The sequence below is a fragment of the Oncorhynchus keta genome, chromosome 17 (assembly GCF_023373465.1).
Source record: "Oncorhynchus keta strain PuntledgeMale-10-30-2019 chromosome 17, Oket_V2, whole genome shotgun sequence".
NCBI classification, from domain to species: Eukaryota; Metazoa; Chordata; class Actinopteri; order Salmoniformes; family Salmonidae; genus Oncorhynchus; species Oncorhynchus keta.
The window spans coordinates 20,146,295-20,285,412 of record NC_068437.1 but is presented as its reverse complement, the minus strand read 5'-3'; the positions used below and the strand labels follow the sequence as shown (position 1 = coordinate 20,285,412).

The window sequence follows — 139,118 nt, the reverse complement described above, 5'->3', positions numbered from 1 at the left end:
CTTCACCGGGGACGTGAAAGAGCTATCTTACTACCTCAATACTAAAGTTATAGACCTATCGCATTTAGCTCACGTCTTCCATCTAAATAACACTGATTAACGCTAAAGTAACCAAATTAACATGTCTGCCAGCTGTTGGTAGCTAACTGCTGGTGCTGTCATACTGTTGATCAGGGATATTCAACTCTCACCCTACGAGGTCCGGCGCCTGCTGGTTTTCTGTTGTACTTGATACTCAATTGTACCCCCACCTGGTGTCCAAGGTCTAAATCCCTGATTAGAGGGGAACAATGAAAAAAAGCAGTAGAACTGGCTTCGAGGTCCAGAATCTAGTTTGAGAGCTATAGATAGTACAAGCCTATTGGAAAAGAGTAGATTTGGTCACAATGGAGGTCAATGTTTTTGTAAAGAGCCCTGTGGCCGAAATATTGTGTCTATGTAGATGTCGTGCTAAACAGAGATGCGTCAGCCATGTATTCAATCATAGATCTGGTGGCATTTCGGAGAAAGGAGCCAGGTTCTCTTTTTTGAGGGGTGGATTGTGGATTTTGCTCAATGGGACAAGTGCATTTCTGGAGCTTGCCGCATGAGTTGTGTTTAAGAAGCCGCTGGCTGTCTGCACTTGGGCTCTCTGTGTGTGGATGGTGTCTGTGGCGCCGGGGGAGCTAGTTAGTTGTCTGTTTCCTTTCTAGCTGGCAAAATAAGTGAGCTAGATTTTGTATGTGTACTGCCAATCGTTGATAACATATCCAAATTTGTCACTGGTATGGGCTAGTAAATATCCTAAAGCTGGCCATCTAGACAGATAGCCGCAAACTAAAACCAGGGAGATAATTCACTTTGTTCCATCTGCTGCTGGCTCGATAATGTTCACTCATAACATGTAATTGATTAAATTACATTTTATTCTATAAAGATTGTAATTGTGTCAATATGTTGTGAATATTGTCAAAATCCTCACAGTCGTTTCCCATACTAAAACGTGAAGTACAATTTGGTGCGCACCAGTTTACCATGTACAGTATGCTTCGGTAAGCTCACCGTGTGAGTCATCAAAATTGCGATCTTGCGTTTGGGCCTTTCTGGCAGTCTTTGTGGTTTTTATATGCGTGTAGCATGAATTGTCAAGTAACAAATCATTTTTCAAGCTAGAACCCATGTATACTAGTTATTATAAACTGAGTAGTTTGAGCCCTGAATGCTGATTGGCTGAAAGCCGTGGTGTATTTTGGGCTCCCGAGTAGCCTCTAAGGCACTGCATCTCAGTGCTAGAGGTATCACTACAGACACCCTGATTCGAATCCAGGCTGTATCACAATCGGCCGTGATTGGGAGTCACATAGGGCAGCGCACAATTGGCCCAGCGTCACCAGGGTTTGGCCGTCATTGTAAATAAGAATTTGTTCTTAACTGACTTGTCTATTTAAATAAAGGTTCAATATAAGACCATATACCACAGGTATGATTTGTAATGTTTTACTGTTCTAATTACTTTTGGTAACCAGTGTATAATAGCAATAAGGCACCTTGGGGGTTTGTGGTATATGTCCAATGTACCACGGCTAATGGCTGTATCCAGGCACTCTGCGTTGCGCTCAAGAACAGCCCTTAGCCATGGTATATTGGCCATATATCACACCTCCTTGGACCTTATTGCGTAAATATACAGCACCAATTACATAAATATCTGATGGGGTCCATTATCTGCTACCTGGACTTTAATACTGACTGGGACTTGGGGGTAGGCAACAACATCTCCACCCCGCTGATCCTCAACACTGGGGCCCCACAAGGGTGCGTTCTGAGCCCTCTTCTGTACTCCCTGTTCACCCACGACTGAGTGGCCACGCACGCCTCCAACTCAATCATCAAGTTTGCGGACGACACAACAGTGGTAGGATTGATTACCAACAATGACGAGACGGCCTACAAGGAGGAGGTGAGGGCCCTCGGCATGTGGTGTCAGGAAAATAACCTCACACTCAACGTCAACAAAACTAAGGAGATGATTGTGGACTTCAGGAAACAGCAGAGGGAACACCCCCCTATCCACATCGATGGAACAGTAGTGGAGAGGGTAGTAAGTTTTAAGTTCCTCGGCATACACAGCACAGACAAACTGAATTGGTCCACTCACACATCACAGACAAACTGAATTGGTCCACTCACACAGACAGCATCGTGAAGAAAGCAGAGCAGCGCCTCTTCAACCTCAGGAGGCTGAAGAAATTCGGCTTGTCACCAAAAGCACTCACACACTTCTACAGATGCACAATCGAGAGCATCCTGGCGGGCTGAATCACCGCCTGGTACGGCAACTGCTCCGCCCACAACCGTAAGCCTCTCCAGAGGGTAGTGAGGTCTGCACAACGCATCACCGGGGGCAAACTACCTGCCCTCCAGGACACCTACACCACCCAATGTTACAGGAAGGCCATAAAGATCATCAAGGACAACAACCACCCGAGCCACTGCCTGTTCACCCCGCTATCATCCAGAAGGCGAGGTCAGTACAGGTGCAGCAAAGCTGGGACCGAGAGACTGAAAAACAGCTTCTATCTCAAGGCCATCAGACTGTTAAACAGCCACCACTAACATTGAGTGGCTGCTGCCAACACACTGACTCAACTCCAGCCACTTTAATAATGGGAATTGATGGGAAATGTAAAATATATCACTTGCCACTTTAAACAATGCTACCTAATATAATGTTTACATACCCTACATTATTCATCTCATATGCATACGTATATACTGTACTCTATATCATCTACTGCATCTTTATGTAATACATGTATCACTAGCCACTTTAACTATGCCACTTTGTTTACATACTCATCTCATATGTATATACTATACTCGATACCATCTACTGTATCTTGCCCATGCCGCTCTGTACCATCACTCATTCATATATCTTTATGTACATATTCTTTATCCCCTTACACTGTGTATAAGACAGTAGTTTTGGAATTGTTAGTTAGATTACTTGTTGGTTATTACTGCATTGTTGGAACTAGAAGCACAAGCATTTCGCTACACTCACATTAACATCTGCTAACCATGTGTATGTGACAAATAAAATTTGATTTGATTTGATTTTTGACCATAAGGCCTTTGTTCTCATGAACAACAAAATGTCAAACAACCAAACTCACATGGTGTGTGACTTGTGAAGAACAGGAAAGACACCCCTGACTGCACCTTCCACTTTCCCATCTCCTCTCCCTGACAGAACACAGTGCTGCCTTGCCCACATACTGCCATCCGCAGCTGCTCAGTCAGATACCTGCACAAACAAAGTAGGCTAATGTTATTATGGGTAAAACATACATACACACAAACAAATGTCACCAACAGGTCTTGCTCTCATGCATGACACACTCTCACCTAATGCAACCCCTCCTGGCAATGACTTCTGCATGGCTGTCATTGAGCACATCTCCTGATTGGACGAGAAAGTGAGTGAGCCACTACCTGTCTTTGCCTTGTGAGTGTGTGTGTGTGTGTAAGATAAAGTGTGTGTGTGTGTATGTGTGGGGCTGTGTAGGTATACCAACCCTTTGAGCTCATGGCTGAGCGCCCAATACACTTAGTGCCAGTTCCCAATGACACTACCTCCTCCTCAACTGTGAAGGAGATAAAACAGCCTTTATTGTACTGACATTCACTCTGGTAGAAAATCAAGTACAATATTTGTATTAACATGAACTGAAGGGGATGACGCAAAGCTAACGACATGCATTTATATTTCACCTTTCTCTTGATTCGGGGAAACTGAACACTTTACTACGGCGGCCAAAAGCGTCCACTCTCTGCCCGGCTCGGGCTTTCCTCTCTTGGGCAACTCGCTGAAGCGCTGGTAGCACAGTTTGGAAATCTCATCGGCGGTCCACATATTGCAGCGAGTTTTAAACAAACTAGCTATCTGGTTAACTATGGTGGCAGCAGCCTGTTCTGAATAAAAAACTGTTATTCGTAGTCTCTCTTATATATGTATTTCAACGATACAGCCAATATTCATTGCATTACACATATTCTTATTTGCACACAAGACATGCTCCGTGTGAAGCAGGCAAGAATAGCTAATCACTTCCAGGTCACGGATATATGGAATCCTTCAGAATAAGAGTCCAATCCTGTATACTTTGTAAATGAATAATTAGGGCGAAAATGTGTACAGTTATCGATAGACCTGTAGTTATCATACAAATAATTTTATGTATTTATACAAGGTATGTGATTAATTTGCTTATTTTTTCAAGCCTAAATGGTCAACGATGTTTTTTGTGTATATACTTCTATAATTTATTGGACTGTACACAATTTCCTGTACATTGTATTGCAGTAAAAATGGGGTCCATTCTACTCAGGAGCACTTCTAGTTTCCAAATCCAGAGTTTACACCCCAAGGAGAGACTCTGCTCATTTTGTGGCCCTTAAAGAGTGGCCAATTGTTTTTTTCATATTATTCATATCCCTTGACTTATTTAAAAATGGTGTTGTGTTACAGAAATATCTAATTTATATAAGTATTCACATCCGTTTGCTTGACTCTCCAAATTGACCTCAGGTGCATCCGATTTTCTTTAGTCATCCTTGAGATGTCACAACAACTTGATTTAGAAAGAAACACCTATCTATATAAGGTCTCACAGTTGACAGTGCATGTCTGAGCAGGAACTATACAATGAAGTCCAAATAAGAGTCTGTAGAACTCTTAGATAGAATTGTGAGGAGGCTTATATCTGCAGAAAGGTATAAACTATTTATAGAGTGTTGAACGTTTCCAAGAGCACCGTGTTCTCCAGGAACCCACTGACCACTCTGACAGAACTACAGTTCCTTGGTTGAGATTGTAGAACCTGCCAGGACACCAGTCTCAACACTTGTCAGGGGTGTGTACGGGAGGCGAAGTCAGGTGCAGGAGAGCAGAGTATAATAAGCTGATGCACTTTAATTCCGGTCCAAAAATGACAGCACATAAGAACAATAACATGCCAAAAACACGGAACATAGAAAAAGTATAGCGCCTGACAAAATCCACAAAACAATAAACAATTACACACAAAGACATGGTGGGGAACAGAGGACTAAATACATGCAATAATTATAGAATGAAAACCAGGTGTGTAATGTAACAAGACAAAACAAATGGATATATGAGAAATGGAGCGGCGATGGCTAGAAAGCCGGTGACGTCGATCGCCGATTTCCGCCCGAACAATGATAGGAGCCGACTTCGGTGGAAGTCGTGACAGCACTTCACTAACCTGGGCTTTATGGGAGTGTGGTCAGACTGAAGCCACTCCCGAGAAAAAGGCACATAATAGCACGCCTAGAGATTCAGTGCAAACGACCTGACTGGGGCAAAGATTTCAATTCCATCAGGACAATAACCCAAAGCATACAGCCAAAGCAACGCTAGAATGGCTTCAGAACAAGAATGTGAAATTCCTTGAGTGGCCCAACCAAATCCCATAACAAAATCTGTTCAAAGACTTGAAGATTGCTGTTCACTGCACTCCCATCTAATTTAACAGAGCTTGATAAAGGGAGAAAATCCCTAAATCCAGATGTGCAAAGCTGATACAGACATACCCAAGACGACTCAAAGCTGTAATTTCCGCCAAAGGTGCTTCTACAAAGTATTGACTCAGGTGTGAATACTTATGTAAATTAGATATTTCTGTATTTCATTTTCAATAAATGATCAAACATTTCAAAAAACATATTTTCACTTTGTCATTATGGAGTATTGTGTGTAGATGGGTGAATAAAAAATAAACACCCCGAGGAGTGTCACTAGTCATTTTCAATATGAAAAACGTGTAGGCTGATTGGCCACTCTTTTTAAGGGCCTCAATATGAGCAGTGACAGTCCTTGGGGTGTAAACTGTGGATTTGGAAACTAAAAGTGCTCGAGTAGAATGGATCCGCCCTTTTACTGTGACACTGCATACAGGCAATTATGTATGGTGCAATATGTATGTCCAACATGAAAAACGTACTGCATTTAATCTGATTGGTCACTCTTTAACGGCAGAAAATGTATCAACGACGCTGCTGGGTGTGTAAATTCTGTGGATGCATTGCATCTTTTGGATTTGCTCCTGAGTAGAATGGACTACCATTTTACTGTGACACAATGTACAGCAAATTGTTTACGGTGCAATATATTATAATAATACTGTATATGCCATTGAGCAGAAGCTTTCATCCGAAGCGATTTACAGTCATGCGTGCATACATTTTACGTATGCATGGTCCAGGGAATCGAACCCACTGTCCTGGCGTTGCTTCTGGTGGAGCTGGGGAACAATAATATGTTAAGTGCGAGAAAGAAGGGGAAGAAAGGGGGTAGAAGAAATAGGAGGAAGAAATGAGGAAAAACATTTTAAAAATGCTATTGAGGCTTCTTCATAATATGTGTTTATTATTCATTATGATAAGCTGAAAAACAATGACAATGATGTTTTTGCTATGTTCGAGGAAGGGGAAGAATGGACCTAAAGGTCCTCAGTTCCTATCCTGACTTGGCCAGAAATAACATTTCCAAACAACCACTATAGGCTCCAAAAGTGTCCTTTTTCACATTGGTGAATTTCAGATCACCTGAGTTAATGGAAGGATTATGGGAGCATAATCATAACATATAGAAGTGTGGTTTTAATGAGATGAGTTTATTACTTTACTATACTCCCGTTACCTTGTTTATGCAATTACTATCTTAAATTATCTGTTGCGGTTTCTTGTGGACTGCATATTTTCCTGATATACAGTGCATTTGGAAAGTATTCACACACCTTGACTTTTTCCACATTTTGTTACGATACTGCCTAATTTTAGAATGGATAAAAAAGTTTTTTTCACTCATCAATCTACACATAATACCCCATAACGACAAAGAAAAAACAGGTTTTTAGAAATGTTTACAAATTATTTAAAAAATAATAATATCACATTTACGTAAGTATTCAGACCCTTTACTCAGTACTTTGTTGAAGCACCTTTGGCAGCGATTACAGGGATGAGTCTTCTTGGGTATGACGCTACAAGCTCGGCAGACCTGTATTTGAGGAGTTTCTATCATTCTTTTCTGCAGATCCTCTCAAGCTCTGGAACATCGCTGCACAGCTATTTTAAGGTCTCTCCAGAGATGGTAGATCGGGTTCAAGTCTAGGCTCTGGCTAGGCCACTCAAGGACATTCAGAGACTTGTCCTGAAGCCACTCCTGAATTGTCTTGGCTATGTGCTTAGTGTCGTTGTCCTGTTGGAAGGTGAACCTTCACCCCAGTCTGAGGCCCTGAGTGCTCTGGAGCAGGTTTTCATCAAGGATCTCTGTACTTTTCTCCGTTCATCTTTCCCTCGACCCTGACTAGTCTCCCAGTCCCTGCAGCTGAAAACATCCCACAGCATGATGCTACCACCACCATTCTTCGCCATAGGGATGGTGCCAGGTTTCCTCATGCTTGGCATTCAGGTCAAAGAGTTCAGTCTTGGTTTCCTCAGAACAGAGAATATTGTTTTTCATGGTCTGAGAGTCCTTTAGGTGCCTTTTGTCAAACTCCAAGCGGAATGTCATGTGCCTTTTACTGAGGAGTGGCTTCCGTCTGGCCACTCTACCATAAATGCCTGATTGGTGGAGTGATGCAAGTCTTCTGGAAGGTTCTCCCATCTCCACAGAGGAACCTTGGCGCTCTGTCAAAGTGACCATCGGGTTCTTGGTCACCTCCCTGACCAAGGCCCTTCTTCTCTAGGAAGAATTCTTGGTGGTTCCAAACTTCTTCCATTTAAGGCCACTGTGTTCATGGGGACCTTCAATACTGCAGACATTTTTTGGTTTCCTTCCCCAGATTGTGCCTCGCCACAATTCCTTTGAACTCATGGCTTGGTTTTTACTCTGAAATGCACTGTCAACTGTGAGACCTTATATAGACAGGTGTGTGTTTCCAAATCATGTCCAGTTCACTGAGAACTGTGTTTTGTCGCTAATTGATTGCATTCTGGAACATTAGTGCTGCACTTATAATGTGAAGAAATAGCCTAATAGTTTATCAACATGTTAAGCTAAATGTTCTGATCTGTTGCATCAGACTCATTGCGTTTAAAAGGTGGTTGTATTAAGTTGAGATCTATTGCATCCCACAACTTTCCCAGAGTATGTTTGGAATATTTATTTCTCACACAGAAGGACAAGTTGACAAATAGAATAGGTAAACATTTGTACTATAGGGGATAGTATACTGAACAAAAATATAAATGCAACATGCAACAATTTCAAAGAGTTACAGTTCATATAAGGAAATCAGTCAATTGAAATAAAATGATTAGGCCAGAGTCTATGGATTTCACATGACTGGGCAGGGGTGCATCCATGGGTGGGCCTGGGAGGGCATAGGCCCACCCACTGGGAAGCCAGGCCCAGCAAATCAGAATGAGTTTTTCCTCACAAAAGGGCTTTATTACAGACATAAATACTCCTCAGTGTCATCAGCTGTCCAGGTGGCTGGTCTCAGATGATCCCGCAGGTGAGGAAGCCAGATGTGGAGGTCCTGGTCTGGCGTGGTTACAAGTGGTTTGCGGTTGTGAGGCCCGTTGGACATACTGCCAAATTTTCCAAAACGACGTTGGAGGCTGCATATGATAGAGAAATTAAAATTAAATGATCTGGAAACAGCTCTGGTGGACATTCCTGCAGTCAAGCATGCCAATTGCATGCTCCCTCAAAACTTAAGACATCTGTGGCATTGTGTTGTGTGACAGAATTGCACATTTTAGAGTGGCCTTTTATTGTCCCAAGCACAAGATTCACCTATGTAATGATCATGCTGTTTAATCTGGCCGGCCAGAGCTACCTATATGGTCCGCTGGCCGAACAGACATATAGTTGAAGTCGGACATTTTCATAAACCTTAGCCAAATACATTTAATCTCAGTTTTTCACAATTCCTGATATTTAATCACCACTCCATTTTAAGAATGTGAAATGTCAGAATAATAGTAGAGAATTATTTATTTCAGCTTTTATTTCTTTCATCACATTCCCAGTGGGTCAGAAGTTTACAAACACTCAATTAGCATTTGGTAGCATTGCCTTTAAATTGTTGAACTTGGGTCAAATGTTTTGGGTAGCCTTCTACAAGCTTCTGTCAATGAGTTGGGTGAATTTTGGCCCATTCCTTGTAAGGCCTCCTTGCTCGCACACGCTTTTTCAGTTCTGGCCACACATTTTCTATGGGATTGAGGTTAGGGCTTTTTGATGGCCACTCCAATACCTTGATTTGTTGTTCTTAAGACATTTTGCCACAACTCAAAGTATGCTTGGGGTCATTGTCCATTTGGAAGACCCAACAATGGCCAAACAGTTCTATTTTTGTTTCATCAGACCAGAGGACATGTATCCAAAAAGTACGATCTTTGTCCCCATGTGCAGTTGCAAACCGTAGTCTGGCTTTTACTATGGCGGTTTTGGAGCAGTGGCTTCTTCCATGCTGAGCGGCCTTTCATATTATGTGGACCGGCTTTACTGTGGATATAGATACCTTTGCACCTGTTTCCTCCAGCATCTTTACAAGGTCCTTTGCTGTCCTTTGATTTGCACTTTTTGCACCAATGTAAGTTCATCTCTAGGAGACAGAACGAGTCTCCTTCCTGAGCGGTATGACGGCTGCGTGGTCCCACGGTGTTTATACTTGTGTACTGTTGTTTGTACAGATGAACGTGGTACCTTCAGGCGTTTGTAAATTGATCCCAAGGATGAACCCAACGTGTGGAGGTCTACAATTTTGATTCTCCCATGATGCCAAGCAAAGAGGCACTGAGTTTGAAGGTAGACCTTGAAATACATCCACATGTAAACCTTCAATTGACTCAAATGAAGACAAACAGCCTATCAGAAGCTTCTAAAGCCATTACATAATTTTCTGGAATTTTCCAAGCTGTTTAAAGGCAGTCAACTTACACTTCTGACCCACTGAAATTGTGATACAGTGAATAATAAGTGAATTAATCTGTCTGTAAATAATTGTTGGAAAAATGACTTGTGTCATGCACAAAGTAGATGTCCTAACCGACTTGCCAAAACTATAGTTTGTTAACAAGAAATTTGTGGAGTGGTTGAAAAACAAGTTTTAATGACAAGTTTTAATATAAACTTCGACTTCAACTGTAGCTATCTGGCCAGTCAGACCTTGTTATCTAGCTGGGTGGATGGACCTACAGTAGATATCTGGCAGATGTAGTGATCATAATATAATAGCCATATCTAGAAATACCGATGTTCCAAAGACTGGACCTAAAATTGTGTATAAACGATAATACAGGAGGTTTTGCAATGATTCCTATGAAAAATATTTGGTGATCTGATGTGTGTTATGAGGAATATCCGGATGCTGCAATTATGAAACTGCTTCTTCCAGTTTCTGATAAGCATGCGCCCATCAAGAAACTGACTGTTAGAACTGCCAAATCCCCATGGATAGATGATGAATTGAAAAACTGTATGGCTGAGAGAGGAGGCAAGGAGAATAGCAAATACTGGAAGTCTGACAACACAGCAGACTGGCAAACAGGCAGTAAATTGAGAAATCACATAACTAAACAAAAATAATTAGAAAATATACTATGGAGCTCTGGAGTACTTGGGATAAAATTCTAGGCAAAAAGGCAAACTATTCTTCTTGAGGCAGATGGCTTGTTCATAAGAAAACCCTTTGATATTGTCAACCACTAATATTTTTTTTGTTGACAAGATTAGCAAACGTAGTTATGACATGCAAACAACAAAGGCCGTGCCTTCATATTCATGCATAATGGACCAACTAATGAAAGACAAGCACTGTAGTTTTGAGTTCCACAAGGTGGTTGTGGAAGAGGTGAAAACATTGTTGCCATCTATCTATAAATAAGGATAAACCACCTGGTACCAACAACCTGGATGGCAAATTGCAGAGGTTGGTAGCGGAATACATTGTGAGTCCAGCTTGCCACATCTAGAATTTAAGCCTAGAAGACGGTGTGTGCCCTTAGACATGGAGGGAGGCAAAGGTCATTCAGGTACCCATAAATAGCAGAGCACCCTTTAATGTTTCAAACAGCTCAGCAATCAGCCTGTTACAAGTGCTTAAAACCTTTTGTGACTAGGGGGCAGTATTTTCCTTTTTGGAAAAATAACGTTCCCATAGTAAACGGGATATTTTGTCAGGACAAGATGCTAGAATGTGCATATAATTGACAGCTTAGGATAGAAAACACTCTAAAGTTTCCAAAACTGTAAAAATAGTGTCTGTGAGTATAACAGAACTGATATTGAAGGCGAAAGCCTGAGAAAAATCCAATCCGGAAGTGACTCATCTTTTGAAAGCTCTACGTTCCAATGCGTCCCTATTGAGCAGTGAATGGGCTCTCAACCAGATTACTTTTTCTCCGTATTCCCCAAGGTGTCTACAGCATTGTGAAGTAGTTTTACGCATTCATGTTGAAGAATACTCGTAAGCGGCTACATTGCGCAACTGGTCACCTGATGGCTCCCAGAGTGATTCTCGTGTAAAATACAGAGGTAGCCATTACTCCAATCGGTCCTACTGAAAAACCAATTGTCCTGGTGGATATATTATCGAATAGATATTTGAAAAACACCTTGAGGATTGATTATAAACAACGTTTGCCATGTTTCTGTCGATATTAGGGAGCTAATTTTGAATATTTTTCGGCGTTTTCGTGACTGCAATTTCCGGGCGATTTCTCAGCCAAACGGGAAGAACAAACGGAGCTATTTCGCCTACAAAAATAATATTTTTGGAAAAAAGGAACATTGGCTATCTAACTGGGAGTCTTGTGAGTGAAAACATCCGAAGCTCATCAAAGGTAAACAATTTAATTTGATTGCTTTTCTGATTTCCGTGACCAAGTTACCTGCTGCTAGCTGGACAAAATGCTATGCTAGGCTATCGATAAACTTACACAAATGCTTGTCTAGCTTTGGCTGTAAAGCATATTTTGAAAATCTGAGATGACAGGGTGATTAACAAAAGGCTAAACTGTGTCTCAATATATTTCACTTGTGATTTTCATGAATAGGAACATTTTCTAGGAAGATTTATGTCCGTTGCGTTATGCTAATTAGTGTCAGTCGATGATTACGCTCCCTCATGCGGGATGTGTGTGGGGAGTCACTAGAGTCACAAACTTTTGGAAATCATTGTATTTGATCATATTTTACAGAAAACAAATGAATAACACACTTTCAGCGTGCTTATAGGGAATGGCACTCAACGTGCTCGGCACTGTCACAAATGACTGATGATTGGCTGAAAGAAATTGATAGCAGATTGTGGGAGCTGTTTTGTTAGACTTCAGTGCAGCTTTTGATGTCATTGATCATAACCTATTGCTGAAAAAACTCAGGTGTTATGGATTTGCATCCTTTGCCTTACTATGGATTGAGAGTTACCTATTGAATAGAACACAGAGGGTTTTCTTTAATGAACGCGTCTCTCATGCAAATTCAGTTGAGTGCGGTTTACCGCAGGGCAACTGGCTAGAACCATGATTGTTTTCTGTTTTTACAAATGACCTTCCACTGACCTTGAATAAAGCCTATGTGTCTATGTATGAGCTTGATGTCTTGATAAGCTCCTTTCCTGAGGACGGCTCACCTCTCACAGTTCTGGGCGACTTTAACCTCCCCACGTCTACCTTTGACTCATTCCTCTCTGCCTCCTTCTTTCCACTCCTTTCCTCTTTTGACCTCACCCTCTCACCTTCCCCCCCCTACTCACAAGGCAGGCAATACGCTCGACCTCATCTTTACTAGATGCTGTTCTTCCACTAACCTCATTGCAACTCCCCTCCAAGTCTCCGACCACTACCTTGTATCCTTTTCCCTCTCGCTCTCATCCAACACTTCCCACACTGCCCCTACTCGGATGGTATCGCGCCGTCCCAACCTTCGCTCTCTCTCCCCGCTACTCTCTCCTCTTCCATCCTATCATCTCTTCTCTCTCAAACTCAAACCTATCTCCTGATTCTGCCTCCTCAACCCTCCTCTCCTCCCTTTCTGCATCCTTTGACTCTCTATGTCCCCTATCTTCCAGGCCGGCTCGGTCCTCCCCTCCCGCTCCGTGGCTCGACGACTCATTGTGAGCTCACAGAACAGGGCTCCGGGCAGCCGAGCGGAAATGGAGGAAAACTCGCCTCCCTGCGGACCTGGCATCCTTTCGCTCCCTCCTCTCTACATTTTCCTCCTCTGTCTCTGCTGCTAAAGCCACTTTCTACCACTCTAAATTCCAAGCATCTGCCTCTAACCCTAGGAAGCTCTTTGCCACCTATGAATGACCTTCTTGATCCAAATCAGTCAGGTTTCAAGACTAGTCATTCAACTGAGACTGCTCTTCTCTGTATCACGGAGACGCTCCGCACTGCTAAAGCTAACTCTCTCTCCTCTGCTCTCATCCTTCTAGACCTATCGGCTGCCTTCGATACTGTGAACCATCAGATCCTCCTCTCCACCCTCTCCGAGTTGGGCATCTCCGGCGCGGCCCACGCTTGGATTGCGTCCTACCTGACAGGTCGCTCCTACCAGGTGGCGTGGCGAGAATCTGTCTCCTCACCACGCGCTCTCACCACTGGTGTCCCCCAGGGCTCTGTTCTAGGCCCTCTCCTATTCTCGCTATACACCAAGTCACTTGGCTCTGTCATAACCTCACATGGTCTCTCCTATCATTGCTATGCAGACGACACACAATTAATCTTCTCCTTTCCCCCTTCTGATGACCAGGTGGCGAATCGCATCTCTGCATGTCTGGCAGACATATCAGTGTGGATGACGGATCACCACCTCAAGCTGAACCTCGGCAAGACGGAGCTGCTCTTCCTCCCGGGAAGGACTGCCCGTTCCATGATCTCGCCATCACGGTTGACAACTCCATTGTGTCCTCCTCCCAGAGCGCTAAGAACCTTGGCGTGATCCTGGACAACACCCTGTCGTTCTCAACTAACATCAAGGCGGTGGCCCGTTCCTGTAGGTTCATGCTCTACAACATCCGCAGAGTACGACCCTGCCTCACACAGGAAGCGGCGCAGGTCCTAATCCAGGCACTTGTCATCTCCCGTCTGGATTACTGCAACTCGCTGTTGGCTGGGCTCCCTGCCTGTGCCATTAAACCCCTACAACTCATCCAGAACGCCGCAGCCCGTCTGGTGTTCAACCTTCCCAAGTTCTCTCACGTCACCCCGCTCCTCCGCTCTCTCCACTGGCTTCCAGTTGAAGCTCGCATCCGCTACAAGACCATGGTGCTTGCCTACGGAGCTGTGAGGGGAACGGCACCTCAGTACCTCCAGGCTCTGATCAGGCCCTACACCCAAACAAGGGCACTGCGTTCATCCACCTCTGGCCTGCTCGCCTCCCTACCACTGAGGAAGTACAGTTCCCGCTCAGCCCAGTCAAAACTGTTCGCTGCTCTGGCTCCCCAATGGTGGAACACACTCCCTCACGACGCCAAGACAGCGGAGTCAATCACCACCTTCCGGAGACACCTGAAACCCCACCTCTTTAAGGAATACCTAGGTTAGGATAAAGTAATCCTTCTCACACCCCCCCCCCCTTAAAAGATTTAGATGCACTACTGTAAAGTGGCTGTTCCACTGGATGTCATAAGGTGAATGCACCAATTTGTAAGTCGCTCTGGATAAGAGCGTCTGCTAAATGACTTAAATGTAAATGTAAATGTATGTACGCTGACGACTCAGCAATATACAGCTGTGGCCAAAAGTTTTGAGAATGACACAAATATGAATTTTCAAAATGTCTGCTGCCTCAGTTTGTATGATGGCAATATACATATACTCCAGAATGTGAAGAGTGATCAGATGAATTGCAATTAATTGCAAAGTCCGTCTTTGCCAAGCAAATGTACTGGATCCCCCAGAAAACATTTCCACTGCATTTCAGCCCTGCCACAAAAGGACCAGCTGACATCATGTCAGTGATTCTCTCGTTAACACAGGTGTGAGTGTTGACAAGGACAAGGCTGGGGATTACTCTGTCATGCTGATTGAGTTCGAATAACAGACTGGAAGCTTCAAAAGGAGTGTGCTGCTTGGAATCATTGTTCTTCCTCTGTCAATCATGTTAACTGCAAGGAAACACATGCCGTCATCATTGCTTTGCACAAAAAGGAATTCACAGGCAAGGATACTGCTGACAGTAAGATTGCACCTAAATCAACCATTAATCGGATCATCAAGAACTTCAAGGAGAGCGGTTCAATTGTTGTGAAGAAGGCTTCAGGGCGTCCAAGAAAGTCCAGCAAGCTCCAGGACCATCTCCGAAAGTTGATTCAGCTGCAGGATCGGGGCACCACCAGTACAAAGCTTGCTCAGGAATGGCAGCAGGCAGGTGTGAGTGCATCTGCACGCACAGTGAGGCGAAGACTTTTGGAGGATGCCCTGGTGTCAAGAAGGGCAGCAAATAAGCCACTTCTCTCCGGGAAAAACATCAGGGACAGACTGATATTCTGCAAAAGGTACAGGGATTGGACTGTTGAGGACTGGGGTAAAGTCATTTTCTCTGATGAATCCCCTTTCCAATTGTTTGGGGCATCTGGAAAAAAGCTTGTCCGTAGAAGACAAGGTGAGCGCTACCATCAGTCCTGTGTCATGCCAACAGTAAAGCATCCTGAGACCATGCTTCTCAGCCAAGGGAGTGGGCTCACTCACAATTTTGCCTAAGAACACAGCCATGAATAAAGAATGGTACCAACACATCCTCAGAGAGCAACTTCACCCAAACATCCAGGAACAGTTTGGTGACGAACAATGCCTTTTCCACACGTTCTCATTTACAGCAACAACCTGGGGAATGGTTACAGGGGAGAGGACGGGGATGAATGAGCCAATTGTAAACTGGGGTTTATTGGTTGACCATGATGGTTTGAGGGCCAGATTGGGAATTTAGCCAGGACACTGGGGTTAACACCCCTACACTTACAATAAGTGCCAGGGGATCTTTAATGACCTCAGAGAGTCACGACACCCGTTTAACGTCCCATCCGAAAGACAGCACCCTACACAGGGTAGTGTCTCCAATCACTGCCCTGGGGCATTGGGATATTATTATTATTATATATTTATTTTATATTTAGACCAGAGGAAATAGTGCCTCCTACTGGCCCTCCAACACCACTTCCAGCAGCATCTGGTCTCCCATCCAGGGACTGACCAGGACCAACCCTGCTTAGCTTCAGAAGCAAGACAGCAGTGGTATGCAGGGTGGTATGCTGCCAGCTAATAAAATAGATTTACTGGATTTAGATCCATCATTGAAGTGTGTAACACTAGATAGCAAGCTGTCATGGTCAAAACATATAGACGGGTTGCTAAAATGGTTAGAGATCTGTCCGTGATAAATCGTTGCTCTGCCTTCTCGACATCTCAATCGACCAGACAGGTCCGACAGGACCTAGTTTTGTCGCAACTGGACTACTGCGCAGCTGTGTGGTCATGTGCAACAAAGAAGGCCATAAGTAAATTGCAGTTGGTCCAGAACAAAGCAGCACATATCGCACTTAGATGTAGACGGAGGGAAAGTGTCAGTAACAGGCATATCAGTCTCTCCTGGCTCAAAGTTTGAGAGATTGACTGCAATCACTATTGGTCTTGGTGCAAGGTATTGATGTGTTGAAGGTACCAAACTGTCTGTTCAAGCAGTTGGCACACAGTTCGGACATTCATCGGTAAAACACAAGACATGCAACCAGAGGTCACTTCACAGTCCCCAGGTCCAGAACAAAGGCTAGGAAACTGACAGTATTAAATAAAGCCATGACTACATGTAAAATCTCTGCCACCCCAGGTAACTCAAGCTAGCAATAAAACCAGTAAAAAAATACAAGATAAAATATCATCTTACTGCACAAATGGGACTGTGAAGATATATTGTACTTATATTGTATTGTAATTTGCACTGTACTATATATTAGACCTAGATAGTGTATGTACTGATATACAGTGCCTTGCGAAAGTATTCGGTCCCCTTGAACTTTGCGACCTTTTGCCACATTTCAGGCTTCAAACATAAAGATATAAAACTGTATTTTTTGTGAAGAATCGACAACAAGTGGGACACAATCATGAAGTGGAACGACATTTATTGGATATTTCAAACTTTTTTAACAAATCAAAAACTGAAAAATTGGGCATGCAAAATTATTCAGCCCCCTTAAGTTAATACTTTGTTGCGCCATCTTTTGCTGCGATTACAGCTGTAAGTCGCTTGGGGTATGTCTCTATCAGTTATGCACATCGAGAGACTGACATTTTTTCCCATTCCTCCTTGCAAAACAGCTCGAGCTCAGTGAGGTTGGATGGAGAGCATTTGCGAACAGCAGTTTTCAGTTCTTTCCACAGATTCTCGATTGGATTCAGGTCTGGACTTTGACTTGGCCATTCTAACACCTGGATATTTTTATTTTTGAACCATTCCATTGTAGATTTTGCTTTATGTTTTGGATCATTGTCTTGTTGGAAGACAAATCTCCGTCCCAGTCTCAGGTCTTTTGCAGACTCCATCAGGTTTTCTTCCAGAATGGTCCTGTATTTGGCTCCATCCATCTTCCCATCAAATTTAACCATCTTCCCTGTCCCTGCTGAAGAAAAGCAGGCCCAAACCATGATGCTGTCACCACCATGTTTGACAGTGGGGATGGTGTGTTCAGGGTGATGAGCTGTGTTGCTTTTACGCCAAACATAACGTTTTGCATTGTTGCCAAAAAGTTCAATTTTGGTTTCATCTGACCAGAGCACCTTCTTCCACATGTTTGGTGTGTCTGCTAGGTGGCTTGTGGCAAACTTTAAACAACAGTTTTTATGGATATCTTTAAGAAATGGCTTTCTTCTTGCCACTCTTCCATAAAGGCCAGATTTGTGCAATATACGACTGATTGTTGTCCTATGGACAGAGTCTCCCACCTCAGCTGTAGATCTCTGCAGTTCATCCAGAGTGATCATGGGCCTCTTGGCTGCATCTCTGATCAGTCTTCTCCTTGTATGAGCTGAAAGTTTAGAGGGACGGCCAGGTCTTGGTAGATTTGCAGTGGTCTGACACTCCTTCCATTTCAATATTATCGCTTGCACAGTGCTCCTTGGGATGTTTAAAGCTTGGGAAATCTTTTTGTATCCAAATCCGGCTTTAAACTTCTTCACAACAGTATCTTGGACCTGCCTGGTGTGTTCCTTGTTCTTCATGATGCTCTCTGCGCTTTTAACGGACCTCTGAGGCTATCACAGTGCAGGTGCATTTATACGGAGACTTGATTACACACAGGTGGATTGTATTTATCATCATTAGTCATTTAGGTCAACATTGGATCATTCAGAGATCCTCACTGAACTTCTGGAGAGAGTTTGCTGCACTGAAAGTAAAGGGGCTGAATAATTTTACACGCCCAATTTTTCAGTTTTTAATTTGTTAAAAAAGTTTGAAATATCCAATAAATGTCTTTCCACTTCATGATTGTGTCCCACTTATTGTTGATTCTTCACAAAAAAAAAAGTTTTATATCTTTATGTTTGAAGCCTGAAATGTGGCAAAAGGTCGCAAAGTTCAAGGGGGCCGAATACTTTCGCAAGGCAGTGTATAGGCTATATGTGGCATTTGGAATGTATGTATTTAAGTCATTGGCTGGCAAACCTACTTATCTGACCTAGCTATGCTCTCTGCTGTCTTTTGAAGCCCATGACCTTCATTTTATTGACATTTAGGTTATTTTCCTGGCATCATGTCAGGGCACTCATCTCCTCCCTGTAGGCTGTCTCATTGTTGTTGGTAATCAGGCCTACCACTGTTGTTGTCTGCAAACTTGATGATCGAGTTAGAGGCATGCGTGGCCACGCAGTCATGGGTGAATAGGGAATACAGCAGGGGGCTGACCACACACCCTTGTGAGACCACCGTGGATCAGCATAGTGGAGGTGTTGTTGCCTACCTTCACCACTTGAGGTCGGCCCATCAGGAAGTCCGGGACCCAGTTGCACAAGGTGCGATTCTGACACAGGGCCAATAGCGGTGCATGGTTAAAATCAGTAGGGAAGCCAAGCCAGAAAAAACACCATGATATATAGGCCTAAGGCCAAGACAATAAGACACAGTTGCAGAATAAATTCAACCACAACCTTTGTTTCATTACAAAACCGGAGAGCAACAGCTGTCCGGGGAAGTCCACAAACCATATTGCATTTAACAAACAGTTACATGACCTACAGCATGGTCAAGCAAGTTAAAATTTCCAACATTTTCAGACTACTAAACAAATATTGATTTTGAACCATGGATTGTTACTGTAAGTCGTAAAGAAAACAGGCGTTGCCTCCAGTTTTGTAGCACAATTTCAACATAATCTAATCACCTAAGCTTAGTCTTATACAATGACAATTCAAAAATATCCAAAGCTAATCTAAATATGGTATGGCTGTCCATGGTACTGATTTATGTGTGTGTGTGTGCATGCAATTATAAAAAAACATGTTGACTCACTACTTGTAGAAATGCCAATGCCATCCTACTATTTCATGTTGCCTAAATGGTCTATGACCCTGTCATACACACTTAATTTTTGTTGTCCTAGGCTACCTTGCTAAAATTGCTTCCTTTCATGGGCAACGATGCGCCAGCTAGTTAACATTAGCCGTTACTCCATCTAGCTGTGTTGAACTTCCATCCTCTCAGGCCAGGGACAATATATGGTTGGATCCGAATCACCGTTATAATGATTGGCCAGCATGGAGAATGGAGTAAAACCACAAGTCCAAATCCCTATCTCCATCCATGGCAAATTTAGGAAAGGGACGATTTTAGCTAGCTAGGTAGCCACCGGAGGACAACGACACAACAATTCAAGTTCTGTCAATGACGTTTGACTTCTAACGTGATGTGATTGGTGTGAAGCCAAATGCAAACTGGCTTCCCTTTAAGCTTTTTTTTGAGTGTGCCAGAACCTTTCACAACTGAGCTCACTCGCTTTAGCTCAACGCTGATTGGCTATTATTTTATTTTTTAAATTATCAAGGGAGGCCAAATGCTCACTGGCTTTCCTTGCATTCAATGCTACAGGTGGCAACAATGTCATACTCTTTTTGACCAGACAGCACAGATGGGCTACACACAGACACTGAGGGGCGCTGTTTAGTTTGCTTGGATGCTTTCTCCGGTGAGATACCATGCGCCTCTTGCGAACTGAAGGAAATGTATGAAACACAGAACGACAAAATATACATTTTTTTTCTTTATAATTTTTTGTGGGAAGTCTGGCTTCCCTTGGCATCCATGAATACACACCACTTCCCAGGGCCCCAAGCTTAGTGATGAGGTTTGAAGGGCACGATGGTGTTGACGGCTGAGCTTTAGTCGATGGAAAGCATTCTTACATAGGTATTCCTCCTGTTAAGATGGGATAGGGCAGTGCGCAGTGCAATGGCGATTGCGCCATCATGTATATCACTTGCTTCCATTGTCATTGTCTCCTGTCAGTATCAGCAGTTGAAAACAATTAACCAAGACTCTGAAAAAATGTGATTTCTTACCATCACAATCAACCCACTAAGATTTGAGTCATTTATTTGAGCTATGTACAGGTAATGCTGAATTTCACAATGAACAAAAAATAAATAAAATCACATTTCACCAATCAATCCTCTTAAGAGGTCACTAATTATAACCTCTTTCTCTCTTCCATTCACATAGACTTCTTTTTAAAATGTTCATTTATCTTCAAAAGATATATAGTTGCTGTAGCTGTGCTGTCGTTGCGATTTGCAGTTGATATAATTATTTGAAGACATTATCCTTTATGTTTTTTGGTGTGTCTCTAGATCCAGTGGGTGGGGTCTTCGGTCAGGAGAGGGGGTTTATGGTCATATAATATAACACTAACCTGTCTGGACCAGCACCTTTTCCCTACTGGTTCCCTTGTACCCCCCAGCATCCTCCACAGCCTAGTATGATAGATACAGGTGGGCACCCACAGTCCTATGGTTCTCTATGGTCTCCCAACCACACATGATCTGGAAGTGGGGTCTAGATGATTGGAGAGTTCATATCCCTATGATTGACAAAAAAAACTATTTGAATGAATGACTCTTCTTTCTCTATCCACCTTCCCTCACTCATAATGTGATTATTATTATTTTTTCTCCCTTATTCCTGCCCGAATCCTTCTGTCTCCTCGATGGCAAACATAAGTTTCTCTTTCAGTTGCTCCAGGCTCCTGTAGGGTGGCAGGTCCAGACGATTGAAGCTGTGCGAGTGTTCGAGATTAAAATAAAATTGACAGTGAGGGATACATTTGTGGTTAGCAGGGGTACATTCATAGATACAAAAGTAATGGACATGGTCATGGGAAAGAAAAATCAACTTTGGCAGAGGAATTTAGGAAAATGTCAGTCTCACCAGGTGTGACTTCTTGGAAGCCAAGTCTCCTTCCCCACCTTGTCTATACAGAATTTTTGCGGTCCATTACTCCCTAAGGGAAAGAGAGACCATGTAAGATTATTGGGCAGGGAATTACATTTCTGTCAAAAGACATTTGACAGTAAATGTGGTTATTGTATTAAGATAAAGTTATTTGCCAATTGTACACAACGTCCAAACCAAAATTTGACTTCAGCTTTATTTCAACCCCTCTGAGAGACACACATATTTATACACGTTAGAGAGGTTGGAGCTGCCACACAGTGCCCGTGGAGCAGTTGTTGTGGGTGGTTATGTGCATTGCTCAAGGGCACAACGGCAGGCAATGAAGAATTCAATAAATACATGTTTTCTTTGAATAAAGATTAGCTAAAGTGCACCATTTCTGCATTTTGACATGTCCCTTTGTGCAACCCATGGTTCCAGGAAGATTTTAACCTACTTGACCCCAAAATGTCTCCAAGTTCTCACCATCATTGTAAAGGTTTAGTTATTTTGTTGCTTTGGCAAAGTCATTTCTGAAGATTAAATTAATAACAATGTGATTAGTGATTGATTCAATGACAAAAATAACAAGTCTCTCATTTTAAGGTCAACCCTGTTACTTGATCTGAACTGTTGTTTTAATATGAAAAATATATTTTTTAAAATATTTTTTTCAAAAGAAACAGTGAACAACTGATTCTCTTTTTGACCGTTTTGTGGTGGAAGACTGAGCGGGTCGAGCATAACACATCAACCCTGTTACCCATAGATAGACAGGCTAGAAATGTTTTAACTACATACTTGTTTTTGCATCCATTGCCACTTCCTGTTGCACACAACCTACCATTCCCCCTGTCACAAGGCTGATTTAAGACTAAATTGTCAACAATGTTACTTTATTTGGCACTTAATATACACTTAGTAGAGTCATTATTTTCTTTAACCTCTTGAGAATGTTTTTTTATTAAGTTGAACATGTGCTCTATACGACAGAATGTTTAAATTAGGGGAAATAAAACAGTTTTTCCCCCACCAAGTTATACATCTGAAAAGGCACCGAATTGGTGGAGCAACCGACCTATGAGTTCAGCAAACCCTCCGACTGGCAGACGGCACGTTCCTGTGACAAACTGGAGCAGGCGGATCCGCTTCTCATTGTCCATATCCTTTACCACCTGTATAACACACAGGTAAGACAGGTAAGTCAAGGATGCACATAGTGAGATATAGACAGTCTCATATACACACAAGATGCTGTGAAGAGAGGCCACCATACCTGCCAGAACCAGTGTATCTGCTTGCTGTTCTTGGTATAGTGCCGATAGATGGTGTTCTTCTGCCAGTCACTGAGGTCTATCTCCTGCATTCCACATAGCATCAGCTGGAGGAAGGAATGAGACCGTACCATTAATCCACAGTCAAAGAGAGGGAATCTGCAACAAATAGTCCCTTCTACCAACTTATAAGACTTTGCAAAAGCTTCATAACCTGTAACACCACCCTAGCTAACCCAGCATGTTGTTGCAGACGCTTTATATACCTCCAGCTCTTTCTCATCAAAGTAGCGTAGCCACTCCAGAGGCACGACCTCATTGAAGCCATCCAAGAAGGCCTTGGTCTGCTCCTCCACACCACGCATGAACCGCCAGTCTGTCAGCAGACTGAGGAAACAGGAATGAGATATAGCATTTTCTAAGCAACAAGGGAGGATATTTATTGAAACAAGTTGAGTGTCAACATGAAACAACATTAATGCTAGTCTGTGGAGTACCAATGTCTGGTATCACAGGGATTGACAGGCATACAGACGGGAGTCAAAGTAGTGACGGAGATGGCTGACCTGATGTACTCCTCCTTGTTCTCCGAGGTGACCAGCTCATTCTCTCCATCATCCTTCAGCTGGTGGGTGGACACCTTCCCTAGAATCTCCATATCCTGAGCAAAGTACAGCTCCACTCCACACTCCTCCAGACAGTTATCTCTGTAGACATAACACACAGACCCATCATACACATAAAGCTTTAAACTACGGAATTATGTCAAACACTTCCATCTTCACATACACTGTTTGCCACAAGGGGCGACCATATTCAAACAGTCCCAAACACACATAATGAAGGGGCGGTGTACTTACTTGACCCACATGATGGAGTTGTAGAACTCAGGGTCAATAGACTCCAAGTCTTTCAGAGTGGGTTTCTTGTTGAGCATACGCTTGTAGAATGGCAGAGTGAAGCCAGTATCGATGAACTTGCCATGGTACAGGGCCTAAAAGGGAGAGGGGAGGAGAGGTTGCAATAAGTACCATACCAAAACTAAAATATACCATAAGCGTCATCCCTCCTATGGGCCAATACACACCTAGATACAGACACATACGGCTCATGTCAACACCATCATCCCATAGACCCACTCCAATAACGCTTACCGCCCCAACTGATCCACAGATGATGCAACCTCTATTGCACTCCACACTGCCCTTACCCACCTGGACAAAAGGAACACCTACGTGAGAATGCTGTTAATTGACTACAGCTCAGAGTTTAACACCATAGTGCCCTCAAAGCTCATCACTAAGCTAAGGAAGCGGAGACTGAACACCTCCCTCTGCGATTGGATCCTGGACTTCCTGACGGGCAGCCCCCAGGTGGTAAGGGTAGGCAGCAACAGATCTGCCACGCTGACCCTCAACACAGGGGCCCCTCAAGGGTGCGTGCTTAGTCCCCTCCTGTACTCCCTGTTCACGCACGATTGCACGGCCAAGCAGGAAACCATCATTAAGTTTGCCGACAACATAACGGTGGTAGGCCTGATCACGATGAGACAGCCTATAGGGAGGAGGTCAAAGACCTGGCAGTGTGGTGCCAGGACAACAACGTCTCCCTCAACGTGATCAAAGAAGATGATCGTGGACTACAGTAAAAGGAGGGGCGAGCACTCCACCATTCACATCGACGGGGCTGTAGTGGAGCAGCTCGAGAGCTTCAAGTTCCTTGGTGTCCACATCACCAACAAACTATCATGGTCCAAACACACCAGGACAGTCTTGAAGACTGCATGACAACACTTATTCCCCCTCAGGAGACTAAAAATATTTGTCATGGGTCCTCAGATCCTCTAAAGGTTCTACAGCTGCATCATCGAGAGCATCATGGTTGCATCATCACCTGGTATGGTATCTGCTCGGCATCAGACCGCAAAGTGCTACAGAGGGTAGTGTATACGGCCCAGTACATCACTGGGGCCAAGCTTCCTGCCATCCAGGACCTCTGTACCAGGCGGTATCAAAGGAAGGCCCTAAAAATGGCCAAAGACTCCAGCCACCCTAGTCATAGACCGCTTCTCTGCTACCGCACGGCAAGCGGTACCGAAGTGCCATGTCTAGGTCCAAAAGGCTCCTGAACAGCTTCTACCCCCAAGCCATAAGACTGCAGAACAGTTAATGAAATGGCTACTTGGAATATTTGTTGTTGCTGCTACTCTGTTTATTATTTATGCATTGTCACTTTACCCCTACCTACATGCACATATTACCTTGACTAACCTGTACCCCAGCACACTTGCCTCGGTACCGGTACCCCCTGTATATAACCTCGTTATTGGAATTTTAGTGCGTTACTTATTTTTACTTTCGTTTATTTTAGTTTACTTTGGGAGGGGTCAGTGTCTCCTGACCCCTCCTGTCCCAGCCTCCAGTATTTATGCTGCAGTAGTATGTGTGTCGGGGGGCTAGAGTCAGTCTGCTATATCTGGAGTATTTCTCCTGTCTTGTCCTGTGTGAATTTAAGTATGCTCTCTAATTCTCTCTTTCTTTCTTTCTCTCTCTCTCAGAGGACCTGAGCCCTAGGACCATGCCTCAGGACTACCTGGCATGATGACTCCTTGCTGTCCCCAGTCCACCTGGCCGTGCTGCTGCTCCAGTTTCAACTGTTCTGCCTGCGGCTATGGAACCCTGACCTGTTCACCGTGCTACCTGTCCCAGACCTGCTACCTGTCCCAGACCTGTACCTGTGCTACCTGTCCCAGACCTGCTGTTTTCAACTCTCTGGAGACAGCAGAAGCGGTAGAGATAATCTTAATGATCGGCTATGAAAAGCCAACTGACATTTACTCCTGAGGTGCTGACTTGTTGCACCCTCGACAACTACTGTGATTATTATTATTTGACCATGTTGGTCATTTATGAACATGTTTGCCATGTTATGTTATAATCTCCACCCGGCACAGCCAGAAGAGGACTGGCCACCCCTCATAGCCTGGTTCCTCTAGGTTTCTTCCTAGGTTCCGGCCTTTCTAGGGAGTTTTTCCTAGCCACTGTGCTTCTACACCTGCATTGCTTGCTGTTTGGGGTTTTAGGCTGGGTTTCTGTACAGCACTTTGAGATATCAGCTGATGTAAGAAGGGCTATATAAATAAATTTGATTTGATATTTATTCAATATTTTCTTAACTCTTACTTTTCTTAACTGCATTGCTGATTAAGGGCTTTAAGTTGAGGGCTATAAGTAAGCATCTCATGACACAGTCTACACCAGTTCTATTTGGCACGTGACAAATTAAATTTGATCTACTAGCCTAACCACAGTTAAGTGTTAACACACACACAAACACTTAGAGTCAGTCACAAGTCTGTCTCTGTGGAAAAGACTGATTGATTCAGTTAGTACTGAAGAGGTTGCTAAGACCCAGACTGTATAATGTAATAGCACAGAGCCCCAGTGTATATATGTCCAAAAACAACATAGACACTCTCCAATGTGTGACTCAGTCTGTTCAGTCTGCAACGTCATTACTAGCGTCATCCTCTGCTCTGAGCAACAGGACATGAAGCAGGGAAGGAGAGACGGAAAAGTGGGAGAGAGGGGAAGTGGGGAGCAGGAGGAGATGGAGGGCAGTGAAAAAGAGGAGAAAGGGAGCCCAGAAAAGAGGGAGAGAAGACATGGGCTAGATGAGACAAGCATCTTTATAAGGGGTGTTGTGTGAAGTGTGCTAGCAGACTAAATATAGACCATTATTGGCGGGTGTGGGATGTGTGTGGCAGTGAGGTCATGCTCTGGAGGAGAGGAGGGGATTGAGAGGGGGGAGCTGTTGGTTTTGGGGCCTGTAGCTTCATGATAGTGTCCCAGAGAGAGTTGGGTTTGGCAAGATGGGCGGTGGGGGAGGGGAGGGTTCTTAGTATAACAGACTTGGCTTAAGGACACACAGCTTTAGAAACGACTGACAGATGAAGAACACTCCCCCACAGACAATCATACACTGTCCTCACCACTCATGTTCCTAAAAAAAACTGTGTGCTACACATCCTCACCATATGTTCCTCAATTCTAACCATAACTATTGTTGTAGTTGACTTCGGTTGTTGCAGATCTGGGCAAAATGTGCCAATGAAGCATTGCTCACCATGGCAATGAATCGCCCTATGAAGCGGAAGTATGTGAGGTGGTCAGGGTTGATAGAGGAGGCGGGGTTGATCTGCAGACAGTAGTTATTCTTCCCAGCGTACTCAAACAGACAGTACATGGGGTTCAACACCTCATGGGACAGCAGGAAGAACCACTCTCTGTATTGGGGAGAGAAAGGGCATTACACATCTATATCTAGAGACAGAACATTGTTTTCCCTCATGGAAAAGCAGGGTGTGTACAGGCTAACTACAACCCTTTAACCCTTCTGCCTATGCTTGAGGGCTACAAATGGTTACTTTTTGCCATACCTGTTCCTTGTATTGAGTCGTGCAGAATTTTACAAAACTTCTCCTACATTACAAAACCACACAACATTTGACACCAGCAGCAAACATGACAGCACAAAAAAAGTTGCATGGTTGTTAAAATAGATGGTAAAATTTCAAAATACTTTGTCAAAATGGGGTCTGGTTTATGCACACACCTGCAACTAAAACAAGCAAAACAAAAATGTCAAATTCATAAATTATTCTACATATGGAGGTTATTCACGGTTCGGCAGTTTCAACAAAAACGTGTACTCCTGAAGAACACGTCTTGATTTTCTTCTGGTCATGACATTTCCATTTAGCATCATACTAAGTGGTGTAAATGTAGTGCAGTGTATGCTAATGAACCCCAAACAATGTTCATATTGCAACTCCATAACCAAACTCAGAAATGGCTTTCAAATGTCAATTTTCTGTCAGCAAAAAAATAAAAGAGAAGCTGCCACACTGGGGAATGGTCCAATCACTGAATTGTTGTTTCAAATCATTACATGTACACACTAAGCACATGGGCATACAGATATACATATACACAAAACACCATGAAGACAAGCAGTATAATGTGGAACATGAAATGCATGTAGAGAATGAAGCCCCGGCCACCACCAAGCCCCTGACCTTTGCCCCCACGGCTGGCCAGCTAGTCCCGGGGGTCGTACCGGGGCAGTGCAGACACCTCCAAACATCCCGTCCGTGGTTCTACCCTGTGGTAGAACAGCATGACGTAACCTACCATAGGGTAAAACCACTGGCGCGACACCAGAGACAGACACACACGCAAACACAGACCACGTGGAGGAGGAGGGGGAGGAACAAAGCCCGGGATCCCACCGCTGACATCAACCAGAAGTGGACACACACTGTCACCAGTCCCCAAACACCAAAACACACACAAACAACAGATGACAGTGCAAGAAACAGGGGCTGTGAGGGAGATGATGAACGATGGATGACGGACATTTAAGTAAGGAATACAGGGTAGACCAGGAAGACAAAGAGCTGAGGTAGTAGAAAGAAAGACAACTGTTATAAGAGGCAGCAGGCCAGACATGCAGGCAGGAAACGGTCATCTTACCTAGCAATGCCTCCATAATCAAGACCTTCCTCTCCCCTCATGATGATGTAGAGTCTTCTACGCAAATCATAGGGTTTCACATTCATGATCTGAGGAAATAGAACAAAAAACACAGGCACATACAGCACATCAGAAATAAACTTCCACCCTACGACCATATAGTAGTTGTTCAAATACAAATAGGTGGTACTAATGAATACATAACCAACTATAGCAACCCTCATGCAAGTTTAATCACGTAACATTTAGAATAGAATATCCCCAGTAGGGAAAATGACTCCATGTCATTCTTACCTGCTGAAATGAGTCTTCAAATAGAGTCTGTCTGGACACTGAGATTTTCACGTGACTGGGTAAGGCATTGGACTGGAGAGGCAGAGAGAAGTGTAAAAATCAATTTCATCAATACTAGGCAGACAAAGAGATCTCAGGTCTGAACAGTAGAAACAAACTGGGCTCGAGGTAAGAGCCTGTTTTCATAACAGAGGTCTAAGAGACGAGAGTCAGCACTTACATGGCACAGGAAGCGGAACTGGTGGTATTTCCACCTGAAGCTGCGATCATAGGCTCCAGGGGAACCACCTGTCCTCGACCTACAGAGAAACAAAATGAGCTTATTTTTTGCTGTTCCAGCAAGAAACAAAGGAAATCTCAAAGCCAGGTTTTACATTTGTACATGTCAGCGAAAGATACTGTAGCTGTACTGGGAAACGACAGGCCAATATGGCTGTCCCATGCACATATGCTTAAGAGACTGGAAAAATGGGCCTCGATATAGAGCTGAGCCCTGTTGCCGAGCTGCGCAATGAGGACTTATTCTATTGAAGTGAGGCAGTATTCTATTGAAGTGGTCAGATGTGACGTGCAGCAGGATTGAAATAACTGGGTTAAGCCCAGAAATGGAGGTATGCCTTGGTGTGCAGCTGTGTTAGTAGAAGCTACACCACTTCACTACAGACATACTGGATATGTGCCTCGTCAGCAGAGGATAAACCGAGAGGGCAAGGAAGGGGAAATATGGAGCCCGAGGGAGAGAGAGAGAGAGAGAGGGGCCTCTAATATTCGCTTATTCGCTTTGTCAAACGCTGCCAGGCACATCTTGGTTAGGAAGTTTCAGACCACAGAGGCAACCCTTTGGCTACAGATATGGACTGCAGCAGTATCAAATGTAAAACATTTAAGACAGTTTAAAAACCCTAGATGAACACTCATCTAAAAATATAACACCAAGACCTCCTTATGTTTCAACATCAGCATGAACACTTGCGCTCTCTCATACACACACATTCATACGTACACACAGACAGAGTCAGACAGCAGAGCAGTCTGCTTTGGACTTGATTTGTTGGCCCTGTTCATTTTCATTACATTCTTTTTTTGGAAGATTTCAAAATAGGGCCATGCTTTAAGGCAAGACACATATGTTCATAAGAGTGTGTGCTTACGTGTGTGTGTGTGTGTACGTACTTATAATACCCTTTCTCATATCTAGGCTAGCTATCTATGCCCAAAAGATTGTCAACGTAAATTCGGGAAAAAAAAGGAAAAGAAATCCAAACTTAAGCAGGCTATGATGAGAGAATCCCTGCACACACCATCCCTGAAGGAAAAAGCAATACGGTGCTTTTATCAGTAGATTTGATCAGAAACTGTAACTGCCCTTCTCAAAAATGGGTCTGCAGAATAATATTTACCCTGACTCAAACCCGGGACGAGGGTCTTTAAAGCTGGTGGTGCGAGAGTTGTGATCCACAAAATATCGGACTCCCTCCGTGGTGTACTTCATTTCCCAGCCAGGGGGCAGGGGGGGCTCCTGGATCATCCTGTAAGAGGGAAAGGGCAGTGAGCAGAGCCTAAACGTGAGGCTCCCCAAACGATGCACACCTGTCCCCCCCTGGCCCCAGCCCTGGCCCGGTCCCACTATCAGCTCTCCCTGACCAGGACTCAAAACCTCTGACCTCAGTGGTGATGCGTCTGAGACCACATGGATGTAGTTAAACAACATGAAAATATAAATATATGAGGAAAAATATGACTCAACTTTGCTGAGGGGGTGAATGAAGGAGTGAATTAACTAATTGATGAATGAATAAAATGCTATGACACTGTAAAATGTCCTAAAAACCCACAATGATACAATTTGGATACTTTGGCCATCCGCATTTGATGTAGTTTTGTTGTTCGATTTGATGTTAGGGGACAGCAGTATCACCCACACTAGTTCCATGGAAGATGCCCTAGGTCCCTCATTGACCAATAGCTTACAATACTAATCTAAACCCCACCCACACGGCTCAGAGATATGTTGGCTCAGAGATATGTTGACGCAGCCTTCAATTGAGGCGACATAGGACACTTCCCTATTGGCCTGTGCAGAATGATTTCAAAATATTGATCTCAATTACTGGTACATTATGTCTATGACTCTACATGATTAATTCCTATCGTTATAAGGATGTCTGATGAGTGTGCTGCATAGCGTTGGGCTCTCGAGCTACCAGTCCCTATCCTACACTAGTTAATGTAATATCAGTCAAAATAGCAATGTATGGTGGCATTTCTCTGAGACACCTGTGTGTACAAACATGAACAGACACACACACACCCACCCACCCACACGCACGCGCACACACTTTCACAGTGGAGCAAAGACAGATTGGCTTACCCTTGGGTTCTTGGGTCCTCCCACTGTGTGGTCCGTGTGTTGTGGTTGACAAAATACACCCTCCCATTGTCCTGCCGTTTCTCTACAGGGACCAAGAGAAGTGACTACAGTTAACAACAGGATAGATCAACAGTTTACTATTTGGTTTCAGTACAGAGTGACTGTGTGGGGATATGTGAAGGTCAACCGCAGTAGACGTTGAATTGTTGGGAGGAAAGAGAAAAAAGGATGGCTGAATCTGGCAAAGCTGACTGAAAACTGACGTGTCGGTGTGGCATTTCACTCGAGCTTGTTCCAAAATCCCTTCCTACAATCCACCTCAGACAGAATGTTACAGAGGTGTAAAAGGCAAAAAACTAAACCGAGGGAGAGCAGGAAAAAGACAATTTGCTGACTATTTTCTATTTCTAGCAGTCGGAGTCCTACAATGACTACATGGTTACAATGACTACATGGAAGATAATAACATGGCTACGCGGAAGAGTATAACATGGCTACGCGGAAGAGTATAACATGGCTACGCGGAAGAGTATAACATGGCTACGCGGAAGAGTATAACATGGCTACGCGGAAGAGTATAACATGGCTACGCGGAAGAGTATAACATGGCTACGCGGAAGAGTATAACATGGCTACGCGGAAGAGTATAACATGGCTACGCGGAAGAGTATAACATGGCTACGCGGAAGAGTATAACATGGTTACATGGAAGAGAATAACATGGTTACATGGAAAATAACAACATGGCTACATGGAAAATAATAACATGGCTACATGGAAAATAACAACATGGCTACATGGAAAATAATAACATGGCTACATGGAAAATAATAACATGGCTACATGGAAAATAACAACATGGCTACATGGAAAATAATAACATGGCTACATGGAAAATAATAACATGGCTACATGGAAACAATGACTACATGGAATTTAATAACATGGCTACATGGAAAATAATAACATGGCTACGTGGAAGAGAGTAACATGGTTACATGGAAGAGTATAACATGGCGACATGGAAGAGTATAACATGGCTACATGGAAAATAATAACATGGCTACATGGAAAATAACAACATGGCTACATGGAAAATAATAACATGGCTACATGGAAAATAACAACATGGCTACATGGAAAATAATAACATGGCTACATGGAAAATAACAACATGGCTACATGGAAAATAATAACATGGCTACATGGAAAATAACAACATGGCTACATGGAAAATAATAACATGGCTACATGGAAAATAATAACATGGCGACATGGAAGAGAATAACATGGCTACATGGAAAATAACAACATGGCTACATGGAAAATAACAACATGGCTACATGGAAAATAACAACATGGCTACATGGAAACAATGACTACATGGAATTTAATAACATGGCTACATGGAAAATAATAACATGGCTACGTGGAAGAGAGTAACATGGCTACGTGGAAGAGAGTAACATGGCTACGTGGAAGATAATAACATGGCTACGTGGAAGATAATAACATGGCTACGTGGAAGATAATAACATGGCTACGTGGAAGATAATAACATGACTACGTGGAAGATAATAACATGACTACGTGGAAGATAATAACATGGCTACGTGGAAGATAATAACATGGCTACGTGGAAGAGAATAACATGGCTACGTGGAAGAGAATAACATGGCTACGTGGAAGATAATAACATGACTATGTGGAAGATAATAACATGGCTACGTGGAAGATAATAACATGGCTACGTGGAAGAGAATAACATGACTACGTGGAAGATAATAACATGGCTACGTGGAAACAATGCCTACATGGAAGATAATAACATGGCTACGTGGAAGATAATAACATGGCTACGTGGAAGATAATAACATGGCTACGTGGAAGAGAATAACATGGCTACGTGGAAGAGAATAACATGACTACGTGGAAGAGAATAACATGACTACGTGGAAGAGAATAACATGACTACGTGGAAGATAACATGACTACATGGAAGATAACATGGCTACGTGGAAGAGAATAACATGACTACGTGGAAGATAATAACATGGCTACGTGGAAGAGAATAACATGGCTACGTGGAAGAGAATAACATGACTACATGGAAGATAATAACATGACTACATGGAAGATAATAACATGGCTACGTGGAAGAGAATAACATGGCTACGCGGAAGATAATAACATGGCTACGTGGAAGATAATAACATGACTACGTGGAAGATAATAACATGGCTACGTGGAAGAGAATAACATGGCTACGCGGAAGATAATAACATGGCTACGTGGAAGATAATAACATGGCTACGTGGAAGAGAATAACATGACTACGTGGAAGATAATAACATGGCTACGTGGAAGAGAATAACATGACTACGTGGAAGATAATAACATGACTACGTGGAAGATAATAACATAACTACGTGGAAGATAATAACATGACTACGTGGAAGATAATAACATGGCTACGTTGAAGATAATAACATGACTACGTGGAAACAATGACTACGTGGAAGATAATAACATGGCTACGCGGAAGATAATAACATGGCTACGCGGAAGATAATAACATGGCTACGTGGAAGATAATAACATGACTACGTGGAAGATAATAACATGGCTACGTGGAAGATAATAACATGACTACATGGAAACAATGACTACGTGGAAGAGAATAACATGGCTACGTGGAAGATAATAACATGGCTACGTGGAAGAGAATAACATGGCTACGTGGAAGATAATAACATGGCTACGTGGAAGATAATAACATGGCTACGTGGACGATAATAACATGACTACATGGAAACAATGACTACATGGAAGATAATACCATGGCTATGTGGAAACAATGCCTACATGGAAGAGAATAACATGGCTACGTGGAAGATAATAACATGGCTACACGGAAGATAATAACATGGCTACGTGGAAGATAGCCATGTTATCGTCCACGTAGCCATGTTATCGTCCACGTAGCCATGTTATGTGGACGATAATAACATGACTACATGGAAACAATGACTACATGGAAGATAATAACATGGCTTTGTAGAAGATAATAACATGGCTACATGGAAGATAATAACATGGCTACGCGGAAGAGAATAACATGGCTACGCGGAAGAGAATAACATTGCTACGTGGAAAATAATAACATGGCTACATGGAAACAATGACTACATGGAAGATAATAACATGGCTACATGGAAGATAATAACATGGCTACGCGTAAGATAATAACATGGCTACATGGAAGATAATAACATGGCTACGTGGAAGATAATAACATGGCTACGTGGAAGATAATAACATGGCTACATGGAAGATAATAACATGGCTACATGGAAGATAATAACATGGCTACGTGGAAGAGAATAACATGGCTACATGGAAGATAATAACATGGCTACATGGAAGATAACAACATGGCTACATGGAAGATAATACCATGGCAACCATGTCAACTTCCTCCACCAAGAATGTGTGTTGGGTGCGTTGATACCTTCAACTTTGTGCATCCCTGTGCTGCTTCTGTCCCGACCCGCTGATTTTGTGACCATAGTTGGGTGCCCCCTCCACCCCCACCACTCTCTCTCTGACATCTTGTTCTCATTAGCAGATGTGTGTGGAGGGCGCAGGAACAGTAGTGCTCACGCTGCAACTCTTACTAGGCTGCTAATTTCCCCCCTCTCCTTCACTTAACCCCCTCTATTCCACTAGCCCTCCTTTATTTGACTGTTCCCGCGCTTGGTAAAGTCTTTCTCTCCTTTCTTTTTCCTGTAAAGAATTTCTTTCAATACATCCCCTCTTCAACGCCCCAAAGAAAGAAGGCATTTACAGATGACACAGAAATGCATGAAAAAAGGAAATTCATCCAAATTAAAGTCCAATGTATAATTGAGGCTTTTGCTTGGGATGCCGCAACATGTTGAAAACACATCATGGTTAGAAAATATGAGTGTGCACGTGGGTGAGCGCGACTAAGTATGTGAAAATGTGAGGTGGAGAGAAAAAATGCCAATGACCATTAATTCTGAGTGATGGAGTTTGTGTGTACACCCTGTATAAATGTGTTGGTGGGAATGTTGGTCGAATACGCGCTTTTGAGAATATGAATGAATATACGAACGCATAAGAACAGAGCGCCATAGGAATATACGAGTAGAGCACAAAACGGCCATACAAGTATAACAACCAATTCCTTGAGATTACACTTGAACCAACAACTAATCAATAATATAAGGGAAAAGACTGAAATCCACAACAACAATTCAATCAAATCATATTTTGTTGACCAATAACTAATTGGAAGATGAGTTTGGCTGAATGTAAGAATAAAAGGATCTTCTGTATGAGCTTATTTGATTAAGGACAAGGCTGTATATCACAATGTTTACAAGATTTACCAAACAATAGATGTGGGCCAACAGTACTGTGTGTCTGTGTGAGAGTGTACGCGTGAGAAAAACACACAAACCAGCTCTCCCCCCTCAACACAAAAACAAAGTCCTGTGCCCTTGAAAGCCTCAGAACCCACTCTCATAACAACCAGTGCAGGTGTCGATGCCCCTCTTCAGCATCACTGGACTCAATAGCATCTCCATTTACTCATCAGTGCGGTCTCATGTCCTGGGACCACTGGGGGCCGCTGATTACTAATAGTCTTAGTGTGGTGAGAAGATATAGGTGTACGTGGAGGGAACACTTACCCCATCCTGGAGGGAGCGCGCCGAGAGGGTCATTTTCCACAGCAGGAACACCAGACGACTGAGGGAGAGAGAGAGAGAGAGAGAGAGAGAGAATACGTTTCCAATTAGGACACTTTCCACCTTCTTCCACCTTTGTCTTCTTCTCACACTCGCTTCATGGCAGCAGCTCTGTGTGAAATTCTTCTGTCCGTCCACACAGCTCCCATCTCAGTTCACACACTGGTGTGAGGTAGAAAAAAAACTAAACATACAGGGGGGAAAGAAAGAATGCAGAAAATGCCTCAAAAAGCACACAGTTTAACAGCCTGAATCTGGTGGAGCAGGAGAAGGCAGAGGGGTACCCCAGAGAGGGGTACCCCAGAAGGCTGAGGTGGCTTCTCTCATGCAGCTGGAACAGGAGACTGACAGAGAGGCTCAGACGCAGCTCGTATGCCTTCCAAAAACGACCCGCTCAGGATAGAAAAAAACATGCTGTTCCAATGAGCTCACTGGCTGGCTTCAAGCCCCACCCTGTCTCCTGCCCCCCTGGCATCCCTCCCTACCCCACCCATCTGCAGAGGTCCTCCTCTTCTAGATGTGCTGTGAAAGTAAGCAGGGAGGCGCGATGTCTGAGCCAACTTAGAGAACATTCATCCATTTTCCAGACTGCCCACCCCCTCATGACAAAAGCACCTTTATTCACCCAGCCCTGGAACCAGTGTGGTTTATTCAGCCTGTGCATACAGAGAAAGAGAGAGTGTGTGTGTGCATGCGGCACTGTATGGAAAATGTGTATAGCAAATACTAATTGAATGAGTATGACCTTGTGTGTGTGTGTGTGTGTGTGTGTGTGTGTGTGTGTGTGTGTGTGTACATTTGCCTCCAAGTAGAAATTAAATTTTTAAGATGTTTGAGAGGAGTTAGTGCCCATACTGTTGGTTTCATGACTATGAGAGTTGTAGTTGTGGATGAAAAATTCCAGAGCAAATCTAATTCATTCATTCTCCTCACCTCAGAAGGTCTTCAATTTCTTCATATAATGAAACAAAACGTACCTCACAACAGCCCATGTGTCACTGAACACACAACTTCACCCAGCATTTCCCCAGAATATTCATACTGTGCCCATTCATGAGAATTAACTAGGGCCGGGACGGCAAGGAAACAAAACATGAAGCGGATTTAACTTCTTTAGGAAAACAGCACTAATGTTGGAAACAAACAACATTATGTTGCAGAGTATATGTGAGCGGAGATGGCGCGGAAAGAGGAGCGGCACAAGGAGTGGATCGTGCCAAATTTGATTGAAGCGCGGAGCGAGTTTCCTCAATGGCTGGAGAGTCGGCCTTCTCGCCCGCTCCAGAATGTATTTGCAGTCTACTTGTGTGCTGCTTAGTGCTGGGCAATTAGTTATTTTTGAAGTTGATTCGGTTTCGGTTTGATTATTTATTTATGTATTTTATTATTATTTTATTTCTCTGATTTCGGTTTAAATTATTTGGGTTGAATACACAGAATAAAACAATTAATCAAAGTCCCATGATGGTAGTGACTGCCCATTAATGCTTATCAATTATTAACCATGTATTCACATTAGTTTAACAAAATATTTTGGTTGTTTTGTATATTACATTTGTTTTATCTGATAACTTTATAATTTAATTCCAAGTCATCATCTCATCTCTATAGAGCTGCTGCTGACAAAAATCACTATATTGTAGTTCTTCAAAGTAAATAAGGCATACTTTTATGCCTGCTGAATACCAACTATCAATCACTTAGATCATGTATTTTCAAGTAGATATCTAGCGAAGCAACAGCTGCTTTCTATATCCCCTCACGATCAGGCATTCTTCTGCCTCTTCTGTAGCAGGTGTAAAAGAAACACAGGACTAGTAGATGTGCAATGGATTATGGTCATTGCAGTTAATTACCACATTCAATACACTAAACTATGGAGATTATTGGCCTCTTGTAAACTACAACTACAGTGCATTTGGAAAGTATTCAGACCTAGACTTTTTCCACAATTTGTTACATTACAGCCTTATTCTAAAATGGATTAAATAAAATAACATCAACCTACACTCAATACCATAACATTTTTTGCAAATTAACAAAAAAAGTACCACTGAAATACCTTATTTACATAAGTATTCAGACCCTCTGCTATGAGACTCGAAGTTGAGGTCAGGTGCATCCTGTTTCCACTGATCATCCTTGAGATGTTTCTCCAACTTGGAGTCCACCTGAGGTTAATTCAATTGATTGGACATGATTTGGAAAGGCACACACCCGTCTATATAAGGGCCTACAGTTGACAGTGCCTGTCAGAGCAAAAACCGAGCTCCGAGACAGGATTGTGTCAAAAAAATGTCTGCAGCCTTGAAAGTCCCCAAGAACACAATGGTCTCCATCATTCTCAAATGGAAGAAGTTTGGAACCCCCAAGACTCTTCCTAGAGCTGACTGCCCAGCCAAACTGAGCAATCGTGGGAGAAGGGCCTTGGTCAGGGTGGTGACCAAGAACCCAATGGTCACTCTGACAGAGCTCCAGAGTTCCTCTGTGGAGATGGGAGAACCTTCCAGAAGGAGAACATCCTCTGCAGCACACCACCAAATCAGGCCTTTATGGTAGAATGGCCAGATGGAAGCCACTCCTCAGTAAAAGGCACATTACCTCACGCTTGGAGTTTGCCAAAATGCACTTAAAAGGACTCTCAGAACATGATAAACAATATTCTCTGTTCTGATGAAACCAAGATTGATCTCTTTGACCTGAATACCAAGTGTCACATCTGGAGGAAACCTGGCACCATCCCTACGGTGAAGCATGGTGGCAGCATCATGCTGTGGGGATATTTTTTAGTGGCAGGGACTGGGAGACGAGTCAGGATTGAGGGAAAGATGAAGAACAAAGTACAGAGATATCCTTGATGAAAAAATGCTCCAGAGTGATCAGGAACTCAGATTGGGGAGAAGGTTCACCTTCCAACAGGACAACGATCCTAAGCACACAGCCAAGACAACACAGGAGCGACTTCGAACCCGATCAAACATCTCCGGAGAGACCTGAAATAAGCTGTGTAGCGACGCTCCCCATCCAACCTGACAGAGCTTGAGAGGATCTGCAGAGAAGAATGGGAGAAACTCCTCAAATACAGGTCTGCCGAGCTTGTAGCGTCATACCCAATAAAACTTGAGGCTGTAATCGCTGCCAAAGGTGCTTCAACAAAGTACTGAGTAAAAGGGTCTGAATACTTATGTAAATGTGATATTTCTGGTTTTTATTTGTAATACATTTGGTAAAATTCTAAAAAACAGTTTTTGCATTGTCATTATTTGATGATTGATGGGGAGGGGCAATTTAATCAATTTTAGAATAAGGCTGTGACGTAACAAAATGTGGAAAACGTCAAGGGGTCTGAATACTTTCCGAATGCACTGTACCTACTACATTGCACAGTTCAGGCTAGATCTGATTTATCTATCGCTAGAGAAACTGTGCAACGTGCACTGAGTTCACAATGCAAAATTGATTTCAACGTTGATCAATTAGTTGTTTAAAAATGTTGGTTAATCTCTCAGCACTAGTGCTGCTATAGCCTCTTGCTTTAGCTACTGTCATGGAATTTGCTAAATATTTTCAGAAAGAAACTGATAAAACACAGGTGCAAAAATCAAGGTGACTTACAAAGATGAGGAGGACCAAGAGTAAGAGAGGGAGTGCTGGGATGTAGTGTCCACGACTAAAAGAATCATTGTGGAACCTGAAAAGGCATGTATCCCAAAAGCATGATGGTGTACTACGTGCACATGCTAACAGAAAGGAACGAGGTAGGTGGCTAGCTAAGTGTGTCACTGTAGCAAAGTATTTATTGACAAAAAAATCAGATCTCTTAAAAGTTTAGTTCATTTTCATTTTATTATTTATACAATAGGCTATCATTGATTTTGGCCCAATAGGCCTGACATTTTACCTCATTTCAAGGAGCTTTCTGTTTTTATTGGGTTATTAGCCCCAAAACCTTGAGGCCTACCTATATAAAAATAATTTTAAAAACAACTCCGCATCCCTGCCCATCCTGGCCCGACGGGTGTTTAGCATCCCCAGTGGCTCTGCAAGCGCATAGAGGGTATTCTCCGCTACTGGACTGCTCTTCGGGCACCGTCACATGAGCCTGATGCCACAGACTCTGGCCAAACTTGTGTTTCTAAAAGTGCATTAAAAAAAGCACTGTAGCCTAATAAAAGGCACTTTTCATTTAATTTAGGGGCGATTTTTATTTAACTTGAAATAAAAGGCTAATAACATGTTACAAAAAGGTATTATTTAGACTGTCTTAATATAGCCTTCTCCTGGTCAACTTAGTTTTTATATGCTGTTTAATACGACATGTAGCCTTTTTGAAATGATGACCGCTTCTTACAGTCACCTTGTCATGTTGTTTATTCAAATACCAAAATGGTTTCGATACCAAATGGTCGGTCTAGGTAGTCACAAAAATAGATGGGTGTTGGTTAAATGGTGATTTTAAATGAATGGAGTGAATTTGGAGCAGCAGTTTATCCCTCTGCACAACTCCGTGAGCGATGAGCTGGATTTCTGACCACTCAACTCACATACTCTGTTATGTTGTCATCCCATCTACAGTCACATTTATTTATTTTTCAAGCTATAGCACACACTATTTTACATACAGTAGGTTTTTAAAGGACCAAAGACCTAAAACATGGTCTGCTTCATGTTAATTTTTTTTTACTGGTAACATCACAGCCCTAGAATTCATCATGGAAACTTTGAGAAGAACGTAAGGAATACGATGGTAAAGAGTGCGAAGGAAGAAGAGGACGCATATGGGGTTAAAGGGGAATGTATGTATTCACTCAACAGCCAATATATGTATGATATATGTATGAGACCCACCCTTCTGTGTTTGTGACAACAAAAAAAGACAAGAATGAAATGAAGACATTATCTCCTATGCCCTGATAATTCAGTTCCTAACCAGTTCCAAGAGGGATAGAAAGAGCTAGAGAGTGAGAGAGGGAAATGAGGAGGAAAAGACAGGGAAAACAAGAGCGGGGTCGTAAGAAATTGGTATAATAAAGTGAAAGCGCTAAAACACAAAATATGGCAATGGAGTGGTAAGTAGGTCATTTGAGTTGAGATATTATTTGTGATAAATGCACGCAAATAGCAAGACTCCTGCTATCCTACTTCAGGATCAGAGAATTGCATAAAAAAGGGGCAGTTATGAATGACTGAGTGGGAAAAGTCACATAGACCTACATTGCACTCTGGCATACATTGTAGTGTCTCTCTGATTTAGTAACTAATGTTAGCGCTATTAAAGATAGTTCACCCAAATGGTGCGAAACAAAGCAGAGTGATAGGAGGAGGACCCATAATAAGATAGTGACTAAAATAACAAAACTTCCTTTAACCAGGTTGTATAACAATGAGGTATCTTAGAAAGGTGTACAGTACTTTTTTATTTATTTTACCTTTATTTAACCAGGCAAGTCAGTTAAGAACATATTCTTATTTTCAATGACGGCCTGGGAACAGTGGGTTAACTGCCTGTTCAGGGGCAGAATGACAGATTTGTACCTTGTCAGCTCGGGGGTTTGAACTCGCAACCTTCCGGTTACTAGTCCAACGCTCTAACCACTAGGCTACTTAATGTCTTAAGTAGGTAGTCAAGTACTGAGACAATGGTCCAGTTGCAGTGGTGTTACTGCATGTGTCCTTCTGTTAGTGAGAATGGACAGAGCAAATAAGAAGCAGGAGGGAGAAAGGGGGGGATTTGGGAGGAGCCGGAAACAGCAGTTAATGACTCCGAGACTGCTCTCTCGGGAGTTCCTAATCAGCTGCAATTACTGGCCAAATGCGTACAGGCACACTCACACAAAACCCCAGTGTGTGTGTTACTTAATCTACAGTTCCTTCAGAAAGTATTCATACCCCTTTTCCACATTTTGTTGTGTCACAGCCTGAATTGAAAATTGATTAAATACATTATTTCCCTCACCCATACACACAATACCCCATAATGACAAAGTGAAAACATGTTTTTAGAAAATATAGCTAATTTATTGAAAATTAAATACAAAAATATCTTATATAAATAAGTATTCACACTCCTGAGTCAATACATGTTAGATTCACCTTAGGAAGGGATTTCAGCTGTCTTTCTGTGTCTCTAAGAGCTTTACACACCAGGATTGTACAATATTTGTACATTATTCCATTTAAAATTCTTCAAGGTCTGTCAAGTTGGTTGTTGATCATTGCTAGATAGCCATTTTTCAAGTCTTGCCATAGATTATTTTCAAGTCTTGCCATAGATTATTTTCATGTTGATTGAAGTCAAACCTGTAATTAGGCCACTCAGGAACCTTCAATGTTGTCTTGGTAAGCAACTCCAGTGTACTTGGCCTTGTGTGTTTAGGTTGGACAATAAAGGTGAATGTATCTCCTAGTGTATGTTTATAAAGCAGACCGAACCAGTGTTTTTCCATCTAGGATTTTGCCAGTGCTTAACTCTATTCAGTTCCTTTTTTATCCCCCCAAAAATCTACCTAGTCCTTGCCGATGACAAGCATACCCATAACTTGATGCAGCCACCACAATGCTTGAAAAGTGGTACACAGTGATGTGTTGTGTAGGATTTGCCCCAAACATAACGCTTTGTATTCAGGGCATAAAGTACATTTCTTTGCCACATTTCTTACAGTTTTACTTTAGTGCCTTACTACAAACAGGATGCATATTTTGGAAAAGTTGTATTCTGTCATTTAGGTTAGTATTGTGGTGTAAATCAAATGTTGTTGATCCATCCTCAGTTTTCTTATCACAGCCATTAAACTGTTTTAAAGTCACCATTGGCCTCATGGTGAAGTTTCTTTTCTCTCGAGCAACTGAGTTAGGAAGGACATCTGTATTTTGTAGTGACTGGGTGTATTGATACACCATCCAAAGTCTAAATAATAACTTCACCATGATCAAAGGAATATTCAATGTCATTTTTTTTTTTTACCCATCTACCAGTAGGTGCCTTTCTTTGCGAGGCATTAGAAAACCTCCCTGGTCTTTGTGGCGGAATCTGTGCTCAAAATTCACTGCTTGACTGAGGGACCTAATTGTATGTACGGGGTACAGAGACGAGGTAGTCATAAAAAATATGTTAAACACTGTTATTGAACACAGAGTCCATGCAACGTATGATGTGACTTGTTACGTACATGTATATTGACTAAAGACATTGCAGCTTTTAATTTTTAATTAATTTGAAAACATTTCGAAAAACAATAACTTTGAAATGGGGCATTGTGTGTAGGCCAGTAACACAATATCTATTTAATCTATTTTAAAATTCAGGCTGTGACAGAACATTTTGAAAAAGTCACAGGGTGTGAATACTTTCTATATGCCCTGGGGTGTATTGTGTGCTGTGTCACAATTGTGTGTTTTTGTTTAACAAAACTGTGTGTGTGTGTGCGCACAACTGTATGTGCTCACACAGCTGTAAGTTTGGAGTCAACCCCCAGGACGGAGGGGTGGTGTATGTTACCTCCCCAAGCTCCACTCACTTTCACACAGACCGGCCTAAAAATAACCAAACCATCAACAGAGGAGGCATTCCGAAACAGAACACGACTATCAGCATCAGTGTTTTCTCTGGTAATTGTAGTAGGGGGGGGTTGTAGATAAACTGAAAAGGCTGGCTCTGGTGACTTGCGTCGCCGAAACGTTTACTTAAGGGCCCTTCCCAACAATGCAGAGAAAAATAGAAAGATAATACCAGGAGGAATAAACACACAATGAGTAATAATAACTTGGCTATATAGACGGGGTACCTGTACCGAGTTGATGTGCAGGGTTACGAAGTAATTGAGGTAGATACAGTATGTACATATAGGTAGATGGTACAGTGACAGGATAGATAATAAGCAATAGAAGCAGTGCATGTGATGAGCCAAAGGAGTTGGTGCAAAAGGGCGTCAGTGCTGATAGTCCGGGTAGCTATTTGGCTAACTACTTATGGCTTGGGGGTACAAACTGTTCCGGGTCCTGTTAGTTCCACACTTTCTGCATCGGTACTACTTGCCGTGAGGTAGCAGAGAGAACAGTCTATGACTTCGGTGGCTGGAGTCTTTGAACATTTTTAGGGCCTTCCTCTGACACCACCTGGTATAGAGGTCCAGGACGGCAGGGAGCTACAGGCCCAGTCATGTACTGGGCCGTACGCACTGCCCTCTGTAGCGCCATGCCAAACCAAGAGGTGATGCAGCCAGCCAAGATGCTCTCAATGGTGCAGCTGTATTTTTTTGAGTGACCAAATCTTTTCTGCACAGAAAAGTCTTGTGAGAGCCACATATGTCCAAACAGTATGTAAATAAATATAAAATACACACATACGCACACACAAAAGTTTGGGGTCACATAGAAATGTCCTTGTTTTTTAAAGAAAAGCTCAATTTTTTTGTCCATTAAAATAGCATCAAATTGATCAGATATAGACATTGTTAATGTTGTAAATGACTATTGTAGCTGGAAAGGCTGATTCTTTCTACACTGCATATCTGATCAATTTTATTTTAAAATGGGACAAAATAAAATAGCTTTTCTTTCAAAAACAAGGACATTTCTAAGTGACCCCAAACTTTTGTGTGTGCGTATGTGTGTATTTTATATTTATTTACATACTGTTTGGACATATGCGGCCCTCACAAGACTTTTCTGTGCAGAAACAGTATCTCGGACCTGACTGGTGTGTTCCTTGTTCTTCATGATGCCCTCTGCGCTTTTAACGGACCTCTGAGACTATCACAGTGCAGGTGCATTTATACGGAGACTTGATTACACACAGGTGGATTGTATTTATCATCATTAGTCATTTAGGTCAACATTGGATCATTCAGAGATCCTCACTGAATTTCTGGAGAGAGTTTTCTGCACTGAAAGTAAAGGGTCTGAATAATTTTGCACGCCCAATTTTTCAGTTTTTGATTTGTTAAAAAAGTTTGAAATATCCAATAAATGTCGTTCCACTTCATGATTGTGTCCCACTTGTTGTTGATTCTTCACAAAAAAATACAGTTTTATATCTTTATGTTTGAAGCCTGAAATGTGGCAAAAGGTCGCAAAGTTACAGGGGGCCGAATACTTTCGCAAGGCACTGTATACACACACACACACACACACACACACACACACACACACACACACACACACACACACACACACACACACACACACACACACACACACACACACACACACACACACACACACACACACACACACACACACACACACACACACACACACACACACACACGTTCTAAAGTTTTAGAACACCTACTTATTCAAGGGTTTTTCATGACAGTTCATCATTACTTTAAGGTCAGTCAACCCGGAACATTTCAAGAACTTTGTAAGTTCAGTCGCAAAAATCATCAAGCACCATGATGAAACTGGCTATCACCAGGACCGCCACAGGAAAGGAAGACCCGGAGTTACCTCTGCTGCAGAGGATAAGTTCATTAGAGTTACCAGCCTCAGACATTGCAGCCCAAATAAATGCTTTACAGAATTCACGTAACAGACACATCTCAACATCAACTGTTCAGAGGAGACTGTGTGAATCAGGCCTTCATGGTCAAAATGCTGCAAAGGAACCACTACTAAAAGGACACCAATAAAAATAAGACTTGCTTGGGCCAAGAAACACAAGCAATGGACATTAGACCGGTGGAAATTTGTCCTTTAGTCTGGAGTCCAAATTGGACATTTTTGGTTCCAAACGCTGTTTCTTTGTGAGACGCAGTGTAGGTGAACGGATGATGTCCACATGTGTATTTCCCATCGTAAAGCACGGAGGAGGTGTTGTTATGATGTTTTGCCGGTGACACTGTCAGTGATTTATTTAGAATTCAAAGGCACACTTAACCAGCATGGCTACCACAGCATTCTGCAGCGATACGCCATCCCATCTGGTTTGCGCTGTAGTGGGACTATCATTTGTTTTTCAACAGGACAATGACCCAACTCACCTCCAGGCTGTGTAAGAGCTATTTTACCAAGAAGGAGAGTGATGGAGTGCTGCATACGAGGACTCAAATTGAGATGGTTTGGGATGAGTCGGACCGCAGAGTGAAGGAAAAGCAGCCAGCAAGTGCTAGGCATAAGTGGGAACTCCTTCAAGACTGTTGGAAAAGCATTCCAGGTGAAGCTGGTTAAGAGAATGTCAAGAGTGTGCAAAGCAGTCATCAAGGCAAAGGGTGGCTATTTGAAGAATCTGAAATCTAAAATATATTTGGATTTGTTTCACACTTTTTTGGTTACTAAATGATTCCATGTGTTATTTAATTGCTTTGATGTTTTCACTATTATTCTACAATGTAGAAATTAAGAAAAATGAATGAATGAATGAGTAGGTGTTCTCATTTTTTTCGACATGGAGTGGAGTGAGTGTGTGAATAAGTCACTTGTTAAATCCACTTCAATCAGTGTAGATGAAGGGGAGGAGACAGGTTAAAGAAGGATTTTTAGCCTTCGAGACAACTGTGACTTGTGTATGCGTGCCATTCAGAGGGTGAATGGGCAAGACAAAAGTTTTCATTGCCTTTGAACGGTTTATTGTAGCAGGTGCCAGGCGCATCAGTTTGTGTGAAGAACTGCAACACTGCTGTGTTTTACATGCTGAACAGTTTCCCGTGTGTATAAATAATGGTCCACCACACATAGGACATCCAGCCAACTTGACAACTGTGGGAAGCATTGGAGTCAGAATCAGCTGGCATCCCTGTGGAACACTTGACACCTTGTAGAGTTCATGTCCCAAAGAAATGAGACTGCTCTGAGGGTAAAAAGTGGTAACGCAACTCGATATTAGGAAGGTTTTCTTAATATTTTGTAGACTGTGTAGTTATACTCACAGTTCATTAGGTACACCACCATGTTCACGAAAATGGTTCGCTCCTACATAAAGTGAGTCACGTGGCTGTGGCTTGCTATATAAAAGGCATCCAGTTTCTGCTCGATTGAACATTAAAATCGGAAAAACAAGCGACCTACGTGACTTTGAGCGTGCTATGTTTGTCAGTGCCAGGCACGCCGGTTCTAGTATCTCAGAAACGGTTGGCCTCCTGGGCTTTTCACATGCGACAGTGTCTATGGTTTACCAAGAATGATGCGACAAACAAAAAACATCCAGTCAGCGGCAGTCCTGTGGGCGAAAACAGCTCATTGATGAGAGGTCAAAAGAGAATTGTGCAAGCTAACAGGCGAGCCACAAACAGGCAAATAACGGCATCTCGGAAGGCACAACTCGTCAGTCCTTGTCACGGATGGGCTATTGTAGCAGAGGACCACACCGGGTCCTCTCTTCCAGCAGCTAAAAACAAGAAGAAGCGGCTCCAGTGGGCATGCGGTCACCAACACTTGACAATTGAGGAATGGAAAAACATTGCCTGGTCCGACGAATCCCAGTTCCTGTTGCGTCATGTTGATGGCAGAGTCCGGATTTGGCATAAGCAGCATGAGTCCATGGCCCCGTCCCTGCCTGGTGTCTATGGTTCAGGCTGCTGGTGGTGTAATGGTGTGGAGAATGTTTTCCTGGCACACGTTAGGTCCCTTGATATCAATTGAGCAAGGTTCCCATGCCCTGAAGAATTCAGGCTGTTCTGAAAGCAAAGCGGGTTCTGACCTGGTACTAGATGGGTGTACCTAATAATACCTCATTTTTTATTTTATTTTACTTTACATTTGGGATGGAAAACCTTTCAGTGTAATCTTAAACGTCTAAAACCAGATTAAGTAAGTAGAAAAGATAACAGACCTATATATTTTTTGGGATGATCATCTTTGAGAACTAACAATTATCAAAATCAAAAAAGGTAGACAGTCAGGGAGAATCTAACATTCTAAAAAAATTACACATTCAGGAGTAATGTTTTGTTTTGTCACTCAGATAGCATAAGCCATGGCAAAATGTGTAGAATTGCAGCATATTAGCTTTAAAACATTTTGTCACTGCGGCCAACAGGAGGGCCTCTAAATTGTGGGCTATTGGCCACGCCATACACACCACCTAAGCTCCATTTTGATTTTTTTTTTAAACCTGTGACTGTATTGGTGTGTGTTGGACAATGTTAATTCCTAAGTGATGTTGACGCCAAGGAACTCGAAGCTCTCGACCCACTCCACTACAGCCATGTGGATGTGGATGGGGGCGTGCTTGGCCCTCCTTTTCCTGTAGTCCACGATCAGCTCCTTTGTCTTATTGACGTTGAGGGAAAGGTTGTTGCCAGGTCACTGACCTCCTCCCTATAAGGCTGTCTCATTGTCATCGATGATCAAGCCTACCACTGTCGTGTCATCAGTAAACGTAATGATGGTGTTAGCACCGTGGGTGAACAGGGAGTACAGGGAACTAAGCACACACCCGAGGGGCTCAGCCTTGCAGACAAAATTTGTAGAATTGCAAGAAGTATATAATATTTGTGGGAAAATCACCTGATTAACTTTTTAGGTATATCTGAGTTTATCTATTTGCTTATGGCTTTGCCTACACCTAGCAACTTGTTTTTTAAATTATATGAGCAAAATACATTCCACTTTATTTGGAACGGCAAGCCAGACAAAATGGAATGGGCCTATTTATATAATGAATATGAATTGGGAGGGGAGAAATTATTAAATATTAAAGCATTAGACCTCTCACTAAAGGCTTCAGTGAAACAAAAGTTCCACTTAAATCCGAAATGGTTCTCCAGCAGATTAGTAAAAATGTCTCACCCCATGTTCAAGAATGGCCTTTTTCTTGTTATCTAGATTACAACCTCTCACTTTCAGTTATTTGAAAATGAAATAATCTCCAAAATATGGCTATTTTTAAAACAAGTTATAGAAAGTTGGTTGCAATATCAGTTTAATCCACCAGAAAAGACAGAACAAACAAATATTATGGTTAAACTGAAATATAGTCATTTATTTAAAAAAATATATATATTTATGGAAAAATATGTTTACAAAACTGTATAATTTTAGTGAATGATATCATAAATAGGGCTGGTGGAGTTATGTTACACATGCAGCTAACAAAAGTATATGGAAATGTCTGCTCTACCCAAAATTACAACCAACTAATTGCAGCATTACCGCTAAAGAGGCAAGTGGAAGGGGGAGAAAGTAAGAAACCTGTCTGTCAGCCCAGCTTTAAAGACCTAAATTGGTTCAAGAAAATTGTGATAAATAATACAAGTATACCAGTTTCATTTATGGACCAAATAATGTACAGCTGTGCCATATAGATTGCAAAATAGTTGGGAAGAGCTTTTCGATGTACCGATTCCATGGCACATGGTTTATGAACTGACACACAAAATTATGCTGGATACAAAACTTAAGAGTTTTTCAATTTAAATTATTTTACAAAATTCTTGCACCCAATAGAATGTTATATATATGGGGGATACAATCATACCAGCTGTGCAGATTTCGCTGTGAAGAGACAGAATCATTAGATCACTTGTTTTGGTACTGTCCATATGTAGCTTTTTTAAGGTTCAGGAATGGTTAAAGAATTTAAACATTTACCTGGAGCTAATTCAGCAAATAGCACTGCTGGGTGATTTGAGAAGTAATTGTCAAACGATCAATAATATAATATTACTTTTCAAAATCTATATATATTTGTTTTACAATCCCTAGAAACTATTAGAATAGAAAGGTTCAGAACTTTTGTGAAATATCACAGCACAGTTGAAAAATATATGGCAAATAGAAATCAAAACTGGATGGTGTTCAGAGATAGATGGGAGGAGTTGAGGGTAGCTGAAGGATGGGACTAAAAACAAACATAAATACAACTATTGTAAAATACACTTTGCCTGTAAAATGTATACAGTATATATAAGATGGAAGTAGAAGCTTAAGTGTTGTTGTCCATTAGTTTACTTCAATTAAGAGAGGGGTGGTAGGGTTAGGCGAATATAATAAAGGAACATTATAAACATTTAAGAAATGTATATACTGTATATATTTACCAAACAAATGGGGGGTTGGAAATGATGCTGACAATTACATTGAAACCACAATCAATCTGCAATGTTAAAGCTGATCTACCCACTAAATATTTAAAAAATTCCTCATATTTTTTCTAAATATTTTAAAGTATATTATACTTTGCTCGGAACCTTGAGAGGAGCCTCGTGAAACTGCTCTAAGCCACTGGTTGATACTTGACTAGGGGAGGAGTGAGGGCTGAGGAGGAAGGGTGAGACTTGACTAGGGGAGGAGTGATGGCTGAGGAGGAAGGGTGAGACTTGACTAGGGGAGGAGTGAGGGCTGAGGAGGAAGGGTGAGACTTGACTAGGGGAGGAGTGATGGCTGAGGAGGAAGGGTGAGACTTGACTAGGGGAGGAGTGAGGGCTGAGGAGAAAGGGTGAGACTTGACTAGGGGAGGAGTGATGGCTGAGGAGGAAGAGTGAGACTTGACTAGGTGAGGGGTGAGGGCTGAAGAGGAAGGGTGAGACTTGACTAGGGGAGGAGTGATGGCCGAGGAGGAAGAGTGAGACTTGACTAGGTGAGGGGTGAGGGCTGAGGAGGAAGGGTGAGACTTGACTAGGGGAGGAGTGATGGCCGAGGAGGAAGGGTGAGACTTGACTAGGGGAGGAGTGAGGGCTGAGGAGGAAGGGTGAGACTTGACTAGGTGAGGGGTGAGGTCTGAGGAACAGGAATGATGAAGTTCCTAATATTTATTCTGAACCAGTGAGTGTCATGCTGGCTCTCTGGGTCTCTCTCTCTCTCGAGGACGGTGCACTGTGTTTCGCACGCAGGCAGGTTTGGCTGCCACAGTGGCACAAAGACATAAATCATCTTTAGATGGTCTATTTACTGAGTAAAAGTGAATGTGCATTGTCTGGTAGAAGAACTATGATGTAAAAAAATTACTTTACTGAGAAACTATTAAAACAAATAATAAATACAATTTTTTGGGGTGGGGGGGTCATTGTGCAGCGGAAACACTGATCAGAAGCAGACATGCTATCCAGTTCTCAGAGACCCATTGTTACTCAGAATACACGAGGAGGTGGATGTTATTTTGAAAGAGACTCAGAACTGTGCTTGTCGAGCAGCCTGGGTGGGAGCAGGCAGGTTTTAATAGAACCCAATGACAGTGATGCTCATTTCAGTAATTGTTTGTACCATGAAACGCCCATTTCAGATTCATTATTTTTATCTCAACGAACGCCCTTTTGTACCCTTGCGTTTTACCAAGAACGCTCTGCTGAGGGGAAGCTTTCAGAGGGCCACACCTAAATAAAGGGACTAAAGAGGAAGTTCAGACAGTACAGTATTTCATGTTGAGTTTGAGTTACCTGGTAGAGGAACCTCTGGCTGAACTGGTGCATGGCCCCCTGGAGCTGGCTGCGTTGGGACTGCCACTGCTCATAGTTCCGGACTGATTCTTCCGTGGGCCGCTGCCACGTGGTGGTTCTGGTGTTGTGGTCCACATAGTAGAACCTGCCTCGCTGGTCCACACGCTTCTCCCAACTGGAGAGGGACAGACACGGAGAGAGGGGAGTGAGACTCATACGAATGTACAGACAGGACAGACAGACATGGACACAGACAAGGCTGGATATACAAACACAAGATTAAGATATGCATTATCCCACAGACACACACATAAAAACAACACATGAGCACATTTCCAGCAAAGTACAGCAGTGTTTTTTCAAGTGTGGAGGCTGCTGTTGCTATTCTCATATCTCTGACTCAACCAGAACAGAATTTGGAAGAGAAAACAGCAAAGAGTTCCATTTGCTAACACACACACCACTCAGAACTCAAAAAGGAGAAATTCCTCAAAAAATAGCTTTGAGAGCTACAACATAAAATCCCTCCCTGTTCCCTGTGCTGCTGTTCCCCTGAGAGAACAGGTCCTCTACAGAGCAGTTCTATGGCTCCCCAATCCTTTTTTACGGTTATGACCGTCATTTTATTTTCATAACCATCGGTTACCGGGTTAAATGATAATTGTGCCAGCCTCTATCCTACAGAGGAGTACTATGGCTTGTACTTTATCAAACAGAGCAGTACCACAGCTCCCATACAGTCCGTCCTTAGAGGGGGAACCTGAGAGCAGTTAAACCCAACACTGCTAGAGAAGAGCCCATTAATGCAGCCCCGCAGCACACGCCTTTCATCTGAGCTGCACTACGATGGGCTGCAGCGCCATGCTAACTCAGACTAGATACGCAGCCAAAGAACTAAGCACCAAACCCTGCAGCTGTAAACAGAGCCAGCCCTGCCTCCAAGAGGCAAGACGCTAATGGAGCCTCAGGATGGGCTCAGCGTAGCGCTGCATACATCTGCTCTTTCTAAGAAAGGACTTTTGTTTTCCGGCCCGTTCCCTCCAGTGGAAAAAGTGAGATGGGGCGGGAGTGACCTTTCCCTCAAACACAGTGGAAGCGAAAATCAATAAATAATCACAGAAATAAAAAGGCAATAAAAGGCTTGGCTCTGTTAACCCCAAAAGAGAGAGCTGGGTTTCCGCAGCACACAGTGAGAAACACCACTGGACTCAAATAATCAGTGCCGGTGATTCAAAGCCCGTTAAAGAGATGAGAGATCACTAATGTATGGATGCCCAAACACATAAAACACACACTTAAAGACCTGACACGCATATACTGTAAGTAAAGGACTCCTCTACTTGGATAGTATAGTCTAAGTTGGGGATTCTGCCACACCCTGCTGGGCCCACTTCACAGGGAATGTTCACAAGTCGGCAACATCTCCCCATCCACAGAGAGACATTCCCATCATGCACTGGGCTGCCTAACTGTGGTCACTCTTCTCTGATGGTAGGAGGAGGAGAGGTCAATGTGTGTCGGCCAGGGGTGGGCAGTAATCTTGACTCAAGGGCCACACTGGGATTTCAACATTTTCCACCGACTGACCCAGGTGGAAGAGGTCTCTCCCAGGTGGTGGTCTTTGTGTTGTGGTCCACGTAGTACACCCTGCCATGGGGCAGGATTCGCTGCTCCCAGCTGACAGAGAGAGACAGAGAGACAGAAGACATAATAGGTCATGTCTAGTTAGAGGTGAGGAAAGAGAGATTGAACGTAACCCCAATCATCTGTCACACAAACACACACGCAAAATCTTACCCATTCGGTAGTGATTCTGGAACAGGCTCTGTAGCAGTGGATGGGTTGCTGCCGGCAGGGGGTACCTCTGTAGGAGGGGGGAGGACTGTGCTGTCTGGCCCAGGAGAGGGGCTGCTGCTGCTGGGGGCTGGGGACCGGACCGACGGGGAGGAGGGTGGGGGTGTATGAGGAGCCAGACCACTCCGGCCATTCTCCAGCCCGTTGGAAGTCAGCTCAACTTTACCTGTGGGGTGGGTCGTTAAAGGAGTTGATTGATCCACACAGGAACAAAAAGCTACATGTCATAATGATTAAAACACTTTGTATTTAGTATGGAAGTTCACAGCTGATTTATGAAACTATTCCAATTCTAGTGTCAAGTGAATGGAGAGTGACAGAAAAATGGTTTCTTGTCTCCAAGGTTATCGTACCTGCACTCCCAGGGCTGCTGTGGGAGTTCTTGGCCGAGCGGAGGTGACCAGAAGCCCCAGGACACTGGTCCTCACTCAGCTCTCCGTTAGTCAGAGAGCCCCCCGGGGAACACCCTCGCGAACCCCCTGCAGAGTGTCTGTGAGTCCTGACCAGAACACAGACAGAAACAGGGGAGGGGTTTGGATCACTCACAACACACAAAATGACCCTTGAACTCTCAACTCACACTGTGTGACAATGAACAGAATATGAATGTGATGTAAACCAAAGCTACTTATGTAAATGTGCATTTCTACTGTAAAAGATATAGAATTGGTTTGCAGTTGATTCTTTGGAGTGCTGCTTAGGAATGACCCAAACAACCAAGAAAATGTTAAAAAGCAGCCCAGCACAGCTCACACACAACAAGGCGCCGGGACACACATGCACAAAGAGGAGTCAGTGTGAGCTCCTTTTTCTCTCAAAATATACTAATCTTCCTGAAGCTAAATACAGCTTTTCTTTCATACAATGAAAACATGTCGGTTTTTACCCCCCAGACATTGGAATTCTGAGTACAAAATTTGAAACTTTATTAGAAAGCTTCTGAAAATGTCTTTGCAGAAAAAAAATGTAAAATCACCAACTACCTATACTAAAAGAGGGACAGAGGAACAGCCGTTTGGAAAAGGACAGGAGAAAATATTAACTTTGAGCACCCGACACTGGGGCATGGTTCTCGTCATGGGAGAATGCAGAAGCAACAAAAGAACACAACATAGAAAACTCTGCACTCCTGTCTCTTCCTTCCTCCATCTACACCACCCTTTCTACTGCTCCCCTCTTTAGGGGGCAGATGGATGAGCCGTTGAATGCGGGTTCGAGAAAAAAAGAAGGAAAAAAAAGGTCCAGAGCAGTGCCCTCTAATGTTTTCAGGGAAATACCATAAAATACAATCTGTGCTTTGTAGTAGAGCAGACTATTGTCTAACACGTGGTCACGCTCCCTATCTGAACCTTATCATTGACTTGATTAGGGCATCTCTGTGTTGGATCACTACACTGACCATTACCCTCAAAGAAGTATATTTGTGTTTTAAGTTAGACTTCTGAGAGTTTGTGTGTGTGAGTGAGTGAGTGCATGTGTGTATGTGTGAGAGGGTAGAGAAACAGTGAGTCTCTGTACATCTAAGTTGTGAAATGAATCTATATGACCATGTGTGTGAAAGTGTTTGTTCATACAGTATGTACTCTGTAGGGGTATGAATACAACAAAGTATGAATAGTATACAGGTCAATTAAAATGTATATGTTTGCTGCTCACCTGCCGTGGGGGCCGCTGGCTGTACTGGGGGTTTCCTCACTCTGGGTCCTGCGTAGGTTTTGTCTGTCCGACTGCAGCATCTCTGTACAAACAGGACAGACAAAGGACACACCATCGATATATCAAACTTCATAATATACCATCCAATCTCTAAAGAGGAAATCACACCAGATCAAAATTCCAGAACCCCCCGGGTCATGAAACGACTGTTATTGTTTCACAGAGACACATTTCCACTGCTATAGAATGTGGTCATGAAACGACTGTTATTGTTTCACAGAGACACATTTCCACTGCTATAGAATGTGGTCATGAAACGACTGTTATTGTTTCACAGAGACACATTTCCACTGCTATAGAATGTGGTCATGAAACGACTGTTACTGTTTCACAGAGACACATTTCCACTGCTATAGAATGTGGTCATGAAACGACTGTTATTGTTTCACAGAGACACATTTCCACTGCTATCGAATGTGGTCATGAAACGACTGTTACTGTTTCACAGAGACACATTTCCACTGCTATAGAATGTGGTCATGAAACTGTTATTGTTTCACAGAGACACATTTCCACTGCTATAGAATGTGGTCATGAAACGACTGTTATTGTTTCACAGAGACACATTTCCACTGCTATCGAATGTGGTCATGAAACGACTGTTACTGTTTCACAGAGACACATTTCCACTGCTATAGAATGTGGTCATGAAACTGTTACTGTTTCGACTGTTATTGTTTCACAGAGACACATTTCCACTGCTATAGAATGTGGTCATGAAACGACTGTTACTGTTTCACAGAGACACATTTCCACTGCTATAGAATGTGGTCATGAAACGACTGTTATTGTTTCACAGAGACACATTTCCACTGCTATAGAATGTGGTCATGAAACGACTGTTACTGTTTCACAGAGACACATTTCCACTGCTATAGAATGTGGTCATGAAACGACTGTTATTGTTTCACAGAGACACATTTCCACTGCTATAGAATGTGGTCATGAAACGACTGTTACTGTTTCACAGAGACACATTTCCACTGCTATAGAATGTGGTCATGAAACGACTGTTACTGTTTCACAGAGACACATTTCCACTGCTATAGAATGTGGTCATGAAACGACTGTTACTGTTTCACAGAGACACATTTCCACTGCTATAGAATGTGGTCATGAATGTTAGAATGTGGTCATGAAACACTGTTACTGTTTCACAGAGACACATTTCCACTGCTATAGAATGTGGTCATGAAACGACTGTTACTGTTTCACAGTTTCCACTGCTATAGAATGTGGTCACACATTATTGTTTCACAGAGACACATTTCCACTGCTATAGAATGTGGTCATGAAACGACTGTTACTGTTTCACAGAGACACATTTCCACTGCTATAGAATGTGGTCATGAAACGACTGTTATTGTTTCACAGAGACACATTTCCACTGCTATAGAATGTGGTCATGAAAGCGACTGTTATTGTTTCACAGGACACATTTCCACTGCTATAGAATGTGGTCATGATGTTACTGTTTCACAGAGACACATTTCCACTGCTATAGAATGTGGTCATGAAGTTTACTGTTTCACAGAGACACATTTCCACATTTCCACTGCTATAGAATGTGGTCATGAAACGACTGTTACTGTTTCACAGAGACACATTTCCACTGCTATAGAATGTGGTCATGAAACGACTGTTACTGTTTCACAGAGACACATTTCCACTGCTATAGAATGTGGTCATGAAACGACTGTTACTGTTTCACAGAGACACATTTCCACTGCTATAGAATGTGGTCATGAAACGACTGTTACTGTTTCACAGAGACACATTTCCACTGCTATAGAATGTGGTCATGAAACGACTGTTACTGTTTCACAGAGACACATTTCCACTGCTATAGAATGTGGTCATGAAACGATTGTTACTGTTTCACAGAGACACATTTCCACTGCTATAGAATGTGGTCATGAAACGACTGTTACTGTTTCACAGAGACACATTTCCACTGCTATAGAATGTGGTCATGAAACGACTGTTACTGTTTCACAGAGACACATTTCCACTGCTATAGAATGTGGTCATGAAACGACTGTTACTGTTTCACAGAGACACATTTCCACTGCTATGGAATGTGGTCTGTGACTGTATGAGTCTATATGTCCATTCCTCCCCTGACTGAAACCCCAGCCATATAACATGCTTTTCATTATAAAAACAGGGACACTCATAAGGAGTGGGGCACGGGCGGCAGTAACTAATCGCCAAGAAAAAAAATACAGTCTAACACCGGCTCCTGAAGCTCGACAGCTTCAATACTTTGTTTTTACAGATAACTCACATCCTACCTTAACATGTAATCATTGAGAAAAACAAGCCTGTGTGTCTGTCCAGGGATTGCTACTGTTTCACCCATCTGATCATATCGGTCTAGTTGGGGAGAAACAATTGTGTCATATTGCTCTGAATGAATCATCCAATAATAACAGAGCTCGTCTAGTCTAGCTGTTGTCCGCATATAGCGCCTGAGAGACATGAGACATACTTTTGTCCATGTAGTGTATGTGGACACCTGCTGGCCGAACATCTCATTCCAAAATCATGGGCATGAGTTGGACCCCCCTTTTGCTGCTACAATAGCCTCCACCCTTCTGGGAAGACTTTCCACTAGATGTTGGAACATTGCTGCAGGGACTTGCTTCTATTCAGCCACAACAGCATTAGTGAGGTAGGACACTAATGTTTGGCGATTAGGCCTGGCTCGCAGTCAGCATTCCAATTCATCCCAAAGGTCTTCGATCGGGTTGAGGTCAGGGCACTGTGAAGGACAGTCAAGTTCTTCCATACTGAAATCGACAAACCATTTCTGTATGGACCTCTCTTTATGCATGGGGGCATTGTCATGCTGAAACAGGAAAGGGCCTTCTCCAAAATGTGGAAACAAAGTTGGAAGCACAGAATAGTCTAGAATGGCATGTATGCTGTAGCGTTAAGATTTCCCTTCACTGGAACTAAGGGCCCTAGCCTGAATCATGAAAAACAGCCCCAGACCATTATACCGCCTCCACCAAACTTTACAGTTGGCACTACGCATTCGGGCAGGTAGCGTTCTCCTGGCATCCACCAAACCCAGATTCGTCCGTCTGACTGCCAGATGCTGAAGCTTGATTCATCACTCCAGAGAACTCGTTTCCACTGCTCCAGATTCCAATGGCGGCGAGCTTTACACCACTCCAGCCGACACTTGGCATTGCGCATGGTGATCTTAGGCTTGTGTGCGGCTGCTCGTCCAAGGAAACCCATTTCATGAAGCTCCCAATGAACAATGATTGTGCTGACGTTGCTTCCAGAGGCAGTTTGGAACTTGGTAGTGAGGGTTGCAACGGAGGACAGATGATTTTTATGCGCTTCAGCAGGCGTCGGTCCCATTCTGTGAGCTTGTGTGACCTATCACGGCACGGCTGAACCATTGAAGCTCCTAGACGTTTCCACTTCACAATAACAGCACTTATAGTTGACCGGGGCAGCTCTAGCAGGGCATACATCTGGCAAATCGACTTGTTGGAAAGGTGGCATCCTATGACAGTGCCACATTGAAAGTCACTGAGCTATTCAGTAAGGCCATTCTACTGCCAATGTTTGTCTATGGAGATTTCATGGCTGTATGCGTAATTTTATATACCTGTCAGCAAAGGGTGTGGCTGAAATAGCCGAATCCGCTCATTTGAAGTGTCCACATACATACTTTTGTATATGTAGTGTATGTTTGTTTGTGTTGCCTTAGCTAACTTTCCGGAGACGGAGGAAAAGTAAGTTGGAATGTGGTTAAAGGGTCGACCATCTGCTGGTGAATACTGCTTATTGAAATTCTCGCAAAAGTCAATGTTTCAACTAATTGAGCCAAAGCCTCTTGGATTTCATGTGCGCCCCTAAAAAACAATCCTCAGCAGCCAGCCTCCCCACCAACTCCAATAAAGTTTATTTTGTTTGCTGTTTGGCATTGGCAACATTTCCATATAATTTCACAGCTCACAACTATTCTGGACATATATACTCTGATGATGATGTGTGCGCACTGGACATAAGAGTGCATGTGTGTGTGTATATATATATACAGTGCCGTGCGAAAGTATTCGGCCCCCTTAAACTTTGCAACCTTTTGCCACATTTCAGGCTTCAAACAAAGATATAAAACTGCATTCTTTTGTGAAGAATCAACAACAAGTGGGACACAATCATGAAGTGGAACGAATGTGAATGTGCCATCGACTAGCTTACGCTTTCTACATATTCCCCAAGGTGTCTACAGCATTGTGACGTCGTTTTACGCATTTATGTTGAAGAATAGCCATAGGCGGCTACATTGCGTAAGTGGTCACCTGATGACTCCCAGGGTGACTCTCGCGTAAAATACAGAGGTAGCCATTACTCCAATCGGTCCTACTGAAAAACTAATTGTCTCGACAGGATATATTATCGAATAGATATTAGAAAAACACCTTGAGGATTGATTATAAACAATGTTTGCCATGTTTCTGTCGATATTATGGAGCTAATTTGGAATATTTTTCGCCGTTTTCGTGACTGCAATTTCCGGGCGATTTCTCAGCCAAACGTGAAGAACATACGGAGCTATTTTGCCTACAAAAATAATATTTTGGGGAAAAAAATGAACTTTGGCTATCTACCTGGGAGTCTCGTGAGTGAAAACATCCGAAGCTCATCAAAGGTAAACGATTTAATCGATTTTCTGATTTCCGTGGCTAAGTTACCTGCTGCTAGCTGGACAAAATACTATGCTAGGCTATCGATAAACTTACACAGATGCTTGTTTAGCTTTGGCTGTAAAGCATATTTTGAAAATCTGAGATGTCAGGGTGATTAACAAAAGGCTAAGCTGTGTCTCAATATATTTCATTTGTGATTTTCATGAATAGGAATATTTTCTATGGATATTTATGTCCGTTGAGTTATGCTAATTAGTTTCAGGCAATGATTACGCTCCCGCATGCGGGATGGGGAGTCAGTGAAGGTTTTAATGAGAATTTTATCTTTAAAATGGTGCCTAATACTTGTAGGTTTGAGAAATTTGATTTGAGATCTGTTGATTTGTATTTGGCGCCCTCCAATGAGGCTGTTGGCGAGGGGTTCCCCAGTCCTAGACAGGTTAAGAACAAATTCTTATTTACAATGGACGGCCTACCCCGGCCAAACCTGGACAACACTGGGCCAATTGTGAGCCGCCCCGTGGGACTCCCAATCACAGCCGGATGCGATTCAGAATGGTGTTTCCATTATATATAGTGGGATCCGAAATGATTGACACCCTTGATAAAGTTGAGAAAAAATGACTGTATAAAATACATAATTAAAATACTGAGCTATATTGTATAAAAAAACATTTTCTGGGGGATATTACTAATACAATTGCTCAGAGAAAGATTTTAACTATTCATTTTCCTAAATAAGGTAGGGGTCAAAATTGACACCCCTGTTTTCAATACCTCACCTTGTGAGGATTAACGACACTGACCATTTAAAGAAATATGAATATATTAAGAGTTGGAGAACACATTTGGACGGATCTTAGACTATTACCCCATACATGAAAATAGAGCTCTTTGGCCACGCACACCAGCAGAACGCATGAGCAGAAAATAACCCCATATCTACTTTAAAATGTGGTGGTGGATCTTTGATGTTATGGGGCTATTTTGCTTCCACTGATCCTGTGGCCCTTGTTTAGGTCAACGGCATCATGAACTTTACCCAGTACCGGGACATTTTAGCCATAAAACCTTGTTACCTCTACCAGGAGGCTGAAACTTGGCCGCCAGTGAATCTTCATGCAAGGCAATAGCCCCAAGGACACTTCAAAATCCAGAAAGAAATTGTTAATTAGCCACAAAAATCAACATTTTGCAATGGCCATCTCAGTCGCCGAACTTGAACCCCATTGAAAACATGTGGTTTGAATTGAAGAGGGCAGTCCAAAAGTGCAGATGATGGATATCAAGGATCTGGAAGGATTCTGTAAGGAGGAATGGTCCAAGATCCCTCCCGACGTGTTCTCCAACTCATTAAACAGTTTAGGAAAAGGTTCAGTGCCATTATCCTCATAAGGTGAGGAATTGAAAGGTATTGGTGTCATTGATTTTGACCCCAACCTTTGAGAGAAAAAAGTATTACCTGTTAAACAAATTCTCTTTCTCTGAGCAATTGTATTAGTATAAAATATAGTATAATATTATAATGTCTCAATATTCAGGCAACTGCCAAAATAATGGAAACACTTAAGTAAATGAGGGTTACAAAGTGTTTTGAAAGTGTGGTTACTGAGTCTTAAAATGTTAAGTCCCCCATATGGGGAACTTTGAGTGGTTCTGGACCAGTTCCAACTGACATGTTGGTGTTCAGTGTATTCAGAAAGTATTCAGACAAGTATTCAGACAACTTGACTTTATCCACATTTTGTTACATTACAGCCTTGTTCTAAAATGTATTACATTCCCACTCATCAATCTACACACAATACCCCATAAGGATGAAACAAAAACAGGTTTTTACACATTTCTGCTGAAAAACTGAAATCACATTTACATAAGAATTCAGACCCTTTACTCAGTACTTTGTTGAAGCACCTTTGGCAGCGATTACAGTCCAGGTCTTCTTGGGTATGATGCTACAAGCTTGGCACAAATGTATTTGGGGAGTTTCTCCCATTCTTTTCTGCAGATCCTCTCAAGCTCTGTCAGGTTGGATGGGGAGTGTAACTGCACATCTATTTTCAGGTCTCTCCAGAGATGTTTGATCGGGTTCAAGTCCGGGCTCTGGCTGGGCCACTCAAGGACATTCAGACACTTGTGCTGATGCCACTCCTGCATTGTCTTGGGTGTGTGCTTAAGTTAGTTGTCCTGTTGAAAGGTGAACCTTCGCCACAGTCTGAGGAAGATTCTCCCATCTCCACAGAGGAACTCTGGGCTCTGTCAGAGTGACCATCGTGTTCTTGGTCACCTCCCTGACCAAGACCTTTCTCCCCCGATTGCTCAGGTTGGCCAGGCAGCCAGCTCTAGGAAGAGTATTGGGGGTTCCAAACTTCTTCCATTTAAGAATGAGAGTCCAATGGTGTTCTTGGGGACCTTCAATGCTGCACAAATGTTTAGGTACCCTTCCCCAGATCTGTACCTCGACACAATCCTGTCTCCGCGCTATATGGACAATTCCTTCAACCTCAGGGCTTGGTTTTTACTCTGACAGGCACCGTCAACTGTTGGACCTTATATAGACAGATGTGTGCCTTTCCAAATCATGTCCAATCAATTGAATTTACCACGGGTAGACTCCAATCAAGTTGTAGAAACATCTCAAGGATCAGCAATGGAAACAGGATGCACCTGAGCCCAATTTTGAGTCTCATAGCAAAGGGTCTGAATACTTATGTAAATAGGGATTTCTGTTTTTAATAGATTTGCAAAGATTTCTAAAACCCTGTTTTTGCTTTATCATTATGGGGTAATACATTTTAGACTGTTTGTAACGTAACAAAATGTGGAAAAGGGGAAGGGGTCTGAATACTTTCCGAATGCATTGTATAAAGCACTCTGTGGTTCCCGTGCCTTATAGTGGCAGTAAGCCCCATCTGACAGTCTTGCGCAGAGCTCTCCAACCCTGTTCATGGGGGAACTACTGTCCTGTAGGGTTTCGCTCCAACCCTAATCTAGCACACCTGATTCTAATAATTAGTTGGTTGATAAGCTGAACCAGGTTAATTCCAACTGGGGTTGGGGTGAAAACCTACAGGAAGGTTTAGAGCTCTCAACATGAAGAAATACTAAATCATTTTATAGCATTGAAACAAGACCACTTTCTGACAGACGGACAGAATCACTTTGTGCTTAAAGCTGAAGTTGTAACGAGTCTGCACACATGTGAATGGTGTCTCTGCACCACTCAGTGGATGTTAAGGAGAAAATTATATTTTGTCATTTGTATGAAATAGTGCCAATATTGTACTGTCACTAAGTATGATCATATTTATTTTACAGGTATAAGAAATGTGAAACCTTATCGTAAGTTGTTAATTATTTGATTGCTACTATATTTAGAAAGCATCTTAGTCATTCCAAGCCCTACTACTTGAAAAAGGTAAGTTCCCGATCTTTCTAAAACGATGCAACATTACCAATAATAATCTCATGAAATTAATGTATGCTTGGGTATGTCTATTTAGGCAGAAATCTAAATGTTTCCCTATCATAAGACTCCATTATGCTTAGGGTCATGTATAAAAATGCTTGCAAGGCCATTATTCTGGCTACCATGACTATGCCCCAATCCATAGGGCACGAGTGGTCACTGATTGGTTTGATGAGTACAAAAACGATGTAAACCATATGCCATCTCAGTCACCAGATCACAGCCGGATTTAACACTTATGGGAGAATTTGGAGCCGCCCCTGAGACAAGTGTTTTCCACCCCCATCAACAAAACACCTCATGGAAGAATGGTGTTGCATCCCTCCAATAGAGTTGCAGACCCTTGTAGAATCTATGGCAAGATACATTGAAGCTGTTCTGGCTCGTGGTGGCCTAACACCCTATTAAGACACTATGTTGGTGTATCCTTTATTTTGGCAGTTACATGTAGCTCAGTATTTTAAATATGCATTTTATTCAGTAAGTTTTTGCTCATCTTTATCACGGGTGTCTATTTCAGACCCCACGGTACATAAAGGTGAGTACTGTCTGGTCTAAGTGTTTTTTTTACTGGCTGCAGCACAAAGGCCTGTTTATGGTGGCAGTGTGTGTCAGCGTGTCAAAAGAAAATCTGCCAGGGGAAATGATTTAAAACACTAAAGTAACAGAGCTGCCTTCAGAGAGAACACAGAGGGTCTTAATATACCTTCCCCCAGCAACAGGGCACACACTTGAACCTTTATACACCAACCTGCCAGAGAGCACACACTCCAGACCTTCATACATCCCCGAAAAAACATCCCCCCCAAAAAAATCTGACCTCAGAGGGCACACTCAAGACCTCTATTCACTAACAACCGTCCCCAACAAACAAGACCATTATGACATCACAAAGCACATTTCATTGCCTTAATACACCCCCCCAGTCCTGGATCACAGGAGTTGATTGTCCTGCACAGCTCACAGAAATAAGACTCAATTACAGAAGTCTGAGAAACAAATTACACGTAAGTACTCCCAAGCATGTGCGTAAGTGTGCATGGCTGTGCGTGATGATGTCGTGCGTGTGTGAAACAGTGCTTGGAGAACATCAATGTAACAGATCCAAAAGGAACAGAGGATGTGAAGCTTATTCATCGCTTTAAGAACAATATTAATGTTCATGCACACATATTTAGATATGTATAAAACACACAGAGACGCATTTATGAACCATATGCTCAGAGACCCAACCCTGACTTGGGCGGTGCTCATTCACTAGGAAACACTCTGGCTCTGTGATTCAGTATGAAAAGGCTTGTGTGTTGTTTTATACAAAGATGGGAGATGCATGAAATGGGAAACTCAAGCAACCCCTATAAATAAGTTTAATGGGTTGTTATTCATTAAAAACTATTCTAGAGGAAAGCCCAATCTTTGTCAAAAGCCCAATCAATGTCTGACAAAAGTTTGTCTGCTGTTTGGGCTCTTTTTCCACCCCTTGTTTGGATACATTTGGTCAACTATTGACAGGTCCATTACTGTTGTTGAAATCTAATTCTGTTAGTGTGTCCACAAGTTATAGGCCTCGTGAATGTTAAGCAAGAGTATCAACTAGGCCTACAAGAAAGTGTGGAAAGTGGTCAAACAGAGATAGTCCTCCCCAGTATTTCTGTCCACATGTTTCAAAACATGTGAAAGACTGCCAAAACCCATGAAAGACTGTGTGCAAACTTGCACACGGGCAAAGATGGCTCAAAAAACTCATATTCCATCACATTTGAGACCACCACACTTTCAAAGTAAAAACTCTTTGGCTTTTTCCAAATGAGCCCCACTTTTCGTTTGGGTGGAGTCTGAAAAAGAACAAATATAAGTAACCACAAACATGTCACTAAATGTAATGAGTGTGAATATATACCAGAGACCAAGAGAGAGAGAAAATGCAAGAAAGAGTGAAAGTGTGTGTGGGAGCATTTTGTTTGCATTAAGAATAGTGTGTACTTTTTGTAAGTGTTAACGTGTGTGTGTGTGTGTGTGGGTTGTAAGGCGGGACTCACTGTCTGTTGCTGTGCTGCCATTGGGCAAAGATCCCAGATCAACAACCAGGCCGTCCAGACAGACGTTCAGCTCGCCTCCTGCTACAACTGAGCCTTTGTTCTCTGTCTGCAAGACCAGACTGAGCTGCAGATTCTCCACTGGAGGGAAAGTGGGGAGTGTGGAATTGAGGGAGGGATAGATGGAGGAGAGTGTGAAGAAAGAGAAAATGAAGGAGAAAGAAAATGAAGGATTAGGGCGAGTAAGAGATGATAATATGTGCTCTATCAATTGCGTAAAGGCAACCAAAGTTCTTTCTCTCTTCTTCTTACATGTTTGTATAAAAACACATCCTGAGGGAGTCTGTTTCACAAGTGTAAATTTGATCTTTCATTTCTGAAGAGGATAACCCCAAATATTTTCAACTGGAAAGACTACTTTAGTTGCATGACTAAGAATCCTATTAACAATCCATGAACATATGCCTACATAAAAATTAAAACAACTTTAAAAATACACTTTTATTGTCTTACTCTTGCCATCATGTGTACGCAGGGTGTCAAGCAGGTCAATGGTGGCACTTCCCAGCAACTCCTTCCTCAAGGTGTGGCAGCTCCACAACTTCAGATCTAAGTGGCTCTGAGGCGTCACATTCCTACACAACACACAAGTCAAAATCAGTTACACAGACAGAAAAACCTACATTACACATTCATGTGGTATTACTGGACAGCGGCATAGCATTGGCATGTTGTGTCAGAATTGAGAGAAGGTGGGGGGTTGCTCACAGGGTGAGGTCCTCGTTCCACTGTAACTCAAGGTGTCCAGTGCGTTTTCCTGTTTTCTTGGTTTCACTAGTCAGGCCATCGGCAGTCACCTCCACAAAAGAGCTGAGTCTGGAACGGGTGGGCAGCTTAGGTGACTGAGGCTTTGCTGAGACCACTGTGGCAAGAAAAAAAATAACAATTGATGAACATATATGCATATGACAAAAAGAGACCATTTGAATGACTGTGGTACACCGAACTCTGATCAACCATTAAAACATTCTTATTACAGCTACTCTGCATTTGTAACTGTATGTATGGCAAGAAAACACAAAAATGCAAATATCGCCCTCTAGCTGATACATGCAAAACTAGGTGGATATTGCCCCTTGGATTGCATGTTCTGTTAATAAATTAGTTGTTGATTGTTCCATATTACTGTGATGCTCACTTGGCCTTCGAAATGTCACAACTGTCTGCCTATCCATGTCAGAATGAACTTAATTAAATATCCGCTAAGGAAAATATGCGCCGAATAACTGTTAGGCTACTGCTGTATCTTTTCAATAGACCAGAAATCTTCCAATAGTTTTTAACTGTCAAGGTGAATTAAACCTGTTTTATCTGATATTATACGAGAGGGGGAGCGAGTGATGAGTGACATATTAGTAGTTCATGAACAATTCACTGAGGGAAAAGAAAGCAAAATGGAGGGAATAAATGGCAGGGAGAGCAAATGGGAAACTGGAATAACAATGGATGATGAAAAGAGCTGGGGGTGGAAGAGGAGGATGAGTATTAGAGTAGGTTACAATAGAAGGTGATAGATGAGAGGAATTAAAAGTTTCATATTGATTATTACCTTTTAAGGTCAACTGTGATTTTTCTGTGGTCTGGACATTGCCAGGTCTTGTAACGCTGGCAGCTGCCATGACATCACAGCCCTGAGACACACACACAGGCACAATCAGAAAACACATAACCGACATGAAGGCAAACTGTAAAGTAAGCCTAAATCACAGACTGCAATTCAAAACAATGAGTTATGCATTTCCCCTGTGTACCATCCACAACGTAAACAACAACATACATAGTAAAATTGCATGTCTCAGTGAATCCTTACAACAGACATGAACTAGCCAACAATATTATGCCAATGCCATCTACACTACTACAGCCAAATGATCATATACTAGCTATCTAGGCACCTTAGCTTCACCACCTTGGAAAGAACTGTCTGGCACAACGACAACAGGCAGTGGATTGTATTTCCTCTATATATCTAGCTAGCATAGTAGACAGTAGTAGCTCGAATAGTTTCGACTCATATCTGGGTGTTATCACGTCTTAAAATGCACGTCCTCCGTCCAGCATAGCAAACTCCTTGTTAGCTATCACGTACATCAGCAAAGAGACGGTTAGCTAGTCTGATAAGGTTTGCCATCTCTTAGCCAATAAATTGGGTCGTGGCCGAGTCCTTGTGAATCACGTTGTAATTTCATCACTGATGTCGACTATGAAAGCATATAGCTAGCGGATCGGTTAGCCGTAGCTATCTAACGTTACTTGTAAACAGCGTAACCCAACGAAATCGACAAGACGAGAACATCAACATTTACTGCCTGTAAGAGATGTAGCGAACTCGTTCCAAGGTGAGACATCGCATTTGCTGCAAACTACTAGCTCGCTAAACGTATCGATTAACTGTAGCTACATATCAGTAACTCAAATTGGCTCATTGGCTCCGTATTTAAATATCCTGCACTCAAAAACAAAACACGGAAGATTGATGATAGCTCCTAGAAAGCTAGCGAACAGCTTTGTTGTCGGCATAAGGACAATATAATTGTCACATTTTCTCGTAAACGTAGATGGATATGTGTACTATTTAAGAAATGTATTAAACAATACTATATTACTTGACATTGTTGGTAACGTATTGTGTTAATTATAGCGTAATTACCTTTTTTAGCTGTGGTCCGCTGGTTCAACTAGCTAGTTAACTTTCATTTCCGCCTGCCTCAATGACGGTGTCACGTGATTCTCATTAATGTCCAGCGCATTGAATTGTGGTTCACAACATGAAACACATGTACTGTATCTGACGGCTTTACAGCAGTTAACGCTGTATCCCTCCCTACACGTTTTGGTACATAACTGAGGGATGGGGATGGAGAAATGTAACCACGTTCAAATAAATTCATAGACAGAGCTATGGATGCAAGGACCATCCATTATATCAACATTATAGATTTAACCATGTTTTGACGCTAAATGTATTTTATTTATTTTTACATTTTCTTTGTTTACAAATATTGGAGTAAAACACGCTTATATTTTCGGTTCTGATGGGGTACAGTTGAACTAAGCTCATGAGGCATTTATAAGTTATATTCTTCAAGAATCAATGGGTACATTTCATTAATTTACAAGTTCAGAAATGTATATAGCAACTGCTGACTGCCCCTTTAATAAACCAAAGATAACAAAGCTTCAAATGCTGTTTATTTAAAAGCACATTTCCCCATACTGAGTAACAACAATTGGAAGCTACATATTTCAAACAGTGCTTAAATTCAACATGTTGTGGTTCACCAATAGTTTTCACCCAGCAGTTAATGTTGTCTGAAATAAATAGGCTATAATCCATAAGCTTACAGTAACATTGGGTGAACCAAAACCATATGTTGATATACAGTGAATAAGCAGCCATATCTTTCATGTGAGGTTGAGTCATATCATTCATTACATGACGTATCCACAGATTGTTCAAATTCAAAAGCATTATGAATAGTGAGTTTTTCAACAAAAATGGGAACAATTTGTCTGATATGCCGACTGTCCCTACAAATGGTCCATTGCTGGACATAAGTCTTATCAAAGGTATCCGAAAGTGCTATATCCAATTGTGTATACGACAGTGATCATGACAAACACTTAGCAACGGACAGTCCAGGAGGATGTTGGCCATGGTGACTCATGTAGTGGTCATGGAAATAGGTCATCATAGCCAGGGGAGGACCCAGTAGAAAGCACAGCCACACCAGCCCATTGCCATAGTTACCCTTGAAATAGTCTCCAAGGTAAACATCTACCAAGAGCTGGGACAGGGAAAAAGAGGGAGGAGTTAACATGCATGTTCACACACACACTGCATAAACGCATACAGTATATACTTGATGGTATTTCAGTTTCCCTCACCTCAAAGATCATCATGAAGAAGATCCATAGACGACAGCTGTGTAAGGGCAGAGCAATGACATACTGCAAGGAACAAAAAACTAAATGTAAATACATTACCCATTACCATGGATTGTCTCATAGTAGCACAGGGGACAGCTTTAAGCAGTTAGCAACTAATCATTATTTCGCACAGGATAACTGAACTGATTGTACTCACCCATCTACACCATAATAACAACAACAACCAGTCCTACTATGACCAGTCCTACCTCGCAAAGGGCAGCTGACATCAGGAAGACCAGCAGATCTGCTTGCTTTTGTGACACCCTCTTTTTCAGTAGTGGTGTATACAAGTGTCTTTATGTAAGAGAAAGAGACAGGTAGCGAGGGATAAAAAGTGATAGAAGTTAGTTTTACACACACAGTCCATATCTCTTCTGAGAGAGAATGGGAAAAGTCTACTTAGGTGTCAAGGGTCACTACTACCTGTAGAACCACTTATGAAGAGGAATATTCCAATTCCCCCAAAAACATTTTAGTGTTTTAGCATTCCTGCAGATGAAAATATGAATCTATTAAACATATGTTACTCTATTACACAAACACATACAAGTGGATCATCCAAAATGAATGATTAGGATATAACAGACCACCAATCCCCATAGAAATGGCGGTCTCCAAAGCACAACAGTTCAGCACAGAAGTTCAGGTAGGAGTGAGAAAACAGGAAAGAGAACATCAGCCACAAGAAGTGGTTGGGAGCCTGTAAAGGAAATTGCACCTCTTTATTGACACAGCAATTGTTTGATACCACCAAAACATACTAATAATGCTCCACTACCCTAAAACACACATGCTTACCACAAGCTCCATCAAGTGCTCCACCCTGGTAGTGATGTCCATATTCTAGAGGAAAGGAAAAGTCAGAGGAAATAATGTGAGATTATTATATAATTACATTTTTTATGAAAAGGGGATATTGCTTTCACTCACAGAGAAGGAGTTTTCTGATCTCTGGAAGATGGGTTCAATCCACTGATAGGAAAACAAAAGGTACGCATGGAATAGAATTTCAATGGGTAACAAAGATAAAGCTATTTCAAATTAATTCTAGATAGATGGATAAACTTGCAAACAGAAGGATATTTGAATACCAAACCTAGAAGTTAAAACATATCACCTGCTGCACAACTCCCACAATAATTTGAGTAAGGACCACCTGAATGTAGAGGCCCAAAATAAGATGGTGGATAATCAATGCATATTAACATTTAACATTATAATTACACAGGATAGGTATTGTGTGGGTGAGGTTTATCTCACCATTTCTATCAGTGTCTTACAAAGAACGTTGATACGGACCCTCGGTGTGAAGGGGAAGTCTCGCTGGTAGCATAAAGTGGGCGCCAGGAGAAAGTAGTAAAGGTCTGACAGAGAGAACAGTCCATGTCATTAACTGTCTATGTGTTCTTAGTCTACAACTAGACAGGCAGAAATTGTGCACAAGCCATTACGCGTGAGAAAGTGTGACCGTTCTCACCTTTAATATTTAGGTGTTCTATATGTTTTTTTGTCTCATGTAATACACACTTGTCCGTTCCTGGAAAACAGATGCAGATATTCACCACACCAGAAATCCCAAACAACAGAGAAATTATCTTCAGCCTAAGCAGTAATTACAATTAGTGAAAACTGCAGGAAATCAACCAGCGGTAACTGCAGCCACGAAGGAAAAACAAAACGGTTCCCACTGACATACCTGGAGATGGAACAGACCCCTGACGATACCAACTGTTGGTTTCTTGGTAAGAATAAAGCTTGAGCCCAAGAATAGTGTAGGTCCAGAGTGAGAAATATGCTCCCCCTGATAGGCAGATAGTGCAACAGTTTCACCAGACAGGGTGAGTCATCATCTTAAATTGAGGTTGCACATCCACACAAAGCTAAATATACTCTATTGCAATGGAGCCATAACAACCTGGAATTTCAGGTACAGGTCAATATCTGTGCAGATCATACTTGCGGTATTTACCTGTTGATATTGAAGTATCATATAGAATGATGACAGCAGGGAAAAGTGTTAGTAATCCCAGGTTCCCCAGGTGTAAACAGTGCCCTGCACTTGGGGATAGTGTTCCCTAGAATCAACACCCACATATCAACCTTTGTGAGACAGTTCACATAGCCTAGCCTCTCTTATTTGAAAAGCCAAGGGTAGAACTGTCTCACCTTATCCAGACACCTCTCAAGTAGCAGGGCAGCAATAGCAAACATATTGGCAGCTGCAAAGGTGAGAGAAGCATGAAGGATGAGTGAGTTTATTACTCAAATTCATTAACAGTATATTCCTTGTGCAGTTGGTTAAGCTGACAACAGTGCAGTGGTGACAAAGCCTCACCCAGTATGAGGTTGACAGACGGCCAGTTGTAATGGTCCTCCATAAGGTGCTCCAAGACTTTCCTCAAGTCAATCAAAAAGCCATGTCTGTTCAGAAGATGGTATGTCAGAGAAAAAAGAAAACACATTAATTGCTAATTGAGTGTGTGTCCGTGTGTGTACTCACTGTATAAAGTTATCCAGGAACAGGTGAGCATGGGTCAAGATCTGGAAAAAACAACAACACACAAAATAAAACAATATTGGTCTCTTCTCTTTCCCTGCATAGCGTATAGAACTTGATCACATTTAGTATCCAGAGAGAATGACTCACCAGAAGGATAATGATCAAGTTGAGAATCCCTCTATAGTTTGTGAAGCGGCTGTCAGAGCTCAGTAAGGAATCCTGGACACTGTGACAGCTGCAGTGACAAAATGACATCAACATATTCAGTCAATAACAATTAAATCATAGGAATATCTGGAAATTTAGAGATATAGGTTTAATATGAATGTGTACCAGAACATGTCCATGTCTGGATGTGGTTCAGTGGGAGGATCAGAGCTAGAATTGCCATAGTACTGACATTTATCTTCCACATCAAGTGAAGAAGAGGAGAGGGCACAGGCCTCTGGTTCTGCTGCAGACATCTCTGCCTCTGTGTTGATGGTGTCATCAGTACATCAGACAAAGTTGAAAAGGCACATCAAGATATCCACATCAACTTCTCTATCTGAAACAAAAAGCAGAGATTGTCTTGTTGCAACTTGCAAGCATTGCTATAATCTTCATAAATGTAAAAATGACAAAGGTAGTAAAAAACAAATGTTCATTCCTTTTACTGTCAAGGCAGGGAAGCATTTAAAATAAATTGCACATGAGCCACCCACCTTGTAGATTACGAGGCAGCGTTCAACAAACGCAATATTGTTGCTCCTCGTCTCTGTCGCAACATTGTTGCTGTTTTTATGACTGATATCATGCAATAAAAGTCGGTTCTGACCTGACATCAATTGCCTCGAATTGATGATCTTTCTGCAAAGAAATGTGGAAAACATATTGGCAATCATTTGAACATGAATATCTACTCATCTCACGTCTCCATTTTTCTGCATGTTCACGATCCACGCACCATTCCGTTAGCGTGCAAGTCATCATGATGCAGATGGTACAGTTTGTCGGGACCAATGATTTATATTTACACTAGATGACATATAGGGGGCGCTGTGTTAAAGCCAGCGTGCCTCCATCTAAAGTCCTCCCTCCACCGTTGAGAAAAATATTTTGGAAGCTATAGAAATGCATTTATTATATTACAGACACCTTAATGCATATTTTTGTATTATATTATGTGAGATAAACATAAAAAATGTCAAATAACACAAACCTTAAAGTATAAGTATATAAATACATATATATATTTGAACCTTTATTTAACTAGGCAAGTCAGTTAAGAACAAATTCTTATTTTCAATGACGGGTTAACTGCCTGTTCAGGGGCAGCACGACAGATTTGTACCTTGTCAGCTCGGGGGTTTGAACTTGAAACCTTCCGGTTACTAGTCCAACGCCCTAACCACTAGGCTACCCTGCCGCCCCATTTATATTTAGATCACTAATGTTTCGGTCAACCATACAACAATAAAAAATAAAAAACTTAAATACATGTAATTTTGTCCTTGATACATTTAAAGGTGGACTCAGCGAAATGACATTGCCACCAGCAGCACTGCAGATATTGAAATAAACCAGATGTAAGACACAAGGGTTTGCTTCAGGCTGTTAGAGCGTGATAGCCAAGGGACCAAAATAGCGTAGAAGTGGAGCCTTTCGATTCAACACTCTTAGTTGTTGCAGAAATTGACCCACTATGATGTTTACTCTTTGCATCTACGTCATATCTACATTTACAATCCAAGCTTGATGTCCTCAATCTCACACAAATTATCAACTAATTGACCAGGTACGGCTCCAAATCCGGAAACACGGGCACCCTCATAGATGTAATCCTAACTAAGTCACCCTCCAAATACACCTGTTTTCAATCAAGATCACTGCCTCATTGCCTGCATCCGTAATGGGTCAGCGGTCAAACGGCCTCCACTCATCACTGTCAAACGCACCTTAAAAAACTTCTGCGAGCAGGCCTTTCTAATTGACCTGGCCGGGGTATCCTGGAATGACATTGACCTCATCCCGTCAGTAGATGGTGCCTGGCTATTCTTTTAAAGTGCCTTCCTCACCATCTTAAATAAGCATGACACATTCAAAAAAATGTAGAACACTCTGACAGATTCCCTCTGGAACCGGGCACAAGACAAGGGTGCTCGCTGTCCCCGCTGCTCTACTTGTTGGGGGCGGAGCCTCTGGCAGAGCTGATAAGGAGCAATCCAAGTATTATGGGTGTTTCTGCAGGTGGCCTGCAGCACAAGATTTCGCTTTACGCGGATGATGTCTTGCTCTACATATCCAACCCTGAGAAATCCATCCCTCTCATTTTAGGCACAATTGCTCAGTATGGCAAGTTGTCAGGTTATAAGATCAATTTTAACAAATCCACTGTCTGCCCTCTCAATATTACACTCACCAGCTCTATGAAGACACTTTGTCCTTTCCAATGGAAAACACAGGGGTTTCAATACCTCAGGATCTTCATAACACCAGATCTGAATAGCCTTTTTAAGGAACATTATCTTCCACTCCTGGATCGAATCAAGAACAATCTCCAAACCTGGATCTCTCTCCCAATTAGCTTAGTAGGAAGAATTAATGTAATCCGTATGAACGTCCTCCCTAGACTGAACTACTTATTTCAGATGCTCCCATGCTATCTCCCAGTTTCCTTCTTCAAAACAACTAACCAAAGCATCACCAAATTTATATGGGGCAATAAAAAACCTAGGATCAAGTTTTCCACTTTATCAAAACCTGAATCTAAAGGTGGTCTTGCCCTTCCCTCCCTTCAATTGTACTACTGGTCTGCCCAAATCCGCAACATGCTAACATGGATCACAAACTGACAAGAGTCAACGTGGATTCAGATAGAAGCCCAATCCTGTGGTTCATTGCCCTTAAGCTCAATTATATTCATTAATAACTTTAGTGAAGTGGGCAACATAGCCAAAACCTTTGCGATTTACAGCACCCTACTAGCGTGGAGGGACTGTAAGAAATACCTGGGCATTTCCTCCCAAATATGTTCTCACTCGCCTATAGTAGGCAACCCAGACTTGCCAAAAGCCCTGAGGGATGCCAACTTTAATCTTTGGCATACTCTAGGAATCAGGACCTTTTCAGACCTATTTCATCAGAAAACCACTACACTGAAATCCTTTCAAGAGCTCTGCAGTGAATTCGATGTGCCAAGACCCCATTCTTTAAAAATATATTCAAATTAGACATGTAATTTCCTCATTTACCTCCAAGAGGAGGTTTAGAACTCAGTTGAACGAAGTTGAAACCCTTCTTGTCACAGCACAATCCATTAAAGGCAAAATATCCTACATTTATAGACTCCTTTCTGAGAAAGGAAGCTCCTCCTTTACTCCTTTGAAAATAATCTGGGAAAAGGACCTTGGTCTGACTATTAGTGATGAGTTATGGGCGGAGGTTTGCGACAGGGTATACTGCTCCTCTACCAGTGTAAAAATGAAAGAATCTAATTACAAATGTTTGTACAAATTTTATTATACTCCTTTGAGACTCCATAGAATGAAAACAGATATGTCTCCTAACTGTAAAAGATGTACCTCTGAATGTGGAACCTATATGCATGTATTTTGGAGCTGTAGGGAGATTGCCAGATTCTGGCAATCTGTACATACTGCTGCACAGAAAATACTAGAGGTACAGTTTGATATGACCCCGTGTATCTATCTTCTTAATGCCCAGCAGGACTTTGTTCTTGATCCTGACAGAGAAAATGTGCTTATGACTATTACATACTTTGCTAAGAAATGTATTCTTCTATTGTGGGCCTCTAATACCCCCCCTACATTTAAAATGTGGTTTGACCAGATTGTTGACTTTCTTCCTCTTGAAAAGCTCACTTATGACCTCCACAAGAGACAGCCCAAGTTTGATAGACTCTGGTCCCCACTATTCAACTATATTTCAAACTGGACAGAGTGAACGGGGTGACTAGGGAAATGCGCAGATACATTTTGTGTAAGGTACTGTAAAACCTAAAAACGAATTATTGGCCCGTCGTCTCAGCGAATGCTTGAAATAGCTGCTAAGAACCTTGATAGTGCTGCTGCAAGTGTTATATGTTGTTGTTTTTTGTGTGTTTTTATTTTAATTTAGTTTTTGAGTAGGTGTGCGTATGTGTGTGTGTGTGTGTGTGTGTGTGTGTGTATAGGTGCGTATGTATGTATGTAGGTATATATATGTACCAAGGAAAATATATAGATTAAGAAAAATAAATGCTTTTATTTGACTTTATCATTCATTTTAATTGTATTTTTATTTTTTCAAATGTACTATTATTTTTTGACTTTTTATTTTTTTAAAGCCTGTCACATCTGTGAATGTGGAATGTGTTTTGTTGGTTGATTGAAAAACAAAAACTTAATAAAACTTTAAATTGAAAAAAAAAACTACTTTTCAAAAAAAAAAAATAAAAAAAAAAAAAATGTAGAACTAGGAATAGATATAGTCCTTGGTTCACTCCAGACCTGTCTGCCATTGACCAGCACAAAAACATCCTGTGGCGTTCTGCATTAGCATCGAATAGCCCCCTTGATATGCAACTTTTCAGGGAAGTTAGGAACAAATATACACAGGCAGTTAGGAAAGCTAAGGCTAGCTTTTTCAAACAGAAATTTGCATCATGTAGTACTAACTAAAAAAGGTTCTGGGACACTGTAAAGCCCATGGAGAATAAGAGCACCTCCTCCCAGCTGCCCACTGCTCTGAGGCTTGGAAACACTGTCACCACCGATAAATCCACTATAATTGAGAATTTCAATAAGCATTTCTCTACGGCTGGCCATGCTTTCCACCTGGCTACTCCTACCTCGGTCAACTGCCTGGCACCCTCCACAGCAAACCGCCAAAGCCCCCACCATTAGTCCTTTACCCAAATCCAGATAGCTGATGTTCTGAAAGAGCTTCAAACTCTGGACCCCTACAAATCAGCCGGGCTAGACAATCTGGACCCTCTCTTTCTAAAATTACCTTCAGAAATTGTTGCAACTCTTATTATTAGCCTGTTCAACCTCTCTTTCGTATCGTCTGAGATTCCCAAAGATTGGAAAGCTGCCGCGGTCATCCCCCTCTTCAAAAGACCCAAACTGCTATAGACCTATATCTATCCTACCCTGTCTTTCTAAGGTCTTTGAAAGCCAAGTTAACAAACATATTATTGACCATTTCGAATCCCACCGTACCTTCTCCGCTATGCAATCTGGTTTCAGAGCTGGTCATGGGTGCACCTCAGCCACGCTCAAGGTCCTAAACGACATCATAACCGCCATCGATAAGAGACATTACTGTGCAGCCGTATTCATCGACCTGGCCAAGGCTTTCAACTCTGTCAATCACCACATTCTTATTGGAAGACTCGACAGCCTGGGTTTCTCAAATGATTGCCTCGCCTGGTTTACCAACTACTTCTCTGATAGAGTTCAGTGTGTCAAATCGGAGGGCCTGTTGTCCAGACATCTGGCTGTTTCTATGGGGGTGCCACAGGGTTCAATCCTCGGGCTGACTCTCTTCTCTGTATACATCAATGATGTCGCTCTTGCTGCTGGTGATTCTCTGGTACACCTCTACGCAGACGACACCAATCTGTTTACTTCTGGCCCCTCTTTGGACACTGTGTTAAATAACATCCAGACGAGCCTCAATGCCATACAACTCTCCTTCCGTGGCCTCCAACTGCTCTTAAACGCAAGGAAAACTATGTGCATGCTATTCAAACGATCACTGCCTACACCTGCTCGCCTGTCCAGCATCACTACTCTGGATGGCTCTGACTTAGAATATGTGGACAACTACAAATACCTAGGTGTCTGGTTAGACTGTAAACTCTCCTTCCAGTCTCACATTAAGCATCTCCAATCCAAAATTAAATCTAGACTTGGCTTCCTATATCGTAAACAAAGCATCCTTCACTCATGCTGCCAAACATACCCTTGTAAAACTGACCATCCTAACGATCCTTGACTTTGGTGATGTCATCTATAAAATAGCCTCCAACACTCTACTCAACAAACTGGATGCGGTCTATCACAGTGTCATCTGTTTTGTCACCAAAGCCCCATACACTACCCACCATTGCAACCTGTACGCTCTCGTTGGTTGGCCCTCGCCTTCATACGCGTTACCAAACCCACTGGCTACAGGTTGTCTACAAGTCTCTGCTAGGTAAAGCCCCGCCTTATCTCAGCTCACTGGTCACCATAACAGCACCCACTCGTAGCACGCGCTCTAGCAGGTATATCGCACTGGACACCCCCAAAGCCAATTCCTCCTTTGGTTGTCTTTCCTTCCAGTTCTCTGCTGCCAATGACTGGAACAAACTGCAAAAACCTCTGAAGCTGGAGACTCATATCTCCCTCACTAACTTTAAGCACCAGCTGTCAGAGCAGCTCACAGATCACTGCACCTGTACATAGCCCATCTATCTACCTACCTCATCCCCATACACTATTTATTTATTTATCTTGCTCCTTTGCACCCCAGTATCTCTACTTGCATCATCTTCTGCACATCTACCATTCCAGTGTTTAATTGCTATATTGTAATTACTTTGCCACCATGGCATATTTATTGCCTTAACTCCCTTATCTTACCTCATTTGCACTCACTGTATATAGACTTTCTGTTTCGTTTGTTCTACTGTATTATTGATTATGTTTTGTTTATTCCATGTGTAACTCTGTGTTGTTGTATGTGTCGCTCTGTGTTGTTGAAATGCTTTATCTTGGCCAGGTCGCAGTTGCAAATGAGAACTTGTTCTCAAATAGCCTACCTGGTTAAATAAAGGTGAAATTAAAAATAAAATAAATATTGCTGAGTCTGCCTTTAATCAAATCAGTGAAGGCTCCTGAGGGGGGGACGGCACATAATAATGTCCAGAATGGAGTAAATGGAATGGTATCAAACAAATGATTTTTTTTCTCATGTGTTTGATACCATTCCATTTACTCCATTCCAGCCATTATTACGAGCTGTCTTCCTCTCAGCAGCCTCCACTGATTGAAATACTGTAGAATTCTCCACTGATTCCTATGAAGGACTGCTCCTACTGGGGAGTGCCAATATGGCTGAAAGGTAACTTCAAAGCCTCTCAATGGTCAATACATAGGGGTGAGGCAACACGGTCGGGACTGATGGTCTGTTTACGTTTATACCTTTGTGGCTAGATGTAGTAGCCCTACAGCGCAATCTAGTGGTCTTGTCAGGGGCAATAGTTGCTGTCAACTATTATTGTGGTAGTATTGTAGCTAAGCCAGGACACCTTCAAAAGGAAGGCCAAGATCATCAGAGACCTCAGCCACCAGAGCCACAGCCATTTCTCCCCGCTTAAATTCAAATCAAATTGTATTTGTCACATGTGCCAAATACAACAGGTAGACAGACCTTACCGTGAAATGCTTAGTTACAAGATCTTAACCAACAGTGCAGTTTTAAGAAAAATAGAGTTACAAAAATATTTACTAAATAAACTAAGGTAAAAAAAGTAACAATAAAATAGCCATAACAAGGCTATATAAAGGGTGTACAGGTACCGAGTCTATGTACAGAGGTACAAGTAATTTGAGGTAGTTGAGGTAATATGTACATGTAGGTATGGGTAAAGTGACTATGCATTGCTAATAAACAGCGAGTAGCTGGGAGGAGGGGGGAGGAGGAGCTCAATGAAAATAGTCCGGGTAGCCATTTGATTAACTGTTCAGCAGTCTTATGGCTTGGGGGTAGAATCTGTTAAGGAGCCTTTTGGACTTAGACTTGGTACTCCTGTACCGCTGGCATGCGGTAACAGAGAGAACAGTCTATGACTTGGGTGACTGGAGTCTATGACATTTCTTTAGGCCTTCCTCTGACACGCCTAGTATAGAGGTCATCGATGGCAGGAAGCTTGGTCCCAGTGATGAACTGGGTCTTACGCACTACCCTCTGTAGAACCTTACAGTCGGATCCAGAGCAGTTGCCATACCAGGCGGGGATGCAACTGGTCAGGATGCCCTCGATAGTGCAGCTGTAAAACTTTTTGAGGATCTGGAGTCCCATGCCAAATCTTTTCAGTCTCCTGAGGGGGAATAGGCGTTGTCATGCTCTCTTCACGACTGTCTTGATGTGGACACCAAGGAACTTGAAGCTCTCCACCCGTTCCACTACAGCCTTGTCGATGTCAATGGGGTCATGTTTGGCTCTCATTTTCCTGTAGTCCACGATCAGCTCCTTTGTCTTGCTCACATTGAGGGAGATGTTGTTGTCCTGGCACCACACTGCCAGGTCTCTGACCTTCTCCCTATAGTCTCATCATTTCCAGTGATCAGGCCTACCACCGTTTTGTCGTAAGCAAACTTAATGATGGTGTTTATGTCGTGCTTGGCCACGCAGTTATTGGTGAACAGGGAGTACAGGATGTGAATAAGCACGCACCCCTGAGGGGCGCCCATATTGAGTACCAGCATGGCAGATGTGTTGTTGCCTACCCTTACCACCTGGGAGCAGCCCGTCAGAAAGTCCAGGATCCAGTTGCAGAGGGAGGAAGTCCAGGATCCAGTTACAGAGGGAGGTATTTAGTCCCAGGGTCCTTAGCTTATTGATGACCTTTGTGGGCACTATGGTGTTGAACACTGAGCTGTAGTCAATGAACAGCATTCTCACATAGGTGTTCCTTCTGTCCAGGTGGGAAAGGGCAGTGCAGAGTGCAATTCAGATTGTGTTATCTGTGGGTCAATATACGAATTGGAGTGGTTATCGGGTTTCCGGGATGATAGTGTTCCATCACTCAGACATTTGCAGTACAGGAGCATCGTGGCTAAATCAGTGGTGGAAAAAGTATACAATTTTCATAGTAAAAGTTAAGATACCTTAAAAGAAAATGACACAAGTGAAAGTCACACAGTAAAATAGTTGAGTAAAAGTCTAAAAGTATTTGGTTTTACATGTACTTAAGTATCAAAAGTAAAAGTATAAATAATTTAAAATTCCTTATATTAAGCAAACCAGAGGACACGATTTTCATATTTTATTCATTTACAAATAGCCAGGGGCAGTTCAACACTGAGACATAATTTACAAATGAAGCATTTGTGTTTAGTGAGTCAGCCAGATAAAAGGCAGTAGGGATGACCAGGGATTTTCCTGTCCTGCTAAGCATTCAAAATATAACCAGTACTTTTGGGTGCCAGGGAAAATGTAAGAAGTAAAAAGCACATTATTTTCTTTAGGAATGTAGTGGAGTGAACATTGTAAAAAGTATTAATAGTAAAGTATATATTTACATAAATTGATAATAGGTAGAGGCTTCAGCGTTCTCCTATCAGTGGCTGGTGGGAGTAGCAATTGAAGGGTGGGCTCATTGTAATGGCTGGAATGGAGTAAATGGAAAGGAGTCAAACATGTGGTTTCCACGTTTGGTGTTTAACCCATTCCAGCGTAACAATGAGCCAATCCTCCAATAGCTCCTCCCACCAGCCGCCACTTCCTCATATGTATATCATTTCTGTAAGATTAAAAATTAAGAAATGGCACAATGCGCAAACCCTGCTCCAATGGGAATTTGCACATGTTAATTATTTTTAGAACAATAACTGACACATTATATCACACTTACACTTTAAAATCACTTATTCCCCAACAGGGGGACAGAGGTTGTTGGGATCCGCAGTAGTCACTGACACCTTTATCTGAAACCTTTAACAGTAGTATCATGTTTGTAGGATTTATAGTTGAAACCGAAATGTACTTTATTTGGGTAGTATACAATCTTATGCTTCGTTTAGAAAACGCCACCAAAGTTTAAGGCAAAAATTAAAGCAGGGTGGTTGGTAGGAGTGTAACGCAAAGGTTGCGTGTTAATCTCTTGGATAACTTTTGCTTTTTAGCTAATTAGCAAGTACTTACTACTTTTTTTGCAATACTTATTGTGAGCTAACCCTTTCCTTAACCAACTACTAACCCTAAACCCTAGCCTAGCTAACGTAAGCCACAAGACATTTGAATTGTAACATACGAAATGGATGGACAGATTTACATACAGAATAATACGAAATGTTCTGAGACCACTTTGCAAGAGAAGGTATATAGGGCTTGTTTGCATTTAGAATATTCTTTGTAGAATTTAGTCCCACATCAGTGACTGCTCACCTATGCTCGCATTCATCACCTTATTTACATTCAAAGGCAAGCACATTCAATCTGGATGAAAATTTGAGTTTATTCTTTCGGTAGACAAAATAAACAATTCAAAACATATTCCAGTAAACAACTTCAACAAAAAGGACAAATATTAACAGAGAACGAAGAGAAAGGAAAAAATGTGGTGGACGATATAAAAACTGCTGATTTCAGTTGGCGAGCTCTTGAATAAACTTTTTTCCTGCTTACATCAGGTTTTTTGTCATCCAAAAAGTTTGATTTGCAACTGGATCTGCTCTCCAAGTCTCAATGTTGTAGGACTGGCTAAAACGGCAGGTCTCAGTTGATAGTGAGGACGTCACTCTGGATTTCGTGGCTCAGCTGGGTCTGTAAATCACTCAGTTTCTTTTTCAGCACTGCCAAAGCAGACATGACGATGGTCTCAGGTCGCAGTGAGCCACACGTCTCCACATTGTAATAGAACCTGCAAAAGTTTGAGACAACAGAAATTAACCGTGACGTCGCTGCCATCTTTATCATCACATACTGCTGTAACAATCAAAACCTCTATCACATACTGGTATTGTCATCATAGGAATGGACACTGATGATTAGGGATGGGTATTTTAATCGATTTCACCACCATTCAAATCATATGTTTTTTCAGATATCTGCTATCTGTTTCAGCAGAAGGGTGGGGCGAGAGAGGAGCATGGGCGAGTGTGTGTGGCAGTCTGTGCACGGAGGGAGAGAAAGTAGCCAAACCGACTCCCGCTAGTTAGGCAAACTTATTGCTGCCATAGGTTATCATACCATCTGGTAGTGCATGTTTTGACTGCATCAAATCTTTGTACCTAAAGAAGCTAGCCAGCTACAGTAGCCATCTAAGTTATTGAGAAAAGTTTGCTGTGCTCCCCGTACTGGTCTACAAGAACTCCATATGAAACGGCCTACCTGTTGGTTGAGCATTGTAGCCGCCTACTTCTCATTTAGCCAATTCTATTTTGCATTGATTATTAATCTCCCACTTCGCTTGTTACACATGGAGACCGACTGTAGCGCTGCTTTGATTGACCGAAATGTGTGTAAACTAGAAGTGACTTACTCTATGGGTCGCAACATGTGTTGAATGTCACAGTCTATCCTTGTAGGCTATGTATCATCGTCACATACAGTGCCTTCGGAAAGTATTCAGACCCCTTGACCTTTTCCACGTTTGTTACAGCCTTATTCCAAAATTGATTAAACATGTTTCCCCCTCAATCTACACATAATACCCCACAATGACAAAACAAAAACAAGTTTTTAGAAATGTTCGCTAATTTATATAAATAAATTAAAAACTGATATATACATTTACTTAAGTATTCAGACCCTTTACTCAGTACATTGTTGAAGCACCGATTGGCAGTGACTACCGCAATGATTCTTCTTGGGTATGACACTACAAGCTTGGCACACCTGTATTTCGGGAGTATCTCCCATTCTTCTCTGCAAACCCTCAGGTTGGATGGGGAGAGTTGCTGGATAGATATTTTCAGGTTTCTCCAGAGATGTTCTTTATTTTATTTTTTTTGTTGAATTTTTACCCCTTTTTCGCCGCAATTTCGTGGTATCCAATTGTTGTAGTAGCTACTATCTTGTCTCATCGCTACAACTCCCGTACGGGCTTGGGAGAGACGAAGGTTGAAAGTCATGCATCCTCCGATACACAACCCAACCAGCCGTACTGCTTCTTAACACAGCGCACATCCAACCCGGAAGCCAGCTGCACCAATGTGCCGGGGGAAACACAGTGTACCTGGCAACCTTGGTTAGCGCTCACTGCGCCTGGCCCGCCACAGGAGTCGCTGGTGCGCGATGAGACAAGGACATCCCTACCGACCAAGCCCTCCCTAACCCGGACGACGCTAGGCCAATTGTGCGTCGCCCCACAGACCTCCCGGTCGCGGCCGGTTATGACAGAGCCTGGGCGTGAACCCAGGGACTCTGATGGCACAGCTGGCGCTGCAGTACAGTACAGCGCCCTTAACCCACTGGCTCCAGGTCATTTACAAGTCCATGCTAGGTAAAGCTCCGCCTTATCTCAGTTCACTGGTCACGATGGCAACACCCATCCGTAGCACGCGCTCCAGCAGGTGTATCTCACTGATCATCCCTAAAGCCAACACCTCATTTGGCCGCCTTTCGTTCCAGTACTCTGCTGCCTGTGACTGGAACGAATTGCAAAAATCTTTGAAGTTGGAGACTTTTATCTCCCTCACCAACTTCAAACATCAGCTATCCGAGCAGCTAACCGATCGCTGCAGTTGTACATAGTCTATAGGTAAATAGCTCACCCTTTTTCACCTACCTCATTCCCATACTGTTTTTATACTGTTTTTATTTATTTACTTTTCTGCTCTTTTGCACACCAATATCTCTACCTGTACATGCCCATCTGATCATTTATCACTCCAGTGTTAATCTGCAAAATTGTATTATTCGCCTACCTCCTCATGCCTTTTGCACACATTGTATATAGACTGCCCATTTTTTTCTACTGTGTTATTGACTTGCTAATTGTTTACTCCATGTGTAACTCTGTGTTGTCTGTTCACACTGCTATGCTTTATCTTGGCCAGGTCGCAGTTGCAAATGAGAACTTGTTCTCAACTAGCCTACCTGGTTAAATAAAGGTGAAAAATAAAAAAAATAAAAAAAAAAAATTAACCACTGCGCTACCCGGGAGGCCACCTCTCCAGAGATGTTCAATCAGGTTCAAGTCCGGGCTCTGGCCGGGCCACTCAAGGACATTCAGACACTTGTACTGAAGCCACTCCTGCGTTGTCTTGGCTGTGTGCTTAGGGTTGTTGTCTAATTGGAAGGTGAACCGTCGCCCCAGTCTCAGGACCTGAGCACTCTGGAGCAGTTCATCATGGATCTCTCTGTACTTTGCTCTGTTCATCTTTGCCTTGATCCTGACTAGTCTCCCGGTCCCTGCCGCTGAAAAACATCCCACTAGCATGATGCTGCCACCACGCTTCACCGTAGTGATGGTGCCAGGTTTCCTCCAGACGTGATCCTTGGCATTCAGGCCAAGAAGTTCCATCTTGGTCTCATCAGAACAGAGAATCTGGTTTCTCATGGTCAGAGTCTTTAGGTGACTTTTGGCAAACTCCAAATGGGCTGTCATGTGCCTTTTTACTGAGGAGTGGCTTCAGTCTGGCCACTACCATAAAGGTCTGAATGGTGAAGCGCTGCAGAGATTGTTGTGCTTCTGGAAGGTTATCCCCATCACCACAGAGGAACTCTGGAGCGGTGTCAGAGTGACCATCGGGTTCTTGGTCACCATCCTGACCAAGGCGCTTCTCCCGATTGCTCAGTTAGGCCAGGCGACCAGCTCTAAGAAGGGTTCCAAACTTCTTCCATTTAAGAATGACAGAGGCCACTGTGTTCTTGGGGACCTTCAATGCTGCAGAAATGTTTTGGTACCCTTCCCCAGATCTGTGCATCGACACAATGCGGTCTCAGAGCTCTACAGACAACTCTCAACCTCATGGCTTGGTTTTGCTCTGACATGTCTATGTAAGGTCCCACAGTTGACAGAACAGGTGTGTGCCTTCCCAAATAATGTCCAATCAGTTGAATTTATGACATAAATTAGCAAAATTATCTAAAAACCTGTTTTCGCTTTGACATTATGGGGTATGTGTAGATTGCTAAGGAATTATTTAAGAAAAAATCAATTTTAGAATAAGGCTGTAACATAAAATGTGAAAAAAGTCAAGAGGTCTGAATACTTTACAAAGGCACTGTGTAGAAATTGATTACATTTTAGAAAAAGCCCTTATACTGTTAAATAAGCCTATATTTGTTCTCCTCAAAAATTAATACTCTCCCAAGTAATCGAATACCAATGTCTGTTTGAATATTTGAATAACCGTGCCCATTCCTGCTGATGATGCACACCCTAAATGCTCCATAACAGACATGTTATGTACCTCTCATATTTGCTATATGGGTCAAATGGGGCTTGCACCTCATCCTCCTCAATCTGACTATTCACTCTTTGGCCTGAGACAGAGAATAGCAGGGTCAATTCTAATGGATAACAATAAGTGACACTCCCTCACATAATACTTTGTCTGTCCCTTAACATTACAAAATAACACACCATTCCTCTGGCCGTGGGTATACAGTGTGCTCGATAAAATCGAGCACACAGCCATGCAATCTCCATAGACAAACATTGCCAGTAGAACAGCCTTACTGAAGAGCTCAGTGACTTTCAACATGGCACCATCAAAGGATCCAGTTTGTCAAATGTCTGCCCTGCTAGAGCTGCCCCAGTCAACTGGAAGTGCTGTTATTGTGAAGTGGAAACGTCTAGGAGCAACAACGGCTCAGCCGCAAAGTGGTAGGCCACAGAAGCTCACAAAATATTTTATTTGACAACGGGACAGTCGAGAGCTGAAGTGGGAAAAGATAGTCTGTCCTCGGTTGCAACACTCACTACGAGTTCCAAACTGCCTCTGGAAGCAACGTCAGCACAAGAACTGTTCGTCGGGCGCTTCATGAAATGTGTTTCCATAGCCAAGCAGCCACACACAAGCCTAAGATCACCATGCGCAATGCCAAGCGTTGGCTGGAGTGGTGTAAAGCTCGCAGCCATTGGACTCTGGACCAGTGGAAACGAGTTCTCTGGAGTGATGAATCACACTTCACCATCTGGCAGTCAGACGGACGAATCTGGGTTTGGCAGATGCCAGGAGAATGCTACCTGCCTAAATGCAAAGTGACAACTGTAAAGTTTGGTGGATGCGGTATAATGGTCTGGGCTAAGCCCCTTAGTTCCAGTGAATGGAAATGTTAATGCTACAATATACAATGACATTCTAGACAAGTCTGTGCTTCAATTTTGTGACAACAGCTTGGAGGAAAGCCTTTTGCAGTTTCAGCATTACAATGCCCGTGTACAAAGTGATGTCCATACAGAAATAGCTTGTCGAGATTGGTGTGATAGAACTTGACTGGCCTGCGCAGAGCCCTGACCTCAAACCCATTGAACACCTTTAGGATGAATTGGAACACCAGCTGTGAGCCAGGCCTAATCCCCAAACATCAGTGCCTGACCTCACTAATGCTCATGGCTGAATGGAAGCAAGTCCCCGCAGCAATGTTCCAACGTGTAGTGCAAAGCCTTTCCAGAAGAGCGGTGGCTGTTTTAGCAACAAAAGGAGGACCAACTCCATATTAACATCCATGATTTTGGAATGAGTTGTTCGACAAGCAGGTGTCCACATACACTGAATTACCAAAAGTATGTTGGAACATACATTGGTTACATCGTGGGAGGCAACCCGTCTCTCGGCTGCTCCCTCCCAGCAAGCCAACTAGTGACCTAACGCTATGTAACTTTACACATGATTTTGTCTAATATTCCATTGCTGCGTCATCATTGACGTGCATACAGAAATATTAAAACATGGACATATGTCATGCTGTAGTTATTTTAATTAATTAAGTATCAGCGGGCGCCAGCTATTCATTGCACTGGCTACGCTCTCACAAGCTACGTAACGAGCTCGTTCACTAGCAAGCTAACGTTTGTATAATTAATTTATATGGTTACTCACGACAGATCCGTGTTCTCTATGACAAATTTAACATTCTCATCCGTTAATTCTGTGATTGGCTGGTTAGCATACGGCATTGTTAACGTATGAGAAAAGCACAGGTATAAATTCTTTATCGATCCGTCTAAAAAAAAAAAACGCACGGCGCGAAAGCCTCAATCGACTCATTGGCCAGAATAAAATAGTCTGTGATTGGTTACCAATTTGTGGTGGGCGTGTTTAACATCCGGGCCACACCTTTCCCCCGTGACGTCGAGAAAGATGTTTCAAAATAAAAGTTTAGTGCGCCTAGGTAAAACACTTATGACGCGTTCCAGACAACTGGGAAATCCTGAAAAAAACCGAACTCTGACTTGGAAAAATCAACTTGAACGTTCATCGAAACTGGCACCTTTCCAGAACTCCCGACTTTCTGACCTTAAGATCGCTTATGTCATGACTTGACCCCATTGTTTTCCTGAGTTCCCAGTTGTCTTGAAAGCACCAACAGCATCGTATGACTACATGGTAAAATCCATGCAGTGTTGTTCATCCCAAGGACCCCTCATCCTAAATCAATAACTGAAAAAAATAAACAAGATTGTTGTTGTAAATGATCTGTGATTTATTTAGGAACTCTCAATGGAGCCGACCAAAAGCATTTAAAATACAATCATATTTTTGCATCCTTTATACAAAAGAAAAATGGATAGGAAGTGGATGTGAGGGAAAACCGTTTCAAACTGGATGAAAGTGAAACCTCATACCAGACCTAAGGCACAATTATATTTGTATTGTGGATAAAAGGCGACTAATCAATAAAACAAACCAACACTATAGGGTATTACAGATAAGAGAAGAAATGTCTGAGCTGTGAGCACAGAAGCTGATCTTCAATGCCACACACACAAACCACTGACTGGCAGAGATCAGAGGGGAAGGGGATGGTGGAACAGAAATAGCCATCTTTTTTCATCGTCTTTGGTTAATCCCTGTTAGATTCTTCAGCTGGAAAAAAAAAAGAAAAAAAATCTCCAGTCACTACTAAACACACAGAATACAATTGGTATTAAACAAATACAGTGCATGACATTAAAACATTTAAACAATCTAGGATTTTGAAAAAAAGTAATCCAAGGTTCTAAGCAATGCTGCTATACATGTTCAAGACACATTCTGCGCGGATACAACAGATCTTCACAATGCCTGGAGAAGTGTTTAAAAAGTCAATTCGTAATAATAATCCTTTGTTTTGTGGATTTTATCTCTCTAGCACCCTCACCGTAACAGCAGCGCCCAAAAGCCCCTGCGCCACTGCTTCTCCTGTAGATGCCGCCTGCAGGACACAATAGCAAAATAGGTGTCAATTACACATATTGAGTTCCCTTAATATAGGTTGTATACTAGTGAGTTCTTTCTAATGATTTATATTTTATCACTAGTGACCTGTTACCTAAGTAAGGGGACTATGCACAGACTAAGGAAATGGTACCTGTTTGGCGGCGCCAGCCATGCTGACAATATCCTGGATTCGGTTTTCAAGGAAGTTCCAGGTGTCCTGGAAGTCTTCTGAGGAGTCCTGTATCATCACCAGCTCAGTGGTGTTATAGATCCCTGTCAGTGCGGCCCGTTTCGTATACCAGTTCAACTGATATAGGAAAAAAGTGAAAACTGAATAACAAAGATTTTGATACATAGACATACTATTAAAGTGGTTGTTGAAAGACAAAAACTTAAAAGGATTTGGATTGGGCTGATTTATAAACAATTGACAAATCATGTCAGTTGTACGCACATGTACAATTAATATGGAGATTAATAGGGTAGACAGAGTTAAAGGTGAAACGGACAATGAGAGTGCAGTGTGAGGATAGGTGGCGAGTAGTAACCTTCGCAGAGGCTGGTCGGATAGTATGAGGTGCCTGATGAACGGGGGTGAGGAAGACATTGGGAGAGGGGTACTTAGGCTGAGAAGGTCGACTCACATCTGTGGAACGGTCTCCAGCGTAGTACCAGATATCATCCACCAGGGTGGAGAGGTGCTTCAGACTGTCTGGGATGTTGTGTGGGAGGAGCAGAATACTCATAGCCTGGAGAGAGGAGAAAGGAAGATATACTTTAAAATCAGCAGAAAAAAAACATGTCTGTTACTGAGTGTAATAATTTGAGGGAGACTAATGTAGATGGCAAAGTGATTCGATCAAGTAAGCTATATGGCACATCTACGCACAGATGTAATAAATGGTTGCCTCTACTAGTGTATCAAGACGATGTTACAAGATCAGGCTACCTTATACCAATCAGTAGCTTGAACTGGTTTAAGGTGAAGAGATTAACTGTCACATGTCTAGTTGGTGTCTAAAGTATAATTGTTATACTGTGTTGTGTGCAAGATACCTGTGGCCAATTATCCATGTATGGTGTCAACATCCTCAATCTAGTCTCCACAGCATCTCTAAGAAACTCAGCAGTTTTCTTTGGTCTGCAAGAAATCACATGGTTAACACATGCTCACACACACCAATAACAATCACATCCATGTTTAAATCCTAACTGCGCACGAAAAGTGCACTATTCTTGCACCTGCTAATTTGAGTGTGAGGGAGCTTACTCAGCCTGACCAAGTTGGACCTGGTTGTGCTGCTCTGCCATTTGCTCTGTTAGCTGGGCATTGCACTGAGCAATGAAGTGCAAAACCAGGTCCCCTGCTCCATTCTGGAACATTCCACTGGAGGCTGCTGAGAGGCCCAGTGTCTGCTCCGAGGAAAACAGTAACAGGAAAGAAACAATTACATTTAGTCACGTAGGTAAATCTCTCCATCCACACAACTACAGTAAATCCAACTTCCCTCCACTCACTTACCTCAGCCCCTGCTGAAATGGCCTCAAGAGTCCAACCATGTAGTTGGACAAAGTCCAGTGCAGCGTTAAGGATGTGTGCTTGCAGTTGCTCCTCTGTTTCATACTCTTCTCCTTGTTCTCCACTCTGGTCTGCATAACTGCAGTGACAATAGGGAGCACACAGCATAGACCATTGGCATGCACACGTCATAAGTAACTTAAGAGCAAAATGTCACATAAATGTTTCAGAGGGGAAAAACCACAACATGGTATTGTAATGTTATTATGCATTGGTAAAATGGGTGTCAGTTCAGTTTGGTGGAACCTAACCTAGTGTTGGGCTGGGGAGCCTCCTTAGCATCAGCTTCGGGTACAGGCGCTTCCTGCGTATATGTGGCAGTGTTGTTTTTAAATGGGTGGGCTCGGTAATGCTCGTGGTAGGTTGTAGTTGAGGATGCAGCAGAGGATGGGGGGACAGGGATGGACTTGTCCTTGTCCTCCTGAAGACGAAGTGCAGCACAGTGGAAGCCTCGTCTCAGGCCATTGCATTGGGGACTGGATGTTTTTGGAACTACCACTACGAGAAACAATTAGAAAAGTATGCTCTAATGATGTTCATACTGACACGATGCATCCTGTATTCTGACTGAGCACACGTATGAACTAAATTGCCTAATATTGGCAAATAATTAAAGCTCCGTAGATTGTGACCGGGGGGTAGTTTCTCGGTAGGAGTCTCTATGTGAGCAGTTTGTGAAAATACTTGGATAATGTAACCCCCGTCACAATTTACGGGGTTAGCCTAATTAGCTAACTATGTTTATTGGATCGAAGAGCTCAATACTTGCAGTTATGATAACTACATGTGTTTTCTTGCGTTGAGATTTAGATTACAATGAGTAGCCAACATTATATTACCAGATTCTGTCCTTCATGATCACCTTCTGCTTAAAGTGACATTGGTTGGCTAGCTAGTTCCCAAGTTCTCTCGCGATTTAGACCTAAATCAAGGTACACGATTACCAAAGTCAAGTCCCTGAGCTACTGGCTAATGCCTACAGACAAAGACCAACTAGCAAGTCTTGGCTCACCGCTGCCAAAACCCCGCAGGGCCCTTCCAACTCGTAGTCCTCGTAGCAGCGCCGCCATATCCAGCTGCTAACAGATATTTAGACATCAGACGCATCATTTTTACGCGACTCACTTACGCAGCACGTAATACACGTCATTGCTTTGACCGGAGAGGTAAGTTAGCAGGTCAGCTAACATTGACCGAAACCCTTTTTGCCTTATTTCACGTTCAGAAAGTTTCAAAATCAAAGCGGAACTACCACACACAGGTTTTGTTAATCTGCAGTGAATTTGCACAGCGAAAACATACATTTTGATGTGGACGTTTTGTTAGCTGTTCGTTAAACAACGTTAGCTTACTAGCTAACTAACTTAGCTGGTTGGTAACTTGTCACAAAGAGAAAAGCACATTTGAACATCTTTAATTAAGAGTCAAGACCAAGATAATGTATTAAATGTGATGTGCTAAAATGGGCTTGATGATGTCTGTATGACTGGCAGTACATTTGCCATAAACGTTCGGTTTCTAGTCAGCTCTAGAGTATTCCATATTACGTTCTAGTTACACCTGATAGCCTGGATATCAGTCTCTTTAGCTAATATACTCCCTGTCATGTGCCAAAGAGACTGGCCTTTCTGCCAGTTACAGACTGTGCCGTTTAAGATTAGAGAGTTTTTTTTTTTTTAAGAGCATGGCTTTATTTCTATTACGGCTTTATTTCTATTACAGCATATTGGATGACTGTCATTCATATTCCATTCACCCAGCTCAATGTAACATCGATAGGTTAAGACTACTATATGATACTCGACCTATAATGAGGTTGCTGTAACCTAGTTTACGAATTCAAGTTTATAACGTAGGTGCACATGTCGGTACAAATGGGTGTAATCAAGGTAACTGAGTGACACATTCAGTACCTCATTGCATGCTCTTGCCTGCATCTAGTTGATCTAGGGTGTAATCATAAATCCAAACAGTTACGCTTTGCAACCAAATTGAGAGTCTCTCTGTTCGGTTTGCTTCCGTTTAAGAAAACTTTTTTTTTTTCTCCAACAGAATTAATACACCCCTGATCAGCAGCACCCACAGATCACATTCATATCAGCCACATACAAACAGCATCATCGCTTTACTTGTTGTATAATTCCTTCTCGCATCTATGCACTCTCCTCCTCTCACTTTTTTCCTTCGCTTGTGGACTTCAGTGAACACCACAACAGCTGTCTGTGACCAGGTGAAAAAAATACTTAGTAAACCCACAGTACAGCAAACAGTTTATCAATTACACTGGCGTGCCCTGGTGGCAATAAATGAATACAACCAAAAGCTTACCTTGACTTGGAAGAGTTCCAGTGTTGGACAGCCTTACATGCTGACCAGACAGGACACATCGCATGCTCGAGCGTCGCAAAATAAATGTAGAAATCCATGTTATTCAATTATTGCGCCAACGAGCCTCTGCGACGCCAAGGGCTAAAATAGAACTCTGGCCCTCGCTACATATTCATCGCCAGACCCACTGGCTCCAGGTCATCTACAAGTCCATGCTAGGTAAAGCTCCGTCTTATCTCAGTTCACTGGTCACGATGGCAACACCCACCCGTAGCATGCGCTCCAGCAGGGGTATCTCACTGATCATCCCTAAAGCCAACACCTCATTTGGCCGCCTTTCCTTCCAGTCTCTGCTGCCTGTGACTGGAACGAATTGCAAAAATCCTTTGAAGTTGGAGACTTTTATCTCCCTCACCAACTTTAAACATCTGCTATCTGAGCAGCGAACCGATCGCTGCAGCTGTACATAGTCCATCGGTAAATAACCCACCCAATTGACCTACCTCATCCCCATACTGTTTTTATTTATTTACTTTTCTGCTCTTTTGCACACCAGTATCTCTACCTGCACATGACCATCTGATAATGTATCACTCCAGTGTTAATCTGCTAAATTGTAATTATTCGCCTGCCTCCTCATGACTTTTGCACACAATGTGTATAGACTTTTTTTTCTTTTTTCTACTGTTATTGACTTGTTTATTCCATGTGTAACTCTGTGTTGCTGTCTGTTCACACTGCTATGCTTTAATCTTGGCCAGGTCGCAGTTGTAAATGAGAACTTGTTCTCAACTAGCCTACCTGGTTAAATAAAAAAATACTATTTCTGACGCAGATCGCGCTGAAAGTCCTGCCTCTCCCATCTCCTCATTGGTTTATAGAAGCAGTTACCCACGTGCCATCTCCTCATTGGTTATATCCACGTGGGTGATTGAAAGACTAACTGTTTTGCCGGTAGTCGTGGTAATACAATGAAAGTTTATAGATGCGATCACCATATAAATTAAACAATGAAAAAGCCTGGAAGGAGGAGAGATGACTAGAAACGATTTGGATGTCCGTTTTATGTGTGGATTAATTGTCGGAATAGAGGTCCTTGTGCATTTCAGGTAAAATAACAACTCAATGTTTATATCCCAGGACAAATTAGCTAGCGACAGCAAGCTATCTAAATAGGTCAAATTAACGTTAGCTAGCAAGTGCAAGCTAACTAGCTAAATTGCCATACATGTTTAATGCTTTTTGAAATGTCCCCAAATTAATGTCATTTGTTCAGAGTTTGTTTTGATATTTTAACATGCGTGTAGTGATCGAATTTGGTGTGTGTGTGTGGGGGGGGCAAAATACATTTATGCACGATGGCGCACGCAAGCAGCCTGTTTGGGTTCCGTGTGAGCCACCCGGCTTAACATAAATATAATACCTCTGTTTGATCCAAGTGTTTGAAAAGTCTAAATTAGCTAGGTGCATTAGCTAAGTAAGTGGGAAAAAAATTATACAAAATCTCTTCTTTTTCTTCTTAATTTAAGACATTAATTTGTTCAAAACTGTTCAACTATTGTCTTTCTCTCTTTAAGTTAAGTCTTTAAATTTGATGTGCTGCAGTGCTAACTAGCTGTAGTTTATGCTTTCAGTACTAGATTAATTCTCTGATTCTTTGATTGGGTGGACATGTCAGTTCATGCTGCAAGAGCTCTGATAGGATGGAGGATGTCCTCCGGAAGTCATCATAATTACTGTGTAAGTCTATGGAAGGGGGTGGGAACCATTAGCATCCAAGGTTTAGTATTGAAGTTTGTTGTACCCAGAGGAGGGCGGAAAATAGCTGTCCTCTGGCTTCACCATGGTGCAACCACAGAGAGTGCTGTTGAGGCCACTGTAAACCATTGCAAAACAGTGCGTTTTAAACCATTATTTGGTGCCTTGAATATATTTAGTGGCGTTTTATCCAAAAAGGACAACTTTTTTTGTTTCATTTTTTATTTTTAGGAAATTCACTGAGTAGGATGGTCCTCCCCCTCCTGAGTAACCTCCGCTGCTTTCTGCCATCTTCAAATATGAACATTCCATCATTAATGAGCTAGAGTTCAGAGGACGTGATCCTGATTTGATTACCCTCAGCTATGCTCAAAGTACAACTATAATGCAAATATTGGAACTATATCACTTTTTTCTCTCCACAGGACACGTTGCTAAGCAACCGATTTTTGATTGTCCAGAGTAGATGAAACTAGTTTGTCAAAAGATGGTAGCTCATATGTCTAAATTCTCAAACTAAATAGTTACATTTTGCAATTCAACCACAAAACTGCTTCGTTCAGAGTTTAAGCCTCAAAATTCAACCATTTGCCTAGCTAAGAGCTAAATGTTTTTGACGTTATAAATCCCAATTCTATTTGAGGCTCCACATGTTGTCGTAGAAAATATTCATGTTATTTCCAACAACCCTTTAAGCAATTCTGCCGTAAATCCAGCGCATATTGAAAGTTTAAATTGCTGAAAGACCAGTCTTTTTGTCAACGACAAGGAGTGGAATGTTAGCTATAGAGATTGCTACTCATGATGTTCTAGTTGTCTTAAACACAATGAGTCTGAGACTGCCATTTAATTCATTTGTGGTGAGGGGCACTGCACAAAACAAAGCCCAAGTCATTTTCCCAACAATTGTTTACAGACAGATTATTTCACTTATAATTCACTGTATCACAATTCCAGTGCGTAAGAAGTTTACATGCACTAAGTTGACTGTGCCTTTAAACAGCTTGGAAAATTCCAGAAAATTACGTCATGGCTTTAGAAGCTTCTGATAGTCTAATTGACACAATTTGAGTCAATTGGAGGTGTACCTGTGGATGTATTTCAAGCCTACCTTAAAACTCAGTGCCTCTTTGCTTGACGTCATGGGAAAATCAAAAGAAATCAGTCAAGACTTCAGAAAAATATAAGCAAGTATAAACACCATGGGACCACGCATCCGTCATACCGCTCAGGAAGGAGACGCGTTCTGTTTCCTAGAGATGAACGTACTTTGAAGTACAAATCAATCCCAGAACAACAGCAAAGGACCTTGTGAAGATGCTGGAGGAAACAGGTACAAAAGTATCTATGTCCACAGTAAAACGAGTCCTATATCGACATAACCTGAAAGGCGTCTCAGCAAGGAAGAAGCCACTGCTCCAAAACCGCCATAAATAAGTTCCAACATTGTGGTAAAATGGCTTAAGGCCAACAAAGTCAAGGTATTGGAGTGGCCATCACAAAGCCCTGATCTCAATCCTAACTAAAATTTGTGGGCACAACTGAAAAAGCATGTGTGAGCAAGGAGGCCTACAAACCTGACTCAGTTACACCAGCTCTGTCAGGAGGAATGGGCCAAATTTCACCCAACTTATTGTGGGAAGCTTGTGGAAGCCTACCCAAAATGTTTGACCCAAGTTAAACAATTTAAAGGCAATGCTACCAAATACTAATTGAGTGTATGTAAACTTCTGACCCACTGGGACGTGATGAAAGAAATAATTCTCTCTACCATTATTCTGACATTTCACATTTCTAAAATAATGTGGTGATCCTAACTGACCTAAGACAGGTATTTTTTACTAGGATTAAATGTCAGGAATTGTGAAAAACCGAGTTTAAATCTATTTGGCTAAGGTGTACGTAAACTTCCAACTTCTACTGTACGTGTGTTCATGAGGTTGGACTCTGAACTGCTGAGGTGAGGTGATCTGATTTTCTTGCTTGGTGGGAAAAAAACAATGAAATGGAACTAAATTTACAAATGTATTTTCACTATAGTCCTTTTATTAATTATAACACAGCAATTGATTACCCCTCCACAGTTTAAAAATGTTTGGCCTACCTCGTATATTTTTTAGTCACCCATGTTTGGTAGCCTATGCTGTTGGGTACAGGGATAGACATAATTTGTAAATGCAAATCTGATTGGATACAGCGTTTGATTATTGGAATATCAACCGCAATTTAAACTTTTTCTTACAGAGGGCTGTCATCTTACACTAACCCTGATCCTTATGTCTGTAAATGGTGCTGGCAGTAACCAATTCAGAACAATTTTGATATCCCAACAGAAGTCAGTAAAGCATTCTGTATGGTACAAGGTCACTTTCACTTCTGTTTCTCAATCTTGAATCTACGACTCGTGAGACAGCTACTATCAGGTACCGATAAACTATTGGGTGGTTGAGTTTACTCCTGTGTCCCCAACACTTGGTGTCTTATCAGCATGACAGTTACAGTGCATTCAGAAAGTATTCTGACCCCTTGACTTTCTCCACAGCCTTATTCTAAAATTGATTAAATTTAACATTTTCCTCATCAATCTACACACAATACCCCATAATGACAAAGTTAAAACAGGTTTTTAGAATACCTTATCAGACAGACCCTTTTCTTTGAGACTCGAAATTGAGCTCCTGTGCAACTGGTTTCCATTGATCATCCTAGAGGTTTCTACACTTGTGATAAATTCAACTGATTGGACATGATTTGGAAAGGCACACCCCTGTGCCTTGGTCACCTCCCTAAGGTCCCACAGTTGACAGTGCATGTCAGAGCAAACACCAAGCCATGAGGTCAAAGTAATTGTCCATAGAGCTCTGAAACGGGATTGTCTAGAGGCACAGATCTGGAGAAGGGTAGCAAAAAAATTCTGCAGCCTTGAAGGTCCCCAAGAACACAGTGGCCTCCATCATTCTTTAATAATGGAAAAATTGATGTAATAAATGTATCACTAGCCACTTTAAACAATGGCACTTTATATCATGTTTACATACCCTACATTACTCATCTCATATGTATATACTGTGCTCTATACCATCTACTGCATCTTGCCTATGCCATTCGGCCATCACTCATTGATATATTTTTATGTACATATTCTTATTAATTCCTTTACACTTGTGTGTATAAGGTAGTTGTTGTGAAATTGTTAGATTACTTGTTAGATATTACTGCATGGTCGGAACTAGAAGCACAAGCATTTCGCTACACTCGCATTAACATCTGCTAACCATGTGTATGTGACAAATAAAATTTGAGTTGATAAATGGAAGACGTTTGGAACCACCAAGACTCTTCCTAGAGCTGGCCACCTGGCCAAACTGAGTAATTGGGGGGAGAAGGGCTTTGGTCAGGGAGGTGACCAAGAACTCAATGCTCACTCTTGAGAGAGCTCCAGAGTTCCTCTGTGGAGATGGGAGAACCTTCCAGAAGGAGAACCATCTCTGCAGCACTCCACCAATCAGGCCTTTATGGTAGAGTGGCCAGACGGAAGCCACTCCTCAGTAAAATGACAGCACGCTTGGAGTTTGCCAAAATGCACCTAAAGGACTCTGACATGAGAAACAAGATGATCTAGTCTGTAGAAACAAATAATTAACTATTTGGCCTGAATGGCAAGCGTCACATCTGGAGGAAACCTGACACCATGGTGGTGGCAGCATCATGCTATGGGGATGTTTTTCAGCGGCAGGGACCGGGAGACTAGTCAGGATTGAGGGAAAGATGAACCGTGCAAAGTACAGAGAGATTCATGATGAACTGCTCCAGAGTGCTCAGGTCCTCAGACTGGGACGACAGTTCACCTTCCAACAGGACAATGACCCTAAGCACACAGCCAAGACAACGCAGGAGTGGCTTCGGGAGAAGTGTCTGAATGTCTTTGAGTGGCCCAGCCAGAGCCTAGACTTGAAAATGGCTGTGCAGCAACGCTCCCTATCCAACCTGACAGAGTTTGAGAGGATCTGCAGAGAAGAATGGGAGAAACTCCCAAAATACATGGGTGCCAAGCTTGTAGCGTCATACCCAAGAAGACTCTAGGCTGCCAAAGGTGCTTCAACAAAGTACTGAGTAAAGGGTCTAAATATTTATGTAAATGTGATTTCAGTTTCAAATGTTTTATAAATTTGTTTTGTCATGGGGTATTGTGTGATATTTTTTAAATCCATTTTAGAATAAGACTAACTTAACAAAATGTGGAAAAGTCAAAGGGTCTGAGTACTTTCTGAATGCACTGTATGTTCTGTCTGCTTGGGTATCTCAATTTTGGGAGGAGTCAGTTAGGGGGCAGTGTCCACATTTTGGTGGTTTCTTTGGATTGATTTAACTTTAAATGCTAGTAAGTGTGTTAATGTATTGACTGTTGTTCTGTTTGCAGGAGACCATGGCAGACCTTGGTGTAAAAGCAGGGGATAAGGTGCTGTTGGTGTGGAGCCAACCCTCATCCCCAACAACCCTGAAGGAGCTGGCAGAGAGTCTAGGGTCCATGGTTGGCTCTGAGGGCCGAGTGTCACTGGAGAATATGGAGAGACTTCTAATGTGTGAGTGACCCTTTCCTAAGGTTGTTTCAACAGTTGGCCAATGCTATATCAAAACTCTTGCATTCTGATGTTCTATGCACTTGTTAAAAGGCATTGTATTGTAAAATTGTACTTGCTACTCTAACGATAAGGTGAGCCACCAAAATACCTGCCAATCCTCTCCTTTCCTCAGCTTCACATGCAGCATCAACTTATGACTGGGTCCTCTCAAGTCTACTCCCTGACAGCGCTTCCATTCACACCTCAGAGACGCTAGCAGAGATGGCCAGAGTGATAAAACCTGGTGGGAAACTAGTGCTAGAGGAACCTGTTACAGGTAAGAGGGGTGAAGAGGGCAATGTCTCCATGGTCATTATTGAGGACACATAGTAAATTACTGACTCTTGACACTTGATACCTGTCCTTTTTCTCAGGAACTAATGACCAACAAGTGAGGACTGCTGAAAAACTTATGTCAGCCTTGAAGTTGTCTGGCCTGGTGTCTGTCACTGAGGTGAGTAAACCAGCACTGGATTGGTAAATATACACTCCTCCAGGCTCTTTATACACTGACACATTTTTTGTTTACCAACATTGGCAGATCAGTAAAGGACCCCTGACTCCAGAAATGTTGTCTGCCCTGAGGACATCTACAGGCTTCCAGGGGAACACTCTCTCCAGGGTGCGCATGTCTGCTTCCAAACCCAACTTTGAGGTGGGCTCCTCTAGCCAGCTGAAGCTTTCCTTTGGGAAAAAGACACTAAAACCAGGTATGTGAAGTTCTCCTTCCTTCTGTTACTATTCCAAACTTTTCCTCTTGCTTCTGGCCTTTACAAATGTATTCCTTTTCTTGTTGCAGAAGACAAACCAGCTCTTGACCCCAATGTTGAAAAGGCATGGACCCTGTCAGCCAATGACATGGATGATGATGATGTGGTGTGTGTTTGGTTGTATTTGTGTGTAGATCTATAAATCTATGATTTACTGCATTCGATGGTGGTCTCAATATGCCTTTCACCTGTCCCTTCAGGACCTGGTGGACTCCGATGCTCTCCTGGATGCAGATGATCTAAAGAAGCCAGATGCAGCCTCCCTCAAGGCGCCCTCTTGTGGTGACGGAACAACCAAGAAAAAGAAAGCTTGCAAGAACTGGTGAGAAACACCCCTCACCCTTTCTTTGGTTACAGAAAAGAGGGCTCATCCATACACCAACAAGATTGCTGGAGTCATAACCAAGAGACATGAGTGATGACGTTCAACTGATTATTGAATATCCCTTATGCAAATATGGAGATAATCACACATAGTTGCCTTGTATCATAATTGTAATTTGTCATTACTCCTATGTAGCTCTTGTGGTCTTGCTGAGGAGTTAGAACAAGAAAGCAAGGGTGTCCAGACGATCAGCCAGCCCAAGTCAGCGTGTGGAAGTGTGAGTGTCACTCTTTTCCCATCATACTATAGCTTTCTGTGTCGGCACATGTCTCTTTGTGAAGCCAGTTTGTAGTTGTTGACCTGACCTTTTGATCTGTATTTCAGTGTTACCTGGGTGATGCCTTCCGATGTGCCAGCTGTCCGTATCTTGGGATGCCTGCCTTTAAACCTGGGGAGAAGGTTATCCTGGCCAACATGGGGCTAAATGATGCCTAGGAACACATATTTATGTAGTGTCACATTATTTACATTCCTTACACACTGCTAACCTATCACCCCCTAGAGCAATGTTCCCTCTTTTTTCCAGCACTGGGCAAATGTCAGGTCTGCTGTGCACATACTTGAATGTTGTGAAAACTCACATTTACTGTGAACACTGAGGATGTACCCACTTTAAGTTAGTTTTAACAGTGGTCAAGTACGCTACTGTTGCTATTTGAACATAATGTAGGCCTATCAGTGTGGCCTACCATCAAAAACAATGAAAACATGCATCCTGTAACATGGAAATAGAACAGCTATCAATCAGCCTACAGTAGCAGCTAATGTGTGGTGTTAAATGTAGGTCTACATTCCATAAGACTTTAGAAAAAAACATGCAGGGCTTTACATTAACCTGTTTATCCACTTGTCCTTCAGACAAGGTGACAAAAAATATTATTTGATGCAAGAAACTACTTTACAAAATAAAATGCATTTATTAATCCCATACCATTATTACAGAAAGACAAATTATCCTACCCTCTCTATATTGGCTACTTAACTCAATAACTAGCAAAGTATATTAACAAAATGTGCACACATGGCAACATGCAGCTCTTGCTTTGATCTCAACACAAGCGTATCTACTAACGACCACTCATGCTGTAAACACAGTCCAGTTCAAAGGAAACGGCACAGATCCATATATGGCAATGTTTTATTTGCAAATAGGCTTACTGCAGCTCTGATTATGCTCCACTGGTCTGTGTAGACTGCAAAGTATGGGCTGAGTCGTGCAGTGTCAATGCAATATAATCTTACTCTGATGCGTTCTGCTTAATAACAAAATCTCTTGCATAGTTTGTTTTGTTTCAGTATGTTGCAATGAAAGTGGCTAATAGTGTTGATTCGATCACAATTGTCAGAGTAAAGGGAAAACATTATCAGTGTAACTAACAGGGAAAACTCTGAAGTTTAATCCCATGCTTCTCTCTCTCTTTGGGCTGATATTTATTTTGCTCCGCAGTCCCGGGGGATCTGCACGGCAGTCTCGGGGCTACTGCGCACCCACTTGCAGCTTAGAGGGAAGATTGCCCTGCAGTATTTGTTCAATGCCGGGTTCTCAATGAGGAGAGTGGTTCTACATCTAATTTATGTGAGAGCAAAAACCAGATTGAGTTTAAGAAAATGAAGGCCTAATGCACTGAATTGCAGTCAGAAATGTGTTATTGCTGGTTGTATACAGTTGTAATACATGTATTAGGAGTAGAATTTAAAGTATCCAAACATGACTGAATACATCATCATTGCATCAATCCAGGCTACGACCATGTGAAAACTACAATATGCTACTGGATACAGTGAAGATTTCACAGAGCAGTCACCATATTTCAAGTATAACTGGAACTGTCGATTTGTCAGTTCAGTGAATCGTGTGTATTTTACTATCTTTTTAACAATAAAAAATCTGTTAATCATAGTACAACTTCATTTTTTTCAGGATAACCAAAAGATTGTTAGATCGAATCCCTGACCTGACAAGGTAAAAATCTGTTCTGGCCCTGAACAAGGCAGTTAACCCACTGTTCCTAGACCGTAATTGTAAATAACAATGTTCTTAACTGACTTGCTTAGTTAAATTTAAAAAATACCTTGTCACAACTGATTGGCTCAAACACATTAAGTAAAGAAATTCCACAAATTAACTTAAGGCACACCTGTTAATAAAAATGCATTCCAGGTGACTACCTCAGGTGACTACCTCATTTGATTTGTTTCAAACACTTTTGTTTACTTGATTTATGTCACCTTTATTTAACCAGGTAGGCCAGTTGAGAACAAGTTCTCATTTACAACTGCAACCTGGCCAAGATAAAGCAAAGCAATGTGACAAAACAGTCACACAAACAAACATACAGTCAACACAAAATAAAAAAATATGAATCCATATGTATTATTTCATAGATTTGATGTCTTCACTGTTATTTTTACTATTTTCTACATTGTAGACTAATGAAAAACCCTGGAATGAGTAGGTGTGGTCAAACCTTTGACTGGTACTGAAAATACATATATTCTCCCTTCCGGGATGGCTACATGGTCACCCCTTCTCCCTTCCAAAAGGCAGAAACTCAAACTGGAAGTACACGTGCTAAGGTCTATTTAGGGAAGTGTTGAGTGCAATAGAGATTGCATCGTCTGTGGATCCAAGCCATAAAACTCCTGAACAGCTAATCAAATGGCTACCCGGACTATATCCATTTTTACACTGCTGCTGTTTATTATCTATGCAGTCACTTTACCCCTACCTATATGTACATAATACCTCAATTACCTTGACTAACCTGTACCCCCGCACATTGACTCATTCCCGTTACCCACTGTATATAGCCTCATTATTTTATTTTTGCTCTTTTATTTTTTACTTTAGTTTATTTAATAAATATTTTTTTCTTAAAACTGCATCGTTGGTTAAGGGCTTGTAAGTAAGCAATACACGGTAATGTCTAAACCTATTGTATTCGGTGCATGTCACCAATAATATTAGATTTGATTAGCCAAGCGAGGGAAGTTGGCAACGTTAGCCCCTCAGCCCTCGTTTTTGATTGAGTTTGCGAGTGTCCAATTATGTTCACCATGGGGCCTGAAACGCCCCATAATTCAATTTCCGATGATTGTACATCTGCTTAGAAAAGTCAGCCAAAACTTAAAACCAACATTAATATGGAGAACCGTGGGACGAAGGAGTGACATTACTGGTCAAGAGCTGGCCATTTAAAATGAATTAATTCTTCCCTCGCCCTGCAAGTGTAAACTCATCAGATGACATCAGAAGTGTCCACTTAATTTGAGGGCTGAGGGTGTGTGTTTGGAATGCAGCCACAGTGACTGAGTTCATCAGGAAGTGTATAGGGGATGTTCCCACTGTGACTATTAAAACCTACCCAAACCAAAAACTGTGATAGATGGCAGCATTCGCGTGTTAAACCTTGAAAGGCTGCCGGTCCAGACGGTATCCCTATCTGCGTCATAAGAGCACGTGCAGACCAGCTGGCTGGAGTGTTTATGGACATATTCAATCTCTCCCTATCCCAGTCTGCTGTCCCCACTTGCTTCAAGATGTCCACCATCGCTTTCTTCGATACAGGAACAAAGGTAACTGAACTAAATGACTATCACCCCGTAACACTCACTTCATCATGAAGTGCTTTGAGAGGCTGGTTAAGAATCATATCACCTCCAAAAAGTGAAAAGTTTAAGTTCCTCGGAGTACACATTTCTTACAATCTGAAATGGTCCACCCACACAGACAGTGTGGTGAAGGCGCAACAGCGCCTATTCAACCTCAGTAAGCTGAAGAAATGTGGCTTGGCCCCTAAAACCCTCACAAACGTATGTATAATGGAGAACATCCTGTCGGGCTGTATCACCGCCTGGTACGGCAACTGCACCGCAGGGATCTCCAGAGGGTGGTGTGGACTGCGCAACGCATCATAGGGGGCACACTGCCTGCCCTCCGGGACATCTACAGCACCTGATGTCACAGGAAGGCCAAAAAGATCAAAGATATCAACCACCTGAGCCATGGCCTGTTCACCCCACTATCATCCAGGAGGCAAGGTTTGTACAGGTGCATCAAAGCTGGGACCGAGAGACTGAAAAACAGCTTCTATCTCAAGGCCATCAGACTGTTAAATTGCCATCATTAGCCGGCGACTATCCGGTTACTCAACCCAACACCTTAGAGGCTGCTGCCCTATATACATAGAAATGGAATCACTGGTCACTTTAAACGGAACACTAATCATGTTTACATACTGTTTTACTAATTTCATATGTATATTCTGTATTTTAGTCAATGCCACTCAGACATTTCTCTTCCTAATATTTATATATTTCTTAATTCCATTCTTTACTTTTAGATTTGTGTGTATGTTTGTGAATTGTTAGATACTACTGCACTGTTGGACCTTGGAACACAAGCAGTTCATTACACCCGAAATATAATCTGCTAAATATGTGACCAATAAAATTTGATTTGAGCAGTGTAGCGTTTAGTGACGCAAAACTTTAGTGGTCAAAACCATTCATCTTGGAGCGAGGGGGTTTGGAAAGTGCTATCATATCACGCAATTATACCATTTATGAAATGGTTCAGATATATAGTACACAGACTAGCTAAAAAATAAGTGAAAATGTACAAATTATACAATGGATTATGATAATTTTCTGGTAAAAAAAAAGTGAAGGTGCAAAAACATGTTTGCACCCCACCATTTTAATTTGCTCCATGGCGGCAAGTGATAAGAAGGCTGTTCAGCTCCTCTCATTCGCAAAGAAGAATAACTTTGTAGCTTGTTCTGATTAATAAACAATGCCATGCTGGTGAGTGGTAACATTTAAACAAAACCCAGCCCTGAAACGAAACGTAGGCTGAAAATGTCTACATCATAACATAGGAAAAGACACCGTATTCACAGATTTGCAAAAAGTGGGCAGCTCGGGATTTGTCACTTCATGCCCAAATATATCATACTTTGACTAAAACGATGACTTGACTTAAATCGTTGTGCAACATCATGGGTAAACTCTGGCCATCATCTTTCAGCTCGAAAAGCTTCTCCCCTTATGCAGTCGGCATCCAGCACCTACAGATATACACGTCTTAGCAACTAGCAACCCTGTAGTCATTGAGGGTTTGCTAATATATTTCAACTAAATTAATGCTTTATTTACATGATTCCACTCACTTGTTCAAAGACCTGCTTCAACATTGCAGTTTACCAAACTGAACACCTGGATGGATACAGACAGATAACTTATTGTGTGGCTGTGTTGGAATAATTTCATGTAATAATAGGCATGTAAACATACAAATAAGAGCATGACAAAGTAAAAACAGCTCCACAACTGCTCAGACTCCACCAGCTGGGTATACACCGTGGAACTAGTGGGCACAGCCCTCTGCCTCTTACACACAAACACACTTACCTGGACCAAATTTAAAATGTTATTTGTATTTAACTAGGCAAGTCAGTTAAGAAAACAACTCTTATTTACAATGACGACCTACCCCGGGCAAACCCTAACAATGCCGGGCAAACCCTAACAACGCTGGGCCAATTGTGCGCCGCCCTATGGGACTCCCCCAATTACGGCCGGTTGTGATACAGCCTGGAATCAAACCAGGGTCTGTAGGGACGCCTCTAGCACTGAGATGCAATGCCTTATGTTTAATATCGGGGAATCCCATCTTTCCTACATTGCAGATGTACAGTATTTAGGCCATCTACAGTACAGTGCTGGTGGAAAGGCAACAATGACATTAATGCTTAGCTGTAGTTAACGATCGAGAACTGCTCCAAGGAAGTGCCAAAGTTTTGTTGAAGGTGGTGGGAAACACTGTCTCCTATGTACCTTCGGGACCCCTTTTTCAAAGTCAATTCATTGAGATCTCTTCTAGCCATGGTAGGCTAAATAATGCACAACTTGGCATTTTTATAAATTATCTTAAGCATGATGGGATGTTAATTTCTTAATTAACTCAGAAACAACAACTGTATGGAAGAACCTGCTTTCAATTGACTTTGTATCCCCCATTTAATGAAGTATTTATTTTGTTACCAGTATTTCTTTCTGGCAGTGATCAAACACTTAAAGTTATCAGATTCATCAACATATTATTCCAATAAAGAAGTCATGAATTTCACACATTTTAATTGTATTACTGTTAATTTCAAGTTTATATAACTTATAAACCGCAAGCTTGTGTGTGTGATTAGTGAATTTAAAAGGTGCAAATTGGTAGTCAGGCACAGATGGCAGTAGGCAGACAGAATGGCATGCTAGGAATAGGCACCAGGGTGTCAGAGAAGATGGATGCCAAGAGTGTGCAAAACTGTCATCAAGGCAAAGGGTTGCTGTTTGAAGAATATCAAATATCAACTATATTTTGATTTGATTAACACTTTTCTGGTTACTACATGATTCCATGTGTTATTTCATAGTTTGTCTTCACTATTATTCTACAATGTATAAAATAGTAAAAATAAAGAATAATCCTTGAATTAGTTGGTGTCCAAACTTTTGACTGCTAGTGTAGTGTGTTTGTATTTATGTGAAAATGGAAACTGTACATAAAATGGTGCAGTGAATTAAAACAAGGGTGTGGTTTGAGGTGTATGTTGGGTATGGTGTGGACCTAAACTCGTGTATCCTCACAACCAGGCCCTGGAAGAGATCCCTCAGGTACTGGGCATCCAGTGCCATTCTCTGGGCCAGCTCACGTCGCTCCTCTGCATTACAATACACCAGCCTCTTCTGCATCAACACCCTCACATACTCCACCACCATCAGCCACTGGCTGCAAACGCTACTCAGGACGCGGGTACAAGTCAGCTACAGACTAATATGATTGTCAAAAGGTGCTGGCAGGGTGGGCGAACACAACTATACATCTCAATATGGCGCTCCAGGACGCCACATAACTTCGAAGTGAGCGTGACGTATCCCTGGGCCAGTCAGGAGCGAGACAGGAGTCCCTGCAGGAAGGGTTGGATCGCCAGACGGCAGGCCATCCTCACAACCCGGTCCAGAGCAGGCAGGGGTTGATAGAGGATGAGGATGATGCAGTCTCTTAGAGGCCAGTAGATAGAGGTGGAACTTGTTATTTGTGCTTTGATCCCAGCGATGCTCCTTCCCAAATTCAACAGGCATCTCCCGGAAACTGGAAACAGAGGGAGACGAAATGAGAGACTTGGACATGGAGACTGATGTAGAGAGAAAGCAGATCCAGTGATTACACACACAAGCAAATATTATAGGTGATATATAGGTTATAGGAAAAGTATCAAATTCTCTACACCATTCTCATACATACACAGCCACATTAGGCACATACACACAAAAAAACCAGACCCACCTATTGAGGTTCTCCATCTCATAGAGCCCCACCTGTGTGGTCTGATCCTAAAGTGATTCACTGATCAGAGACCCGCGCATTCCCCTCCAGCATCTAACACAACAATGACACAAACAGAACATCACAACTCACAGGCCTCAAAACCCTCCACAACATATCACCAACACAACTCAAGTTCTCTCCAAAACTCTTGAACGTGCCGTCCTTGGCCAGCTCTCCCGCTATCTCTCTCAGAATGACCTTCTTGATCCAAATCAGTCAGGTTTCAAGACTAGTCATTCAACTGAGACTGCTCTTCTCTGTATCACGGAGGCGCTCCGAGCCCGCTAAAGCTAACTCTCTCTCCTCTGCTCTCATCCTTCTAGACCTATCGGCTGCCTTCGATGCTGTGAACCATCAGATCCTCCTCTCCACCCTCTCCGAGTTGGGCATCTCCGGCGCGGCCCACGCTTGGATTGAGTCCTACCTGACAGGTCGCTCCTACCAGGTGGCGTGGCGAGAATCTGTCTCCTCACCACGCGCTCTCACCACTGGTGTCCCCCAGGGCTCTGTTCTAGGCCCTCTCCTATTCTCGCTATACACCAAGTCACTTGGCTCTGTCATAACCTCACATGGTCTCTCCTATCATTGCTATGCAGACGACACACAATTAATCTTCTCCTTTCCTCCTTCTGGTGACCAGGTGGTGAATCGCATCTCTGCATGTCTGGCAGACATATCAGTGTGGATGACGGATCACCACCTCAAGCTGAACCTCGGCAAGACGGAGCTGCTCTTCCTCCCGGGGGAAGGACTGCCCGTTCCATGATCTCGCCATCACGGTTGACAACTCCATTGTGTCCTCCTCCCAGAGCGCTAAGAACCTTGGCGTGATCCTGGACAACACCCTGTCGTTCTCAACTAACATCAAGGCGGTGGTCCGTTCCTGTAGGTTCATGCTCTACAACATCCGCAGAGTACGACCCTGCCTCACACAGGAAGCGGCGCAGGTCCTAATCCAGGCACTTGTCATCTCCCGTCTGGATTACTGCAACTCGCTGTTGGCTGGGCTCCCTGCCTGTGCCATTAAACCCCTACAACTCATCCAGAACGCCGCAGCCCGTCTGGTGTTCAACCTTCCCAAGTTCTCTCACGTCACCCCGCTCCTCCGCTCTCTCCACTGGCTTCCAGTTGAAGCTCGCATCCGCTACAAGACCATGGTGCTTGCCTACGGAGCTGTGAGGGGAACGGCACCTCAGTACCTCCAGGCTCTGATCAGGCCCTACACCCAAACAAGGGCACTGCGTTCATCCACCTCTGGCCTGCTCGCCTCCCTACCACTGAGGAAGTACAGTTCCCGCTCAGCCCAGTCAAAACTGTTCGCTGCTCTGGCTCCCCAATGGTGGAACACACTCCCTCACGACGCCAGGACAGCGGAGTCAATCACCACCTTCCGGAGACACCTGAAACCCCACCTCTTTAAGGAATACCTAGGATAGGATAAAGTCCTTCTCACCCCCCTTAAAAGATTTAGATGCACTATTGTAAAGTGGCTGTTCCACTGGATGTCATAAGGTGAATGCACCAATTTGTAAGTCGCTCTGGATAAGAGCGTCTGCTAAATGACTTAAATGTAATGTAAATGTAAGTATGTGCATTAAAATAACATTTACCACAACCACATTGCAAACATTTTATATACTGACCATTTTAAAGCAGCCTTAATGTAGATTGTATGTTTGTTAACCTGTGTGATGATGGTTGGCAGGCTGGTATGGTAAAAGCCCTCATGGTCAGTGTCTGGTTCCTGCTCTCTCTGCTCGTCTGTCAGCTCAACCTCCAGGGCTTGTGCATCCACCCAGACACTTTTCTCCTACACAATACAAACTCCACCCAGACTCTTTTCTCCTACACAATACAAACTCCACCCAGACTCTTTTCTCCTACACAATACAAACTCCAGTTAGCAATGTGGGCTCTTAAATGATGCTCAACCCTCTCTCTGACTCTCACTGTATTAAACAAGTGTGCATACACTGCATTCGGTAAGTATTCAGACCCCTTGACTTTTTCCCTAATTTGTTTTACATTACAGCCTTATTCTAAAATGGATTAAATACATTTTTTCCCTCATCAATATACACACAATACCTTATAATGACAAAGTGAACAGATTTTTATACATTTTTGCAAATGTATTAAAAATAAACAACTGAAATACCTTATTTATTCAGACCCTTTGCTATGAGACTACGATTTGAGCTCTGGTGCATCCTGTTTCCATTGATCATCCTTGAGATGTTTCGACAACTTGGAGTGCACTTGTGGTAAATTCAATTTATTGGACATGATTTGGAAAGGCACACACCTGTCTATATAAGGTCCCATAGTTGACAGTGCATGTCAGAGCAAAAACCAAGCCGTGAGGTCAAAATAATTGTCTGTAGAGATCCGAGATTGTGTCGAGGCACAGATCTGGGGAATGGTATCAATTTCTCCCTCAAGTCTATATAATTTCACACGGGAAATGACAATTGCTTCCAGTGAGAGCAGGTGTGTTTGTAATTACATGATACCTTGAGTCTGGAGTGGATGGATGAGGTCCTCAGACATTCCCTTTTGCGGTACTGTCCCAACCTCTCCAAATGCTCAGGGCAACAGAACACAAGCTCTCTGTCCTCCACACCTCTGGCCACACCTCAGAGCGCTGCTGCAGCATCTGTCAATCAGATGTAAACAAGCTCAATTCACCAGATATTCAATCAAACAATATATGTGACAGGATCCACATTAAAAGTATACGTCTGTCTGTACTTCTGGAAATATATACAAGCAAAACAACAAAACTGATGAGTGTGTGGTCATGAGCAATTATGAGTCAATGGGGAGCAGCATGATGTGTGTGTGTGTGTGTGTGTGTGTATGAGCGTGTGGTCATGAGCAATGAGTCAATGGGGAGCAGCACGATGTGTTTATGTGTGTGTATGTATGTGCCATTTAGACAAACAGCACCGTCTGTCTCAGTGGTGGCCATGAGCATTAAATATGACCAAGCATGACATCATCAATTCTGCGGCACAATAAACCTATGGAAGTCTAAATATAGGCAAGCTGGAGATGCTGTCAGAGAAACACTTAGAATAAGCTTCCCTTGTCTAACACAGAAACAATTCCAGTCGGTGAGGGTAAGAGAATTAGATGCATGTACATTTACAGCCAACTCATAAACACATTAAAGCCATGTATTGTTTTCTCTGTTGTGAGAAGTGGGTGTTGGTGTGAGTCAGCTGGTATAGTCTGTGGTGGTGGTTGTTAGTGATTTGAACGTGAGCATGTAGACATCTGTACCTTCAGGTTTGTCACCACCATTCTTGTCTGTCTGCCATAAGTTCAGCGGTCCACCCATCCACCACCAAGAGAGCCCTACACATAGGACCAGAACACCACGAGCCCTACACATAGGACCAGAACACCAACGAGAGCCCTACACACAGGACCAGAACACCACAGAGAGAAAGGAGCGAAGACACATACCCATTCTACTGACGGTCTTCCCCGCTCACTCTCCCAGACACATCCTCTATGGAGAGGCCGGCAGGGAGGGAGAGAGGCAGAGGTAAAGGGAACCTTCGTCATTCGAAGGGGCGTGGTCTTGTATCAAACAGTGGCGCTCTGCATCTCAAACGTATTTTCTTTAAATGGGCAAAATAATTTTATACATACTTGCATACCTACAGTACTTGTCATTAGAAATGAAGGGGGGGAAACTCTAATCCGTCTTGGTAGGACATTTCAATAAGGGAATTGTGTACTGCCCTTAACATTGGTAGCTTTGAGGAGCGAAGTCATCTGATCTTCCACAGCTGTTGAGATCTGGGACAAACTAGGAATGTTACACAACTGCTACCTCTAAAGGGAGTTTGTTAATTTGTGTATCAGCAAGTCCCCTGACCTCTCCCCACATCTGTGTCTCTCCCCATTTCCTGGACCTCTTCAAAACACAGAACTATGCCCCAAGTGGGAGTATTATTACAGCCTTTGTACGTGTGATTTCTTAAAACTCTCTCTTTCCAGTTTGTAAGGTAATCCAGTCAGATGCAGCTTCCACAAATCAGTGAAAAGGTCAATTGGTTTATTAGATGTAAAGGCTCCGGTAACATGTCTTTAGGGGTTCATATGCCAAGTACCATAACGGGTTGAGGGTACAGTATCTAACAATAGAGACGGAGACAAGGTTACCAGGAATGACAGTTACAGATTGGGGAGAGGATGTGATATTAGTTCCTCTTAGGGTGAGACCAGTGCCCCATTGTTCTTACTGTATCTCACGGACCACCCCGATTACTAAAGACAACGGTCTCTCATTACTTCCCCTATAACATTGGCCTTGTCCCTGGGCATCTCACCACTCATATCAATGTCCTGCTAGCTATAGGCCCAGTATGCATTCAAAAGGGCATTCTATTCCCTTTAAAAGTGCACTACCTTAGACCAGGGCCCATAATACACTAAATAGGGACTATGATGTCATTTACCAGACTGCCCAGTGTTCTGGCTGAACACGACACTGAGGCATGAGCCCTGGGATGTACAGTTGGGCCACTCTTCCAATCATCACCTTGAGCTAAGAACCAACTGCCCCACCTCCCCCCAGAGGGGCTCCAGGAAGTATATTTCTGTAGCAGTACACATCAAACACAGGCATGACTTCCTGTATGACATTCCTGTCCCAAGTTCCTGCGCCATAGCCAACCCCATTCCCTCAATACTTTACAATGTTGTAAACACTGTATGGCTCACTCATTCATATGACTATATTATAGAGGAAGATGTCAGCTTGAAGACGGAGGACAATGAAAGCTATATTTGAGCTTATGGTTTTATAAACTCAAATTGCACGTGCACCAAAAACATTACAAATATTTTCCATATCAAATTTACAGAAGAGCATGACACAAACTGCATGGACTCAAAACAAATTCAGACAGTGTATGCCATTAGACCCATTTGTATTATTTACTGGTAGTACCTTCATCAATCATGTGCATATAAAGAAAGTTGACAGGTATTTTATAGGGATAACATCCACATACAGAAAGAGAATGACCGATTGACAGTAAATACATGAAGGAAAAACAAAAAACTAGGTTGACTACAGTCAGCATATACATTCACCACCTTTCAGGCTGCTACTAGGATTTATCATGAGATGAAGCACTAACATTATACACCTTATCATTCTATAGTCCATTTGAAGTGCTTGGGTACCATCTTTGTTGACAGGCCCCTGTTGTGTTATGCACAGCAATAGATTCAGTTAAGGAACATGAAGAATTTAACTTGGTAAATATGGACTATTTCACTTGTAGCAGATAGCTCAGTTTTTCAAGTACAGTACTATAACTCAACTTGACTGCAATTCTAGTTGAATCACTAAATTCACAAGTTTCTAGATTAGGTAGGTTGTGTCAGGTACAGATTTCTTATTTCCGAGAGACATATTTCTACACTTGAGGGTATTACAGCAATGCTGTAGTAGTGAAATCATATTGTCCAGCAGCCATGTCTGGCATTTCTCTGTTAGTCTAATGACAATTATAACTACACTATTGTACTAATCATTTGTTTAGTGTTAGTGCTCTTCTGCACTAGGTTTGATACATATTTAATAGTGTTTGTAGATTATATGGATTCATTTAAATCATCTACTTCAAGCTCAGGTAAATAGTATACATATCAAGCAACAAGATGGAGCTCTATTTTAAATGGCTATTGAAAGGTGACAAATCAAAGGAAAGGCAAAATATCCCCAAGTCTAAAATAATCTCCCAATGGTAATCATAAGAATTCATAAAGATATGATTATAACAGTGTGTTACAGACTGCTGTCCCTCATGTTCCCACAGCTGGCCTGGTTGTTGGGCTATGCTTTAGCATGGTTCAGGGGTGCAGCGAGTCCAGGTATGCAGGTCCAGGAGAACCTGATTCAGGTTCTCCATCCAGTCCCCTCGATCCTCCCCAGTATCTGCTGAGAACCAGCACCTGAAGAACAGAGAGAACATGTTATGATAAATATCACAAGATCAATTCAAATACACCACTGTCTATCAGATACAGACAGGCTCACTTTAGCAGTGTCAGTCCTCCACAAAACATTAATATTGAAAAGATTCATGACCACTTGCTGTCAAGCTAATTTGCTTGTGTCGTAAGGGAGTAAGAAAATATGTAATATTATTTACTTGGCCAGAGCGCCCTGGTCATCCTGTTGTGCAGTCTGGACGCTGCTGACCAGTTCAAAAGTATAGGGGCGAGCACAGGAGTCTCTCATCACTGGCTTCACACTCTGACTAGAGGAACTAGACAGGGAGATGCTGCCTTCTGCTGCCTGCAAGTACAACATAGAGAACAGTAGAGGAGAGGGAATGCTTAAATCAAGTTAGTGTGACTTTGTATATTCAGTTAAGAGAAAATATTAATGTTCCCAAGATGCAATGCATTTTGCAGCAGGAAAGGTACATAGACAACTTACAAATATTAGAAAAGATATCAGAAATATTATCAAGTGTGCATATGCACACTTGATGCATGTATGCAATAAACACAATGGAATTGTTAACCGTAGTTTCTTTTTTTCAAAATCGTTCTGATAACCTGAGAGCTTGGAACCAAGAGCTCCAGCCCAGTCATCCCCGTCATAGCTTAATGCCCACCTTGCTGCCTCTGTCATTGGGGTGGTTCCAATAGGACATGTGGTTTCCCTCCAGGACAAAGAAGCGCCGATGCCAAGCTCCAAATCCATTCACCACCTCAAACATGGTCTGGATGGAAGGAGGGAGAAGGAGGGGGTGGTTGGGTGGAGGATGAATCACACATTTTTTATTTTTTTTAATCTGTTATTTTACCAGGTAAATTGACTGAGAGCACATTCTCATTTGCAGCAACGACCTGGGGAATAGTTACAGGGGAGGGGGATGAATGAGCCAATTGTAAACTGGGGATTATTAGGTGACCGTGATGGTTTGAGGGCCAGATTGGGAATTTAGCCAGGACACCAGGGTTAACACCCCTACTCTTACGATGAGTGCCATGGGATCTTTAATGACCTCAGAGATTCAGGACACCAGTTTAACGTCCCACCCGAAAGACGGCACCCTACACAGGGCAGTGTCCCCAATCACTGCCCTGGGGCATTGGGATATTTTTAGACCAGAGGAAAGAGTGCCTCCTACTGGCCCTCCAACACCACTTCCAGCAGCATCTGGTCTCCCATCCAGGGACTGACCAGGACCAACCCTGCTTAGCTTCAGAAGCAAGCCAGCAGTGGTATGCAGGGTGGTATGTTGCTGGCGACAATAAAGAAAGTATGGAGGACAGGAACAGGATAATATGCACTTGAGATATCGAAGCGAATTGAGTCAAAAAAATAAACTCACAAGGAAGCCCTGGTGCTGGACATTAGAGTGGCTCTCGCTGTCCAGTTGCAGGTATATGTTTCCCTCTAGTGGAGACAGGAAGGGCACCTGCACAAAGGTGGAATTACATGGATACCAGGGTTAAGCTGCTTGTAGTTCATCTAGCTAGGGATGTGCAATAAAACGTGCAATAAAGAAAAATGGAAGAAAAGTCATATGAACATTGATTGAAATGTGCTTAGAAATCTACCTATGGAGCACTCCATCACTGATATTATAGCCAGTGTAGCGAAGACTAATTATTGATACCAGTTTTGCTGGCCGCATGAAAGGAGTCAAATGGGAAAAATGGGGTAAAGGTGAGGGTGCAACGTGGGGAAAAGTGAAAGAGTGAAACCTTTTCCTGAAACTCATCTCCCAGGAGTCTCCTGATTTTGCCTTCAAACTTCATCTGTGCACAAGTGGAGAGACAGAAAAGGGAGGGATAGAGGTAACATCCCAAGTGACTCGGGCTGGCACAGTTATCGTATAATTATGTAACAGACAGTAGGAGTGAATTTTTTGGGGGTCATAAACATCTTCATACATTCATTTTAGAAGATTGGGGGGCGATTCAATTTAATTTTCAAGTAGATATAGTTTACCCAATAATCATTTTAAATTTTTTATGATTTTTTAGTGGGTAAAGTTTGACAGGGGTGGTACCAAATCTGTTTTATATTAGGTATGTTATAGATAATTCTCAAAGACGGATTACAAGCTAAAAAAAACCCCCAAACAAACCAAAAAAAAGTCAACCTTTTTTTTAATTTTTTTATACAATAAATACCAATTTGCATGGCAATTAATTGTTACCCCAAATTCCATAATCACAGCCCTACAAGTGACCCAGCCCAGACTGGAAAACTTGATTAACACCACGAAGAAAAAATAAAAACAAGTCATGTGAGGAAATGACAATCATCCGATCTGATATCGCAACTGAAATAATCACAATAGGTGGAAAATTTGAAAATGTAACAGGATATACAGTAGATTCAGCCAAAAAGATTAAGATAGTGTGACACATCCTCAAGAGACAGTGAGATACAATCTAGCAAGCAGGTGATTCAAAACATTTTTTTTTTTTTTAAAGAGTCACGATAAAACCAAGGAATTGACTGACAAAACATGAATCCCTACATCTTCCCATACTGTAGGAGTGCAGGCAGGTACACTAAACATATATCATCCAGGCTGGAGCACTGCAGCAGGTGTGACTGAGACAGGGCCCAGGTGAGATGAGCCTACCTTGTCCAGGGGGAACTTGCTCTGGCCCAGGGAGGCCAAGGAGATCTTGTGAGAACCAACCAGAGAGAAGTTGCTGGTGCGCTGGGTGTTTAGGAGCGGCATGGTAGAAGCTGTGGGGTGTTGATTCAATTCAATTCAATTCAATCAAACTGTCATCACTCAGGACAAATGTCATCTTCAGATCATATGCAACTAGGACAACAATACTTACATGTTACATTTTGGTTGGATCTCTGTTGAAAAGCAACAAGATAACATTTTCAGATTAGAAACATGTAACCGGAAAGGGGGTATAAATATATGCCCCTCACCATTTCAAGTAATACACAGATACAGTGCCTTACGAAAGTATTCAACCCCCTTGAACTTTGCAACCTTTTGCCACATTTCAGGCTTCAAACATAAAGATATAAAACTGTATTTTTTTGTGAAGAATCAACCAGAACAATCATGAAGTGGAATGACATTTATTGGATATTTCAAACTTTAACAAATCAAAAACTGAAAAATTGGGCGTGCAAAATTATTCAGCCCCTTTAATTTCAGTGCAGCAAACTCTCCAGAAGTTCAGTGAGGATCTCTGAATGATCCAATGTTGACCTAAATGACTAATGATGATAAATACAATCCACCTGTGTGTAATCAAGTCTCCGTATAAATGCACCTGCACTGTGATAGTCTCAGAGGTCCGTTAAAAGCGCAGAGAGCATCATGAAGAACAAGGAACACACCAGGCAGGTCCGAGATACTGTTGGGAAGAAGTTTAAAGCCGGATTTGGATACAAAAAGATTTCCCAAGCTTTAAACATCCCAAGGAGCACTGTGCAAGCGATAATATTGAAATGGAAGGAGTATCAGACCACTGCAAATCTACCAAGACCTGGCCGTCCCTCTAAACTTTCAGCTCATACGAGGAGAAGACTGATCAGAGATGCAGCCAAGAGGCCCATGATCACTCTGGATGAACTGCAGAGATCTACAGCTGAGGTGGGAGACTCTGTCCATAGGACAACAATCAGTCGGGTAGTTTTCCCGCACAAATCTGACTGTGGCAAGAAGAAAGCCATTGCTTAAAGATATCCAATAAAAAATCTGTGGCAAGAAGAAAGCCATTGCGATATCCATAAAGTTTGCCACAAGCCACCTGGGAGACACAACAAACATATGGAAGAAGGTGCTCTGGTCAGATGAAACCAAAATTGAACTTTTTGGCAACAATGCAAAACAATGCAACACAGCTCATCACCCTGAACACACCATCCCCACTGTCAACCATGGTGGTGGCAGCATCGTGGTTTGGGCCTGCTTTTCTTCAGCAGGGACAGGGAAGATGGTTAAAATTGATGGGAAGATGGATGGAGCCAAATACAGGACCATTCTGGAAGAAAACCTGGAGTCTGCAAAAGACCTGAGACTGGGACGGAGATTTGTCTTCCAACAAGACAATGATACAAAACATAAAGCTAAATCTACAATGGAATGGTTCAAAAATAAACATATCCAGGTGTTAGAATGGCCAAGTCAAAGTCCAGACCTGAATCCAATCGAGAATCTGTGGAAAGAACTGAAAACTGCTGTTCACAAAAGCTCTCCATCCAACCTCACTGAGCTCGAGCTGTTTTGCAAGGAGGAATGGGGAAAAATTTCAGTCTCTCGATGTGCAAAACTGATAGACATACCCCAAGCAACTTACAGCTGAAATCGCAGCAAAAGGTGGCGCTACAAAGTATTAACTTAAGGGGGCTGAATAATTTTGCACGCCCAATTTTTAAGTTTTTGTTTGATTTGTTAAAAAAGTTTGAAATATCCAATAAATGTCGTTCCACTTCATGATTGTGTCCCACTTGTTGATCCTTCAAAAAAAATAGTTTTATATCTTTGTTTGAAGCCTGAAATGTGGCAAAAGGTCGCAAAGTTCAAGGGGGCCGAATACTTTCGCAAGGCACTGTAAGAAAGCAGAATTTACCTTGATGGTGCTTAGAAGCTTCTTTGGAGTGACCTAAAAAATAAATATGATCAGAACTGAGCTTTTGACATGTACAGTGGGGCAAAAAAGTATTTAGTCAGCCACCAATTGTGCAAGTTCTCCCACTTAAAAAGATGAGGCCTGTTATTTTCATCATAGGTACACTTCAACTATGGCAGACAAAATGAGGGAGAAAAAAAATCCAGAAAGTCACATTGTAGGATTTTTAATGAATTTGCAAATTATGGTGGAAAATAAGTATTTGGTCACCTACAAACAAGCAAGATTTCTGGCTCTCACAGACCTGTAACTTCTTTAAGAGGCTCCTCTGTCCTCCACTCGTTACCTGTATTAATGGTACCTGTTTGAACTTGTTATCAGTATTAAAGACTTGTCCACAACCTCAAACAGTCACACTCCAAACTCTACTATGGCCAAGACCAAAGAGCTGTCAAAGGACACCAGAAACCAAATTGTAGACCTGCACCAGGCTGGGAAGACTGCATCTGCAATAGGTAAGCAGCTTGATTTGAAGAAATCAACTGTGGGAGCAATTATTAGGAAATGGAAGACATACAAGACCACTGATAATCTCCCTCGATCTGGGGCTCCATGCAAGATCTCACCCCGTGGGGTCAAAATGATCACAAGAACGGTGAGCAAAAATCCCAGAACCACACAGGGGGACCTAGTGAATGACCTGCAGAGAGCTGGGACCAAAGTAACAAAGCCTACCATCAGTAACACACTACGCCGCCAGGGACTCAAATCATGCAGTGCCAGACGTGTCCCCCTGCTTAAGCCAGTACATGTCTAGGCCCGTCTGAAGTTTGCTAGAGAACATTTGGATGATCCAGAAGAAGATTGGGAGAATGTCATATGGTCAGATGAAACCAAAATATTACTTTTTGGTAAAAACTCAACTCGTCGTGTTTGGAGGACCAAGAATGCCGAGTTGCATCCAAAGAACACCATACCTACTGTGAAGCATGTGAGTGGAAACGTCATGCTTTGGGGCTGTTTTTCTGCAAATGGACCAGGACGACTGATCCGTGTAAAGGAAAGAATGGGGCCATGTATTGTGAGATTTTGAGTGAAAACCTCCTTCCACCAGCAAGGGCATTGAAGATGAAACGTGGCTGGGTCTTTCAGCATGACAATGATCCCAAACACACTGCCCGGACAACGAGGGAGTTGCTTCGTAAGAAGCATTTCAAGGTCCTGGAGTGGCCTAGCCAGTCTCCAGATCTCAACCCCATAGAAAATCTTTGGAGGGAATTGAAAGTCTGTGTTGCCCAGCAACAGCCCCAAAACATCACTGCTCTAGAGGAGATCTGCATGGAGGAATGGGCCAAAATACCAGCAACAGTGTGTGAAAACCTTGTGAAGACTTACAGAAAACATTTGACCTCTGTCATTGCCAACAAAGGGTATATAACAAAGTATTGACCAAATACTTATTTTCTACCATAATTTGCAAATAAATTCATTAAAAAATCCTAAGTGATTTTCTGGATTTTTCCCTCATTTTGTCTGTCATAGTTGAAGTGTACCTATGATGAAAATTACAGGCCTCTCATCTTTTTAAGTGGGAGAACTTACACAATTGGTCGCTGACTAAATACTTTTTTGCCCCACTGCATCTCTCTCATTGTCAGCCATACAACATTGGATAGCATTCGTAAATCAGAAGATGTCGCACTCACCCTTGACTTGGTGGAGCTGCGGAGATCCACATTGCAGGTGTTCCCCGAGGTGTGGGACTGAGTAATAGAAGACAGTTTGTATATTTTTACATACAACCTGTTAACAACCTGTTAACACACATTCTTATCACTGACCATCTACGATATTTACTAATACACAGGTTTTAGGTGAGAAATAAAGTAATATGTTCCATCTCACCAGGCTGTAGACCTCCACATCAATCTCAAAGTTGGAGCGAATGTCCTGCCTGAAGGGACATAATACAGTCAGTCACAGAAAGAGTTGGACAGACTAGGGGTGAGAGCCATTTTAGCAGTAGTACAGCAGATATTACACAAGCATCTCCTTTAAAAGGCAAAGACAGACCAGTAGGATTGCCTGCCGAGAGAACTTAGCTACTCTAAACAGAGTGCTGGCCGTAATTTACAAAACCGATTCAACATGAACCGTACAACACACGCGTCGACAAGTGAACAGACCCCTACTGTACAGATTGACAATCGGTCTGGTGAGTTCTCCTTTACTCTTCACTTCCTCCATATGGAACCAGTAGCTGGACTCACAGGGTGATAGAGGTGGGGAAGGAGATGGTGTCGCCATTCTGGGCGTCCACTGCCGTAGCCAATGGGGTCGCAACGATGTTGCAGGGTCCATAACGAATCAGGACAAAGAAATAATGAGTGGGCCGACCTTTGAGGAGAGAAATAGTCAGGAGGGTTGTTCATTAATCACCTGGTATGGTTTCCAATGTGTCTTGAGCTGAAAATGAATTAATTGTACTTTACTACTTGAACATTTAACCCAAATGAGCAGGCAAACAACTCACCTTGGCAGCAAGCAGCAGCAGAGTAAATGGTTCAAAATAAATGATGCAACAAACGTCATACTACAAAGGTGATAACACACGTCGCCTAACCGACTGTAGGTACCTGTTTGTGTGCGGGCAGAGCAGACAAACTCCACCTTGAGAGGGAGCTGGACACTGCTGATGCTGACGGTGCCCCTGCAGGGCTGCTGGGACATGCCGGAGTCCCCCTCACCATCACCCCCCTCTAGATCCTCAGAGACTGAGCCCCCCTCTCCTTCAGCCTGGCCACCTCAGCCAGCAGGGCTGCCCGCTTCTCACCTGACACACAGAAGAGACAAAGGGGGACACAGTCAGATGATCAAGCAATGGAATAAATCAAGAGGTCCATCATACCTTCCAGCATAGACGTATACAGGAGAAAAAAAGCAATAGCAGTGAGATGGATGAGGTTGACGATTATACACTAATTCAGCAGACAAATTAGGGGAGAGGAGAGAAAACGTCACAAAGCTAGGGGTGGGATATGAGTGGATGGAGACTCACAGGAGACGAGCAGCAGTTTATTAGCCTCTGCCTCCTCCAGGGAGCCCCTGCCGTGGTCCTCGTCAGTGCAGCAGCTCAGGGCCTGCAACGTCTGTTTGATGACCATCTGCAGCTTGGCAGCATCCTCATTCAGAACCTGACCAATCACAGGAGGATAGGAGATTCACTCCAACCAGCCATACTCATTTAAATACTATTTCTTTCCATTGGACACATTTACATGCGTGTGGTGTACCGCAGGGCAGCTCTAGGCCCTCTGCTCTTGTCTATTTTTACCAATGACCTGCCACTGGCATTAAACAAAGCATGCGTGCATGTATGCTGATGATTCAACCATCACGAGCCAGCAACCAAAGCTAATGAAGTCATTGAAACCCTTAACGAGTTGCAGTCTGTTTTGGAATGGGTGGCCAGTAATAAACTGGTCATGAACATTAAAACTAAGAGCATTGTATTTGGTACAAATCATCCCTTAAGTACTAGACCTTATCTGAATCTGGTAATGAATGGTGTGGCTGTTGAACAAGTTGAGGAGACTAAATTACTTGGCTTTACCTGGAATTGTCATGGTTAAAACATAGAGTCAATGGTTGCAAAGATGGGAAGAGGTCTAGCCGTAATAAAGAGATGATCTGCTTTGACACCACACTCCAAAAAGGAAGTTCTGCAGCCACTAGTTGTCGAATCTTGATTATTATCCAGTCGTGTGGTTCAGTGCTCCAAGGACAGACCTAGTTAAGCTGCAGCTGGCCCAGATGAGAGCGGCAGGTTTTGCTCTTAATTGTAATCAGAGGGCTAATATTAATACTATGCATGCCAGTCTCTCTTGGCTAAGAGTTGAGGAGAGACTGACTGCATCACTTCTTTTTATAAGAAACATAAAAAGGTGTTGAAAAATCCCAAATCGTTTGCATAGTCAACCTGCACACAGCTCCGACACACACTTATCCCACCAGATATGCCACCAGGGGTCTTTTAATATTCCCCAAATCCAGAACAAATTCAAGAAAACATACAGTATTATATTGAGTTCTTACTGCATGGAACTTCCTTCCATCTCAAATTGCTCAAATAAACCGCAAACCTGGCTTAAAAAAAACAGAGCAATACCCCATGGCACAACACCTCTCCCCTATTTGACCTAGATAGTTTGAGTTTAAGCATTGATATGTAGGCTACATGTGCCTTTTAAAAAATGTATGTAGTTCTGTCCTTGTCTAATGATGTTTTGTGTTTTACATAATACTAATTATGTATTATGTTTTGTGTGGAACCTAGGAAGAGTAGCTGCAGCTTTTGCAACAGCTAAATGGGGATAATAAAATAATAATAAAATAACTAAAATACCAAATCCATGCACACCAATATCCGGTTATTATTTGGGACACTCATGTATTGTTTTTGAGTTCATGCATATAAACATCATATCCAGTTCGCAATAACCCGAAAACGCTTGTATCCCGGTTATGAGAAACCCAGATTAGATGCCTGGGACATGCTGATGTAAGACGGGATACTGTGGCATGTAAACATCTTATCCCCTTTACTGTGGTCTGTGCAGGCTCAGTTTCACATATCATGGGTGTTGTGTGATGTCATCGGATTGTCAAATTTAAGGGAATATGTTTTACTTGTGTTTAATAAATTATTAGGATATTACACTCTGAAACTATAACTTCAAAACCATATGATTGTATGAAATTGATTGGAATCAAAACTGATTAGAATCGTTAGATTTTAATGCATGTATGAAAGTGATTTGAATCGTTAGATTATTATAATCCTGTGTGTGGTTATAGTCAGTAGAATACTATTATACCCTATAGTGTAGTTCTTAGTCAGAATTAATGATTTGGGGAATTCATGTTTTGGGGATAACAGACTGTCTGAGGCAGATTCTGTGCCGACCTTGACTGGGACACTGAGAACTTCCCAGGTCTCTCGCTATCTTGGGGGAAGGAGGAGAGAAGCTATTCTCACGGACCCAAATCTCTGTCGGCTGGGTAGATACCTGATGTTTTGTATGGAAGTATGTGTGTCGCTATAAAATTAAGGTCTTTGTACTGTGCAAGTCAGAACGTTCCCATGAATTTGACATTTGACTGTTTTCATTTCTATCAGTATCTTACAAATCTTGATATAGCAGACAGTAATTACAATTGAATTGGTTAATGAACACGAGAACATAATTCTCCTATCACAAACAAACCACTTCAAAAAGTAGACTACCTAGCCATATTATACATTCCCGACATTTGGTTGTCAACTACAGTTTGAGACATGCAGCTTCTCTTCTGTTATAAATTGTTGCCCCAAAAGACTAAATAAAAGTAAAGCTCACCAGAATAATGTCTTACATCAATAGATTGAATGCATTAGTAATCTACAGCAGTTAATATCTGTAAAGTTGTCGGTTTTACAGTTTCATTTGGGGACTGGGGAAAAAACGGAATAACTCCGAAAGTGAAAAGATCGGTCCTGTGCAAAATGTCATCAGTTTGACCGGTTTTAAGGAAATGAAAACCTGAGAAAATGACGAAACACATTCCTGATAAAACTTCAGTTAGTCTTGAGTGCATATCTTATGTGGTTGAAATACTGTCTGCTTGCATAACAGTGTCAAAGATAACACATTACACGTGTACTGGCATTTCCACAAGAGATGCTATAAGAAATCATTTCTCCACTCCTGTTCCCAAGACACAACTAACATTTGTTGTCTAATTTCACTGTAAGGAGTTAATACTACGCTACGTGAAGTTATAGGCCTAGTGTCCATATTTCAGTTAACCCACATGAACTTAAATAAGGAATATTATTTTGTATTCAAGGATACAGGGATACTCATGAGTGGGATATCACTCATCTACAAAATTGCTTCCAACACTCTACTCAGCAAACTGGATGCAGTTTATCACAGTGCCATCCATTTTGTCACTAAAGCACCTTATACCACCCACCACTGCGACTTGTACGCTCTAGTCGGCTGGCCCGCTACATATTCGTCACCAGACCCACTGGCTCCAGGTCATCTACAAGTCCATGCTAAGTAAAGCTCCGCCTTATCTCAGTTCACTGGTCACGATGGCAACACCCATCCGTAACACGCGCTCCAGCAGGTGTATCTCACTGATCATCCCTAAAGCCAACACCTCATTTGGCAGCCTTTTGTTCCAGTTCTCTGCTGCCTGTGACTGGAACGAATTGCAAAAATCGCTGAAGTTGGAGACTTATCTCCCTCACCAACTTCAAACATCTGCTATCTGAGCAGCTAACCGATCGCTGCAGCTGTACATAGTCTATCGGCAAATAGCCCTCCCATTTTTACCTACCTCATCCCCATACTGTTTTTATTTATTTACTTTTCTGCTCTTTTGCACACCAATATCTCTACCTGTACATGACCATCTGATAATTTTGTCACTCCAGTGTTAATCTGCAAAATTGTAATTATTCGCCTACCTCCTCATGCCTTTTGCACACAATGTATATAGACTCCCCCCTTTTTTTCCCCTACTGTGTTATTGACTTGTTAATTGTTTACTCCATGTGTAACTGTGTTGTCTGCTCACACTGCTATGCTTTATCTTGGCCAGGTCGCAGTTGCAAATGAGAACTTGTTTACAACTAGCCTACCTGGTTAAATAAAGGTGAAATAAAAAGAAAAAAAATAAAAAATGCATGGAAACAGCTTCTGCCGAAAAAGACCTTAAACAGGATATGAGCTACTATCCGGAATACTGCACGCATGTAAACGTGGTCAGTGCCAAAGCTAATGTTATACTGGTGGTACATTTGTCAATGCCCACATAAAGCACATGCAAAGTTTGGATGATATGCTACACAGGTAGTCACTCTCCATGACACGGAAGACATACAGAATAGACTCAATCGTTCCAACAGTCCTACTACAGACCATGATCCTTTCCTTGGTGTTGACACAGTGCTGGGGGTGAGACTTCTCAGCGGCATGCCTCTGCACCCTTGGGGTTACACTCTGAATGGCTGGCTTGGTGCTCTGTCTCTGGGTGCGGTAGGCATCGATGCTGTCAATCACAAAACACATTGGAGTCGTCACAGGTATAAATAACAAGCCAATCATATATTTTGAAAGATTATCATAGTCAATGAGTTTAATTTCACTCATGTTAGCTGACCACTGTCAGTTCTGCTTGTCCTGAAGTGTAGAAGACAAGATGACTCACCTGTAGAGAGGGGCACTATCAGCAGGGGGAGTGGTCAGCTCTTCAGGAGTCAGAAGTAGGGATGGAGGGTTGGCTGCAAGTCTCTGTGGGGATATCAAACACGTGGAGGAACATTTAAGTGTAAAACATTCAAACTTTGAAAGCCAAGAACAATGCCAAAAAAAAACTATGGAAAAAACATTTAGTCATTTAAATGAAATTATGGGCAGAAAGATTAATTAAACTCCATCTTTCATACACTCAGATGGGTTATTCATCACAAAACCATTGTTGTTGCATATTATTTTAGTGATTACTTCATTGGCAATGTAGGGAAATTCAGGCGGGAAATTCCAACAATGAACAGTGAGCCATCGTATACATGCATTAAAAAACAAATAATGAAAAAAAGCATTTTAAGTTTGAATTGTGTAAAGTTAGTGTGGGAGAGGTGGAACAATCATTGTTATCGATCAATAATGACAAACCTGGCATTGACAGATGGAAAGCTACTGAGGATGGTAGCTGACTGGCCACTCCTGTCTATCATGTATTTAATCTGAGTCTAGAGGAAGGTGTTTATCCTCAGGCCTGGAGGAAAACCAGTCATTCCACTACCCAAGACAGGTAAAGCGGCCTTGACTGGTTCTAACAGCTGACCTATCAGCTTGCTGCCAGCTCTTCGCAAACTACAAACTGTTGAGAAAAATGGTGTATAACCAAATACAATGCTAATTCTCTGTAAACAAATTGACAGACTTTCAGCATGCTTATAGGGAAGGGCACTCAACATGTGCTGCAATGACACAAATGAGTGATGATTGGTTGAAAGAAATTGATTAATTTGTTTGAGCTATACTGTTCGATTTCAGTGCAGCCTTTGATATTATTGACCATAACTTATGTTTTATGGATTTCCAACCTCTGCCATATTGTGGATTCAGAGCTACCTAATAGAACTGAGGGGTTTCTTTAATGGAAGCCTCTCGAATGTCAAACATGTCAAATGTGGTGTACCGCAGGAAAGCTCCAGGTACTCCTTTCTAAGTTTACCAATGACCTGCCTCTGGCATCAAACAAAGCCTGTGTCCATGTATGCTGATGATTCAACCATATACATGTCGGTTGAATTTATCACAGGTAGACTCCAAACAAGTTGCAGAAACATCAAGGATCAGCAATGGGCACAGGATGCACCTGAGCTCAAATGAGTCTCATAGCAAAGGGTCTGAATACTTATGTAATGAAGGAATTGTTTTTTTATTTGTAATAAATTTGCAAACATTTTTAAAAACCCGTTTTCACTTTGTCATTATGGGGTATTGTGTGTAGACTGATGAGGACAATTGTTTATTTAATCAATTTTAGAGTAAGACTAACGTAACAGAATGTGGAAAAAGGGGTCTAAATACTTTCTAAACGCACTGTATAGATTAAATGGTTATGAAGAGGGGAGAGGTCTGTCCATAATAAAGAGATGCACTGCTTTTGACACCACACTTGCAGGCTCTAGTTGTTGGGCTAATATACATTTAACTCCTGCCAGTTTCTCTTGACTAAGAGTTGAGACTGGGTGCATCATTTCTTATAAGAAACATTGTGTTGAAAACTCCAAATTGTTTGCGAAGTTAACTTACACACAAACAACCCACCAGACATGCCACCAAAGGTCTTTTCAGTCCCCAAATTCAAGAAAGCGTACAGTATTGTTAGCGTAGAGCCATTATTGCGTCGAACTTCCATCTCATATTGCTCAAATGAAAAGCAAACTTGGTTTTAAAAAACGGATGAAGCAACACCTCACGACAACGCCTCTCCCCTATTGACTTAGATATTGTGTGCATGTGATGTGTAGGCTGTATGTGCCGTTTGTAAATATGCAGTGCTGTTCTTGTCCATTAATGTTCTGTATGATGTCATGTTTCATGTGTGGACCCTAGCAAGAGTAGCTGCTGCTGCTTTCGCAAGAGCTAATGGGATCCTAATAAAATACCAATCACTTTCAGAATCACATTGAACTAGGTGACCATGGTACCAGTCTGTCTGCAGAGCCTTACCATAGGAGTGACCACAGCTTCCACAGACTTGCTGAGAGGGGAGAGGATAAAGCTGGGTGGGAAGGACAGCAGCTCATCTGCACTAGAGTCCAGTTCCTTGGTTTCTTCCAGGTCTTCACCCTCCTCAGCTTTGTCCAACTCTGTGTCTGTTTCCTCTATTCCACACATCGCTGTGGCTATGCCACTATTGTGATCCTCAGTGTCCTCTTCCATCCTTCCCTGGGCAGCAGCCTCCAGCACCTCATCAAACATTAGGTCAATCATCTCAGCGGTGTTGGTTTCATCGCGAGAGCTCAGCTCAGTCTCTGTGGATAAATCCCCATATGCAGCAAGTTACATAATAATATCCAGACATTAAAAAAAGTCACCCTAGTGCGTCTACAACAGGGTTCCCCAATTGACAGTGGTTTTATTTGGCAGTTTTCTGAGCCCCAAAAACATAAAATTGTTTCATTTTCATTGTTGGACATACGCCTAAAAATACCAGGAAATCAGCTACAAGTTATTTTAATTTTGGAAAGTATTCCCACATACGAGAGATAATGATTGGATTTATATATCACTTTTCTACCAACTGAGGTACTCAAAACGCGTTACATAGTAGAGGGAAACTCGCCTCATCCACCATCAAGGTGAAGCACTCACCTCAGTGATGCACGGCAACCATTTTGTGCCAGAACTCTCACCACATCAACTATCAGTTGACGAGGTGAGGAATGATATATGCCAATTAGGAATGAGGTGGAAGATTAGGTGACCATGATGGAATGTGGCCAGGTTGGGAATTTAGCCATGACACTGGGTTGAACACCCCTGCAATAAACGCCACGGGATTGAGACCATAGAGAGTCAGGACACCCGTTTTACTGTCCCAAAGACGGTACCCTATGCAGGACAATGTTCAGAAATGTAATCAAGGTTTGTAATATTTGACTAAACATAATCATTTCAGTGCATTCAGAAAGTATTCAGACCCCTTACCTTTTCCACATTTTGTTACGTGACAGCCTTATTTAAAATTGATGATTTAACACAAGACCCCATTATGACAAAGCAAAAACAGGGCTAGAAATTTTTGCAAATGTATTATAAAAATAAAAACAAATACATTATTTACATAAGTATTCGGACCCTTTACTATGAGAGTCGAAATTGAGCTCCGGTGCATCCTGTCTCCATTCATCAACCTTGAGATGTTTCTTCAACTTGATTGGAATCCACCTGTGGTAAATTCAATTGATTGAAAGTCCCACATTTGACAGTGCATGTCAGAGCAAAAAACAAGCTGAGGTTGAAGGAATTGTCCGTAGACCTCGGAGACAGGAGTGTCGAGGCACAGATCTGGGGAAGGGTACCAAAACAAACTAAGAAATCGGAGAAGGGGCTCAGGGAGGAGATGCGAGAACCTTCCAGAAGGACAACCATCTCTGCAGCACTCCGCCAATCAGGCCTTTATAGTAGAGTAGTCAGACAGAAGGCAACTAAAGGACTCTCCAACCATGAGAAACAAGATTCTCTGTTCTGATGAAACCAAGATTGAACTCTGGCCTCAATGCAAAGCGTCACGGCTGGAGGAAACTTGGCACCATCCCAACGGCGAAGTATGGTGGTGGCAGCATCGTGCTTTCGGGATGTTTTTCCAGTGGCAGGGACTGGGAGACCAGTAAGGATTGAGGGAAAGATGAACGGAGCAAAGTACAGAGAGATCCTTGATGAAGAGCGCTCAGGACCTCAGACTGGGGTTACCTTCCAACAGAACAACGACCCTAAGTACACAGCAAAGACAATGCAGGAGTGGCTTCGGGACAAGTGTCTAAATGTCTTTGAGTGGCCCAGCCAGAGCCCAGATTTGAACATCTCTGGAAAGACCTGAAAATAGCTGTGCAGTGACACTCCCCATTCAACCTGAAAGAGCTTGAGAGGATCTGTAGAGAAGAGTGGGAGAAACTCCAAATACAGGTGTGCCAAGCTTGTAGCGTCATACCCAAGACTTGAAGCTGTAAATCGCTGCAAAATATGCTTCAACAAAGGACTGAGTAAAGGGTCTGAAAACTTGTCTAAATATGCAACTATTTTTAAAAAATATATAAATTAGGAAAAATTCATAAATACCTGTTTTTGCTTTGCCATTATGGGGAAGTGTGTAAATGGGGGGGGGGGGACATTAAATCCATTTTAGAATAAGGCTAACAAAATGTGGAATAAGTGAAGGGGCTGAAATACTTTCCGAAAGCACTGTATATCCGTTTAGGCTTCTTGCGGTCAATTCGCAGTCTACAAATATATTACCTCAAATGTACATATAACCTCAATTAGCCCGACTAACCGGACACATTGTACCAACTGTATACAGCCTCGCTACTGTTATTTTCACTGTCATGTTACGTTTTTTTAGTTCTTTAATTATCTATTGTTTACCTAATACCTATTTTTTACTTAAAAATTGCACTGTTGGTTAGAGCTTGTAAGTAAGCATTTCACTGTAAGGTCGACACCCATTGTATTCTGCGCATGTGACAAATAAACTTAGATTTGTTTTATGTTCCGGCCCCACGACCAACCACTCAAATTGGCCCACAGCTGAATATAGTTGACAATCCCTGGTCTACAACATGATGTAACAAGTATTTTAAAATGTCATAATTTGGCTGTTCATAGTGTAGAAGAAAGATGGAGGTGCAAAGTGTTGGCCGTGACCCATTGAATCCCTTGCTTAGACAATGGCAGTGGCAGAAAAATTTGACCAGTATCTTTATGACTTTATGCCCAGGTGTGTGCGCAACTATGTGTAAACCCAACGTGGTTGTGTCTCACCTCCTGCCCAACTTGTGCCAACAACCTAGACATGTCTCACCTGACATACTTTCTCTTTTCGAGCTAGATGAAGAGTCCAGCTCAGACAGAGCTGAGTCATTGATCATTTCTGGCTCCAGGATAAATGTGACTTTCTTTAACCCTCTGGCCTCCGACTGTGGTTCATCAGTCAGTTCCTCGTCTGTAAGCAGCTCAGAGTCTCCTTGTTCTCTGTCTGACACAGCTGATGCGTTTGCGGCCTCTCCCTGCTCTGGACCCAAAGAAGGACCCAACTCCCCCTGATCTTCACCTAGAACGGACTTCTCACCCTGGACGTCAACTAAAATACTTTCTGCTTTCCCTTGTTCTTCAACTCCAGAAGACTCCATCTTCTCACTTAATAGGTCCCCAACCTTCTCTAGTTGGGACTGAACTACCCCCTCTTCCTCACCTACAGCAGACCCCACCTGTTTCTCACCTAAAGGGGAACCCACAATGTCCTCATCTACAAAGGACCCCAACTCAACTACAGAAGACCTCATCTCCTTCTCTTGTAGGGACCCCATCTGCTCAACTACAGAAGAACCCAACTCCTCACCATCTCCTTTTGACTCCATTGCCACAGGATTATCTAAAAATAAATGGGACTCAGCATTAACATAGAACTTCACCACTAAATCCCTTTCCACATGCTTGTCACTAGCAGGAGAGACTGCCTTTTGCTGCTCTTTCACTACAGGACCCTCTGCTGCCTCACGTTGTTCATCTGGGAGAGAAGTTCCCTGACAAATGACCATAGTGCACTCTGCCTGTCGCTCAACCATGTGTCTCCCCTTCACCTCTTCTGGTGGGACATCCATGTGAACTGAGGACTCTGCCATCTCACCTGTTGAATAATCACAATCTGACCTCTCTACACTGATATTTGCACAAAATTCAGATTCTTACATTTTAGTCAGATTTTTCTCAACATATACCATTAACTTATCTACCTTCAAGCTCATAAACTGAAATAATGCATTGACTTCTCCTCTTGCAGTGTCTTACCGTATTTGTATTGAATTGGAGGCTCCACTCCATCGACCTTAGTGAAGACAGATGTCTCGGTAAAGCTGCCGTCCTTCACCCCAAAAGGTTCATCACCAGTCACATTGAGGTCTGCCTGCTGGACACAGACAAATTAGCCCCCTAAAATACAGTGTTCCTCTTATGCACATGTCTATGCATCTACAGGAGAAGGTATTCAATCCCCTTGACTTCCCACTTTTTGTTGTGTTACAGCCTGAATTTAAAATGGATTAAATTGAGATTGTCCCACTAATCTACACACAATATCCCATGTAATAGTAGATACATTTATTTTTTTAAACAAATGAAAATATGAAATATCTTGAGTCAATAAGTAATCAAACCCTTTGTTATGCCAAACCTAAATAAGTTCAGGAGTAAAAATGTGCTTAACATGTCACATAATACGTTTCAAGGACTCACTGTGTGCAATAGTGTTTAACATGATTTTTGAATGACTACCTCAACTCTGCAACCTGCACATACAATATGCAAGGTCCCCCAGTCAAGTAGTGAATTTCAAGCACATATTCAAACAAAGGATCAGGGAGGTTGTCCAAAATCTCACAACGGGTACCGATTAGTAGAAATATGAATACTGAATATCCATTTAAGCATGGTGAAGTCATTAATTAGGCTTTGGATGGTGTATCAATACACCTTGCCGAAATGGAAGGAAACCACTCAGGGATTTCACCATGAGGGCAATAGTCATTTAAAACTGTTAAGAGAAAACTGAGTCTGGATCAACAACATTGTAGTTACTCCACAATACTAGCCTAAAGAGTGAAAAGGAGGAAGCATGTGCATAATAAACATGTTTTAGATTTCAAATAACATGCATCCTGTTTGCAACAAAGAAATTAACTGTTGTCTTGAATACAAAACATTATGTTTGGGGCAAATCCAACATCACCGAGTACCACGTCATATTTTCAAGCATTGTGGTGGCTGCATCATGTTATGGGCACTGCATGCTTGTCATCAGCAAAGAACTAGGGAGTTCCCTTAGGATAAAAAACAGAATAGAGCAAAGCACAGGCCAAATCCTAGAGGAAAACCTGGTTCAGTCTGCTTTCCAATAAACACCGGATGAGGATTTCACCTTTCAGCAGGACAATAACCTAAAACACAAGGCCAAATCTACAGAATAGAATTGCTTACCAAGAATACATTGAATGTTCCTGAGTGGCCTATTTACAGTTGACTTAAATTGTCTTGAATATCTATGGCAAAACTGGAAAATGGCTGTGTAGCAATGATCAACAACCAACTTGACAGAGCTTGAAGAATTTGAAAAAGAATGTGCAAATATTGAACAATCTTAGTGTGCAAAACTCTTAAGAACTTACCCAGAAACACATCTGTGATTGCTGCTATTGCTGTTTCTAACATGTATTGAACACTTATCTAATCAAAATATATTAGCGTTTTATTTTTCATGAAATTTTCATAAAATGTAGAATTTTTCTTCCACAATTAAATCATACTTTAACGAAACAAAATATGGAAAAAGTCAAGGGGTTGAATACTTTCCGAAGGCATTATATATTAAAGATTCTGTACCACTATATGAAGGACCAAGTGAACCCTACACCCGATTACCATTCAAGTGACTTGGAGGATGAAAATGACACCTGTGACATTTCAAGACACCCTGTTCTCCTCAGAACCAGTTACACTCAGTCCATATAAGTAAACTCACATTCCATGGTTGGAACGGTGGCCACTGCAGTCTCCTGCTACGTCTAAACATCATCCAAGGGGAGAATGAGGAGACGGGTGGGGTCGCCCTCTAATGATTTCACAACAAGTATCATTGTTCTATCAGTAAACAAGTACTTGAGCTCAACATTTTAGTAATTTAGCAGACGGTCTTATCCAGAGCAATTAACCCTTTACACACATGGGCATTTGCTACAGTATATTGAAATGTTTAAGAAATATGAAAATGTATAACCACAGTAGTAATTGAAAGGGAACAGTTTGGAGATAATGGGAAAATGATTAGACCAAATGGTGAGTACACAACAGTTCACCTGACATGACTGAAACCAAACATTACACAACATAACAGATTTTATGTGCATTTTACATTTACTGTACTTTGTCGCATTCGCTTACAACAAAATCTGAAAATACTGTGGATAAATTCAGTAACATAAGCCTATTCGTGGAAAATGTGGGGTATCTGCAAAATAAAAAATAAAAATTAAGGGTTCGAATGAGAGGACTAACTGGTGTCTCCAAATGGCCACACACACCTCTCCAACATGTGCAGTTCCTAAGCAATTTTATGTCAAAGAGTTCAACTATAAAAAAAAATGTTTTTTAGTTTTCCTAGCTGTGCTGTTGAGGAACTAGAGCAAGCATACTTGTAGTCATTTAATTTGGAACACAGCCCCACATAACCGCCATCACACAATTACTGTTCTTTACGCAATTAAAAAAGGGTCCATTATAAATCGCAATATGAGTCAGGTGGGCATGACTTTAAAGCTTGTTCCATTGCAAACAATTTATAACATATGATCTTAGAGTTTTAGACAACTAAGAGAAACAGATCAGAATTTGTGCACACAATTTAAAATACTGTTCGAAGATGTAGAGTTACAGGCATTTTCGAAAGACTGGCAGGGACTCTGCTGTCCTAGTGTCAGCGGGAAGCTCGTTCCGCCTTAATGTGCCAAGACAGAGAAGAGCTTTGACTGGGCTGAGCGGAAGCCAAAAAACATAACCCTTAACAATATTCCGTGACCATACACAAGAGAGAGGGTAACAAAACTTACCTCAGTCAGTGAGGAATCAGAGAAGCTTCGCTTTAGGAAGACATTCTCTGTGATTGGCTGGGCCCTTACGAGACGCAGCTCCTCCTCCCTCTCCTGATTGGTCAGACAAATAGAAGCAGTTAGAAACTTCACAGGAATTTTAAGAATTGTGCAACATCAACATTTCAGAATGCATTGCATACCTCAAGACTCCTGGTACATTTTACATGTACATTTTAGTCATTTAGCGGACGCTGCCTTGCTCAAGGGCACAGACAGATTTTTCACCTGTGTGTGGCACAGACCTGGCGTATGCGGGAGGCTTGTTTGGAGCTGGGCGTGTCACTGGCCTCAAGTTTCAGTTGTAAGTTGGTAACAGCGTTGGAGAGGGTACGGGGCCACCGGTTGGTTGGCAGGGGGCTGGCCTGAGGAGTGGTGGGGGATTTAAACCGCTCCACCCGCGAGCTGAACTCTGCCTCACCTGAAAAACAGACCAGATGCTCCTATCATTTAACCACTTTTGGGCAGATGTGTTCTCACTCGCATTCAATGAATGGTAAAGAAGCTAGAAGGTAAATGTATAAGAAAACTCACCAATAAGATGGTGCTCTTTGACTCCATCCTGGAATTTAATGGATGGTACCCCAGACCCTGGATCAGAGAGGCATCTCTGAGCCAGCACATGCCCTCCTGTAAACAAAACAACCCCTGTTGGAGTCACTGTTTCTCAATGACTACAGATCTGAGTGTTGCATGGATACTGCCATATTCTAATTCTATCGATACTGTATACAGGCTGCGAGTTGGTTATTTTAGGAGGGGGCGTTATCCTCTTACCCTCACGTCTCTGGGTTAGTTGCTGTACTCTGGAGCGGACAGAGCAGAGAGCAGGGGTGTCAGGCTTCACCAGCTCTGCACACCGATGGCGATCTCTAGTTGAAAACTTCTTTGTAGGGCTGACATTCTCCTCGCCCAACACCTCCAGGCGACGCCTTTTCTGAACATCATTGACATCTGTAAGAAAGCAAAGGGAAGCTCACAATAATAATGGGTATGCCCCAACACTGCACTGATGACATAAGTTGACACTAATTCATACTTGTTCAAGCCTTTAATAGAAGTCTAAGACCTGTCTAAGCCAGGGAAGTGGGGGGTCTGCTTAGCGATATGGAATTGTTTTAAGGTCATATCAAAGATCATTTTGACATTTGATTTTGAATTAATTTATTAATTAGATTTTCGCGGGGCGTGGACTTCTACCTTAGGGGGTTTAATTAACAAGCACTCACACGCACGCAGTGATGTTGACACTCACCAGACGAGTGGACATTGTCTTCCGTGTCAGACAAAGGGTCTCTATGTCTCTTCAAAGCTGTCGCCAACCCACTTCGAAATTCCCCATCCATGATCTTCCTGTGAAATAAACACCAAATTAAGTTCCTAGCTATCGTTCATGCAACTTAGCTAATTGATTTATTCGGCAGTTTCGTTACAATAACTCAGCTGGCTAGCTACAAGCTAACGTTAGCTAACTGGACTCTGGAGAATGCAGATAGCTGAACGTTAGTGCTGCTAGCTGGTTGAACATACTTTCAGCTATTCACCTATAATATGTCGAATATAACATTCCCTTACCTCAACAGAAGTGTCCGTGTAGGTCAAGCAAACAAGTCAAAACTGAGCATAAACTGCGAAAAGATTCGTGTGGCTGTTCATTTGACGCCTTTTCAAATACACTTTGAATTTCAGCGGGTCTTTGGAAGTGCGTCAGTGGTGGGTGAATAAATTACCATAACGCCAAGACCGAGCGCGCAATATTTTTGTTCTTGTGTTTACGGTAGATTAAGTTCCAAGTTTTAATGTCACGTGCACAAGTACAGTGAAATACAGTGAAATGTCTTTCTTGCAAGCGCCAAACCCCGAAATGCAGTAATAAATATCAATGTCGCACTAACAATAACGTAAGGCAGAGAAAAAACACACAATAAATAAAAATAAGAAGATGAGAAAGCAAGAAGCTATATACAGAGTCAGTTCCAATACCATATTTAAAATATGCAGGGATACTGGAATGACAGAAGTAGCAGTAAGGTGACTAGGCATCAAGATATATGATAAACAGAGTTGCAGCAATTATTATTGTATGTGAGTGTGTGTGCGTGTATGTGTGTAGGAATGTCAGTGTCCGTATGTATGTAGAGTCCTGCGATTGTGCATAGAGACAATGCAAAAATAAAAAATAAAATACAAGGGTCAACTCAAATAGTCTGTGTAGCCATTATTTAGCAGTCTTACAGCTTGGGAATAGAAGCTGTTCTGGAGCCTGTTGTTGTCATACTTGATGCACCGGTACCACTTGCTGTGTGGAAGCAGAGAGAACAGTCTATGGCTTGGGTGGCTGGAGTCTTTAATGATTTTCCTAGGCCTTCCTTTCACACCGCCTGATATAGAGGTCCTGGATGGCGAGGAGCTCAGCCCCAGAGATGTTCTGGGGTGTCCGCACCACCCTCTCTAACATCATGCGAACAAGGGAGGTGCTGTCAAGTTGCTCTCAATGGTACAGTTGTATAACTTTTGGAGGATTTGAGGGCCCATGCCAAACCTTTTCATCTTCCAGAGGGGGTAGAGGTACTGTCGCACCTTCATCCTGACAGTGTGCATGTGAGTGGACCATTTGAAATACTTAGTGATTTGGACGCCGAGGAACTTGAAGCTCTCAACCGACTCCACTGCAGCCCAGTCAATGTGGATGTGGGTGTGCTCGTCCCCACATTTCCTGTATCCCAAACTTGATGATGGTGTTGGAGTCGTGTGTGGCCACAGAGTCGTGGGTGAACAGTGAGTACAGGAGGGGGCTAAACACACACATCTGTGAGGCCCCCGTGTTTAGTGTCAGCGTGGAGGAGGAGATGTTGCCTACCCTACCACCTGGTGTCGGCCCTTCAGGAAGTCCAGGATTCAGTTGAAGGTGGAAGGTGTCCGGTCCTAGGGTCCTAAGCTTGGTGACGAGCTTGGAGGGAACAATGGTGTTGGACGCTGAGCTGTAGTCAATGAACAGCATTCTCACATAGGTATTCCTTTTATCTAGGTGGGTGAGGGCAGTGTGGAGTGCAATTGAGATTCTATTGTCTATGGATCTGTTGGGGTAGTATGCAAATTGGAGTGGGTCTGGAGGTGAATGGGGTGATGGAGTTGATGTGTGCCCTAACCAGCCTTTCAAATTACTTTATGATTACAGATGTGAGTGCTACAGGGTGGTAGCCATTGTGGTATGAAGCCATGGAGTTATTGTGAACTAGAATGATTGAAGTCTTCTGGGGATTACAGACTAGGACATTGAGAGGTGGAAAATTACTGTGAGTATCTTAGATGATGAACTTCCATAAAGGGTGAGGCAATGAACTTCATAAATTCATATCTAATCTATCTAACTAACTTAATTAGTTTATAACGTGAGTCAGTGTCATCAACGTTTTGCAGTCTACACTGGGTTGTAAAATTTGTCTAATTGCAATTTACAACCAAAACCTAATAAAAGGCCAAAACAAAACATATTGTCTACATTCATTTAACATTTATTGAACATACATGTGAGGTCTAGAATTATATCATTTGCATTATTGCAGAATATCAATGATGAATTATCTGTGGAAATTGGTGAGGGTTGAAAATGTGTGTGAGTGTGTGAGTCAGCCTGATAAAAATTTGTAAAAAATCTTACTGTATGCATGTGAAAATATCTGATAACATCTGCTGTCTGTAGCATCTCCACTTGACACAGATAGCTCTACACCACAGATTTCTGCAAAAGAGGAAAACAGCATCCTACGCTTTTCACATCAACAAAAAAATAAGAACATATGCTTGGGGGTTTCCTAAAATAATTGTCATACAGTAGACCGAGTGTGACTATGCATAGACAGTGCCTTCAGAAAGTATTCATACCCCTTCGCTTATTCCACGTTTTGTTGTGTTACTGCCTGAATTCAAAATTGATAACATTTTTGTAACTTTATTGAAAATGAAATACAGAAAGATCTAATTGATATACACTACCGTTCAAAAGTATGGGGTCACTAAATGTCCTTGTTTTTGAAAGAAAAGCTATTTTTTGTTCATTAAAATAATATCAAATTGATCAGAAATACAGTGTAGACATTGTTAATATTGTAAATTATGATTGTAGCTGGAAACGGCTGATTTTTTATGAAATATCTACATATGCGTACAGAGGCCCATTATCAGCAACCATCACTCCTGTGTTCCAATGGCACGTTGTGTTAGTTAATCCAAGTTTGTCATTTTAAAAGGCTAACTGATCATTAGAAAACCCTTTTGCAATTATGTTAGCACAGCTGAAAACTGTTTCTGTGATAAAAGAAGCAATAAAACTGGCTATCTTTAGACTAATTGAGTATCTGGAGCATCAGCATTCGTGGGTTCGATTACAGGCTCTAAATAGCCAGAAATAAGGAACTGTCTTTTCAGTCTATTCTTGTTCTGAGAAATGAAGGCTATTCCATGCCAGAAATTGCAAAGAAACTGAAGATCTCGTACAACGCTGTTTACTACTCCCTTCACAGAATAGCACAAACTGGCTCTAACCAGAATAGAAAGAGGAATGGGAGGTCCCGGTGCACAACTGAGCAAGAGGACAAATACATAAGAGTGTCTGGTTTGAGGAACAGACACCTCACACGTCCTCAACTGGCAGCTTAGTACCCGCAAAACACCAGTCTCAACGTCAACAGTGAAGAGGCAACTCCGGGATGCTGGCCTTCTAGGTGGACTTGCAAAGAAAAAGCCATATCTCAGACTGGCCAATAAAAAAAAGATTAAGATGGGCAAAAGAACACAGACACTGGACAGAGGAACTTTGCCTAGAAGGCCAGCATCCCGGAGTCACCTCTTCACGGTTGACGTTGAGATCTCCAGTTTCTTGGCAATTTCTCGCATGGAATAGCCTTCATTTCTCAGAACAAGAATAGACTGAAAAGACAGTTTTGGACTATTAGGCGTAGGCAACAGATATTAATGAGTGCTATTTTAAAAGATTGGAGTACCCGCCAGGATCGCTCAATTACGTTAAATTAGTTGCATTGTGTAGCTTACACTACACCAGTGGTGTGTATCCATGGATGCCAAGGGAAGCCAATAATATACAGTTGAAGTCGGAAGTTTACATACACCTTAGCCAAATAGATTTAAACTCAGTTTTTCACAATTCCTGACATTTAATCCTAGTAAAAATTCCCTGTCTTAGGTCAGTTAGTATCACCACTTTATTTTAAGAATGTGAAATGTCAGAATAATATTAGAGAGAATTATTTATTCTAGCTTTTATTTCTTTCATCACATTCCCAGTGGGTCAGAAGTTTACATACACTCAATTAGTATTTGGTAGCATTGTTGAACTTGGGTCAAACGTTTCAA

At 42.3% G+C, this 139,118-nt stretch overlaps 6 protein-coding genes and 1 long non-coding RNA gene across 12 annotated transcripts in view; 1 reads left to right on the top strand and 6 right to left on the bottom strand.

Moving 5' to 3' along the window:
* adat1 (adenosine deaminase tRNA specific 1) overlaps window positions 1–4,091 on the bottom strand; it is a 31,048-nt gene extending 26,957 nt beyond the window's left edge. For both annotated transcript variants that reach the window (XM_052465673.1, XM_035790334.2), the window contains exons 1-4: window positions 3,757–4,091; window positions 3,561–3,629; window positions 3,391–3,445; window positions 3,159–3,289 (exon numbers count right to left, since the gene is read on the bottom strand). In XM_052465673.1, the coding sequence (XP_052321633.1) occupies window positions 3,159–3,289; window positions 3,391–3,445; window positions 3,561–3,629; window positions 3,757–3,898 (397 nt within the window). In that variant the 5' untranslated portion in view covers window positions 3,899–4,091. The remainder of the gene's footprint in view (window positions 1–3,158; window positions 3,290–3,390; window positions 3,446–3,560; window positions 3,630–3,756) is intronic.
* A 16,506-nt stretch (window positions 4,092–20,597) lies between these two features.
* On the bottom strand, window positions 20,598–67,589 carry LOC118396563 (NEDD4-like E3 ubiquitin-protein ligase WWP2). 3 transcript variants are annotated; one of them, XM_035790830.2, is made up of 24 exons: window positions 67,472–67,589; window positions 66,371–66,452; window positions 65,530–65,683; window positions 65,275–65,396; window positions 64,765–64,902; window positions 54,524–54,614; window positions 53,221–53,366; window positions 52,811–53,033; window positions 52,601–52,690; window positions 51,014–51,188; window positions 35,643–35,700; window positions 30,925–31,006; window positions 29,954–30,082; window positions 28,774–28,852; window positions 28,554–28,625; window positions 28,260–28,348; window positions 26,851–27,010; window positions 23,586–23,719; window positions 23,292–23,432; window positions 22,992–23,112; window positions 22,728–22,832; window positions 22,530–22,626; window positions 21,446–21,518; window positions 20,598–21,293 (listed from the first exon to the last, which is right to left on the bottom strand). In XM_035790830.2, exons 2-24 carry the CDS (start codon window positions 66,438–66,440, stop codon window positions 21,194–21,196), a joined length of 2,649 nt encoding a protein of 882 aa, XP_035646723.1. In that variant the 5' UTR covers window positions 66,441–66,452; window positions 67,472–67,589; the 3' UTR covers window positions 20,598–21,193. The 3 variants fall into 3 exon arrangements, with proteins under 3 accessions (XP_035646723.1, XP_035646725.1, XP_035646726.1); XM_035790832.2 differs by lacking the exon at window positions 67,472–67,589 and having other exon boundaries at window positions 54,524–54,605; XM_035790833.2 differs by lacking the exons at window positions 29,954–30,082; window positions 67,472–67,589.
* A 407-nt stretch (window positions 67,590–67,996) lies between these two features.
* On the bottom strand, window positions 67,997–72,249 carry LOC118396564 (diacylglycerol O-acyltransferase 1-like). The gene is made up of 19 exons (XM_035790835.2): window positions 72,201–72,249; window positions 71,959–72,103; window positions 71,588–71,801; window positions 71,402–71,489; window positions 71,255–71,295; window positions 71,090–71,175; window positions 70,921–70,973; window positions 70,724–70,829; window positions 70,451–70,555; window positions 70,232–70,291; window positions 70,015–70,118; window positions 69,872–69,910; window positions 69,685–69,726; window positions 69,553–69,597; window positions 69,342–69,454; window positions 69,178–69,243; window positions 68,961–69,048; window positions 68,710–68,772; window positions 67,997–68,609 (listed from the first exon to the last, which is right to left on the bottom strand). Exons 3-19 carry the CDS (start codon window positions 71,716–71,718, stop codon window positions 68,433–68,435), a joined length of 1,407 nt encoding a protein of 468 aa, XP_035646728.1. The 5' UTR covers window positions 71,719–71,801; window positions 71,959–72,103; window positions 72,201–72,249; the 3' UTR covers window positions 67,997–68,432.
* Window positions 72,250–81,444: 9,195 nt separating this feature from the next.
* Window positions 81,445–87,313, bottom strand: LOC118396122 (uncharacterized). The gene is made up of 2 exons (XR_004828129.2): window positions 87,004–87,313; window positions 81,445–81,869 (listed from the first exon to the last, which is right to left on the bottom strand). It is a non-coding gene; the product is annotated as an uncharacterized LOC118396122 (long non-coding RNA).
* Window positions 87,314–87,583: 270 nt separating this feature from the next.
* On the bottom strand, window positions 87,584–91,045 carry LOC118396565 (ubiquinone biosynthesis protein COQ9-B, mitochondrial-like). Of its 2 annotated transcripts, none has more exons than XM_035790836.1 (9): window positions 90,915–91,045; window positions 90,154–90,400; window positions 89,846–89,981; window positions 89,594–89,736; window positions 89,380–89,464; window positions 88,872–89,072; window positions 88,475–88,630; window positions 88,265–88,318; window positions 87,584–87,990 (listed from the first exon to the last, which is right to left on the bottom strand). In XM_035790836.1, exons 1-9 carry the CDS (start codon window positions 90,970–90,972, stop codon window positions 87,955–87,957), a joined length of 1,116 nt encoding a protein of 371 aa, XP_035646729.1. In that variant the 5' UTR covers window positions 90,973–91,045; the 3' UTR covers window positions 87,584–87,954. The 2 variants fall into 2 exon arrangements, with proteins under 2 accessions (XP_035646729.1, XP_035646730.1); XM_035790837.1 differs by having other exon boundaries at window positions 88,968–89,072.
* LOC118396567 (anamorsin-B) lies at window positions 90,926–101,665 on the top strand. Of its 2 annotated transcripts, none has more exons than XM_035790838.2 (9): window positions 90,926–91,068; window positions 98,409–98,571; window positions 98,744–98,887; window positions 98,985–99,064; window positions 99,152–99,320; window positions 99,410–99,486; window positions 99,581–99,702; window positions 99,901–99,982; window positions 100,090–101,665. In XM_035790838.2, exons 2-9 carry the CDS (start codon window positions 98,415–98,417, stop codon window positions 100,198–100,200), a joined length of 942 nt encoding a protein of 313 aa, XP_035646731.1. In that variant the 5' UTR covers window positions 90,926–91,068; window positions 98,409–98,414; the 3' UTR covers window positions 100,201–101,665. The 2 variants fall into 2 exon arrangements, with proteins under 2 accessions (XP_035646731.1, XP_035646732.1); XM_035790839.1 differs by having other exon boundaries at window positions 91,058–91,080.
* A 10,413-nt stretch (window positions 101,666–112,078) lies between these two features.
* Window positions 112,079–135,467, bottom strand: LOC118396236 (anillin-like). Its single transcript, XM_052465674.1, has 25 exons — window positions 135,321–135,467; window positions 135,001–135,098; window positions 134,523–134,699; window positions 134,280–134,375; window positions 133,991–134,166; window positions 133,707–133,799; window positions 132,623–132,712; window positions 130,897–131,014; window positions 129,911–130,735; window positions 127,057–127,361; window positions 125,021–125,103; window positions 124,732–124,861; window positions 120,816–120,951; window positions 120,544–120,590; window positions 120,394–120,505; window positions 120,028–120,154; window positions 119,663–119,711; window positions 119,464–119,520; window positions 117,758–117,790; window positions 116,003–116,024; window positions 115,792–115,901; window positions 114,523–114,609; window positions 113,800–113,907; window positions 113,329–113,474; window positions 112,079–113,128 (listed from the first exon to the last, which is right to left on the bottom strand). The coding sequence occupies exons 2-25, from the start codon at window positions 135,089–135,091 to the stop codon at window positions 113,017–113,019; spliced, it is 3,330 nt and encodes a 1,109-aa protein (XP_052321634.1). The 5' UTR covers window positions 135,092–135,098; window positions 135,321–135,467; the 3' UTR covers window positions 112,079–113,016.
* Window positions 135,468–139,118: the final 3,651 nt, after the last annotated feature.

Excerpts from the sequence above, each read along its gene's own strand:
- LOC118396563 (XM_035790830.2), bottom strand. The coding sequence starts at position 66,440 with ATGGCAGCTGCCAGCGTTACAAGACCTGGCAATGTCCAGACCACAGAA. Across the intron at positions 54,615-64,764 it reads TGGCAGCACAGCAACAGACA|TTTGTACAGAGATGCTGCAG; the intron begins GTGAGTCCCGCC and ends TTGTCTGTCCTG. Across the intron at positions 21,294-21,445 it reads CTTCCAAGAAGTCACACCTG|CTTCAATCGTCTGGACCTGC; the intron begins GTGAGACTGACA and ends ACACTCGCACAG.
- LOC118396567 (XM_035790838.2), top strand. The coding sequence starts at position 98,415 with ATGGCAGACCTTGGTGTAAAAGCAGGGGATAAGGTGCTGTTGGTGTGG. Across the intron at positions 99,321-99,409 it reads GAAAAAGACACTAAAACCAG|AAGACAAACCAGCTCTTGAC; the intron begins GTATGTGAAGTT and ends TTCTTGTTGCAG. Across the intron at positions 99,983-100,089 it reads CCAAGTCAGCGTGTGGAAGT|TGTTACCTGGGTGATGCCTT; the intron begins GTGAGTGTCACT and ends TCTGTATTTCAG.
- LOC118396236 (XM_052465674.1), bottom strand. The coding sequence starts at position 135,091 with ATGGATGGGGAATTTCGAAGTGGGTTGGCGACAGCTTTGAAGAGACAT. Across the intron at positions 120,591-120,815 it reads TAAACTGCTGCTCGTCTCCT|GTGAGAAGCGGGCAGCCCTG; the intron begins GTGAGTCTCCAT and ends TCTGTGTGTCAG. Across the intron at positions 115,902-116,002 it reads ATCCAACCAAAATGTAACAT|CTTCTACCATGCCGCTCCTA; the intron begins GTAAGTATTGTT and ends AACACCCCACAG.
- LOC118396565 (XM_035790836.1), bottom strand. The coding sequence starts at position 90,972 with ATGGCGGCGCTGCTACGAGGACTACGAGTTGGAAGGGCCCTGCGGGGT. Across the intron at positions 89,073-89,379 it reads ACATGGATAATTGGCCACAG|GCTATGAGTATTCTGCTCCT; the intron begins GTATCTTGCACA and ends TCCTCTCTCCAG. Across the intron at positions 87,991-88,264 it reads TTTTGGGCGCTGCTGTTACG|CTGAAGAATCTAACAGGGAT; the intron begins GTGAGGGTGCTA and ends TTTTTTTTCCAG.
- LOC118396564 (XM_035790835.2), bottom strand. The coding sequence starts at position 71,718 with ATGTCTGCAGCAGAACCAGAGGCCTGTGCCCTCTCCTCTTCTTCACTT. Across the intron at positions 70,292-70,450 it reads GGGGTCTGTTCCATCTCCAG|GAACGGACAAGTGTGTATTA; the intron begins GTATGTCAGTGG and ends TCTGTTTTCCAG. Across the intron at positions 69,455-69,552 it reads AGCACTTGATGGAGCTTGTG|GCTCCCAACCACTTCTTGTG; the intron begins GTAAGCATGTGT and ends TTTCCTTTACAG.